The sequence below is a fragment of the Pristiophorus japonicus genome, chromosome 26, assembly GCF_044704955.1.
Source record: "Pristiophorus japonicus isolate sPriJap1 chromosome 26, sPriJap1.hap1, whole genome shotgun sequence".
Taxonomy (NCBI): domain Eukaryota; kingdom Metazoa; phylum Chordata; class Chondrichthyes; family Pristiophoridae; genus Pristiophorus; species Pristiophorus japonicus.
Genome location: NC_092002.1, coordinates 11,225,398 through 11,369,576, shown reverse-complemented (window position 1 = coordinate 11,369,576; position 144,179 = coordinate 11,225,398). Strand labels below are relative to the sequence as shown.

The following is a 144,179-nucleotide window of genomic DNA, read 5'->3' as shown; positions in this document are numbered from 1 at the left end:
GCCCCATACACACACTCTGTACACACCCCTTACACACTCCGTTCCGTATACACCCCGTACACGTCCCGTACACGCCTTGTACATGCCCCGTACACACTCTGTACACACCCCGTACACACACCATACACAGTCTGTACATACTCTGTACACACCGCGTACGTACTCTGCACACATCCCGTACACACCTTGTACACACTTCGTATACAACCCGTACGCACTCCGTATACATCCCATACGCACTTCTTACACACCCCGTACGAGCTCCGTACACACCTTGTACGCACCCCTTATGCACACTGTACACACACCATACACACACCATGCACACCCCTTACACGCCCTGTATACGCCCCGTACACAGACTCTGTACACAATCCGTACACACCCCGTACACACTCTGTGCACACCTCGTAAGCACACCATACACAGTCTGTACATACTCCGTAAGCACTCCGCACACAGCCCGTACACATTCTGTACACACCCCGTACACACTCCGTACACGCCCCGTACACACTCCGTTCTGTACACACCACATACGGACCCCATATACACACCCCGTACACACTCCGTAGACACCCCTTACATATCCCGTAGACAATCCGTACACTCCCCTTACACGCTCCGTACACGCCCCGTACATACCCTGTACGCACCCCGTACACACTCTGTACTCACCTTGTACACACTCCGTACACACCTTGTACACACTCCGTACACACCCCGTACACACTCAGTCCAGTCTGTACACACCCCGTACACACTCCGTACACACCCTATACACAGTCTGTACATACTCCGTATGCACCCCGTACGCAGCCCTTACATGCCCTGTACACGCCCCGTACATGACCCGTACACGCCCCGTACACACTCCGTGCACACCCCTTACGCAACCCGTATGCACCCCTTACATGCACCGTACACGCCCCGTACACACTCTGTACACACCCCGTACACGTCCTGTACACGCGTTGTACATGCCCCGTACACACTCTGTAAACACCCCGTACACACACCATACACAGTCTGTACATATTCTGTACACACCGCACACATCCCGTACACACCTTGTACACACTCCGTACACACCCCATACGCACTCCGTACACACCTTGTACACACCCCTTACGCACCCCGTACACACACCGTGCACACCCCGTACACACCCTGTAAATACCCCGTAAAACACACCATACACAATCTGTGCCTACTCCGTACACACCCCGTAAACACACCATACACAATCTGTACATACTCCATACGGACTACGCACACACCCCGTAACACCCTGCACACACACCGTACACAGTCTGTACCTACTCTGTACACACCGCGTACACACTCCGTACACACCCCTACATGCCCCATACACACACCATACACACACCATACACAATCTGTACAAACTCCGTACACACCGCGTATGCACTCCGCACACAGCCCATACGCATCCAGTACACACCCCGTAGGCACCCCGTATACATGTGGTACACACCTTGTACACACCCCGTACACACCCTATACACGATCCGTACATGCCCCGTACACGCCCTGTATACGCCCAGTACACACACCGTACACGGTCTGTACATACGCCGTACACACCGCGTACATGCCCCGTACACACTCTGTACACACTCCAGACGCACCCCATAAGCACTCCGTACACACCCCGTACACACACCGTGCACACCCCGTACACACACTCTGTACACACCCCGTACACTCCCCTTACACGCTCAGTACACGCTCCGTACACGCCCCGTACATGCCCCATACACACCCCGTACACACTCTGTACTCATCTTGTACACACCCCTTACACACCCCGTACACACCCCATACACAATCCGTACACTCCCCGTACACACCCCTTACACGTTCCGTACATGCCCCGTACACACCTTGTACACACTTCGTACACACCCCGTATACACCCCATACACATCCCGTACACACCCCGTATACACACTCTGTACACAACCCATACACACCCCATACACAGACTCTGTACACAATCCATGTACACCCCGTACACACGCGGTATACACCCTGTACACACTCCATACACACCTCGTAAACACAACATACACAGTCTGTACCTACTCCGTACACACTCTGCACACACCCCGTACACATTCTGTACACACTCCGTACACGCCCCGTACACACTCCATTCCGTATACACCCCGTACGGACCCCGTATACACAACCCGTACACACTCCGTAGACACCCCTTACACACCCCATACACAATCCGTACACTCCCCTTACACGCTCCGTACACACTCCGTACACGCCCCGTACACGCCCCGTACACACTCCGTACACACCCCGTACACAGACTCTGTACACAACCCGTACACACTCAGTTCCGTACACACCCCGTACACACTACGTACAGTCTGTACACACGCCGTACACACCCCGTACACACCCTATAACAGTCTGTACATACTCCGTATGCACCCCGTTTGCAGCCCTTACGCAGCCCGTACATAGCCCTTACATGCCCCGTACACGCCCCATACACACTCTGTACATACCCCGTACATGCACCGTACACACTCCGTACACACCCCGTACACACTCCGTACACGCCCCATACACACACTCTGTACACACCCCGTATACACCCCGTACATGATCCTTACACGATCCGTACACTCCCCTTACACGCTCAGTACACTCTCCGTACACCCCCGTACACACCCCTGTACACACTCCGTACAGTCTGTACACACTCCGTACACATCCTATAACAGTCTGTACATACTCCGTATGCACCCCGTACGCACCCCATAAGCACTCGGTACGCACCCCTTACACACCCCGTACACACCCCATACACGCCCCGTACACACTTCGTGCACACCCCTTACGCAATCTGTACACACCCCTTACATGCACCGTACACACTCCGTACACACCCCGTACACAACCCGTACATGCTCCGTACACGCTCCGTACACGCCCCATACACACACTCTGTACACACCCCGTATACACCCCGTACATGATCCGTACACGATCCGTACACTCCCCTTACACGCTCAGTACACTCTCCGTACACCCCCATACACAACCCCTGTACACACCCCCTGTACACACCCCCTGTACACACTCCGTACACACCTCGTAAACACACCATACACAGTCTGTACATACTCCGTACGCACTCCGCACACACCCCGTACACGCTCTGTACATGCCCCGTACACACTCCGTTCTGTACACACCCCTCACGGACCCTGTATACACACTCTGTACACACCCCGTACACACTCCGTACATACCCCTTACACACCCCGTACACTCCCCTTACACGTTCCATACACGCTCCGTACACGCCCCGTACATACCCAGTACGCACCCTGTACACACCCCGTACACACTCTGTACTCACCTTATACACACTCTGTACATACTCCGTACACACCCCGTACGCAGCCCTTACATGCCCTGTACACGCCCCGTACACACCCCGTAAACACACCATACACAATCTGTACATACTCCGTACGCACTCCGCACACACCCAGTAACACTCCGTACACACCCCTTACACACTCCGTACATGCTCCGTACACGCTCCGTACCATACACACCCTGTACGGACCCCATACACACACTCTGTACACACCCCATACACGCCCCGTACACACACTCTGTATACAACCCGTACACACTCCGTACACACCTTGTACACACCCCGTACACTCTCCGTACACTCTCCGTACACAGTCAGTACATACTCCGTACACATCCCGTACAGTCTGTACATACTCCATACATACCCCGTACACGCTCTGTATACGCCCCGTACACACACCCCTTACACACCCCGTACACACTCCGTTCCGTACACACCCCGTACACACCCCATACACACACTCTGTACACACCCCTTACACACTCCGTTCCGTACACACCCCGTACACACCCCTTACATGCCCCGTACATGCCCCGTACACGCTCCGTTCCGTGCACACCCCGTACACACCCCGTACACACACTCTGTACACACCCCGTACACAATCCATACACAATCCATACACGCCCTGTACACGCTCCGTACACGCCCTGTACACGCCCCGTACATGCCCCATACACATCCCGTACACACCCAGTACAGTCTGTACATATTCCGTACACACCCCGTACACAGTCTGTACATGCTCCGTACGCACCCTGTACGCACCCTGTACAAACCGTGTACACACTCCATACACACATCATACACACCCCTTACGCACCCCGTACACGCCACGTACATGCTCCGTACACATCCTGTACACACACCATACACAGTCTGTACATACTCCGTACACGCCACATACATGCCCCGTACATGCTCAGTGCACGCTCCATACATACTCCGTACACACTCCGTACACACATCATACACAGTCTGTACATACTCCATGCACACCGCGTACACACTCCGCACACACCCCGTCCACACCCGGTACCGACCCGGGGAGGCCGGGTTTTCTGGGCCAACGTTTCTGACGCAAGGTCACCGGCCTGAAACGTTAACTCTCTTTCTCTCTCCACAGATGCTGCTTGACTTCCTGAGCGTTGCCAGCATTTTCTGTTTCGAGTTGGGGTTTCGGATTTTACACAAAGCCGTTTGCAAAAACAATCACAACACCGCCCTCTACTGGCAGAGGAACAGCACAGCACAAACTTGAGAATGAAGGAAAGAAAGACTTGCATTTATATAGCACCTTTCACTACCTCCGAACGTTCCAAAGCGCTTTACAGCCAATGCAATACTTTTTGGAGTGCAGTCGCTGTTGTAATGTCGCAAACGCAGCAGCCAATTTTTGCACAGCAAGCTCCCACACACAGCAATGTGATAATGACCGGATAATCTGTTTTTAGGTGTGAGTTGAGGGATCAATATTGGCCCCAGGACACCCCTGCTCTTCCTCAAAATAGGGCGCGCTGCGCTGTCGGAGGTGTCGTCTTTCGGGTGAGATGTTAAACCGAGGCCCCGTCTGCTCTCTCAGGTGGGCGTAAAAATCCCACGGCATTATTTCGAAGAAGAGCAGGGGGAGTTACCCCCAGATGTCCTGGGGCCAATATTTATCCCTCAATCCACATCACAAAAGCAGATTATCTGGGTCATTATCACATTGCTGTGTGTGGGAGCTTGCTGTGAACAAATTGGCTGCTGCGTTTCCCACATAACAGTAACTACACTTTAAAAAAAGTACTTAATTGGTCATGGGATTTTTTATGTCCACCTGAGAGGGCAGACAGGGCCTCGGTTTAACATTGTCACAATTTCAACTGTATAGTGTGGGGACTTACCAAGACAAGACCAACCACTTTACTATAGCCAGCGGGGATCACAGGGAGAGTTACCGTCTGTTAGCCGAGCCGGCAGTCCCAGATTAGAATTGGGGGAAGTTTGGGAGCAGGAATCACAGGATAATACGGCACAGAAGGAGGCCATTCGGCCCATCGAGTCTGCACCGGCTTTTTCGAACAGCAACCCAGTTATTCCCATGCCCCACCCCTTCTTTTCCCTGTGGCTCAGTGGGTAGCCTTTTCATGTCTGAGTCAAAAGGTCGTGAGTTCAAGTCCCACTCCAGGGAATTGAGCACAAAAATCCAGGCTGACACTCCCAGTGCAGTACTGAGGGAGTGCCGCACTGTCGGAGGTGCCGTCTTTCGGATGAGACGTTAAACCGAGGCCCCCCCTCCCTGCTCTCTCAGGTGGACGTAAAAGATCCCAGGGCACTATTTCGAAGAAGAGCAGGGAAGTTTCCCCCACAGACCCCCAAGCCTCATGCCCCCCTCCATTGCCTGCCCACATTTATTACTAAAAAAACGATTATCTGGTCATTATCACATTGCTGCTTGTGGGAGCCTGTTGTGTGCAAGTTGCTGCCATGTTTCCCACATTACAACAGAGTTCATTGTAAAGCGCTTTGGGACATCCGGTGGTCGTGAAAGGCTCCATATAAACTTATTTCCTTCCTTCCTGCCTCCCTCTCTCGCTCCATCCCACCCTCCCTCTCTCCCATTATCTCTCCCTCCCTCCCACCCTCCCTCTCTCGCACCCTCCCTCTCTCGCTCCCTCCCTCCCTCTCTCGCTCCCTCCCTCCCTCTCTCGCACCCTCCCTCTCTCGCTCCCTCCCTCCCTCTCTCGCTCCCTCCCTCCTTCTCTCCCTCCCTCTCTCGCTCCCTCCCTCTCTCTCGCCCTCCCTCCCTCTCTCTCACCCTCCCTCCCTCTCTCGCTCCCTCCCTCCCCCTTTCACACCCTCCCTCTCTCCCTCCCTTTCTCACATCCTCCCTCTCTCCCCTCCCCTCCCTCCCTCGCTCCCTCCCACCCTCCCTCTCTCGCTCCCTCCCTCTCTCTCGCCCTCCCTCCCTCTCTCTCTCGCCCTCCCTCCCTCTCTCTCACCCTCCCTCCCTCTCTCGCTCCCTCCCTCCCCCTTTCACACCCTCCCTCTCTCCCTCCCTTTCTCACACCCTCCCTCTCTCCCCTCCCCTCCCTTCCTCCCTCCCTCCCTCTCTCTCACCCTCCCTCCCTCTCTCGCTCCCTCCCTCCCCCTTTCACACCCTCCCTCTCTCCCTCCCTTTCTCACACCCTCCCTCTCTTCCCTCCCCTCCCTTCCTCGCTCCCTACCTCCCTCCCTCTCTCTTGGGGCGCTCCAAAGCCGGCCGGCTCTTTAGCTCAGGATTTTCAGTTGTGCACCCGGCCTTGTGCCCCGAGAGAGGTGTGGAACGCTTGCCTTCGCGCTCCACTTCGCTCTCAGGGTGCTGAAACTGAATTTTGCTGGGCCCAGCGCTAAAAACCTTCTGCCGCTTTTAGTGCCCGCCCGATATTCACACCTTCGGAACCCTGCAACTGAATGTCTAGCCCAAAGCAACTCACCCAGCTCAACTCCGCCAATGGATTGCGCCCATCTCACCAAATACAATTCATCAAAAACAATACCTCCGACTTACAACAACAACTTGTATTTATATAGCACCTTTAGCTTATTGAATCGTCCCAGGGCGATTCACAGGAGCGTTATGAGATAAAAATTTGGCACCAAGCCGCAAACGTAGAAATTAGCGCAGGTGACCAAAAGCAGAGGTCGGTTTTAAGGAGCGTCTTAAGGAACAAGGCCAGAGAGAGGCGGAGAGGTTTAGGGAGGGAGTTCCAGAGCTTGGGGCCCAGGCAACAGAAGGCACGGCCACCGATGGTTGAAATAGGGAGGGGGCGAGGGCCATGGAGGGATTTGAAAATAAGGATGAGAATTTTGAAATCGAGGCGTTGCTTAACCGGAAGCCAATGTAGGTCAGCGAACACAGGGGGTGATGGGTGAGCGGGATTTGATGTGAGTTAGGACACGGGGCAGCCGAGTTTTGGATCACCTCTAGTTTACGTAGGGTAAAATGTGGGAGGCCAGCCAGGAGTGAGTTGGAATGGTCAAGTCTAGATGAGCAGATGAGCTGAGGCAAGGGCGGAGACGGGCGATGTTACGGAGGTGGAAATAGGTGGTTTTAGTTATGCTGCAGATATGTGGTCGGAAGCTCATTTCAGGGTCAAATATGACCCCAAGGTTGCGAGCAGGCTGGTTCGGTCTCAGTCAGATGAGAGGGATGGAGTCAGTGGCTAGGGAACGGAGTTTGTGGCGGGGACTCAAAACAATGGCTTCGGTCTTCCCAATAGTCAATTGGAGAAAATTTCTGCTCATCCAGAACTGGATGTGGGACAAGCAGTCTGACAATTTAGAGACCGAGGAGGGGTCGAGAGAAGTGGTGGTGAGGTAGAGCTGGGTGTCGCCTGTGTACATGTGGAAACTGACGCCGTGTTTCCGGATGATGTTGCCAAGGGGCAGCATGTAGATGGGGAATAGGAGGGGGCCAAGGGTAGGTCCTTGGGGGACACCAGGGGTAACGATGCGGGGGCGGGAAGAGAAGCCATTGCGGGTGATTCTCGGCCTACGATGAGATGGATAAGAATGGAACCAGGCGAGTGCAGTCCCACCCAGCTGGACGATGGTGGAGAGGCATTGGAGGAGGATGGAGTGGTCAAAGTGTCAAAGGCTGCAGACAGGTCCAGAAGGACGAGGAGGGATAGTTTACCTGTGTCACAGTCACAGAGCATGTCATTTGTACTTTGATGAGAGCTGTTTCGGTACAGTGGCAGGGACGGAAACCTGATTGTAGGGATTCAAACATGGGATAGTGGGAAAGATGGGCACGGATTTGGGAGGTGGCAGCACATTCAAGGACTTTGGAGAGGAAAGGGAGGTTGGAGATGGGGCGGTAGTTTGCAAGGACGGAGGGGTCGAGGGTTGGTTTTGGAGGAGAGGGGCGATGACGGCAGATTTGAGGGAGAGGGAGACAGTACCTGAGGAGGGAGAACCGTTAACAATGTCGGCTAACATGGGAGCCAGGAAAGGAAGTTGGATGGTCAGCAGTTTGGTGGGAATAGGGTCAAGGGAGCAGGAAGTGGGTCTCATGGACAGGATGAGCTCGGAGAGATCATGAGGGGAGATCGGAGAGAAACTGGAGAAAGATGTGAGGTCAGGGCTAGGGCAGGGGGGACCCTCAGAGGAAGTTTGGCCCGGTGGGCTGGGGAGGGAAAGAAGAGAGAGACAAGCCGAATGGATGGTCTCAACCTTAGAGACAAAGTAATCTATGGGCTCCTCGCACTTATTGTCGGAGGTGAGGGCGGAGACTGGGGAGAGGAGTTTAACAAGGCGGTTTGCAGTGGAGAATAGAAGCTGGGGTTTATCCTTACATTCCAGAGTGATTCTGGAATAATGAACGATTTGGGCAGACGAGAGCAGGACCCGATGATGCTTTATGTGGTCTGGCCAGATCTGGCGGTGAATGGCTAAACCGGTTGTCCGCCATAGCCGTTCAAGTCTGTATCTTTTGGACTTAAGGGACCGAAGATCAGGGCTGTACCAGGGGGAACGGCCATGGTCAGAGAGAGTAATGGTTTTAACAGGGACGAGGGCATCAAAGGTGGTGGTGAGGGTGTGATTGAGTAGATTGGTGGCTGCAGAAATGCCATGATGAATGGAGGGCCAGACGCTGGGCAGTTGGAAGTTCATGTGCAGTTGTCAGAGCATTGAGAGTTTTTTCCAGGGGCAGGCACAGAAGGAGGTAGGTTTGGGGGAAGGGGGATGTGGGTGGAGAGCGATACGAGGAAGTGGTCAGAGATGGCCTTATCCGTGATTGACGCGATGGGAGTAGCGAGGCCATGAGCGATGGCAAGGTCGAGGGGGTGGTTGTGAATATGGGTTGGTGAGTTTACACGGAGGGAGAGATTACCCAACAGAACTCATTCAACACACCTTGCCAAACAGAAATTACTCAATGCAACTTATTCAGTGTAATTTATTGACCGCAACTTACTCAATACAGCTCACCTGACACAGATCACTCAATGTATCTCATCAAACACAGACGTCCAACATAATGCGACACAATGCACCCAACACAGCTCATCCTACCATATTTAAGCTTGGTGCCATTTCATCAGTACTTATGTCAGCCGTGGCTCAGTGGGCAGCACTCTTGCCTCTGAGTCAGAAGGGTGTGGGTTCAAGTCCCATTCCAGGGGCCTGAGCACAAAAATCGAGTGTAATGCCGAGGGAGTGCTGTGTTGTCTTTTGGATGAGATGTTAAACTGAGGCCCTAGCTGCTCATTCTCATTGAGTCTGTGTTCACTTTCCGTGCAGTCTTTGGCAAATTATAATCGTTAATTACAACATTATAGTCATTAAGTGTCAGCCGTGGCTCAGTGGGCAGCAGCCTTATATCTGAGTCAGAAGGTCGTGGGTTCAAGTCCAACTCCAGAGACTTGAGCACATAATTCTAGGCTGGCACTCCCAGTGCATTGCTGAGGGAGCGCCGCACTGCCGGAGGTGCCGTCTTTCGGATGAGACGTTAAACCGAGGCCCCGTCTGCTCTCTTTCAAGTGAACAAAAAAGATCCCGTGGCACTATTTCGAAGAAGAGCAGGGGAGTTATCCCCGGTGTCCTGGGGCCAATATTTATCCCTCAATCAACATAACAGAAACAGATTATCCGGTCATTATCACATTGCTATTTGTGGGAGCTTGCTGTGCGCAAGTTGGCTGCCATTTTCTCTTACATTACGACAATGCCTACACTTCAAAAAAAGTAGTTTGTTGGTTTTAAAGCGCTTTGGGACCCTGTGAAAGGCTCTGTATAAATGCAAGTCTTTCTTTCTTATAGCAGCACTCGCCTAACGCAATTCATTCAATGCAACTCCAATGTTGGCCTTGTCAGCAACACCCACATCCCATGAACGAATAAAAAAAAACATATCCAATGTAACTCATTTTAACACGACTTGCCAAACACAACTCATCCAATGCAAGTGCAGTCACTGTTGTAATGTGGGAAACACAGCAGCCAATTTGTGCACAGCACGCTCCCACAAACAGCAATATGATAATGACCAGATCATCTGTTTTAGTGATGTTGATTGAGGGATAAATATTGGCCCAAGGACACCAGGGATAACATAGAAACATAGAAAATAGGTGCAGGAGCAGGCCATTCGGCCCTTCCAACCTGCACCACCATTCAATATGATCATGGCTGATCATTCAACCTCAGTACCCCATTCCTGCTTTCTCTCCATACCCCTTGATCCCTTTAGCTGTAAGGGCCACATCTAACTCCCTCTTGAATATATCTAACGAACTGGCCTCAACAACTTTCTGTGGTAGAGAATTCCACAGGTTCACAATTCTCTGAGTGAAGAAGTTTCTCCTCATCTCGGTCCTAAATGGCTTACCCCTTATTCTTAGACTGTGACCCCTGGTTCTGAAACTCCCCAGCAACGGGAACATTCTTCCTGCCTCTAACCTGTCCAATCCTGTCACAATTTTATATGTTCCTATGAGATCCCCTCTCATTCTTCTAAACTCCAGTGGATACAAGCCCAGTTGATCCAGTCTCTCCTCATATGTCAGTCCTGCCATCCGGGGAATCAGTCTGGTGAACCTTCGCTGCACTCCCTCAATAGCAAGAACGTCCTTCTTCAGATTAGGAGACCAAAACTGAACACAATATTCCAGGTGTCGCCTCACCAAGATCCTGTACAACTGCAGTAAGACCTCCCTGCTCTGATACTCAAATCCCCTAGCTATGAAGGCCAACATGCCATTTGCCTTCTTCACCGCCTGCTGTACCTGCATGCCAACTTTCAATGACTGATGTACCATGACACCCAGGTCTCGTTGCACCTCCCCTTTTCCTAATCTGTCGCCACTTCCTGTTTTTGCCACCAAAGTGGATAACCTCACATTTATCCACATTCTACTGCATCTGCCCATTCACCTAACCTATCCAAGTCACCTTGCAGTCTCTTAGCATCCTCCTCACAGCTCACACCGCCACCCAGTTTAGTGTCATCTGCAAACCTGGAGATATTACATTCAATTCCTTCATCTAAATCATTGATGTATATTGTAAAGAGCTGGGGTCCCAGCACTGAACCCTGCGGCACCCCACTAGTCACTGCCTGCCATTCTGAAAAGGACCCGTTTATTCCGACTCTCTGCTTCCTGTCTGCCAACCAGTTATCTATCCACGTCAGTACATTACCCCCAATACCATTCTTCGAAATAGTGCCGTAGGATCTTTTACGCCCGCCTGAGAGAGCAGACAGAGCCTCGGTTTAACGTCTCATTTGAAAGACGGCACCTCCGACAGTGTGGCACTCCCTCAGCAATGCAGTGGGAGTGTCGGCCTAAATAATATGCAAGGTCACTGGAGTGGGACTTGAACCCACAGCCTTCTGACTCAGAGGCGAGGGTGCTGCCCACTGAGCCACGGTTGGCACTCACCATACACTCACTACGCATGGCTCACAAGCAGAACTCATTGAAGACAGACATAGAAACATAGAAACATAGAAAATAGGTGCAGGAGCAGGCCATTCAGCCCTTCTAGCCTGCACCGCCATTCAATGAGTTCATGGCTGAACAATTCAGTGCGAATCAATCCTTCTGGTTATATTTACTAAAAAAACAGATGATCTGGATCATTATCACATTGCTGTTTGTGGAAGCTTGCTGCGTGCAAATTAGCTGCGGCATTTCCCACATTGCAGCGTGAGCTGTGAGGAGGATGCTAAGAGGCTACCGGGTGACTTGGACAGGTTAGGTGAGTGGGCAAATGCATGGCACATGCATTGTGAATAAATGTGAGGTTGTCCACTTTGGTGGCAAAAACAGGAAGTCAGATTATTATCTGAATGGTGACAGATTAGTAAAAGGGAAGGTGCAACGAGACCTGGGTGTTATGGTACATCAGTCATTGAAGTTTGGCATGCAGGTACAGCAGGCAGTTAAGAAAGCAAATGGCATGTTGGCCTTCATAGTGATTGGATTTGATTATAGGAGCAGGGAGGTCTTGCTGCAGTTGTACAGGGCCTTGGTGAGGCCACACCTTGAATACTGTGTGCAGTTTTGGTCTCCTCATCTGAGGAAGGACATTCTTGCTATTGAGAGAGTGCAGCAAAGGTTCACCAGACTGATTCCCGGGACGGCAGGACTGACATATGAAGAAAGAATGGATCGACTAGGCTTATATTCACTGGATTTTAGAAGAATGAGAGGGGATCTCATAGAAACATATAAAATTCTGACAGGACTGGACAGGTTAGATGCAGGAAGAATGTTCCCGATGTTGGGGAAGTCCAGAACCAGGGGACAAAGTCTAATGATAAGGGGTAAGCCATATAGGAGCGAAATGAGGAGAAACTTTTTCACCCAGAGAATTGTGAACCTGTGGAATTCTCTACCGCAGAAAGTTGTTGAGGCCAGTTCGTTGGATAGATTCAAAAGTGGGTTAGGTGTGACCCTTACGGCTAAAGGGATCAGGGGGTATGGAGAGAAGGCAGGAGTGGGGTACTGAAGTTTCATGATCAGCCATGATCATATTGAATGGTGATACAAGCTCGAAGGGCTGAATGGCCTACTCCTGCACCTATTTTCTAAGTTTTCTATGTATTACAACAGTGACTACACTCCAAAAGTACTTCATTAGCTCCAAAGCGCTTTGAGATGTCCGGTGGTCATGTAAGGCACTATATAAATGCAAGTCTTTCTTTCTTTTACTCCTCTAGAGGAGGTGGATAGTACAGCCATTAAATGTTCAGATGGTAGCATATTGTGCGGTAAACTCAGCTTCTAAGAAGAGGGAAATATATTACAAATGGATCTGTTAAAATTGGGGAAGTAGCCCCAAGATTGGCAAACTGCCATTAGTGACGACGGCTATAGTATTACGCACCTAAGTGGATAGTAGGTGAGTAGGTTAAAGGTCGCTGGGAAGGAGAGAGACTTGGGAGTAATATTGACCACTCCTTAAAAGTTCTACCACAATATAAGGTGTCGGGCCAAAGCAAACAGAACTACATTGCTCAGACTGTTTAGGGAAACAAGAATGATGTCTATCATAATATTATTGAGCTGTGAAGATATTCTTAACGGTTGGGTTTTTATTTGCTGCAGAGAAATTGGGTCACGTGTTTTTTTATGCGTAATACAAGTGACAATGTGGAAAATTGTCCAGTTATGTCCTAACCACAAAATGCTGTAGAAATCCAAACCGTTCAATTTTTTAAAAATTCATTCCTGTGATGTGGGCGTCGCTGGCAAGGCCGGCATTTATTGCCCATTCCTAATTGCCCCTCGAGAAGGTGGTGGTGAGTCGCCTTCTTGAACCGCTGCAGTCTGTGTGGTGAAGGTGCTCCCACAGTGCTGTTAGGGAGGGAGTTCCAGGATTGTGACCCAGCGACGATGAAGGAACGGCCGATATATTTCCAAGTCAGGATGGTGTGTGACTGGGAGGGGAACGTGGAGGTGGTGGTGTTCCCATGCGCCTGCTGCCCTTGTCCTTCTAGGCGGGTAGAGGTCGCGGGTTTGGGAGGTGCTGCCGAAGAAGCCTTGGCGAGTTGCTGCAGTGCATCTTGTAGATGGTGCACACTGCAGCCAGGGGGCGCCGGTGGTGGAGGGAGTGAGTGTTGAAGGTGGTGGGTAGCGTGCCGATCAAGCGGCTGCTTTGTCCTGGATTGTGTCGAGCTTCTGGAGTGTGTTTTGGAGCTGCACTCGTCCAGGCAAGTGGAGAGTGTTCCATCACACTCCTGACTTGTGCCTTGTAGATGGTGGAAAGTGTTATGTGTTTAACCCTTTGTAACCTGCATGACACCTGACCACTAGAGGGCCTACCTGTTGGAGTCCCAAGGGATCCCAGCATCCCTTGGGAGCACAGTATATAAGCAGGTCACCCACGAGGTACCTGCACTTTGGAATCTTATTAAAGAAAGCTAAGGTCACATTTGCTCATTACACACAGTACTCAGTCTCACCCTTTATTATGAGTGTAATAATTAGCGACGAGGTAACAAACAACCGCGTGAAAATGCAAAGAACAGTCGGCATCCTGGAGAAGTTCTCAGAAGGGGACAATTGGGAGGCCTTCATGGAGAGACTCGACCAATACTTCGTGGCCAATGAGCCAGAAGGGGACGAGAACGCTGCCAAACGAAGGGCGATCCTCCTAACTGTCTGTGGGGCGACAACCTATGGCCTCATGAAGAATCTCCTAGCTCCGGCAAAACCAACAGAGAAATCCTATGAAGCATTGTGTACGCTGGTCCGGGACCATCTAAATCCTAAGGAAAGCGTTTTGATGACGAGGTATCGGTTCTACACGTGTCAACGATCGGAGGGCCAGGAAGTGGCGAGCTATGTCGCCGAACTAAGGCGTCTCGCAGGACAATGTGAGTTTGAGGGATTCCGAGAACAAATTCTCAGATACTTTTTTGCACTGGGCATTGGACATGAGACAATCCTTCACAAACTGTTGACTGTAGAAACTCCGAATCTAAGTAAAGCCATAACGATAGCCCAGGCATTTCTGTCCACCAGCGACAACACCAAGCGGATTTCGCAGAACAAAGAAGCTTCGGCCAGTACTGTGCATAAAGTAACGTCGGTTTTGAGCAGGAATGTACAAGGCAGAACGTACACGCCGGCTGATGTGGCCTGACCTCAATTGACCCAGAGTCCGCCATCATCTGTTAATGCGAGGCAGTTAACACCCTGTTGGCGCTGTGGACCAATCATCGGCCCCATCAATGCCGCTTCAAGCACTCTGCGTGCAATGGTTGCAGAACAATGGGACACCTCCAGCGAATGTGCAGGCGAGCTGCAAATCCTGCAAACCACCACGCTGCAGAGGAAGATCGATCCACAGTGGATCAGGCTGAATTGGAGATTCATACTGAGGAGGCAGAAGTGTACGGGGTACACACATTCACGACGAAATATAGAAACATAGAAACATAGAAAATAGGTGCAGGAGTAGGCCATTCGGCCCTTCTAGCCTGCACCGCCATTCAATGAGTTCATGGCTGAACATTCAACTTCAGTACCCCATTCCTGCTTTCTCGCCATACCCCTTGATCCCCCTAGCAGTAAGGACCTCATCTAACTCCTTTTTGAATATATTTAGTGAATTGGCCTCAACAACTTTCTGTGGTAGAGAATTCCACAGGTTCACCACTCTCTGGGTGAAGAAGTTCCTCCGCATCTCGGTCCTAAATGGCTTACCCCTTATCCTTAGACTGTGACCCCTGGTTCTGGACTTCCCCAACATTGGGAACATTCTTCCTGCATCTAACCTGTCTAACCCTGTCAGAATTTTATATGTTTCTATGAGGTCCCCTCTCATTCTTCTGAACTCCAGTGAATACAAGCCCAGTTGATCCAGTCTTTCTTGATAGGTCAGTCCCGCCATCCCGGGAATCAGTCTGGTGAACCTTCGCTGCACTCCCTCAATAGCAAGAATGTCCTTCCTCAGGTGAGGAGACCAAAACTGTACACAATACTCCAGGTGTGGCCTCACCAATGCCCTGTACAACTGTAGCAACACCTCCCTGCCCCTGTACTCAAATCCCCTTGCTATGAAGGCCAACATGCCATTTGCTTTCTTAACCGCCTGCTGCACCTGCATGCCAACCTTCAATGACTGATGTACCATGACACCCAGGTCTCTTTGCACCTCCCCTTTTCCTAATCTGTCACCATTCAGATAATAGTCTGTCTCTCTGTTTTTACCACCAAAGTGGATAACCTCACATTTATCCACATTATACTTCATCTGCCATGCATTTGCCCACTCACCTAACCTATCCAAGTCGCTCTGCAGCCTCACAGCATCCTCCTCGCAGCTCACACTGCCACCCAACTTAGTGTCATCCGCAAATTTGGAGATACTACATTTAATCCCCTCATCTAAATCATTAATGTACAGTGTAAACAGCTGGGGCCCCAGCACAGAACCTTGCGGTACCCCACTAGTCACTGCCTGCCATTCTGAAAAGTACCCATTTACTCCTACTCTTTGCTTCCTGTCTGACAACCAGTTCTCAATCCATGTCAGTACACTACCCCCAATCCCATGTGCTCTAACTTTGCACATCAATCTCTTGTGTGGAACCTTGTCGAACGCCTTCTGAAAGTCCAAATATACCACATCAACTGGTTCTCCCTTATCCACTCTACTGGAAACATCCTCAAAAAATTCCAGAAGATTTGTCAAGCATGATTTCCCTTTCACAAATCCATGCTGACTTGGACCTATCATGTCACCTCTTTCCAAATGCACTGCTATGACATCCTTAATAATTGATTCCATCATTTTACCCACTACCGATGTCAGGCTGACCGGTCTATAATTCCCTGTTTTCTCTCTCCCTCCTTTTTTAAAAAGTGGGGTTACATTGGCTACCCTCCACTCCATAGGAACTGATCCAGAGTCAATGGAATGTTGGAAAATGACTGTCAACGCATCCACTATTTCCAAGGCCACCTCCTTAAGTACTCTGGGATGCAGTCCATCAGGCCCTGGGGATTTATCGGCCTTCAATCCCATCAATTTCCCCAACACAATTTCCCGGCTAATAAGGATTTCCCTCAGTTCCTCCTCCTTACTAGACCCCCCGACCCCTTTTATAACCGGAAGGTTGTTCGTGTCCTCCTTCGTGAATACCGAACCAAAGTACTTGTTCAATTGGTCCGCCATTTCTTTGTTCCCCGTTATGACTTCCCCTGATTCTGACTGCAGGGGACCTACATTTGTCTTTACTAACCTTTTTCTCTTTACATATCTATAGAAACTTTTGCAATCCGTCTTAATGTTCCCTGCAAGCTTCTTCTCATACTCCATTTTCCCTGCCCTAATCAAACCCTTTGTCCTCCTCTGCTGAGTTCTAAATTTCTCCCAGTCCCCAGGTTCGCTGCTATTTCTGGCCAATTTGTATGCCACTTCCTTGGCTTTAATACTATCCCTGATTTCCTTTGATAGCCACGGTTGAGCCACCTTCCCTTTTTTATTTCTATGCCAGACAGGAATGTACAATTGTTGTAGTTCATCCATGCGGTCTCTAAATGTCTGCCATTGCCCATCCACAGTCAACCCCTTAAGTATCATTCGCCAATCCATCTCAGCCAATTCACGCCTCATACCTTCAAAGTTAGCCTTCTTTAAGTTCTGGACCATGGTCTCTGAATTAACTGTTTCATTCTCCATCCTAATGCAGAATTCCACCATATTATGGTCACTCTTCCCCAAGGGGCCTCGCACAGCGAGATTGCTAATTAATCCTTTCTCATTACACAACACCCAGTCTAAGATGGCCTCCCCCCTAGTTGGTTCCTCGACATATTGGTCTAAAAAACCATCCCTTATGCACTCCAGAAAATCCTCCTCCACCGTATTGCTTCCAGTTTGGTTAGCCCAATCTATGTGCATATTAAAGTCACCCATTATAACTGCTGCACCTTTATTGCACGCACCCCTAATTTCCTGTTTGATGCCCTCCCCAACATCACTACTACTGTTTGGAGGTCTGTACACAACTCCCACTAACGTTTTTTGCCCTTTGGTGTTCTGCAGCTCTACCCATATAGATTCCACATCATCCAAGCTAATGTCCTTCCTAACTATTGCCTTAATCTCCTCCTTAACCAGCAATGCTACCCCACCTCCTTTTCCTTTTATTCTATCCTTCCTGAATGTTGAATACCCCTGGATGTTGAGTTCCCAGCCCTGCTCATCCTGGAGCCACGTCTCCGTAATCCCAATCACATCATATTTGTTAACATCTATTTGCACAGTTAATTCATCCACCTTATTGCGGATACTCCTTGCATTAAGACACAAAGCCTTTAGGCTTGTTTTTTTAACACCCTCTGTCCTTTTAGAATTTTGCTGTACAATGGCCCTTTTTGTTCTTTGCCTTGGGTTTCTCTGCCCTCCACTTTTCCTCATCTCCTTTCTGTCTTTTGTTTTTGCCTCCTTTTTGTTTCCCTCTATCTCCCTGCATTGGTTCCCATCCCCCTGCCATATTAGTTTAACTCCTCCCCAACAGCACTAGCCCACCAATAATGTTGAAAGTTGAACTGAACGGTATTCCAATATCTATGGAGCTAGACACGGGGGCGAGTCAGTCCATAATGAGTAAAAAGGCCTTCGACAGGCTGTGGGGAAATAAGGCACACAGGCCCAAGCTCAGCCCCATTCACACCAAACTAAGGACTTACACCAAGGAATTAATCCCTGTAATTGGCAGAAGTCAAAGTCTCCTACGACGGAGCAGTACACGAACTCCCGCTGTGGATTGTGCCAGGGGATGGCAGAAGCAGGCTGGGAAAAATCCGCTGGAACTGGGACGACATCCGAGCGCTCTTGTCCATCAACGATGCCTCATGTACCCAGGTTCTGAGCAAGTTCCCATTGTTGTTCGAGCCAGGCATTGGAAGCTTCTCGGGGGCGAAAGTGCAGATCCATTTGGTTCCCGGTACGCGACCCATCCACCACAAGGCTCGGGCGGTACCGTACATGATGCGTGAGAAAGTGGAAATTGAGCTGGACAGGCTGCAACGTGAAGGCATCATCGCGCCGGTGGAATTCAACGAGTGGGCCAGTCCGATTGTCCCGGTACTTAAAGAGGACGGCACGGTTAGAATTTGTGGGGCCTATAAAGTAACGATTAACCGTTTCTCGCTGCAGGACCAGTACCCGCTACCCAAGGCAGACAACCTATTTGCGACCCTGGCTGGAGGAAAGACATTCACCAAGCTGGACCTGACCTCGGCCTACGTGACACAGGAGCTGGAGGAGTCTTCGAAAGGCCTCACCTGCATCAACACGCACAAAGGTCTGTTCATTTATAACCGGTGCCCGTTCGGGATTCGGTCGGCCGCGGCAATCTTCCAGCGGAACATGGAGAGCCTGCTATAGTCGGTTCCTTGTACACTGGTCTTCCAGGACGACATATTGGTTACAGGTCGGGACACCATGGAGCACTTGAAGAATCTGGAGGAGGTTCTTAGTCGGTTGGATCGCGTCGGGCTCAGGTTGAAACGCTCAAAGTGTGTTTTCTGGCACAGGACGTCAAATTCCTGGGAAGGAGAATCGCAGCAGATGGCATCAGACTCACTGACGCCAAAATGGAGGCCATCAAGAATACGCCACGATGCCAGAACGTGACGGAGCTGCAGTCGTTCCTGGGACTCCTTAACTATTTCGGTAATTTTCTACCTGGGTTAAGCACCCTGCTAGAACCTCTACATGCGCTACTGCGCAAGGGAGACGACTGGGTATGGGGGAATTCACAAGAGGCTGCCTTTAAGAAAGCCTGTAATCTGTTGTGTTCTAACAAACTGCTTGTCCTGTATAACCCTTGTAAACGATTAGTGCTAGCTTGCGATGCGTTGTCATACGGGGTCGGGTGTGTGTTACAACAGGCTAATGAATCGGGGATTTTGCAACCGGTCGCTTATGCGTCCAGGTGTTTGTCCAAGACCGAAAGGGCCTACAGCGTGATTGAAAAAGAAGCTCTGGCGTGCGTTTACTGGGTAAAAAAAATGCACCAGTACTTATTTGGTCTCAAGTTTGAGCTTGAAACTGACCACAAGCTGCTCATATCGCTGTTCTCTGAGAGCAAAGGGATTAATACCAATGCCTCTGCCTGCATCCAAAGATGGGCGCTCACGCTGTCAGCATACAACTATGTAATCCGCCACAGACCGGGCACAGAGAACTGCACAGATGCTCTCAGTCGGCTGCCATTGCCCACCACGGGGTGGAAATGGCACAGTCAGCGGACTTGCTCATGGTTATGGAAGCATTTGAGAACGAGAAGTCCCCCGTCACGAGCCGCCAGATCAGGACCAGGACGAACCAGGAGCCTTTACTGTCCTTGGTAAAAAACTGTGTCCTCCATGGGAGCTGGTCTGGTGTCACAGTGGAGATGCAGGAGGCGATTAAGCCGTTCGCAAAGACGAGTTGTCCCTGCAGGCGGACTGTCTGTTGTGGGGCAATCGCGTGGTCTTGCCCAAGAAAGGCAGAGACACGTTCATTTGTGAACTACACAACCCCCACCCAGGCATCGTAATGATGAAAGCCATTGCCAGATCCCATGTGTGGTGGCCTGGCATCGACTCAGATTGAGAGTCATGCGTGCACCAGTGCAACACCTGCTCTCAGCTGAACAATGCACCCAGAGAGGCACCGATAAGTTTCTGGTCATGGCCCTCCAAACCGTGGTCGAGGATCCACGTGGACTATGGGCCCATTTCTCGGCAAAATGTTTTTGGTTGTCGTGGACACTTACTCAAAATGGATTGAATGTGCGATAATGTCTGTAAGCACGTCCACAGCCACCATTGAAAGCCTACGAGCCATGTTTGCCACGCACGGCTTGCCTGATGTCCTAGTCAGCGACAATGGGCCGTGCTTCAACCAGTGCTGAATTCAAGGAATTCATGACCCGCAATGGGATCAAACACATCACATCTGTAACGTTCAAGCCCGCATCCAACAACCAGGCAGAACGGGCAGTTCAGACCATCAAGCAAAGCTTGAAACGTGTGTCGGAAGGCTCCCTGCAGACCTGGTTGTCCCGAGTGCTGCTCAACTACCGCACCAGACCCCACTCACTCACCGGGGTTCCCCCAGCCGAGCTGCTCATGAAAAGGACACTTAAAACAAGGCTCTCTATTGTCCACCCTGATCTCTATGATCACGTGGCGGGGAAGCGGCATCAACAAAGTGTGTACCATGACCACGCAAATTTGTCATGCGATATTGAGGTCAATGACCCTGTGTTTGTGCTCAATTATGGACATGATCCCATATGGCTCGCTGGCACGGTCACAGCCAAAGAGGGGAGTAGGGTGTTTCAAGTCAAATTGGCCAATGGACAAACGCACAGAAAACATTTGGACCAACAGCTACGAACAACCCGAAGAAAACACCACCAACTTTGACCCTCCAACACACACACAAGTGGCAACTGACATCATGGTTGACCACGAAGCCGAACTCACCATACCCAGCTGCCCGGTAAGGCCAGCTGCCCAACAGCTCAGTGAAGAACTGACCAACTCACCCACACCCGCATTTGTACCGAGACGATCGACAAGGGAGCATAAAGCCCCAGATCATGTCACCCTGTAAATAAGTGTACTATTGACTTCATGGGGGATTGATGTTATGTATTTAACCCCTTGTAACCTGCATGACACCTGACCACCAGAGGGCCCACCTATTGGGAGTCCCAAGGGATCCCAGCATCCCTTGGGAGCACAGTATATAAGCAGGCCACCCACGAGGTACCTGCACTCTGGAATCTGATTAAAGGAGCTAAGGCCACACTTGCTCATTACACAATACTGAGTCTCACTCTTTATTAAGAGTGTAATAGAAAAGCTTTGGGGAGTCAGGAGGTGAGACACTCGCCGCAGAATGCCCAGCCTCTGACCTTTCCGCCCCATCAGTCTACTCTCAATTATCAGCAGTTATAGAAGGTGTCATCGACAGTGCTATCAAGCTCCACTTACTCACCAATAACCTGCTCACCGATGCTCAGTTTGGTTTCCGGCAGGACCACTAGGCTCTAGACCTCATTACAGCCTTGGTCCAAACATGGACAAAAGAGCTGAATTCCAGAGGTGAGGTGAGAGTGACTGCCCTTGACATCAAGGCAGCATTTGACCGAGTGTGGCATCAAGGAGCCCTAGTAAAACTGAAGTCAATGGCAATCAGGGGGAAAACTCTCCACTGGCTCGAGTCATACCCAGCACAAAGGAAGATGGTTGGGGTTGTTGGGGGTCAATTATCCAAGCCCCAGGACATTGCTGCAGGAGTTCCTCAGCGCAGTGTCCTGGACCCAACCATCTTCAGCTGCTTCATCAATGACCTTCCCGCCATCATAAGGTCAGAAGTGGGGATGTTCGCTGATGACTGCACAGTGTTCAGTTCCATTCACAACTCCTCAGATCATGAAGCAGTCCTTGCCCGCATGCAGCAAGACCTGGACAACATCCAGGCTTGGGCTGATAAGTAGCAAGTAACATTCGCACCACACAAGTGCCAGGCAATGATCCCCTCCAACAAGAGAGAGAGTCTACCCATCGCCGAATGCCCACCATCAAAGTCTGAAGGTCACATTTGACGGGAAACTCAACTGGAACAGCAACATAAATGTCAGAGGCTGGGTATTCTGTAGCCAGCAGCACACCTCCTGATGCCCCCCCCCCCCGACATCCCCCCTCCCCCGCTCCCCGCACTCCGCAAAGCCTTGACTATCTACAAGGTACAAATCAGGAGTGTAATGGAATACTCTCCACTTGCCTGGAGGAGTGCAGCTCCAACAACACTCAAGAGGCTCGACACACTCCAGGACAAAGCAGCCCGTTTGATTGACAGCCCACCCACCACCTTAAACGTCCATGGTGGATGGATGGGCGGAGGTGACCAATGGTGCTATATAAATGCAAGTTCTTTGTTTTAGAACCTAAGAAATAGGAGCAGGAGTAGGCCATACGGGCCCTCGAGCCTGCTCCGCCATTCAATACGATCATGGCTGATCCGATCATGGACTCAGGTCCACTTCCCTGCCCGCCCCCTTATTCCCTTATCGGTTAAGAAACTGTCTATCTCTGTCTTAAATATATTCAATGTCCCAGCTGCCACAGCTCTCTGAAGCAGTGAATTCCACAGATTTACAACCCTCAGAGAGAAGAAATTCCTCCTCGTCTCAGTTTTAAATGGGCGGCCCCTTATTCTAAGATCATGCCCTCTAGTTCTAGTCTCCCCCATCAGTGGAAACATCCTCTCTGCATCCACCTTGTCAAGCCCCCTCATAATCTTACACATTTCGATAAGATCACCTCTCATTCTTCTGAATTCCAATGAGTAGAGGCCCAACCTGCTCAACCTATCCTCATATACCCTTTATTCTGTGCTCGCTGACCTACATTGGCTCCCGGTCCAGCAACACCTCGATTTAAAAATTCTCATCCTTGTGTTCAAATCCAACCATCCGCCACTCCCAATCTCAGTCCCCTCCTTCAGCCCCACGGCATTCCGAGATCTCTGTACTGTTCCCATTCTGGCCTGGTACGCACCCCCAATTTTATTTTGCTCCATCATTGGCGGCCTTGTCTAGGCCCCAAGCACTGCACCCCCTCCCTAAATCCCTCGACCTCTCTCTCCTCCTTTAAGGCGCACCATAAAACCCTCCTCTTTGACCAAGCTTTTGGTCAGCCGCCCTAATTTCTCCTTATGTGGCTCGGTGTCAAATTTTGTTTGATAATCGCTCCTGTGAAGCGCCTTGGGATGTTTTACTACATTAAAGGCGCTATATAAATAACAGTTGTTGCTGTTGTTGTTTATTGAGGATGATTGGCAACATTTTTAGGTCACAAGAAAGTGCTTTAATGTCCCAGTTTGAAAAGAAAAAGACTTGCATTTATATAGCGCCTTTCACGACCACTGGGCATCGCAAAGTGCTTTACAGCCAATGAAACACTTTTGAAGCGTAGTCACTGTTGTAATGTGGGAAACCCGACAGCCAACTTGTACACAGCAAGTTCCCACAAACAGCAATGTGTTAATGACCAGATCATCTGTTTTTGTTATGTTGATTGAGGGATAAATATTGGTCAGGTCACTACGGATAACTCGCCTGTTCTTCTTCGAAATAGTCGCCATGGGATCTTTTACGTCCACCCAAGAAAGCAGACGGGGCCTTGCTTTAACGTCTCATCTGAAAGACAGCACCTCCGACCGTGCAGTACTCCCTCAGCACTGCACTGGAGTGTCAGCCTAGATTGTATGTGCTCAAGTTCCTGGAGTGGGACTTGAACCCATCATCATCATAGACAGTCCCTCGGATCCGAGGAAGACTTGCTTCCACTCCTGAAGTGAGTTCTTTGGTGGTTGAACAGTCCAATACGAGAACCACAGTCCCTGTCACAGGTACGACAGACAGTGGTTGAGGGAAGGGGTGGGTGGGACTGGTTTGCCGCATGCTCTTTCCGCTGCCTGCGCTTGATTTCTGCATGCTCTCGGCGACGAGACTTGAGGTGCTCAGCGCCCTCCCGGATGCACTTTCTCCACTTAGGGCGATCTTTGGCCAGGGACTCCCAGGTGTCGGTGAGGATGTTGCACTTTATTCGGGAGGCTTGCCAGACACGAGACTCCCAAAGCAAGTGCTCTACGCGGAGCTCCTTCACGGCAAACGAGCCAAAGGTGGGCAACGGAAACGTCACAAGGACTTGAACACACAACCTTCTGACTCAGAGGCGAGTGTGCTACACACACTGCCATGAAGTGTGATGCAGAAGCCATAATGCAGATTGTAATGACCCCTGCAATAGCCAACGCAATGATCATTCAGCTGGCTCAAAGGGTGTGTTATGTATGCAACACTATGTAACCAGCATTCTACTGCCACCAGAGGGCGCATCTGTTGGAGTCCCAAGGGATCCCAGCATCCCTTGGGAGCACGGTATATAAGCAGGCCTCCCATGCTGTACCAGCACTATGGAGTTAGAATAAAGAGACTAAGAACATAACATAAGAACATAAGAATTAGGAACAGGAGTAGGCCATCTAGCCCCTCGAGCCTGCTCCGCCATTCAACAAGATCATGGCTGATCTGGCTGTGGACTCAGCTCCACTTACCCGCCCGCTCCCTGTAACCCTTAATTCCCTTATTGTTTAAAAATCTATCTATCTGTGAGTTGAATACATTCAATGAGCTAGCCTCAACTGCTTCCTTGGGCAGAGAATTCCACAGATTCACAACCCTCTGGGAGAAGAAATTCCTTCTCAACTCGGTTTTAAATTGGCTCCCCCGTATTTTGAGGCTGTGCCCCCTAGTTCTAGTCTCCCCTACCAGTGGAAACAACCTCTCTGCCTCTATCTTCTCTATCCCTTTCATTATTTTAAATGTTTCTATAAGATCACCCCTCATCCTTCTGAACTCCAACGAGTAAAGACCCAGTCTACTCAATCTATCATCATAAGGTAACCCCCTCATCTCCGGAATCAGCCTAGTGAATCGTCTCTGTACCCCCTCCAAAGCCAGTATATCCTTCCTTAAGTAAGGTGACCAAAACTGCACGCAGTACTCCAGGTGCGGCCTCAGCAATACCCTATACAGTTGCAGCAGGACCTCCCTGCTTTTATACTTCATCCCTCTCGCAATGAAGGCCAATATTCCATTCGCCTTCCTGATTACCTGCTGCACCTGCAAACTAACTTTTTGGGATTCATGCACAAGGACCCCCAGGTCCCTCTGCACCTCAGCATGTTGTAATTTCTCCCCATTCAAATAATATTCCCTTTTACTTTTTTTCCCCCCAAGGTGGATGACCTCACACTTTCTGACATTGTATTCCATCTGCCAAACCTTAGCCCATTCGCTTAACCTATCTAAATCTCTTTGCAGCCTCTCTGTGTCCTCTACACAACCCGCTTTCCCACTAATCTTTGTGTCATCTGCAAATTTTGTTACACTAAACTCTGTCCCCTCTTCCAGGTCACACTTACTCACGTCTACAGTACTCAATCACATTGCTTTATTCGAGACATAACTGGTTGAAATGTGTCATGTATCTCACATTACTGTACACAATTGTATCTTACCATGCTATACATGACTGTAACTAGATATGACCTGTAACCACTAGCTTACCTTACCATCAGGGGTGCACTTGCAGGAGACACTCCATACCTGTCCCACACAGGTATATAAAGACAGGTCTGAGGCAAGTGCGGCATTCGAGTGCTGTGTAATAAAGGTGCAGGTCCTGAGTGACCTTGACTTCAACATGTGCCTCGTGTGAGTCTGTACTGCAGGGTCAGGACTTTACAAAATGCACATCCTGTAACGTATGCACTGTTAAACATTGGTGGCAGAGTAAGTGGCATAGACAGGAGCATAAAACTACAAAGAGACATTGGTAAACTAAGTGAGTAAACTAAACTGTGGAAAATGGATTTCAAGGCAGGCATGTGTGAGGTCAATCCATTTTGGACCTAAAAAGAATAGATCAGAGTACTTTTTAAATGGTGAAAAGCTAGGAAAAACAAGGGAGATCCAAAGAGATTTAGGGGGCCATGTGCTCAGATCACTAATGTGTAGTAGCCAGTGAAAAATAATTGAAAAGACTAATGGAATGCTGGCCTTTATATCCAGAGGACTCGAATATAATGGGAGGTAGTTATGCTGCAGCTATACAAAGCCCTGGTTAGACCACACCCGGAGCACTGTGCAGAATCTGGGCACCTCACCTTCGAAAGGATATGCAGTACTGGCCTTGGAAGGAGTGCAGTGAAAATTCACCAGAATGAAACCAGGGCCACAAGCGTTAGATTATGAGGAGAGATTACACACACAAGGCTTGAAATTCTCTGAAATATAGAAGGTTAAGAGGTGATTTGATCGAAGTTTTCAGGATTTTGAAAGGTATTCATTGGGTAGAGAGAGAGAGAGAGATACTTTTTTAGCTGGTGGAGGAGTCTAAGACAAAGGGACATAACCTTAAAAAGGTCGTTCAGAGAGACGTTAGTGTCATGTATGTACTTTTGGGATCACTAGCCACTAGATGGCATCACTGTTGGAGGCCATTGGGCTGCACGCACGTGTGTGCAACCCAAGTATAAAAGGCCAGCCATTTTGTACATTAGTCACTTTGGGCCTTAATAAAGCAGAGCCAAGGTCATGCCTCTTGGAGTTAAACAGTACTCAGTCTAACAGTTATTGCATACATAACATTTGGTGACGCGGCAACAAGAACCTTTGCACAAAAATGAGCACAATTGGATTGTTGGAGCGATTTGTAGAAGGAGAAGATTGGGCAGACTTTGTGAGCCGTTTGAGCCAGTTCTTCGTGGCCAACAAAATGGAGGAGGTCGGCGACGCAGATCGGCGCCGGGCGCTGTTCCTCACGGTCTGCGGTCCAAAAATTTATGGTCAGATAAAGAATCTACTCCTGCCTGTGAGTCCAACAGAGAAGACGTATGAAGAATTGTGTACACTGGTACAGGACCACCTTAAGCCAGACGAAGGCATCATCATCTCGAGATACAGATTTTACACGCACATTCGCTCAGAGGGCCAGAATGCGGCGGAATTCGTTGCCGACCTGAGATGTCTAGCGGGACCGTGTAAGTTCGGGGCAGTGTTGGCAGACATGCTGCGGGACTTCTTTGTCATCGTCATCAACCATGAGGTGATCCAGCGCAAACTACTGCCGGTGGAGACGTTGGACTTGAACAGGGCCATCACGATCGCTCAGTCATGCATGACGACGGATAAAAGTCTAAAGCAGATATCAGTGAAAAATCGAAACTCGGAAAGTACTGTAAATTGAACTGGCGTTCGGCAGAGCGGCACATGGCAGGGCCTACCCGACTGTGTACGCGAAACCTGTGGCTGCCCAAAGTCCGCCAGTGGGAATGCATCCGATTTCTCCGTGTTGGCGTTGTGGGGGAAATCATCAGCACATTTAAGCAATATAGTTGCAAAGGCTGTCTGAGAGTGGGCCATCTCCAGCACAAGTGTCCGCAGATGAGCAAGCGTGCCGCGACACACCACATGGAGGATGATGGTCAGACTAGTGCGGATCCGGATTCGCAATCTGAGATATCAGAGGAGGAAGTGTATGGACTGTACTCTTTTCTAACTAAGAGCAAACTGATAATGATCAATGTGAAATTTAATAGGGTGCCGGTATCGATGGAACTGGACACGGGGAGGCGAGCCAATCGATAATGAGCCAGAGGGCATTCGACAAGCTGTGGGATACTAAGGCTGTGAGGCCTAAGCTGAGTCCAGTCAATGCCAAGTTGCGTACATACACCAAAGAACTCATAACGATGATTGGCAGTGCCACAATTAAAGTGTCGTATGACAGTGCGGTTCACGAGTTACTGCTATGGATTGTCCCAAGCAATGGCAGGAACTGGCTTGAAAAATCAGATGTGATCGGAACGACATCAAGGCGTTGTCGTCGGAGAAAGATACATGTGCCCAAATACTGAACAAGTTCCCCTCGCTGTTCGAACCAGGCAATGGCAACTTCACGGCATTTGCAGATCCACGTGGTCTCGGATGCAAGACCCGTCCATCATAAAGCTCGGGCAGTTCCGTATATGAGGGAGAAGGTCGAAATCAAACTGGACAGACTCTAGCATGAAGGGATCATATCACCGGTTGAAGTTAATGAATGGGCCAGCCCCATTGTTCCAGTGCTGAAAAGTGATGGCACAGTCAGAATCTGTGGAGACTACAGATTTCGAAACAGAATCAGTACCCGTTACCAGAGTTCGAATTCCTGAGGAGGAATTAGGCCCACGGACGCGAAAACCAAGGCCATCAAGAATGCACCCAAGCCGCAGAATGTGATGGAGCTGTGTTCGATCCTGGGTCTACTCAATTACTTCGGCAACTTCCTACCTAAATTGAGCACCTTATTAGAACCACTGCACATGCTGTTAAGAAAAAGCGACAACTGGGTGTGGGGAGAGTCTCAAGACAGAGCTTTTGAGAAAGCCACTAATCCGCTTTGTTCTAACAAGCTGCTGGTACATTATGACCCATGTAAACGTTTAGTATTGGCCTGTGATGCTTCGTTGTAGGGAATTGGTTGTGTACTCCAACAAGCTAATGTGTCAGGTAAACTTTAACTAGTCGCGTATGCTGCAAAAAGTTTGTCTAAAGCGGGAAGAGCCTACAGCATGGTGGAGAAAGAAGCACTAGCCTGTGTGTATGGGGTTAAAAAGATGCATCAGTACCTGTTTGGTCTTTGGTTTTGTTATATATATAAACCTGTAAATACCTTGTTCAACCACCAGAGGGCTCATCCCCTGGAGTCCCAAGGGATCCCACAATCCCTTGGGAGCACCTGTACTTAAGGAGGCCTCACATGCTGGAGAGGTACTCTGGAGAGTAAAAGACTAAAGTCACACTTTACTTTGAGCTCACAGTATCTGGTCAGACTATTTATTCATACACTACAACTGGCAACGAGATACAGATATAGAACCTCACCGCAACGATGCAGAGAACAGTGGGCATCCTGGAGAAATTTTCGGAGGGAGATGATTGGGAAACCTTAGTGGAGTGACTCGACCAATACTTCGTGACCAACGAGCTGGAAGGAGAAGCGAACGCTGCCAAACGAAGGGCGATCCTCCTCACCGTTTGTGGGGCACCAACGTATAGCCTCAGGAAAAATCTGCTCGCTCCAGCGAAACCCACAGAGAAATCATATGATGATTTGTGCACACTGGTCCAGGAGCATCTTAACCCGATGGAAAGCGTTCTGATGGCGAGGTGCCGGTTCTACATGTGTAAGAAGTGGTGAGCTATGTCGCCGAGCTAAGAGGCCTTACAGGACATTGCGAATTTGAAGGACATTTGGAGCACATGCTCAGGGACTTCTTTGTACTTGGCATTGGCCATGAAGTAATACTTCGCAAACTTTTGACTGTAGAGACCCCAATCTTGAGTAAGGCCATAGCGATAGCCCAGGTGTTCATTGCCACCAGTGACAATACGAAGCAAATCTCTCAGCACACAAGTGCTGCTACAAGTACTGTGAACAAAGTAATGTTGTTTTCGAATTGTAATGTACAGGGCAGGCCTCACATGCCTGCAGCTACACGTCCACAGATGTCTCAGAGTCCACCATCAAGGGTGATGAATGCTAGGCCATTAACACCTTGTTGGCGCTGCGGGGGTGATCATCTTTTCTATTGTGTTCTAACACAGATGAGACTGCACACAGGGAGGTTAAAGTAACAGTGACCTCAGTCTTTAATAAGACACTCCAGAGTGAGGAACAGGCCTTAGGGGCGGCTTATATACAGTGCTCCCAAGGGATGCTGGGATCCCTTGGGACTTCAGGGGATGAGCTCCCTGGTGGCGGAATATAGGAGTGCATGCTTTATAGATACACAACAATTTCCATTCATGCCGCTTCAAAGGATATGTTTGCAAGGGCTGTGGAACAATGGGACATCTCCAACATATGTGCAGGCGAGCTGCAAACCCTGCTAATCCTGAAAACCACCATGTTGCAGAGGAGAACATATCATGGTGGATCACGACAAACCAGAACCTCAGACCGAGGAGGCAGAGGTATATCGGGTGCACACATTTACCACAAAGTGTCCCACAATAATGCTGAAGGTTGAATTAAATGGACTCTCAGTATCAATGGAGCTGGACACGGGCGCGAGCCAGTCCATTATGAGCAAAAAGACTTTCGATAAATTGTGGTGCAGCAAGGCCTCAAGGCCAGTCCTGACTCCCATTCGCACTAAACTGAGAACTTCCACAAAGGAACTGATTCCCGTAATCGGCAGTGCTACTGTAAAGGTCTCCTACGATGGAGCGGTGCAGAAGTTACCATTCTGGGTGATACCGAGCGATGGCCCCACGCTGCTCGGCAGGAGCTGGCTGGGAAAGACACACTGGAACTGGGACGATGGCCGAGCGCTCTCGCCCATCGACGACACTTCGTGTGCCCAGGTCCTAAACAAGTTCCCCTTGCTGTTCGAACCAGGCATCAGGAAGTTCCAAGGAGCAAAAGTGCAGATCCACCTGATTCTGGGGGCGCAATCCATCCATCACAAGGCGAGAGCAGTACCGTACATGATGAGAGGGTGGAGATCGAGCTGGACCGGCTGCAACAAGAGGGCATCATTTCGCCGATCGAATTCAACGAGTGGGCCAGTCCGATTGTTCCAGTCCTCAAGGGAGGCGGCACCATCAGAATCTGTGGTGATTACAAAGTAACTATCAATCGTTTCTCCCTGCAGGATCAATACCCATTACCAAAGACAGATGACCTTTTTGCGACGCTGACGGGAGGAAAGACATTCTCGAAGCTGGACTTGACCTCGGCCTACATGACGCAGGAGCTGGAGGAATCATCGAAGGGTCTCACCTGCATCAAGGTCTCTTCATTTACAACAGATGCCTGTTTGGGATTCGATCAGCCGCGGCGATATTCCAGAGAAACATGGAAAGCTTACTGAAGTCGGTCCCACGCACCGTGGTCTTCCAGGACGACATCTTGGTTACAGGTCGGGACACAGTCGAGCATCTGCAGGACCTGGAGATTCTTTGGCCGCTTAATTGCGTGGGGCTCAGGTTAAAACGCTCCAAGTGCGTTTTTCTGGCACCTGAAGTGAAGTTCCTGGGGAGAAGAATCGCGGCGGACGGCATCAGGCCCACCGATTCGAAGACGGAGGCAATCGAGAACGCACCGAGGCCACAGAATGTGACGGAGCTACGGTCGTTTCTAGGACTCCTGAACTACTTTGGTAACTTCTTATCGGGTCTCAGCACACTGTTAGAACCACTGCACACTTTACTGTGTCAAGGAGACAAATGGGTATGGGGTAAAAGCCAAGAAAATGCCTTTGTAAAAGCTAGAAAACTGTTATGCTCAAATAAATTGCTTGTATTGTATGATCCATGTAAGCGTTTGGTACTAGCATGTGATGCGTCATCATACGGTGTCGGGTGTGTATTGCAACAAGCTAATGAATCTAGGAAATTGCAACCGGTTGCTTATGCATCCAGAAGTCTGTCTACGGCTGAGAGAGCCTACAGCATGATTGAAAAAGAAGTGTTCGCGTGTGTTTATGGGGTAAAGAAAATGCATCAATATCTATTTTGGCTCAAATTTGAATTGGAAACTGACCATAAGCCACTGATATCCCTCTTTTCGGAAAGCAAGGGGATAAATAGAAACCTAGAAACATAGAAAATAGGTGCAGGAGTAGGCCATTCAGCCCTTCGAACCTGCACCACCATTCAATAAGATCATGGCTGATCATTCACCTCAATACCCCTTTCCTGCTTTCTCTCCATACCCGTTGATCCCTTTAGCCGTAAAGGCCATATCTAACTCCCTCTTGAATATATCCAACGAACTGCCATCAACAACTCTCTGCGGCAGGGAATTCCACAGGTTAACAACTCTCTGAGTGAAGAAGTTTCTCCTCATCTCAGTCCTAAATGGCTTACCCCTTATCCTTAGACTGTGACCCCTGGTTCTGGACTTCCCCAACATCGGGAACATTCTTCCTGCATCTAACCTGTCCAATCCCGGTCAGAATTTAATATGTTTCTATGAGATCCCCTCTCACCCTTCTAAACTCCAGTGAATATAAGCCTAGTCGATCCAGCCTCTCCTCATATGTCAGTCCCGCCATCCCGGGAATCAGTCTGGTGAACCTTCGCTGCACTCCCTCAATAGCAAGAACGTCCTTCCTCAGATTAGGAGACTAAAACTGAACACAATATTCCAGGTGAGGCCTCACTAAGGCCCTGTACAACTGCAGTAAGACCTCCCTGCTCCTATACTCAAATCCCCTAACTATGAAGGCCAACATACCATTTGCTTTCTTCACTGCCTGCTGTTACCTGCATGCCAAACTTCAATGACTGATAAACCATGACACCCAGGTCTCATTGCACCTCCCCTTTTCCTAATCTGCTGCCATTCAGATAATATTCTGCCCTCGTGTTTTTGCCACCAAAGTGGATAACCTCACATTTATCCACATTGTACTTCATTTGCCATGCATTTGCCCTCTCACTTAACCTGTCCAAGTCACCCTGCAGCCTTTTAGCGTCCTCCTCACAGCTCACACCGCCACCCAGCTTTGTGTCATCTGCAAACTTGGGAGATATTACATTCAATTCCCTCATCCAAATCATTAATGTATATTGTAAATAGCTGGGGTCCCAGCACTGAGCCCTGCGGCATCATTTGAATTATTTGTCTCTTTTAATACCTTCATCAAAGTTTTTATTTGAGAGTCTCTTCTCTCCCAAAATCCTATACTTCAACTCAGTATTTTTACCCAGAGTAGTAACCATTAGCTGAAGGCAGGCTCTGCAGTGAGTACATGCTGTGTGCACAATCAGTAGCTTTTAAGCCAACTAATTTATAGAATAATTCACTGGACAACTCTTTTGGGGAGTACAAAATAAACATTAGATCGAGTGCCCCCCCGATCTGGGGGACACTCCAGACACTTATAACTGCCCTCTTTTTTTTTGTTGTTTTTTTGGGGTTTTTTGGGGGGTTTTTTGTGGTTTTTTTTCCTTTTGTGATTTTTTTTTGGGCATTAAAATCATATAATTTACAAGTGCCCCCTATAAAAGGGGAGGGGGACACTAAAACCTGGCAATTAAAACAAATTAAACTTTAAAACATAAAATCAAATTAAAATTTGGTTGCCGGGGGTGATGATGCACTCCAGTCCCTCTGGCGCCCACCTCTCGCGGAAGGCCGCGAGTGTACCGGTGGACACCGCGTGCTCCATCTCCAAAGACACCCTGGCCCGGATGTAGGATAATTCACTGGACAGGTGAGGAGGGACAACCCCAGCTGATTTTAACCATCTCGTTCATGTTTGCAACCAAAACAAAACCAAGTCCATATGTGGAAATGAATGCCATTTAAAAAAAAAACACATGCAGGTAGTTAACAGGTATCGATTATATTATGTCTTGAATAAAGAATCTGACCAGATACTGTAAGCTCAAAGCAATGTGTGACTGTAATCCTTTATTACAGGTCTCCAGAGTGCCTCTCCAGCCTGTGAGGCCTCCTTATGTACAAATACTCCCAAGGGATTGTGGGATCCCTTGGGCCTCCAGGGGATGAGCCCTCTGGTGGTTAAATAAGGTATTTACAGGTTTACATATATAACAGTTCCTGGCGTTGGTGAGGCCTATAAAGGCGGCGGCAGTCCGAGAGGCGTACCGGTGAGCTGCAGCGGGGAGAGAAGGCAAAAAAGAAGTAGAAAGAAATCAAAAGGTGACGTCACAGCCAAGGGGGTAAGTGATTGGCTGGTGATTGGTGAGTAGTTTTTCTTTTTTCTCTTCTATAACAGTGAGTAAACTTTAACATTGTTGTTGCCAATTTAAGTGTATCTAAGGGTTAAGTCATGGCAGGAGAGCTCGGTCGGGTGTTATGCTCCTCCTGTACCATGTGGGAACTCAGGGACGACTCCAGTGTCCCTGACGACTATGTGTGCGGGAAGTGTATCCACCTCCAGCTCCTGACGGTCCGCGTTGCGGAGTTGGAGCTGAGGGTGGATTCACTCTGGAGCATCCACGATGCTGAGAATGACGTGAGTATCACGTGTAGCGAGTTGGTCGTACCGCAGGGAAAGGGTCCACAGCCAGATAGGGAATGGAAGACCAGCAGGAAGAGCAGTGCAAGGAAGGTAGTGCAGGAGTCCCCTGTGGTCATCCCCCTGCAAAACAGATACACTGCTTTGTGTACTGTTGGGGGCGATGACTCATCAGGGGAGGGCAGCAGCAGCCAAGTTCATGGCACCGTGGCTGGCTCTGTTGCACAGGAGGGCAGGAAAAAGAGTGGGAGAGCGATAGTGATAGGGGATTCAATTGTAAGGGGAATAGATAGGCGTTTCTGCGGCCGCAACCGAGACTCTAGGATGGTATGTTGGCTCCCTGGTGCAAGGGTCAAGGATGTCTCGGAGCGGGTGCAGGACATTCTAAAAAGGGAGGGAGATCAGCCAGTTGTCGTGGTGCACATTGGTACCAACGACATAGGTAAAAAAAGGGATGAGGTCCTACGAAACGAATTTAAGGAGCTAGGAGCTAAATTAAAAAGTATGACCTCAAAAGTAGTAATCTCGGGATTGCTACCAGTGCCACATGCTAGTCAGAGTAGGAATCGCAGGATAGCGCAGATGAATATGTGGCTTGAGCAGTGGTGCAGCAGGGAGGGATTCAAATTCCTGGGGCATTGGAACCGGTTCTGGGGGAGGTGTGACCAGTACAAACCGGACGGTCTGCACCTGGGCAGGACCGGAACCAATGTCCTAGGGGGAGTGTTTGCTAGTGCTGTTGGGGAGGAGTTAAACTAATATGGCAGGGGGATGGGAACCTATGCAGGGAGACAGAGGGAGACAAAAAGGAGGCAAAAGCAAAAGACAGAAAGGAGATGAGGAAAAGTGGAGGGCAGAAAAACCCAAGGCAAAGAACAAAAAGGGCCATTGTACAGCAAAATTCTAAAAGGACAAAGGGTGTTAAAAAAACAAGCCTGAAGGCTTTGTGTCTTAATGCAAGGAGTATCCGCAATAAGGTGGATGAATTAACTGTGCAAATAGATGTTAATGTGATTGGGATTACGGAGACGTGGCTCCAGGATGATCAGGGCTGGGAACTCAACATCCAGGGGTATTCAACATTCAGGAAAGATAGAATAAAAGGAAAAGGAGGTGGGGTAGCATTGCTGGTTAAGGAGGAAATTAAGGCAATAGTTCGGAAGGACATTAGCTTGGATGATGTGGAATCTATATGGGTAGAGCTGCAGAACACCAAAGGGCAAAAAACGTTAGTGGGAGTTGTGTACAGACCTCCAAACAGTAGCAGTGATGTTGGGGAGGGCATCAAACATGAAATTAGGGGTGCGTGCAATAAAGGTGCAGCAGTTATAATGGGTGACTTTAATATGCACATAGATTGGGTTAATCAAACTGGAAGCAATACGGTGGAGGAGGATTTCCTGGAGCGCATAAGGGATGGTTTTCTAGACCAATATGTCGAGGAACCAACTAGGGGGGAGGCCATCTTAGACTGGGTGTTGTGTAATGAGAGAGGATTAATTAGCAATCTCGTTGTGCGAGGCCCCTTGGGGAAGAGTGACCATAATATGGTGGAATTCTGCATTAGGATGGAGAATGAAACAGTTAATTCAGAGACCATGGTCCAGAACTTAAAGAAGGGTAACTTTGAAGGTATGAGGCGTGAATTGGCTAGGATAGATTGGCGAATGATACTTAAGGGGTTGACTGTGGATGGGCAATGGCAGACATTTAGAGACCGCATGGATGAACTACAACAATTGTACATTCCTGTCTGGCGTAAAAATAAAAAAGGGAAGGTGGCTCAACCGTGGCTATCAAGGGAAATCAGGGATAGTATTAAAGCTAAGGAAGTGGCATACAAATTGGCCAGAAATAGCAGCGAACCCGGGGACTGGGGGAGATTTAGAACTCAGCAGAGGAGGACAAAGGGTTTGATTAGGGCAGGGAAAATGGAGTACGAGAAGAGGCTTGTAGGGAACATTAAGACGGATTGCAAAAGTTTCTATAGATGTGTAAAGAGAAAAAGGTTGGTAAAGACAAATGTAGGTCCCCTGCAGTCAGAATCAGGGGAAGTCATAACGGGGAACAAAGAAATGGCGGACCAATTGAACAAGTACTTTGGTTCGGTATTCACTAAGGAGGACACAAACAACCTTCCGGATATAAAAGGTGGCGGATGGTCTAGTAAGGAGGAGGAACTGAGGGAAATCCTTATTAGTCGGGAAATTGTGTTGGGGAGATTGATGGGATTGAAGGCCGATAAATCCCCAGGGCCTGATGGACTGCATCCCAGAGTACTTAAGGAGGTGGCCTTGGAAATAGTGGATGCATTGACAGTCATTTTCCAACATTCCATTGACTCTGGATCAGTTCCTATGGAGTGGAGGGTAGCCAATGTAACCCCACTTTTTAAAAAAGGAGGGAGAGAGATAACAGGGAATTATAGACCAGTCAGCCTGACATCGGTAGTGGGTAAAATGATGGAATCAATTATTAAGGATGTCATAGCAGCACATTTGGAAAGAGGTGACATGATAGGTCCAAGTCAGCATGGATTTGTGAAAGGGAAATCATGCTTGACAAATCTTCTGGAATTTTTTGAGGATGTTTCCAGTAGAGTGGACAAGGGAGAACCAGTTGATGTGGTATATTTGGACTTTCAGAAGGCTTTCGACAAGGTCCCACACAAGAGATTAATGTGCAAAGTTAAAGCACATGGGATTGGGGGTAGTGTGCTGACATGGATTGAAAACTGGTTGTCAGACAGGAAGCAAAGAGTAGGAGTAAATGGGGACTTTTCAGAATGGCAGGCAGTGACTAGTGGGGTACCGCAAGGTTCTGTGCTGGGGTCCCAGCTGTTTACACTGTACATTAATGATTTAGACGAGGGGATTAAATGTAGTATCTCCAAATTTGCGGATGACACTAAGTTGGGTGGCAGTGTGAGCTGCGAGGAGGATGCTATGAGGCTGCAGAGCGACTTGGATAGGTTAGGTGAGTGGGCAAATGCATGGCAGATGAAGTATAATGTGGATAAATGTGAGGTTATCAACTTTGGTGGTAAAAACAGAGAGACAGACTATTATCTGAATGGTGACAGATTAGGAAAAGGGGAGGTGCAAAGAGACCTGGGTGTCATGAAGGTTGGCATGCAGGTACAGCAGGCGGTTAAGAAAGCAAATGGCATGTTGGCGTTCATAGCGAGGGGATTTGAGTACAGGGGCAGGGAGGTGTTGCTACAGTTGTACAGGACCTTGGTGAGGCCACACCTGGAGTATTGTGTACAGTTTTCGTCGCCTAACCTGAGGAAGGACATTCTTGCTATTGAGGGAGTGCAGCGAAGGTTCACCAGACTGATTCCCGGGATGGCGGGACTGACCTATCAAGAAAGACTGGATCAACTGGGCTTATATTCACTGGAGTTCAGAAGAATGAGAGGGGATCTCATAGAAACGTTTAAAATTCTGACGGGGTTAGACAGTTTAGATGCAGGAAGAATGTTCCCAATGTTGGGGAAGTCCAGAACCAGGGGACACAGTCTAAGGATAAGGGGTAAGCCATTTAGGACCGAGATGAGGAGGAATTTCTTCACCCAGAGAGTGGTGAACCTGTGGAATTCTCTACCACAGAAAGTTGTTGAGGCCAATTCACTAAATATATTCAAAAAGGAGTTAGATGAAGTCCTTACTACTAGGGGGAATCAAGGGGTATGGTGAGAAAGCAGGAATCGGGTACTGAAGTTGCATGTTCAGCCATGAACTCATTGAATGGCGGTGCAGGCTAGAAGGGCCGAATGGCCTACTCCTGCACCTATTTTCTATGTTTCTATGTTTATTGTGAATTTTAAGCCACTAGTTGATCCAACAATACCTTGTATTCATGGGGCACCTTTTAATATATTTATATTGCCTCTCGGTGATTGTGGAGGCAGTTCAGAGAAGGTTCACTAGGTTGATTCCGGGGATGAGGGGGTTGACTTATGAGGAAAGGTTGAATAGGTTGGGCCTCTACTCATTGGAATTCAGAAGAATGAGAGGTGATCTTATAGAAACGTATAAGATTATGAGGGGATTTGACAAGGTGGATGCAGAGAGGATGTTTCCGCTGATGGGGGAGACTAGAACTAGAGGGCATAATCTTAGAATAAGGGGCCGCCCATTTAAAACTGAGATGAGGAGAAATTTCTTCTCTCAATGGGTTGTGAATCTGTGGAATTTGCTGCCTCAGAGAGCTGTGGAAGCTGGGACATTGAATAAATTTAAGACAGAAATAGACGATAAGCGGGTAATGGGCTTTGGGGAGCGGGCGGGGAAGTGGAGCTGAGTCCATGATCCGATCAGCCATGATCTTATTCAATGGCAGAGCATGCTCGATAGGCCTTACGGCCTACTCCTGCTCCTATTCTTATGTTCTTATGTGATTGGGGCCCAGGAGAGGCGTGAGTTCGGGGCCCAGAAGAGGCGAGGGCCCAGGGGCAGCACGGGCCCAGCCCACACTGTGCGATATGTGTACGCACTCGGTCCGTGCAGCAGAGCTGGTCTCCAGTCGTCCTGGTTAACCTTTGCCACTGGACCAAGACCTCGCTCTGTCAAGCCCGTGTGGTGGCTGGTGTGCAACGGTCACCCCACGTTAAAAAAATCCACGCACAGGCATCTTCCACCCTTCAGGATGTAGTTCGGGATCCGGAATATTAGGTCCTTCATTGGAACACCTGGGAACTTTTTGGCGTAGAAGCAAGTCATCCTCGACTCGAGGGACTGCCTTTGATTGATGAGATAAAAGCATAAAATTACAGAGAGATATTAATAGATTAAATGACCGGGCAAAACGGTGTCAAATGGATTTCAATGTAGACAAATGTGAGGTCAACCACTTTGGACCTAAAAAGGATAAAACAGGGTACTTTCTAAATGGTAAAAATCTAAAAACAGCGGATGTCCAAAGAGACTTGGGGTCCAGGTACAAAGATCATTAAAGTGTCATGAACAGGTACTGAAAATAATCCAAAAGACGCACAGAATGCTGGCCTTTATATCTAGAGGACAGAATACAAAGGGGTAGAAGTTATGCTGCAGCTGTACAAAGCCCTGGTTAGACCCCACCTGGAGCACTGTGAGCCGTTCTGGGCCCCACACCTGAGGGAGGGTATATTGACCTTGGAGGGAGTGCAGTGTGGGTTTACCAGAATGTTACCCGGACTGCAAAGGTTAAGTTATGAGGAGAGATTACATAAACTCGGGCTGTATTCCCCCAAAATTTAGATGGTTTAGGGGTGATCTGATTGAAGTTTTCAGGATATTAAGGGGAACAGATAGGGTAGATAGAGAGAGACTATTCCCGCAGGTTGGGGATTCTCGGACTCGGGGCAGAGTCTGAAAATGAGAGCCAGACCTTTCAGGAGTGAAACTGGGAAACACTTCTTCACACAAAGGGTGGTAGAAGTTTGGAACTCTCTTCCACAAACGGCAATTGATGCTCGGTCAATTGTTCATTTTAAATCGGAGATTGATAGCGTTTTGTTAGCCAAAGCTATTAAAGGATATGAGACAAAGGTGGGTATACGGAGTTAGGTCACAGATCAGCCACGATCGCATTGAAAGGCGGAACAGGCTCGAGGGGCTGAATGGCCTCCTACTGTTCCTAGTCTTTTGTTATGGAAGGGTTGCCTGGTTATGGGATGGTTACCTAGTTATGGGATGGTTGCCTGGTTGCAGGATGGTTGCCTGGATATGGGATGGTTGCCTGGTTGTGAGATGGTTGCCTAGTTTATGCGATGGTTGCCTGGTTGTGGGATGGTTGCCTGGTTTATGCGATGGTTGCCTGGTTGTGGGATGGTTACCTAGTTATGGGATGGTTGCCTGGTTGTGTGATGGTTGCCTGGTTTATGGGATGGTTGCCTGGATATGGGATGGTTGCCTGGTTGTGTGATGGTTGCCTGGTTTATGGGATGGTTGCCTGGATATGGGATGGTTGCCTGGTTGTGAGATGGTTGCCTGGTTATGGGATGGTTACCTGGTTATGGGATGGTTGCCATCTTTAAAAAAGGGAACAAGTCCGACTGTGGCAACTACAGAGGAATCTCCCTATCAGCCACTGGGATAGTTATCGCCAAAGTCCTCCTCAATCGTCTTCTCCCCGTGGCCGAGCAGCTCCTCCCAGAGTCGCAGTGCGGATTTCATCCCCTACGGTGCACAACGGACATGATCTTTGCAGCGCGACAGCTGCAGGAAAAATGCCGGGAGCAGCACCAGCCCTTATACATGGCCTTCTTCGATCTTACAAAGGCCTTTGACACTGTCAACCACGAGGGTCTATGGAGCATCCCCCTCCGTTTCGGATGTCTCCAAAAGTTCGTCAACATCCTCTGCCTGCTCCACGACGATATGCAGGCCGTGATTCTTACCAATGGATCCATTACAGACCCAATCCACGTCTGAACTGGGGTCGCACAGGGCTGCGTCATCGCCCCAACCCTCTTCTCAATCTTCCTCGCTGCCATGCTCCACCTCACAGTCAACAAGCTCCCCGCTGGAGTGGAACTAAACTACAGAACCAGTGGGAAGCTGTTCAACCTTCGCTGTCTCCAGGCCAGGTCCAAGACCACCCCAACCTCTGTCGTCGAGCTACAGTACGCGGACAACGCCTGTGTCTGCGTACATACAGAGGCTGAACTCCAGGACATAGTCAACATATTTCCTGAGACGTATAAAAGCATGGGCCTTATGCTAAACATCCATAAGACAAAGGTCCTCCACCAGCCTGTCCTCGCCGCACAGCACTGCCCCCCAGTCATCAAGATCCACGGCACACCCCAGACAATGTGGACCATTTCCCATACCTCGGGAGCCTTTTATCAACAAAAGCAGACATTGATGATGAGATTCAACACCGCCTCCAGTGCACCAGTGCAGTCTTCAGTCGCCTGAGAAAAAGAGTGTTTAAAGACCAGGCCCTCAAATCTGCCACCAAGCTCATGGTCTACAGGGCTGTAGTAATACCTGCCCTCCTGTATAGCCCAGAGACATGGACCGTGTAGAGTAGACACCTCAAGTCGCTGGAGAAATACCACCAATGATGCCTCAGCAAGATCCTACAAATCCCCTGGGAGGACAGACGCACCAACGTTAGCGTCCTCGACCAGGCCAACCTCCCCAGCGTCGAAGCACTGACCACACTCGACCAGCTCCGCTGGGCAGGCCACATTGTCCGCATGCCAGACACGAGACTCCTAAAGCAAGCGCTTTACTTGGAACTCCTTCACGGCAAACGAGCCAGAGATGGGGAGAGGAAATGTTACAGGGACACCCTCAAAGCCTCCCTGATAAAATGCAACATCCCCACCGACACCTGGGAGTCCCTGGCCAAAGACCGCCCTAAGTGAAGGAAGTGCATCCAGGAGGGCGCTGAGCACCTCGAGTCTCATCGCCGAGAGCATGCAGAAATCAAGCGCAGGCAACGGAAGGAGCGTGCGGCAAACCAGTCCCACCCTCCCCTTCCCTCAACCACTGTCTGTCCCAACTGTGACAGGGACTGTGGCTCTCGTATTGGACTGTTCAGCCACCTAAGGACTCATTTTAAGAGTGGAAGCAAGTCTTCTTCGATTCCGAGGGACTGCCTATGATGATGATGATGAGGTTGCCTGGATATGGGATGGTTGCCTGGTTATAGGATGGTTGCCTGGTTACAGGATGGTTGTCTGGTTTATGGGATGGTTGCCTGGATATGGGATGGTTGCCTGGTTGTGGGATGGTTGCCTGGTTATGGGATGGTTGCCTGGATATGGGATGGTTGCCTGGTTATGGGATGGTTGCCTGGATATGGGATGGTTGCCTGGATATGGGATGGTTGCCTGGTTACAGGATGGTTGTCTGGTTTATGGGATGGTTGCCTGGATATGGGATGCTTGCCTGGTTGTGGGATGGTTGCCTGGTTATGGGATGGTTGCCATCTTTAAAAAAGGGGACAAGTCCGACTGTGGCAACTACAGAGGAATCTCCCTGCTATCAGCCACTGGGATAGTTATCGCCAAAGTCCTCCTCAATCGTCTTCTCCCTGTGGCCAAGCAGCTCCTCCCGGAATCATAGTGCGGGGCACAACGGACATGATCTTTGCAGCGTGACAGCTGCAGGAAAAATGCCGGGAGCAGCACCAGCCCTTATGGACTTCTTCAGGCCTTTGACATTGTCAACCGCGAGGGTCTATGGAACGTCCTCCTCCGTTTCAGATGCCCCCAAAAGTTCGTCGACATCCTCCGCCTGCTCCTCGACGACATGCAGGCCGTGATCCTTATCAACGGATCCATTACAGACCCAATCCACGTCCAGACCGGGGTAAAACAGGGCTCCGTCATCGCTCCAACCCTCTTCTCAATCTTCCTCGCTGCCATGCTCCACCTCACAGTCGACAAGCTCCCCGCTGGAGTGGAACTAAACTACAGAACCAGTGGGAAGCTGTTCAACCTGCGCCGTCTCCAGGCCAGGTCCAAGACCACTCCAACCTCTGTCGTCGAGCTACAGTACACGGACGACGCCTGCATCTGCGCACATACAGAGGCTGCACTCCAGGACATAGTCAACGTATTTACTGAGACATACGAAAGCATGGGCCTTACGCTAAACATCCATAAGACAAAGATCCTCTACCAGCCTGTCCTCACCACACAGCACTGCCCCCAAGTCATCAAGATCCACGGCGCGGCCCTGGACAACGTGGACCATTGCCTATACCTCGGGAGCCTTTTATCAACAAAAGCAGACATTGATGAGGAGATTCAACACCGCCTCCAATGCACCAGCGCAGCCTTCGGCCGCCTGAGGAAAAGGCTGTTCGTAGACAGGCCCTCAAATCTACCAAGCTCATGGTCTACAGGGCTGTAGTAATACCTGCCCTCCTGGCTCAGAGACATGGACCATGTACAGTAGACACTTCAAGTCGCTGGAGAAATACCGCCAACGATGCCTCCGCAAGATCCTACAAATCCCCTGGGAGGACAGACACACCAACATTAGCGTCCTCGTCCAGGCCAACATCCCCAGCATTGTAGCACTGACCACACTTGATCAACTCCGCTGGGCAGGCCAATTATCCATATGCCAGACACGTGATTCCCAAAGCAAGCGCTCTACTCGGAACTCCTTCATGGCAAACGAGCCAAAGGTGGGCAGAGGAAACGTTACAAGGACACCCTCAAAGCCTCCCTGATAAAGTGCAACATCTCCTCCGACACCTGGGAATCCCTGGTCAAAGACTGCCCTAAGTGGAGGAAGTGCATCTGGGAGGGCGCTGAGCATCTCGAGAACATGCAGAGACCAAGCGCAGGCAGCGGAAGGAGCGTGCAGCAAACCTAACCTACCCACTTTTTCCCTCAACGACTATTGTCCCACCTGTGACAGAGACCGTAATTCCCGTATTGGACTGTTCAGCCACCTAAGGACTCATGTTAAGAGTGGAAGCAAATCTTCCTTGATTCCAAGGGACTGCCTATGATGATGATGTTGATGAGGTTACCTGGTTATGGGATGGTTGCCTGGTTATGGGATGGTTGCCTGGTTATAGGATCGTTGCCTGGTTACGGGATGGTTGCCTGGTTATGGGATGGTTGCCTGGTTATAGGCAACGTCCTCCTCCATTTTGGGTGCCCCCAAAAGTTTGTCAACATCCTTCGCCTGCTCCACGACGACATGCAGGCCGTGATCCTTACCAGCGGATCCGTTACAAACCAATTCCACGTCTGAACCGGGGTCACACAGGGCTGCGTCATCGCCCCAACCCTCTTCTCAATCTTCCTCGCTGCCATGCTCCACCTCACAGTCAACAAGCTCACCGCTGGAGTGGAACTAAACTATAGAACCAGTGGGAAGCTGTTCAACCTGCGCCGTCTCCAGGCCAGTTCCAAGATCACCCAAACCTCTATCGTTGAACTGTAGTACACGGACGACGCCTGCGTCTGCGCACATTCGGAGACTGAACTTCAGGATATAGTCGATGTATTCACTGAGGCATATGAAAGCATGGGCCTTACGCTTAATATCCGAAGGACAAAGGTCCTCCACCAGCCTGTCCCCGCCGCACAGCACTGCCCTCCAGTCATCAAGATTCATGGCGCGGTCCTCGACAACGTGGACCATTTCCCATATCTCGGGAGCCTCCTATCAGCAAAGGCAGACATTGATGCGGAGATTCAACATCACCTCCAGTGCGCCAATGCAGCCTTTGGCCGCCTGAGGAAAAGAGTGTTCGAAGACCAGGCCCTCAAATCTGCCACCAAGCTCATGGTCTACAGGGCTGTAGTAATACCCACCCTCCTGTATGGATCAGAGGCATGGACCATGTACAGAAGACACCTCAAGTCGCTGGAGATATATCACCAACGATGTCTCCGCAAGTTCCTGCAAATCCCCTGGGAGATAGATGCACCAACATCAGTGTCCTCACCCAGGCCAACATCCCCAGCATTAAAGCACTGACCACACTCGATCAGCTTCGTTGGGCAGGCCACTTTGTTCGCATGCCAGACACGAGACTCCCTAAACAATTGCTCTACGCGGAGCTCCTTCGTGGACAGCGGAAACGTTACAAGGACACCATCAAAGCCTCCCTGGCAAAGTGCAACATCCCCACTGATGCCTGGGAGACCCTGGCCGAAGACCGCCAGAGGTGGAGAAAGTGCATCCGGGAGGGCGCTGAGCACCTCGAGTCTCAATGCTGCGAGCGTGAAGAGATCAGGCGCAGGCAGCGGAAGGAGCGTGCGGTAAATCAGGGCCACCCCACTTCCCCTGACAAATATCTGTCCCACCTGTGACAGAGACTGTGGCTCTCGTATCGGACTGTTCAGCCACCAAAGAACTCACTTTAAGAGTGGAAGCAAGTCTTCCTCGATTTCGAGGGGCTGCCTACGATGATGATAGGATGGTTGCGTGGTTACGGGATGGTTGCCTGGTTTATGGGATGGTTACCTGGTTATGGGATGGTTGCCTGGTTTATGGGATGGTTGCCTGGTTTATGGGATGGTTACCTGGTTATGAGATGGTAGCCTGGTTTATGGGATGGTTGCCTGGTTTATGGGATGGTTACCTGGTTATGGGATGGTAGCCTGGTTTATGGGATGGTTGCCTGGTTTATGGGATGGTTGCCTGGTTTATGGGATGGTTACCTGGTTATGGGATGGTAGCCTGGTTTATGGGATGGTTACCTGGTTTATGGGATGGTTGCCTGGTTTATGGGATGGTTACCTGGTTATGGGATGGTAGCCTGGTTTATGGGATGGTTACCTGGTTATGGGATGGTAGCCTGGTTTATGGGATGGTTGCCTGGTTATGGGATGGTAGCCTGGTTTATGGGATGGTTGCCTGGTTAGGGGATGGTTGCCTGGTTTATGGGATGGTTACCTGGTTATGGGATGGTTACCTGGTTATGGGATGGTTGCCTGGTTTATGGGATGGTTGCCTGGTTATGGGATGGTAGCCTGGTTTATGGGATGGTTGCCTGGTTATGGGATGGTTGCCTGGTTATGGGATGGTTACCTGGTTATGGGATGGTTGCCTGGTTTATGGGATGGTTGCCTGGTTTATGGGATGGTTACCTGGTTATGGGATGGTTGCCTGGTTTATGGGATGGTTACCTGGTTAGCCACATTTTAAGACCTCAGCTTTCCCTGTTGCTGCTGAGTTGCTTGAGTTTCCCCGTTTTTCTATTGGCTGCTTTCTCCCGGCCGCTGATTGGATGCTGCGTCCCCGCCGTGGATTGGCTGCTGGTTTCCCCCGGCCTGCTGATGGGATGCTTTGCCGCCGCCCGCTGATTGGTTGTTTCCCCCCCCCCCCACCCACCGCCTCCGCTGATTGGGCGCCGCGGATTCACGTTGGTGTCACGCGCGCTGATTGGCTGGCCGGCGGCGGCTCGCGCGCGGGTGTGAGCGGGGGGGCCGGGGGGTGGCTCTACCCGTCATGCCGCGCGCCGAGGCTGCCCGGATCACTTCCGGCCGTTCGCAGAGCTGCTTCCTGGAGCCGGGCCCAGCGCTCGGAGACAACCGCGGGAGGCGGAGAGAGACAAGCCGCCCCCGGGACTGAGCGGGGCCCGCGGCACCCGGCACCCACACACGGCCCGGCACCAGGTGAGGCCCGCGCGCGGGGTCTGCCAGCGCAGCCACCGGGGATCCGAGCGGCCCCCGGGCCTGCTGCAGGGACACAGGCTTCGCCCCCTCGCCCCCCGGCACATTCCACCCCCGCACTGTGGGGCAGCTCCCCCCCCCCCCCACACACACACACCCTTATTGGCAATGGCGGTCTGCCCCCTTTTTATGGGGAGTAATATTTGCCCCCTTTTTATGGACGAAGAGAAATTTCCCCTCCTATGGGCAGTGGGATTTGCCCCCATTTTTACAGGGGATAGAGATCTACCTCCCTTATTATGGAGAGAGAAATTTGCCCCCCTTTTTATCGGGGGAGGGAGATTTGTCCCCCCTTTTTATCGGGGGAGGGAGATTTGTTCCCCTTTTTATCGGGGAGGGAGATTTGTCCCCCCTTTTATCGGGGAGGGAGATTTGTCCCCCCTTTTATCGGGGAGGGAGATTTGCCCCCCTTTTATCGGGGGAGGGAGATTTGTCCCCCTCTTTATCGGGGGAAGGAGATTTGTCCCCCTCTTTATCGGGGGGGAGATTTGTCCCCCCTTTTATCGGGGGAGGGAGATTTGTCCCCCCTTTTATCGGGGAGGGAGATTTGCCCCCCTTTTATCGGGGGAGGGAGATTTGTCCCCCTCTTTATCGGGGAGGGAGATTTGTCCCCCTCTTTATCGGGGGGGAGATTTGTCCCCCCTTTTATCGGGGAGGGAGATTTGCCCCCCCTTTTATCGGGGGAGGGAGATTTGTCCCCCTCTTTATCGGGGGAAGGAGATTTGTCCCCCTCTTTATCGGGGGAGGGAGATTTGGCCCCCTTTTTATCGGGGGAGGGAGTTTTGGCCCCCTTTTTATCGGGGGAGGGAGTTTTGGCCCCCTTTTTATCGGGGAAGGGAGATTTGGCCCCCTTTTTATCGGGGGAGGGAGATTTGGCCCCCTTTTTATCGGGGGAGGGAGTTTTGGCCCCCTTTTTATCGGAAGGGAGATTTGGCCCCCTTTTTATCGGGGGAGGGAGATTTGGCCCCCTTTTTATCGGGGGATATTGAATTTACCTCCCTTTTATGGGGAGATAAATTTGCCCCCCATTTTATGGGGTGGTGGGAGATTTGCCCCTTTTTATGGCAGAAAGGGAGATTTACCCCCACAAACTCATTGTGTCATCCCATTTCACAATAATAATCTTGCCTGGGAAATTTGGAATAAGATTTGCCTGTGTGGGCTAGGGTTACAGCCTAAGGCTGTGTGGGGTGCATGGTGGAGAGATCGGGGGTGGGAGAGAATGAGGTGAGGGCGTCTCGGCTGAGCTGAAGGGGCTGGCGCTTTTGTAAACTCTCGAGTTATTGGAATGAGATGAGATGAATGCTCTCAGACTGGCTATGGAGCCCGCGTGAATCCGCAGTTGACCTTTCTCGGGAGTGGTTCCACTTTTACATTGATATTTCCTCCAATAAGATTGGAGGTGTGGGTGGTGGGATGATGTCCGAGTGTGAGGCAGGTTTAAAAAAAAAAGAAAGACTTGCATTTATATAGCGCCTTTCACGATCGTAGGATGTCCCAAAGTGCTTTGCAACCAGTGAAATACTTTTTTTGGAGTGTAGTCACTGTTGTAAGGTAGGAAACGCGGCAGTCAATTTGCGCACAGCAAGCTCCCACACACACACACCAATGTGATGATGACCAGATAATCTGTATTAGTGGTGTTGGTTGAGAGATTGAGTCTTGGCCAGGACACCAGGGATAACTCCCACTGCTCAACATCAACCGAAGGCAGGCTTAACATCTCATCCGAAAGACGGCACCTCCGACAGTGCGGCACTCCCTCAGCACTGCACTGGGAGTGTCAGCCTGGATTTTTGTGCTCAAGTCCCGGGTGTGGGACTTGAACCCACAACTGTCTGACTCAGTGTGCTACCCACTGAGTCACGGATCACTCAAACAGTGAACAACCTAAACAGGGGGGATTAGGATTGTTATGGGTTTATAGTGCTGAAGAGCTATGGGAGACCTCGTACTAAGAGCTCTTTTGAGGTTTGCTTGGATTACCTCGACCACCGCCCGAGCTCAAAGTTCTGGCTTCAGATGGAGCTGAAACTGATGGTGTTAAATAATCACTTGTGCTGCTGGGTCCATGGCTTTGTTACCTCCAGACTTGACTATTCCAGCGCACTCTTGGTCCCACATTCTACCCGACGCAAACTTGAGGTGATCTAAAACTCGGCTGTCGGTGTCCTAACTCGTACCAAGTCCCACTCACCCATCACCCCCTGTGCTCGCTGACTGACATTGGCTCCCGGTTAAGCTATGCCTCGATTTCAAAATTCTCATCCTTGTTTTCAAATCCATGGCCCTCGCCCTTCCCTATCTCTGTAATCTCCTCCGGCCCCACAACCCCCCGAGATGTCTGCGCTCCTCTAATTCTGCCCTCCTGAGCATCCCTGATTATAATTGCTCCACCATTGGTGGCCGTGCCTTCTGTTGCCTGGGCCCCAAGCTCTGAAACTCCCTGCCTAAACCTTTCCGCCTCTCTACCTCGCTCTCTTTTAAGATGCCCCTGAAAACCTACCTCTTTGACCAAGCTTTTGGTCACCTGCCCTAATTTCTCCTTATGTGGCTCGGTGTCAATTTTGGTTGATAAAACAGCGCCGTTCGACGTTTTACTATGTCATCATCATCGTCATCATCATCGGCAGTCCCTCGGAATCGAGGAAGACTTGCTTCCACTCTAAAAATGAGTCCTTAGGTGGCTTAACAGTCCAATACGAGAACCACCCTGTCACATGTGGGACAGATAGTCTTTGAGGGAAAGAGTGGGTGGGACTGGTTTGCCGCACGCTCCTTCCGCTGCCTGCACTTGCTTTCTGCACGCTCTTGGTGACGAGACTCAAGGTGCTCAGCGCCCCTCCCAGATGCACTATTTCCACTTGGGGCGGTCTTTGGCCAGGGACTCCCAGGTGTCGGTGGGGATGTTGCACTTTATCAGGGAGGCTTTGAGGGTGTCCGTGTAATGTTTCCTCTGCCCACCTTTGGCTCATTTGCCGTGAAGGAGTTCCGAGTAGAGCGCTTGCTTTGGGAGTCTCGTGTCTGGCATGCGGACAATGTGGCCCGCCCAGCGGAGCTGGTCGAGTGTGGTCAGTGCTTCAATGCTGGGCATGTTGGCCTGGTCGAGGATGCTAATGTTGGTGCGCCTGTCCTCGCAGGGAATTTGCAGGATAATACTACATTATAGGCGCTATATAAATACAAGTTGATCAGTTCCACTCCAGTGTGACTGATGATGGGGACGACAAAGTGCAGTAGCGACACTCGCTGCTCGACTTTCTAAAGGTGGCCGCAAGTGATTCCTGTTAGAGATGCTGTCGGAGAGTTGGCTGGTGCTGAACAAACGAGACAGTCCTGCTGTGCGGAACATCACTGCACAGCCTGCTTGGACAGGAGCGGAATTTGGCGATGCGCCGGTGATATCACTTTTTCCTCATTGGTTACGAGGGATCAGCTGACCCAAGTGTGGTCGGGGCTCTGCGGAGTTGCCGCTGTAATGAGAGTCTCCTATTTTTGTTTTGAGGAACCTGGATAACGGGCCAGAAGCCCATGGTGCATGACAGCAGCACGGAGTAAAGGAGACGAGATGAATCAGGAACTGATAGCTTGGTGACGCTAAGCTGGGATTTGAAAAACCTGAAGAGTGCTGGAGCAAAGCAGGACTGAGGGAGGTAAGGAGTTTCACCGTCTTGAGAATTGGAAGAAAGCCTGAGGTAGCATCGCAGGCGGTGTGAGGGAGAAGGACTGTATTGAGGGCAGTATATTTGCAACTTGGCTGAAAACGAGAGTTAGGCAGATTCTCCTATTACCCCCTCGACTGCCCTGTTTGGCGAACCCTTTTTCAAAGCTGCACAGATGATGCAGAGTTTGTGCCTGTAGTGAACAGTTAGGAGACAGATGAAGTCGCCTTTTCGTGCTGGAGCGGACCGAATCTCTCTCATTGCACGCACAGAACGGCACAAAGTCCCCAAGGGATGAGGCGTTCCCGGTGGGTCAGTTGTTGGTTTGCGGGGGGAGGGAGGAAGGAGGGGCAAGGTCTCAGTGGGGGTGGAGATGTCCTGCCGGGGATCTTCTGGACCAGTGAGGGAAAAGTAGAGAGCATTCTCTTCCAACTGTCCACTGCACTGTTTCATTTCTGAGGTGTTGAGGTGTCATTATCCCAAACAGAAAAGAAAGGAAGACTTGCATTTATATAGCGCCTTTCATGGCCTCCAAAGGTACAGCAGATGAAGTACTTTTCGAAGTGTAGTCGCTGTTGTAATGTAGGAAACGCGGCAGCCAATTTGCGCACAGCAAGCCAATATCCCTCAATCACCATAACAAAAACATGATCTGGGTCATTATCACATTGCTGTTTGTGGGAGCTTGCTGTGCGCAAATTGGCTGCCGTGTTTCCCACATTACTGCAGTGACCGCGCTCCAAAGGTACTTCATTGGGTGTGGAGCACTTTGAGACATCCAGTGGTCGTGAAGGGGGCTATATAAATCCAAGTCTGTATTTCTATTGAGCCGGTGAGGATCACAGTGATTGTGTTTGAGCCTGTGTTTGAACGGTGTCAGCAGAGCCTGGTCTCCAGTCGTCTCGGATCCCCTTGCCACTAGGCCAAGACCTTACTCTGCTAAGCCTGTATGGTGGCCAGTGTGCAACGGCCACCACACGTTAAAAGAACTCACGCACAGGTCTCTTCCACCCTTCAACATGAAGTTTGGGACCTGGGAAGTCAAGACCCTCATGAGCAACTCATAGTCACCTGAGAATTCACTTTTGTAGTGGAAGCAAGTCTTCCTCGATTTCGAGGGACTGCCTATGATGATGTGCGCAAATCAGCTGCCGCGTTTCCTACATTACAACAGTGACTATACTCCAAAAGTACTTCATTGGCTGTAAAGCATTTTGAGGCGTCTGGTGGTCGTGAAAGGCGCTATATAAATGCAAGTCTTTCTTTGTATTGGTGGGAGGAGGATGGTGTAGGGTGCCTTTCTGAGCCTGAGTAAGGAGGTTTGCAACATTAACGAGGGGCCATCCCCCTGCGTCTAGTCGTAAAATGTCCTAGGGCGCTTCACGGGAGTGTTTTCAGACAAAATTTAACACAGCCACATAGAGCGACATTAGGATAGGTGGCTAAAACCTTGGTCAAAGAGGTAGGTTTAAAGCAGTGTCTTAAAGGAGAAGAGAGAGGCGGAGAGACTTGGGGAGGGAATTCCAGAGCTTCGGGCCCAAGCAGCTGAAGGCATGGCCGCTGATGGTGGAGCGATTAAAATCAGGGATGCTCAAGAGGCCAGAATTAGAGGAGTGCAGAGATCTCGGGGGGGTGGGGGGTGGGGGCGTTGTGGGGCTGGAGGAGGTTGCAGAGATAGGGAGGGGGTGAGGCCATGGAGGGATTTGAAAACAAGGATGAGAATTTTATAATCGAGGCGTTGCTTAACCGGGAGCCAATGTCGGTCAGCGAGCACAGGTGGTGATGGGTGAGCGGGACTTGGTGCGAGTTAGGACACTGGCAGCCGAGTTTTGGATGAACTTAAGTTTATGTCAGGTGGGGGTTTGGAGGCCGGCCAGGAGTGGGTTCGAATAGTCGTGTCCAGAGGTAACGAGCGTGGATGAAGGTTTCAGCAGAAAATGGACTGAGGCAGTGGCAGAGACCAAAGATATTATACAAATAGGAACAGGAGGAGGCCATTCATTCTCTCGAGCCTGTCTGCCATTCAGTGAGATCATGGCTGATCTGTGACCTAACTCCATATTGCTCCATATCCCTTAATACCTTTGGTTAAAAAGCTATCGATCTCAGCTTTAAAATTAACAATTGACCTAGCATTAATTGCAGTTTGCGGAAGAGAGTTCCAAACTTCTACCGCCCTTTGTGTGTAGAAGTGTTTCCTAATTTCACTCTTGAAAGGTCTGGCTCTAATTTCTAGACTTTGCCCCTAGTCCTAGACTTGCCAACCAGCGGGAATAGTTTCTCTCTCTATCTACCTCATCAGTTCCCCTTAATACTGTGGTTAACTGTGAACAGGACTATAAGTAACTTTAGGACCGACAGAAGTCAGTCGATTGGGCAGATGGATGTCAGTCAAAGTTTAATATGCAGAAATTTGAGGTGATACATAATGGGAGAAAACACACACTAAATAGTAAAACTTTAGCGGTAGAGAATCAGAGAGACTTAGGGATTCAGGTAAGAACATCTTTAAAAGTGGAAGGGCAGGCGTATGAGATCCTGGAATGAGAGGGTTGTCCCACGAGAGATTGAGTAAACTAGGCCTATATTCTCTAGAGTTTAGAAGAGTGAGAGGTGATCTAATTGAAACACATAAAATTCTTACAGGGCTTGACAGGGTAGATGCAGGGAGGATGTTTCCCCCCGGGCTGGGGAGTCTAGAACCAGGGGTCACACTCTCAGGATAAGGGGTCGGCCATTTAGGACAGAGATGAGGAGAAACTTCTTCACTCAGAGGGTGGTGAATCTTTGGAATTCTCTGCCCCAGAGGGCTGTGGAGGCTCAGTCGTTGAGTATATTCAAGACAGATGGATAGATTTTTTTGACTCTCGAGGGATATGGGTTTAAGGCGGGAAAGTTGAGGTCGATGATCAGCCATGATCTTATTGAATGGCGGAGCAGGCTCGAGGGGCTGAATGGCCTTCTCCTGCTCCTAATTCTTAAGTTATAGTCCTAGGTTTTATAAATAGAGTGCAAAGAGGTGATGCTAAATCTATACCAAGCATTGATTAGGTCACTTGGAATATTGTCTAGTTTTGGGTTCCTTGCTTTAGGAAGGCTGTTGCGATCTTGGAGAGCGCGTGTTCGAGATTCACGGAGATGAACCCAGGAGTGGGAGTTACAAGGAGAGATAAGAGAAACTGGAGCTTTTCCATTGCAATCGAGAGCGTTAAGGCAAGGTCTGATCAAGGGGTTCCAAACCATGAGAGTTTTGATGAGTTTAATCGGGAAAACTATTTTCACTGATCAGTGAGTCGATAACTAGAGGCCATTCATTTCACCAAAAGAATGAATGGAGTGTTTAGGAGAATATTTTTGTGAATGACAGAGGGTTGTTGGGGCATAAGAACATGAGAATTAGGAGCAGGAGTCAGCCATTCGGCCCCTCGAGACTGCTCCATCATTCAATAAGATCATGGCTGATCTTTGACCTCAACTCCACTTTGAGGGATTCCCGATTCCCTTAATATCTAAAAATCTATCGATCTGAGTCTTGAATATGAGTTGAGCTTCCATAGCCCTCTGGGGTAGAGAATTCCAAAGATTCACCACCTTCTGAGTGAAGAAGTTTCTCCTCATCTCAGTCCTAAATGGCCGGCCCCTTATCCTGAGACTGTGACCCCTGGTTCTAGACTCTCCAGCCCGGGGGAAACATCCTCCCTGCATCTACCCTGTCAAGCCCTGTAAGAAATTTGTATTTTTCAATGAGATCACCTCGCATTCTTCAAAACTCCAGAGAATATCGGCCTAGTCTACTCAATCTCTCCTCATAGTACAATCCCCCCATCCCAGGAATCAGTCTGGTGAACCTTTGTTGCACTCCCTCAACGGCAAGTATATCCTTCCTTAGGTAAGGAGACCAAAACTGTGCACAATACTCCAGGTGTGGTTTCACCAGGACCCGATATAATTGCAGTAAGATGGAAAGTCCCAGCAGAAACAGTGAGGGACACAGCATCCATCATAGCTTTTGAAAAGAAAGTGGATAAGTTTTGAAAAAGAAAGACTTTAAAGGGGAATGGGACTAAGTGGCTAGCTCACTCAGAGAGCTGGCCTAGGCATGGTGGACAGTGGCCTCCTTCTGTGCCATCATTGATGGCCGTGCCTTCAGCTACCTGGGACTGAAGCTCTGAAATTTCCTCCCTAACCTTCTCCGCCTCTACCTCTTTCCTCCTTGAAGATGCTCCTTAAAGCTTACCTCTTTGACCAAGATCATCTGACCTAATTCCTCCTTGTGCGGCTCAGTGTCAAATTTTTAATCGCATAACACTGTTGTGAAGCGCCTTGGGACGTGTTACTTTACATTAAGGGCACTACGTCAATGCAGGTTGTTGTAAAACGAGTTGATTCCATAATGACCCAGCCGGCAGTATGTATGCAATTGAAGAAAATAATTTTCTTTTTAAAATAACCTCCGGTCTTCCTGTTTGAATTTTGGCAGTTCGATTTGGGTGACGTTACCTGTCCGTTGTGGATTTGCACGGTCGGGGGCAGATTATCTGACGCTCATTTATCCGTTTTGCATCCGAGCTACGTTGGCGTCCATTTTAAATCTCGTGCTTGTGGCATTGGCTACCCTGCACGTTCAAAATGGTGGCCCAAATCCGAGTGGGCGGTGGGAGTTCTTTAAATTTGCCGTTGGAGTGTGGGGGGGCGGGGTTGCGGGGTGAGTTCGACTTGCTTTCCATACAGGCCTCTGATGTTGGAGCCAGTCCTGTCGAGATAGAATGGATGAAGTGTTTACTGCACAGAAACTGGCCATTCGTTCCTCAAGTCTGTGCCAATGTTTCTCTCCAGTTGCGGCAGCTAAGATCATAGTAACAGGAGGAGGCCTATTCCGCCATGCAATCACATCCTGGCTGATCTGTGGGCCGCCTCGATCTGTGTGAGAACGGGCCAGCCCCACACTGTGCGATATGTGCGCGCACTAGGTCCGTGCAGCAGAGCAGGTCTCCAGTCGTCCTGGTTAACCCTTGTGTCAAACCCGTGTGGCGGCTGGTGTGCAACGGTCACCCCACGTTAAAATAATCCACGCACAGGCATCTTCCACCCCCTCAACTGGAGTTCAGGACTGGAACATCGGGTCCTTCATTGAAACATCCGTGAACTCTTGTGGAAGCAAGTCATCCTCGTTCGAGGGACCGCCTGTGATGATGGCTGGTCTGTATCTTAACTCCAGTTACCAGCCTTGGTCCCATATCCCTTAATACCCTTGCCTGACACAAATCTACCCATCTCAGTTTTGACATTTTCCCCTGAGCGGCTCTAATTTTAAGGTGATGGCCCCTTGTTCTGGACTCCCCCTCCCCCTACCAGAGGAAATAGTTTCTTTCTATCTATACTATCAAATTCTTTAATCAGAAGCTTCTCGATTAGACCACCCTTTAATCATCTATATATGAGCCTGGTCTATGCCACCTGCCCTCATAATTTAAACCCTTCATTTAGCCCTGGCATCATTTTGATGAATCTGCACTGCGCCCCCTCCGAGGGCAGTCTCTCATTCCTGAAGGTATGATGCCCAGAACAGAATGCAATGCTCCAGATGTGGTCTAACCAGAGCTTTATACAGCTGTGTCAGCCGTGGCTCAGTGGGTAGCTCGATCACCTCTGAGTCAGAAGGTTGTGGGTTCAAGTCCCACCCCAGGAACATGAGCACATATAAAATCTCACCACCATCGGCAGTCCCTCGGAATCGAGGAAGACTTGCTTCCACTCTAAACGCGAGTTCTCAGGCGACTGAACAGTTCAATACGGGAATTACAGTCTCTGTTACAGGTGGGACAGACAGTGGTTGAAGGTAAGGGTGAGTGGGACTGGTTTTCCGCATGCTCTTTCCGCTGCCTGCGTGCTCTCGGCGACGAGATATATAAAATCTAGGCTGTCGGAGGTACTGTCATGCGGATGAGATGTGAAACAGAGGGTCCCGTCTGCTCTCTCGGGTGGACGTAAAATATCCCACGGCACTATTTTGAAGAAGAGCAGGGGGAGTTATCCCCGGTGTCCTGGGGCCAATATTTATCCCTCAATCCACATAACAAAAACAGATCATCTGGTCATGATCACATGGCTGTCTGTGGGAGCTTGCTGTGCGCAAGTTGGCTGCCGCGTTTCCCACGTTCCAACAGTGAGTGCATGGCAAAAAAAAAAAGTAATGCTGAGGTCGTGAAAGGTGCTATATAAATGCAAGTCTCTTGTATCCAGCCCCAATGCTGGCGGGTGCAGTGTGGGCCTGCTCCCGTCGTCCCTCTGTGCGGCTCTGGCTGACATTTCAGTTTCCTTACGCGGAGGAAGGAGCGGGTCCTCGCGAGTCGCGCTCACGTTTTGGCTCGAAGGCCACAGGGGGGAAGGGGCGAGGGGCGAAGGCTACTTTTTTGCATTGCCGAGGTAACCGGGCGCGCAGCTGCCAAACTCCAGGGTGCTTTGCATTTTTGCAAAGTGCCGTGTCTGCATCTGGTGCACAATAGCCGGTCCAAAAGCTCCAAGTCGATGCACTGGGCCCTTTTTTTAATAAAAAACCCCCCCTTTTTCGACTTCAGTGTAACTAATTGCACCCAGTGCCCCCTCTGAGGGGAGGATATAATTACAGTTTACAAAGGCAGTTTTCATTATCGTTGTGGACACAGGCATTTATAATGGGGAATGTTGGAAATGTGAGCAGCTCTGTTCCATTTAGGCTGCCCAGCGCTCGAGGGGTTCTGCTTGGCGGGCTTTTAAATGGAACAAAGCGCATGCGCGGTATTTTGAATGGGCCACGCAGCCCGTTAAAGGGGCCACGCGCGCCCCCCCCCCCCCCCAAAAAAAAATTACAGGGAATGTTCGCGAGTGGAGTGTAGGATTTATAATATGGAGAATCTAGAGAAATTGGTGCTGAGCGAGCGGTATAACTCACTACTGCCAGCTCTGTGGGACTGTAAAACTACCGCTCTCCAATCAGTACTTGTGGTCCAGCCCCATCCTAACAGTAACTGGTTTATTGAGGTGGTCGTCATCGGATTGGCTCAGTGGGTTGCACTCTTGTGTCTCTGAGTCAGGAGGCTGTGGGTTCAAGCCTGGCTCCAGTACAGAGCACACAATCCAGGCTGACACTTGGGAGAGCTGCACTGTCGAGATGTTGATCCTTCTGGTGGCTCGGCTGGATATTAAAACTCCAATCCAATCGAAGTGAAGCGTTGAGCTCTCGTATTGTCTGGCCACCGTTCCGCCAAGCACAGATCACCGCTCATTCATCTCCCTGCGGCTGTGGGATCTTGCTGTGCACACAATGGCTGCGTCATTGGTGATGTGCGTGTCAGCCGTGGTTCAGTGGGCAGCACTCGGAGAGTCAAGAGGTTGTGGGTTCAAGTCCCACTCCAGAGACTTGAGCACATAATTCTAGGCTGGCACTCCCAGTGCATTGCTGAGGGAGCGCCGCACTGCCGGAGGTGCCGTCTTTCGGATGAGACGTTAAACCGAGTCCCCGTCTGCTCTCTTTCAAGTGAACAAAAAAGATCCCATGGCACTATTTCGAAGAAGAGCAGGGGAAGTTATCCCCGGTGTCCTGGAGCCAATATTTATCCCTCAATCAACATCACTAAAACAGATTATCTGGGTAATTATCACATTGCTGTTTGAGGGAGCTTGCTGTGCGCAAATTGGCTGCCACGTTTCCCACATTCAAAGAGTACTTTATTGGCTATAAAGCGATTTGGGACGTCCAGTGGTTGTGAGAAGCGCTATATAAATGCAAGTCTTTCATTCACATACATACCAGTGATTGTACATCACTCTATATCTATTATTTGGAACAGTTAAGAGACAAGTCAAAGGGCTGTGTACATTCAAGGCCTTGCTTTGTTCCTGTCACATGAAGACCTTTGCTGCACTGATCCCATGGACACATCAGTTAATTTCACTATTCTCACACGGATTTCTGTCGAAGGTGACCACTTTTCAGTAAGCGGTGGGTGTGTAAGGTGTGAACTTTTGTACAATACACAACTTGAACTGTGAAAAAACACCCACCAGTACAATTATAGATCAGACCCAACGTAATGTGGAAGAGTGCATTTTGAGCTCTATAGTGCGAGGGTAGGGTTCTGTTGGTAAAGGCCATTATTGGTGGGATAGATTTGAGGAGATTACTTAAGGGTACGTATTCATCCATAGGTGCTCCCTCGAAATGAGGATGACTTGCTTCCACACCAAAAAAAGGGATGAGTTCACAGGTGTTTCAATGAAGGACCTAATATTCCAGATCCTGAACTACATCCTGAAGGGTGGAAGATGCCTGTGCGTGGATTTTTTTTAACGTGGGGTGGCCGTTGCACACCAGCCACCACGTGGGCTTGACAGAGCGAGGTCTTGGTCCAGTGGCAAGGATTACCCAAGACTAACTGGAGACCAGCTCTGCTGCACGGACCTAGTGCACGCACATATCGCAGTGTGGGCTGGCCCGTGCTGCCCCTGGGCCCAAACGCTGCCCCCCCTAGGCCCCGATCACATCCCTCCACAGTCTCTCAAGGCTCCTTCGCCTCGACCTCGCCGCTCCTGCTGTATCTGCGCACGCTCCAATCACTATCCTGGACCTTGATGACGTCACCCTTCTCTGCCGTCGCAGCTCGCTCTGTACCTTGTAGTGGCGTGCCTCCACGCTGCTCCTAGGCCTCGGCTCGCCGCTCCTTTTATAGCCCCGACCCGCAGTTGGTGTTCTCACTTTAATAAAAGCATTGCCGGTACTCGAACCAAGGTACCCGTATCGGGCAAAGAATGTATCTCACAACATTGTAGGCAAGTAAGATTTTTCCTTTGAAGGTGACACTAAACTGGTTGGTGGTGTGAGCTGTGAGGAGGATGCTAAGAAGCTGCAGGGTGACTTGGACAGGTTAGGTGAGTAGGCAAACACATGGCAGATGCAGTATAATGTGGATAAATGTGAGGCTATCCACTTTGGGGGCAAAAACACAAAGAATATTATCTGAATGGTGGCAGATTAGGAAAAGAGGAGGTGCAACGAGACCTGGGGTGTCATGGTTCATCAGTCATTGAAAGTTGGCATGCAGGTACAGCAGGTGGTGAAGAAGGCAAATGATATGTTGGCCTTCATAGCTAGGGGATTTGAGTATAGGAGCAGAGAGGTCTTACTGCAGTTGTACAGGGCCTTAGTGAGGCCTCACCTGGACTATTGTGTTCAGTTTTGGTCTCCTAATCTGAGGAAGGATGTTCTTGCTATTGAGGGAGTGCAGCAAAGGTTCACCAGACTGATTCCCGGATGGCAGGACTGACATATGAGGAGAGACTGGATCAACTGGGCTTTTATACACTGGAGTTTAGAAGGATGAGAGGGGATCTCATAGAAAGATATAAGATTCTGATGGGACTGGACAGGTTAGATGCGGGAAGAATGTTCCCGATGTTGGGGAAGTCCAGAACCAGGGGACACAGTTTTAGGATAAGGGCTGAGGCCATTTAAGACTGAGATGAGGAGAACATTTTTACCTCAGAGTTGTTAACCTGTGGAATTCTCTACCGCAGAGAGTTGTTGATGCCAGTTCATTGGATATATTCAAGAGGGAGTTAGATATGGCCCTTACGGCTAAAGGGATCAAGGGATATGGAGAGAAAGCAGGAAAGGGAGACTGAGGGAATGATCAGCCATGATCTTATTGAATGGTGGTGAAGGCTCGAAGGGCCGAATGGCCTACACCTATTTTCTATGTTTCTATGTTAAGAGATTTACTAGTATGATTCCAGGGATGAGGGAATACAGTTACGTGGATAGACTGGAGAAGATGGGGTTGTTCTCCTTAGAGCAAAGAAGGTTAAGAGGAGATTTGATCGAGGTGTTCAAAATCATGAGGGGTTTAGACAGAGTAAATAAAGAGAATATGTTTCTAATGGCTGAAGAGTCGATAACCTGTGGACACAGATTTAAGGTGATTGACAAAAGAACCAGAGACGACATAAGGAAAGAATTATTTTACGCAGCGAGTGGTTAAGATTTGAAATTCTCCAGAGACCTGAGCACAAAAATCTAGGCTGACACCCCAGCGCAATACCAGGCAGTGCTGCACTGTCAGAGGTGCCGCCTTACATAGAATCGTTAAACCGAAGCCCCGCCTGCGCTCTTGGGTCGACTTAAAAGATACAGTGGCACTATTTTGAAGAAGTGCAGTGGTTCACACCGGTGTCCTGGTCAGTATTTACCCCATAGCCATCACTATAACACATTATCTGGGTCATTATCTCATTGCTGTTTGTGGGAGCTGGCTCTGTGCAAATTGGCTGCTGCGTTTCCTACATTACAACAGTGACTACACTCCAAAACTATTTCATTGCCTGTAGAAACACTTTCGGACATCCTGATGTCATGAAAGGCACTATGGAAATGCAAATCTTTCTTTATTTCGCTGGCCTCTAGGATCAGTTGCCTGTCTGACATCAAGTCTTTGAGCCAGGCCTTCCTCTGGCTCAATCTCCGGAGAGATTGGAGACGCTGGGATTGTTCACCTTGGAGCAGAGAAGATTAACAGGAGACCTAATGGGGGTATTAAAAAAATGGTGAGCGGTTTTGATCGAGCAAGGAGGGAGAAAGTGGCAAGTGGGTCAGTAACCAGAGGCCATTGATTTACAATAATCTGTATAAAAACTAGAGGGGATGTCGTACCTCTCGAAGATCGGCTCCCGGGTGTGCCCGATGGTAGGTGGCAGAGGCCTGGCAGCCGATTGCTGCCCGCCTGGACACGGATGGCATGCGGCGGGTGCCTTGTGATCAAGATTGGGAGAGGAGCAACTATTCTTTTTTTAAAAAAAAAAACAAAGGGAAGATGAAACCTGAACTGGTTAAGCAGGTTGGTGCTACAACTGATTGAAGTTTGATGTCTTAAGATCTCCCCACGCTGTTTCAAAGGAGATATAAAATTCTTGGAAGGTTTGCTCCTTTTTCCCAGGGAATGTGCCAGGGGACGGTTTTAACGGTTCCCGGTCTCTGCCACCACGCGTTTTCCAGCAGCCTGTTTAATAATTTGTTTTATGCCCCAAGTACAGGGCTGTAGGGTCAAGCAACACGTCGTTCCCTCTCCCCCTGCCTTCAGTCAGCAGTATCGTGCTGTGTGTAATGGAGAGCTGATTACACCCTGTAATAGGTTCACTTGGCAGGGCATCCCTGTCTCCACTTTGGTGGTTTAACCTCTCCTCTCGCAGTGAGCCTCTGCCATGCCCTGCCCCTTTTAAAGGAAGAGAACGTGTGTTTCTATAGCGCCTTGCACGACCACCGGACGTCCCAAAGCGATTTACAGACAATAAAGTACTTTCTGGAAGTGCAGTCACTGTTGTAATGTAGGAAACGCACAGCAAGCAGCAATGTGATAATGACCAGATAATCTGTTTTATGTTGATTGAGGTATAAATATTGGCCCCAGGACACCGGGGGAATAACACGCCTGCTCTTCGAAATAGTGCCGTGGGATCTTTTACGTCCACTTGAGAGAGCAGACGGATTAGTGTCTCATCCAAAAGACGGTACCTCCAGTGCGGAACTCCCTCAGCACTGCACTGAGAGTGTCAGCCTAGATTATGTGCTCAAGCCTCTGGAGTGGGCTTGAACCCACGACCTTCTGACCCCGGCGAGGGATGGGTTCTGAGACGAGGTGCACACCGATGCACAGCTGCCGCCTTCACCATCACTTTGGCAGTGCCGAGCGCTCCTCGATTTGGTCCCCAGCATATCGGCGAAGCTATGTAACCACAGCAACAGCTGTTGCCATATGTGGGCTGCAACTCTGTGGTGAGCGAGATTTAATGTAATAATCGATGTAATCAGCAGTAACCCTTCGCAGACAGGCTGCAGAATCCAGAGCTGCTGCAACGGAGACTGCTTGGGACCAAAGGAAACGTTGCTTTTCACCATTCTCTGTCACCTATGCAAGTTGTAAAAAGGTAAATATTAGAATATTTATCAACACCATATCTCCCTATGTGGCTCAGTGGGCAGCACTCTCGCCTCTGAGTCAGAAGTTTGTGGGTTCAAGTCTCACACCAGGGACTTGAGTACATAAATCCAGGCTGACACTCCCAATGCAGTGCTGAGGGATCGCTGCACTGTCAGGTGCCGTCTTTCGGATGAGACGTTAAACCAAGGCCCCGTCGGCGCTCAGGTGAACGTAAAAGATCCCATGGCATTATTTCGAAGAAGTGCATGGGAGTTATTCCCAGTGCCCTGACCCAAATTTATCCCTCGAGGCCTCAACCAACGTTATTTAACATTTAAAAAAATGATTATCTGGTCATTGCTGTTTGTGGGAGCTTGCTGTGCGCAAATTGGCTGCCGCATTTCCTACATTACAACAGTGACTACACTTCAAAAAGTATTTCGTTGGCTTTAAAACACTTTGGACTTTCGATGGTTGTGAAAGGCGTTTATATAAATAAAGTTTTGCTTGCTTTCTTTCAATAGATTGCCCATGCGGAGGAAGTTGAGGTGGCTTGGGGTTACAGGGTGAGAGTATTAGACCAGGGCGAGCAGAGTAATTCAGTCCCTATTTTAACGTTGTGAATTCTGTTACATTTTAGAATGGAAAGTTCCTATGTATACTTGTCACATTGTAAATACACCCTCCCACCTGGGATGGCGCTGCGCTCCTGTGCCATTTTCTCAGTGTATAACCTGCTCCCCCTATGGGGACTTCCCAGTGGTGGCAAAAACTCCAACAACAACTTGCATTTGTACAGCGCCTTTAGCATAGTAAATAATCCCAAGGTGCTTCACAGGGACATTATCGAGCAAAATCTGAAACCGAGCCACATCATGAGATATTGGGGTAGATGACCAAAAGCTTGGTCAAAGAGGTAGGTTTTAAGTAGGGTCTTGAAGGAGGAGAGAGAGGCGGCAAGGTTAAAGGAGGGAATCCCAGAGGTTAGATGCAGGAAGAATGTTCCCGATGTTGGGGAGAATCCAGAACCAGGGGTCACAGTCTAAGAATAAGGGGTAAGCCATTTAGGACCGAGATGAGGAGAAACTTCTTCACTCAGAGTTATTAACCTGTGGAAATCTCTTCCACAGAGAGTTGTTAATATATTCGTTAGATATATTCAAGAGGGAGTTGGATATGGCCCTTACGGCTAAAGGGATCAAAGGGTATGGATAGAAAGCAGGAAAAGGGGTACTGAGGTGAATGATCAGCCATGATCTTATTGAATGGCGGTACAGGCTCGAAGGCCCGAATTCCCTACTCCTGCACCTATTTTCTATGTTTCTATGTTTCTATGTTTCTATGTTTCTATGTTTCACAGGTTAAGGGATGGAATCCCAGAGGTTAAGGCCCCAGGTAACTGAAGGCATGGCCGCCATAGACGGAGCAATTAAATTCGCTGTTGCACAAGAGGCCAGAGTTGGGGGGGGGGGCGCAGAGATCTTGGAAGACTGTGGGGCTGAAGGAGGTTACAGAGATAGGGAGGAGCGAGGAGGAATTTGAAAACTAGGATGGGAATTTTAAAATCTGTTATTAAGGACACGGTGACAGGGCACTTAGAAAATAATAACGGGATTGGGCAGAGTCAACACGATTTATGAAAGGGAAATCATGTTTGACAAATCTGGTAGAGTTTTTTGAGATTGTAACTCGTAGAATAGATATGGGGAAACCAGTGGATGTGTATTTAGATTTGTAGAAGGCATTCGATAAGATGCCACACAAGAGGTTATTAACAAAATTAGGGCTCATGGGATTGGGGGTAATATACTAGCATGGATTGAGGATTGGTTAACGGACAGAGAGCAGGAATAAACGGGTTATTTTCGGGTTGCAGGCTGTAACTAGTGGGGTACCGCAAGGATCGGTGCTTAGGCTTCAGCTATTCACAATCTATATCAATGATTTGGATGAGGGGACCAAATGTAATATATCCAGATTTGCTGATGATACAAAGCTAGGTGGGAATGTAAGTTCTGAGGAGGATGCAAAGAGGCTTCAAAGGGATATAGACAGGCCAAGTGAGTGGGCAAGAACACTGCAAATGGAAAATAATGTGGAATCTACATTGGTAGGAAAAATAGAATAGCGGAGTATTTTTTAAACGGTGAGAGATTGGAAAATGTTGGTGTTCAGAGGGACCTGGGTATCCTTGTATACCAATCACTGAAAGTTAACATGCAGGTACAGCAAGTGATTAAGAAAGAAAATGATACGTTGGCCTTTATTACAAGAGGGTTTGAGTATGAGTAAAGACGTCTTAATGCAATTATATAGGGCCCTGGTGAGACCGCACCTGGAATATTGTGCACAGTTTTGGTCTTACCTAAGGAAGGATATACTTGCCATAGAAGGGAGTGCAACGAAGGTTCACCAGACTGATTCCTGGGATGGGGGGATTGTCCAATGAGAGATTGAGTAGACTTCGTGTTGGCAGGCTGTAACTAGTGGGGGTGCTGCAAAGATCGATGCTTGGGCCCCAGCTATTCACAATCTATATCAATGATTTGGATGAGGGGACCAAATGTAATATGTCCAAGTTTTCTAGAGTTTAGAAGAATGAGAGGTGATTTCATTGAAATGTACTAAATTCTTACAGGGCTTGACAGGGTAGATGCAGGGAGGATGTTTCCTCTGGCTGGGGAGTCTAGAACCAGGGGTCACAGTCTCAGAATAAGGGGTCGGCCATTTAGGACTGAGATGAGGAGAAACTTCTTCACTCAGTAACAGGCCTCTCTGGTATCTGGGACATTGGAACCGGTTCTGGGGGAGGTGGGACCAGTACAAACCGGACGATCTCCACCTGGGCAGGACTGGAACCAATGTCCTAGGGGGAGTGTTTGCTAGTGCTGTTGGGGAGAAGTTAAACTAATAGGGCAGGGGGATGGGAACCTATGCAGGGAAATAAAAAAGAGGCAGAAGCAAAATATGGAAAGGAGAACAGTAAAAGTGGAGGGCAGAGAAACCCAAGGCAAAAAACAGAAAGGGCCACATTACAGCAAAATTCTAAAGGGGCAAAGTGTGTTTAAAAAAACAAGCCTGAAGGCTCTGCCTCAATGCGAGGAGTATTCGGAATAAGGTGGATGAATTAACTGCGCAGATAGCAGTTAATGGATACGATGTGATTGGCATCAGGGAGACATGGCTCCAGGGGGACCAAGGCTGGGAACTCAACATCCAGGGGTATTCAGCATTTAGGAAGGATAGACAGAAAGGAAAAGGAGGCGGGGTGGTATTGCTGGTTAAAGATGAAATCAATGCAATTGTAAGGAAGGACATTAGCCTGGATGATGTGGAATCGGTATGGGTGGAGCTGCGGAATACCAAAGGGTTGAAAACGCTAGTGGGTGTTGTGTATAGACCACCAAATTGTAGTAGTGAGGTTGGGGACAGCATCAAACAAGAAATAATGGATGTGTGCAATAAAGGTACAGCAGTAATCATAGGCAACTTTAATCTACACATTGATTGGGCTAACCTAACTGGTAGCAATGCGGTGGAGGAGGATTTCCCAGAGTGTATTAGGGATGGTTTTCTAGATAAATATGTCGAGGAACCAACCAGGGAGCTGGCCATCCTAGACTGGGTGATGTGTAATGAGAAGGGACTAATTAGCAATCTTGTTGTGCAAGGCCCCTTGGGGAAAAGTGACCATAATATGGTAGAATTCCTTATTAAGATGGAGAGTGACAAAGTTAATTCGGAAACTAGGATCCTGAACTTAAGGAAAGGTAACTTCGACGGTATGAGGCGTGAATTGGCTAGAATCGACTGGCAAACGATACTAAAAGGGTTGACGGCGGATAGGCAATGGCAAACATTTAAAGATCACATGGATGAACTTCAGCAAATGTACATCCCTATCTGGAGTAAAAATAAAACTGGTAAGGTGGCTCAACCGTGACTAACAAAGGAAATTGAGGATAGTGTTAAAGCCAAGGAAGAAGCATATAAATTGGCTAGAAAAAGCAACAAACCTGAGGACTGGGAGAAATTTAGAATTCAACAGAGGAGGACTAAGGGATTTAAGTAAGAGGGGGAAAATAGAGTACGAGCAGAAGCTTGCAGGGAATATAAAAACTGACTGCAAAAGCTTCTATAAATATGTGAAGAGAAAAAGATTAGTAAAGACAAACCTAGGTCCCTTGCAGTCGGATTCAGGTGAAATTATAATGGGGAACAAAGAAATGGCAGACCAATTGAACCAATACTTCAGTTCTGTCCTCACGAAGGAAGATACAAATAACCTTCCGAAGGTACTAAGGGACAGTGGGTCAAGTGAGAAGGAGGAACTGAAGGATATCCTTATTAGGCGGAAAATTGTGTTGGGGAAATTGATGGGATTGAAGGCCGATAAATCCCCGGGGCCTGATAGTCTGCATCCCAGAGTGCTCAAGGAAGTGACCCTAGAAATAGTGGATGCATTGGTGATCATTTTCCAACAGTCTATCGAGTCTGGATCAGTTCCCATGGACTAGAGGGTAGCTAATGTAACACCACTTTTTAAAAAAGGAGGGAGAGAGAAAATGGGTAATTATAGACCAGTTAGCTTGACATCGGTGGTGGGGAACGTGTTGGAATCGATCATAAAGGACGAAATAGCAGCGCATTTGGAAAGTGGTGAAAGGATTGGACCAAGTCAGCATGGATTTATAAAAGGGAAATCATGCTTGACGAATCTTCTGGAATTTTTTGAGGATGTAACTAGCAGAGTGGACAAGGGAGAACCAGTGGATGTGGTGCATTTGGACTTTCAGAAGGCTTTTGACAAGGTCCCGCACAAGAGATTGTTGTACAAAGTCAAAGCACATGGTATTGGGGGTAATATACTGACGTGGATAGAGAACTGGTTGGCAGACAGGAAGCAGAGAGTCGGGATAAACGGGTCTTTTTCAGCCATGATCTTGTTGAATGGCGGTGCAGGCTCGAAGGGCCGAATGGCCTACTCCTGCACCTATTTTCTATGTTTCAGAGGGTGGTGAATCTTTGGAATTCTCTCCCCCAAAGGGCTGTGGAGGCTCAGTCGTTGAGTGTATTCAAGACAGAGATCGATAGATTTTTGAATATTAAGGGATATGGGGATCGGGTGAGAAAGTGGAGTTGAGGCCAAGATCAGATCAGCCATGATCTCACTGAATGGTGGAGCAGGCGCGAGGGGCCAAATGGCCACCTCCTGCTTCTAATGAGGCATTGCTTAACCAGGAGCCAATGGAGGAACAAGAGGGAGCTGGGTGATCCAGTGGGAAAAATGACAGCACTTGAACTCTTGAGATTTGCCTTCCATTCCAGTCCAGGCTGGTGATGCTAAATCGGAGAAGCCCACACAGTACACAGCCATTTTGTTGCAGGATCCTTTTTTAAGGTGAATTTCTGTGTTAACAATGAGAATGGAACCCTTTCTGCTCTGGGCATGCGGTGTCCTTGCTTAAAAAGTTGCAGGTCCCATGCAGCACAGCTGCCCCCCCTCCCCCGCCACCATCACCACCTGAGTCAAGTGATGAGTATGGCCAAATCCCTAGGGTGTAAGATCGCAGCTCAAAACGACCGCTGACTTAGCACTAAATTGGCGATCTGACTGCGCGACAGGCCAGCGTGTTGGAATTGGTCTAGTGGGGTGGGGGGGGGGGGGTTCGATGGCAGGGCGGGGAAAGGGATGACGGGCCGCTCTTGTGTTTGGACTGTAGTGTATTGATGGGACAGTGTAGAGGGAGCTTTACTCTGTAGCTAACCCCGTGCTGTACCTGCCCTGGGAGTGTTTGATGGGACAGTGTAGAGGGAGCTTTACTCTGTATCTAACCCCCTGTACCTGCCCTGGGAGTGTTTGATGGGACAGTGTAGCGGGAGCTTTACTCTGTATCTAACCCGTGCTGTACCTGCCCTGGGAGTGTTTGATGGGACAGTGTAGAGGGAGCTTTACTCTGTATCTAACCCGTGCTGTACCTGCCCCGGGAGTGTTTGATGGGACAGTGTAGAGGGAGCTTTACTCTGTATCTAACCCCCTGTACCTGCCCTGGGAGTGTTTGATGGGACAGTGTAGCGGGAGCTTTACTCTGTATCTAACCTGTGCTGTACCTGCCCTGGGAGTGTTTGATGGGACAGTGTAGAGGGAGCTTTACTCTGTATCTAACCCGTGCTGTACCTGCCCCGGGAGTGTTTGATGGGACAGTGTAGAGGGAGCTTTACTCTGTATCTAACCCCCTGTACCTGCCCTGGGAGTGTTTGATGGGACAGTGTAGAGGGAGCTTTACTCTGTATCTAACCCGTGCTGTACCTGCCCTGGGAGTGTTTGATGGGACAGTGTAGAGGGAGCTTTACTCTGTATCTAACCCGTGCTGTACCTGCCCTGGGAGTGTTTGATGGGACAGTGTAGAGGGAGCTTTACTCTGTATCTAACCCGTGCTGTACCTGCCCTGGGAGTGTTTGATGGGACAGTGTAGAGGGAACTTTACTCTGTATCTAACCCGTGCTGTACCTGCCCTGGGAGTGTTTGATGGGACAGTGTAGAGGGAGCTTTACTCTGTATCTAACCCCGTGCTGTACCTGCCCTGGGAGTGTGTGATGGGACAGTGTAGAGGGAACTTTACTCTGTATCTAACCCGTGCTGTACCTGCCCTGGGAGTGTTTGATGGGACAGTGTAGAGGGAACTTTACTCTGTATCTAACCCGTGCTGTACCTGCCCTGGGAGTGTTTGATGGGACAGTGTAGAGGGAGCTTTACTCTGTATCTAACCCCCTGTACCTGCCCTGGGAGTGTTTGATGGGACAGTGTAGAGGGAGCTTTACTCTGTATCTAACCCCGTGCTGTACCTGCCCTGGGAGTGTTTGATGGGACAGTGTAGAGGGAGCTTTACTCTGTATCTAACCCCGTGCTGTAATTGCCCTGGGAGTGTTTGATGGGACAGTGTAGAGGGAGCTTTACTCTGTATCTAACCCCGTGCTGTACCTGCCCTGGGAGTGTTTGATGGGACAATGTAGAGGGAGCTTTACTCTGTATCTAACCCCGTGCTGTACCTGCCCTGGGAGTGTTTGATGGGACAGTGTAGAGGGAGCTTTACTCTGTATCTAACCCGTGCTGTACCTGCCCTGGGAGTGTTTGATGGGACAGTGTAGAGGGAGCTTTACTCTGTATCTAACCCCGTGCTGTACCTGCCCTGGGAGTGTTTGATGGGATAGTGTAGAGGGAGCTTTACTCTGTATCTAACCCCCTGTACCTGCCCTGGGAGTGTTTGATGGGATAGTGTAGAGGGAGCTTTACTCTGTATCTAACCCCCTGTACCTGCCCTGGGAGTGTTTTTCGACAGTAGCAGCCCCTGAGCCAAAATGGAAAGTGCTTTGTTTTTCACAAACCTCCTTCTCGTTGTGAGCACAAATAAATGTCTGTACTCCTTGTCTGTAAAACATTGAATTTGATGAAAAGAGAAGTGGAATGCGAGTATTCACATTCAGAGTGGTGGCCGGCACTGCTGAATGCAGAAGTGAGTGTTGCAAATAAGAGCAGCGAAAGGAAGTATACCAGTCATAGTAAGATTCCTAAGAGTGGAGGAACAGCAAGGTCTGGGACTGCAGATAGAGACCTTGAACGCTGGCAGTGCTCATAAAAGAGGATTCCCGGTTGTCCGCCTCGTGTAATTGAATGTAAAACAACAGAAGTGACGCTGAGTTAGTGCAAGACGTTGGTTAGACCACAGTCTGGGCACCTCATTATAGGAAGGATTGGAACCAAGGGAAGAGGCCAGTAAAGGGCTGTTATGAAGAAACAATCAAAAGGGTGGTTCTCTGTGTAACAGAGACAGTGAAACTTAAGATAAGAAATAGGAGCAGGAATCGGTCATTTGGCCCCTCGAACCTGCTCCGCCATTCAATAAGATCATGACTGATCTGATCTTGGGCTCAACTCCACTTCCCTGCCCGCTCCCCATAACCCTTGACTCTATACTAATCTACTGATCTTCTGGGATGCTGCAATGGAGGAACTTTAGGGCCATAAATGGACACTCAAGTTGGGCCGAATGACCGTCCTGTGTAATTATTGTGTGATCTTATAATCCTAGGAACAGGTGGAGGCCATTCAGCCCCTTGAGCCTTTTCTGCTACTCAATGAGATCACGGCTGATCCGCGACCTAACTCCATCCACCCGCTTTGGCTCCATTTCCTCTGATACCCTCGAGCAGCAAAAATCTATCGATCTCGCTTAAAATGATGAATCGAGATTTCGAAAGGACAATTGGTGAAAGATTGTTTCTTCTGGCTGCTAAATCAGTAGTGAGGAGGCACAGGCATGGGACAAACCAAGCGTTTTGGACACGCACTGCTGCACCACAAGTTGCTGTTGAGGCAGAGGCTGTAATATTTAAAGGGGAATTAGATCAGTATTTGGAAGGGGAGAATATAAAAGGATACAGGGAATGGGGAAAGTAAATGGGATTAAAGCAAACCGCTCCCGCTCCAGTATGGGTGCGATGGGTCGAATGGCCGCCTGCTCCTGCTGTGGTTCCATGAAGTCACGCCGCAGGGTTAGAAATTCTAGTCAAGTGGAGCGAGTTTTGTGTAATTGGACCGGTCGCAGTGGATGGCTGCAGTTGCTCCTGTCTCCACAAGCGTCCCTCATGCCCGCACTGAATACTACAGTATAAGCTGCACTGGTGTGAAAATGTTTGTTTAGCTGGCAGTGGGGGACATGTATGTGTGCGTCGGGGGGGGGGTTGTGGTGCGCGGGACGGGGGGGCTGCGCATTGTGACGCAGTTGTGTGTGTGTGTGTGTGTGTGTGTATATATAGACATCACATCATTAGCGTCCAATTTTGGCAGGCTGGAACTCGCCTCAGCAGTTACGGTAACCATGTGACGTCTTGTAAATGTCGATGGTATCTGCTGTTTGTACAGTGTTTCCTCCCCACTGTCTATTACTGGAAAGCAACTGCACTGAGTGATGTGTTTGACGAGCTATATTCACTGCAAATCCCACACATAGACACACACACAGACACACATTTCTGCACTCTGACTGTGAGGAATATCTCTGTTGGTTTTAAATCCCCAGATATTCACAAGCCACAACATTCATTATTCACAGGAGGCCTGTGGAGAAACTGAAGGACAGCAGATAAGTTTAGGGACCTTACACTTGCAGAGTGCTTTTCCCATTCTTGGGATGTCCCAGAGCACTTCGTAGCCAATGAAAGCACTCTGGAAGTGGAGTCAAAGACGGCAGTCAATTTGCACACGGCAAGATCTCTGAACCAGCAGTGAGATGAATGACTTAATACTCTTGTGTTTGTTGGTATTGGTTGAGGGATAGATGTTGGCCAGACCACGAGGAGAACTCCCCTGCTTTGAATAGCCTTTTTATGTTCACTGAGCAAGCAGGCGGGGCCTCGGTTTATTGCCTCGTCCGAAAGACGCCACCCCTGTCAGTGCAACACGGCCTCCTACGCTCACTGTCGTGTCAGCCTAACTAATGCGCTCAAGGTCTGGCGTGGGGCTTGAACCCCCCCACTCCCCCTCCCCACCGGCCATCTGACTCGGAAGGTAGAGTGCAAAACTGACATGAGCAGACCACAGAATTTTTTTGCTGTTGCAAATACTGATCTGTTTAAAGATATGGAAGATGCAAGTCAGCTTTCTAGTATTGGCATTGCCTTGGAAAGCGAGTGAAGGAAGATTACGTGCAGCCAGTCAATGTGCCGCGATGTAAATTAGTGTGCGGGGACCTAGAGCAGGGGAGGCCTGTCTGGGAGACTTCGCTGAACGTGTACACCATCCCACGCTCAGACTAAGTAGCTGCTCTTCTTTAAATGCACGTTTAGTTCTGAGTGTCTATTGACTTCACTGTGTTGGGATGGGACTTAACGGCAGGACTCACAGCTAACAGAGTCTACTTAAACAGCAAACAGTCTACAGAGTCTATTTAAAGAGTCTCTGCGAACTACAGCAATCAGAACTCATGACATTGCAAAGGGGATGGTGTATAAAAGCAGGGAAGTCTTGCTACAACTGTACAGGGTATTGGTGAGGCCACACCTGGAATACTGCGTGCAGTTTTGGTTTCCATATTTATGAAAGGATATGCTTGCTTTGGAGACTGTTCAGAGCAGGTTCACTAGGTTGATTCCGGGGATGAGGGGGTTGACTTATGAGGAAAGGTTGAGCAGGTTGGGCCTCTACGCGTTGCAATTCAGAAGAATGAGAGGTGATTTTATTGAAATGTATAAGATTATGAGGGGGCTCAACAAGGTGGATGCAGAGAGGATGTTTCCACTGATGGGGGAGACTAGAACTAGAGGGCATGATCTTAGAATAAGGGGCCGTCCATTTAAAACTGAGGAGGAATTTCTTCTGAGGATTGTAAATCTGTGGAACTTGCTGCCTCAGAGAGCTGTGGTGGCTGGGACATTGAATATTTTTAAGACTGAGATAGACAGTTTCTTAACCGATAAGGGGTTATGGGGAGCGGGTAGGGAAGTGGAGCTGAGTCCATGATCGGATCAGCCATGATCTTATTGCATGGCGGAGCAGGCTTGAGGGGCCGTATGGCCTACTCCTGCTATTTCTTATGTTCTTATGACCAAAACTACAGCGACCTCCTCCCGATAAAAGCAGGGTGATTTCTCCAGAAAAATGCGGTGAGTGAAGGGTAGTTATACAGTACAAATTATGTGCGACAAATCGATCCCAATCACTTGCAGCATTGGTTGATGGGGAAAAATATCACCTAATCATTGGCATTCTTCCCGGGAATAGTCGTGTCACTCCATGCAACCCATTTAGTTACTTGCACGATTGTTAAAGTTTACTGAAAATCGTGGCCGGTGGGGGGAGGGGGGGGGGGTGGGGGAAGAGAATCATAAAATGATACAATACAGAAGGAGTTTATTTGGCCCATTGTACCTGAAGGAGCTATTCCATTAGTCCCATTTGAAGGAGCTATCCCATTAGTCCCATTTCCCTGCTCTTTTCACACAGCCCTGCAAATTTTTCCTTTTCCGGTAGTTATCCAATTCCCTTTTGAAAGCGTCTGCTTCCACCACCCTTTCAGCCAGTACATCCCAGATCATCATAACTCAGAGTTTATAAACAAAAAGAAAAATCTTCATCTTCCCCCCCTCAGCTTTTTTTGCCAATTATTTTAAACCTGTGTCCTCTGGTTACCGGTACCTGTACAGCGTAGTCACTGTTGTAATGTCGGAAACGCAGCAGGCAATGTTGCGCATGGCAAGATCCCACAAGCGGCGCTGTTAACAACCGGGGTCATCTGTTTCTGGTTTGGTGGAGGGGTAAGTGTTGGTCGATAAGTTCCCCCGCACAGCCCTGTGGGTTACGGCACAGTGAGAGGCCAGTAGACACCGGGACTTCCCAGCACGTGTCGCTGCGGCACCATGGGGATCGTGCACCCGTTTGTGCCGACTCTGGGGGAGTGCTTTCAGCGTGCTGAGGCCAACTGTTTAACCAGCTGGAAATGGCAACACAGAACGAGGCCGTTTGGCCCATCCGCTCCGTGCTGGTCTTTATCCTTCACCCGAGCAGCAGTCCTAATCCTATGCTCTCACCGTGTTCCCATATCTCTTTATTCCCCTTTCCTCCCACCGCCTATCCAGTGTGCTCCTACACGCTGACGTGGCCTCCGGTTCAGTAGCTAACTCAGTGCATTCCACAATCTCGCAACCCTTTGTGTATATGAAAGAAAGTCTTGCATTTATACAGCGCCTTGCATGACCACCTGACGCCCCAAAGTGCTTTACAGCCAATGAAGTACAGTTGAAATGTAGCCATGTAGCTCATGTCAGTAAATAATGAGGTAGGACTTAGTACATAAAAAAAAATGACACCAGCAACTAAAGCAAATGATCTGATCATTATCTCATTGCTGTTTCGTGGGAGCTTGCTGTGCGCCTATTGACTGCTGTGTTTCCGACATTACAACTGTGACTACCCTCCAAAAAGTACTTCATTGATTATAAAGCGCTTTGGGAAGTCCTGAAGTCATGAAAGGCGCTATATAAATTCAAGCCTTCCTTTCACATTGATTGCGGGGGCGGGGAGATGTAGAAGAGCAGAGGGATTTGAGGGTACGGGTTCACAAGGCATGAACAGCAGCACCTCAAGTGGATAAGACCGACCAAAGTTAACAGAACACTGGGATTTATGGCAGGCGGCATTGAATATAAAAGTTGAAGTACTGTGTGCTGTTTTGGGCTCCACATTAAAGGAAGGATGTTGAGGCAATAGAGAGGGTGCAGCGCACATTCACGGAGATGCAGTTTGGTGTGAGGAAATCAAGAACGACTCAAATATTGAAGCTGTTTTTGCTAGGAGGAGGGTAAGGGGTGACGTGGAACAAAAGGAAAAAGTCTTGGATTTATATAGCGCCTTTCATGAGCACCGGACATCTCAAAGCGCTTTACAAAAATGAAGTAATTTTGGCGTGCAATCACTTTTGTAATGTGGGAAACGCGGCAGCCAATTTGCACACAAGCAAGCTCCCACACACACAGCAACGTGATGGTGACCAGATAAATGTTTAAACGCATTTAAAGTTATGAAAGGATGGAGCAGAGTAGATCGGATCAGACCGTTTACAGTGAGAGGTCCAGAACAAGGGACAGAAGATACAAATCTAAGAGATTTAGGGCAGAGAGCAGGAGAAACTTTTCTCCAGAGACTTGAACACAAAATCCAGGCTGATGCTCCCAGTGCAGTGCTGAGGGAGTGCTGCACTGTCAAAGGTGCCGTCTTTCGGATGAGACGTTAAACCGAGACCCCCGTCTACATTCCAAGGGCAAAGGCACTGTTTAAAATGCCAGTTCTTGTACATGTCCATCTTCATGTCTTGGTTATAATTCTCTTCTAAACGTTGTTGCTTACGTTGTTGTGAATACTTTGGAATTCAAAATTCTGAAGGGGAAACTATATGAAGTGGTTGGGACGAAAACTATATTCGCTGGTCGGTGAACGTGCATCAATTTAAGATCGTCACCAGAAATACGAAGCGAGTGGTAGGGAGAATTATTTTTAAGTAGAGGGTTGTTGGGACGTGCACCAAATAGTGGGAGCATAGCAGAATACATAACTTTTAAAAGAGAACGGGGATCAATAATTGACAAAGATGCATTTTAAAGATGCACGGGGCAAGAGCAGCGGAATGGGATTAGGTGGCGAGCTCTCTGAGCACAGGCACGACGGGCCGAATGGCCTCCTTAAAACACTAGTTAGGTCACAGCTGGAGTACTGCGTGCAGTTCTGGTCACCACATTGCAGGAAAGATGTGATTGCACAAGAGAGGGTGCAGAGGAGATTTACGAGGATGTTGCCTGGACTGGAGAATTTTAGCTATGAGGAAAGATTGGCTAGGTTGGGGTTGTTTCCTTTGGATCAGTGGAGGCTGAGGGGAGACCGTATTGAGGTGTATAAAATGTCCCCACCCTGGGGGGTTGCCAAGGCTAATGTAGTATAATCCGGCGAATGTTTGGTGCGGAGGTGCGGCGAGTGTTTTGTGGCGGAGGAGCGCTGAGAGATCGTGGCGAATGTTTGTGGCGGAGGAGCGGCGAGAGATCGTGGCGGAGGTGCGGCAAATGAGGGTACGGGGCCCAGAAGAGGCGAGGGCCCAGGGGGCAGCACGGGCCCAGCCCACACTGTGCGATATGTGCGCGCACTAGGTCCGTGCAGCAGAGCTGGTCTCCAGTCGTCCTGGTTAACCCTTGTCACTGGACCAAGACCTAGCTCTGTCAAGCCCGTGTGGTGGCTGGTGTGCAACGGCCACCCCACGTTAAAAATAATTCATGCACAGGCATCTTCCACCCCCTCAATTGGAGTTCAGGATCTGGAATATTGGGTCCTTCATTGAAACTCGTGGAAGCAAGTCATCCTCGTTCGAGGGACCTCCTATGATGATGTATAAAATTATGAGGGCCTGGATAGTGTGGATAGGAAGGACCTATTTCCCTTAGCAGAGGGGGTCAACAACAATGGTGCATAGATTTAAAGTAATTGGTAGGAGGTTTAGAGGGGACTTAAGGGAAAAAAAATATCACCCAGAGGGTGGTGGGGGTTTGGAACTCACTGCGTAGAGGCAGAAACCCTCACCACATTTAAAAAGTACTTGGACGTGCACTTGAAGTGCCGTAACCTGCAGGGGTGTGGACCAAGAGCTGGAAAGTAGGCCGGATAGCTCTTTGGCGGCCAGACACAATGGGCCGAATGGCGGCCTCCTCTGCTGTAACGTTCTAACTATGATTCCTGAATCTCAACTGATTGGAGAAAGGAGCCAGGTTAGGAAATCGACCTGCCAACTGCCAAGATTTGGCAGCTGATCTTTGCGCTAAGCTTGACCTAGATGGAGTTTAAAGTTGGCGCTGTTGCGTTGTCTCGTGAGTCAGCACTCTGTGCCAGTCACTTGAGGCTGTTTGCCTATTCCTTTTTCTAAATATTTGCTCTGCTTTGTCCATCGCAACAAAAGGCTTAATTTTTTGTTTTAAAGTGAGCTATTGAATTGGTTGCTTATGACTTTCGGTGTGTTCGGTAGAGTGGCTTGCCGCCGGTGTTCTCTGTTGGCTGCGATTTGGTCTGCGCGTCCTGTCTCTTAATGCGCGTTCCCTTTAAATGTCTGCGCATGCGCGGCATTCACAATGTAAAAGCTGTTGAGCGGCCTGCGTGGGACCTTTCAGATTACTGCGCAGCCAAGTGCGTGCACCTTAGCGGGAACATTGCTGCCACCTCCGTTTTGTCACGGTTAGTTTACAGGCACTTCTGCAACGGCCACCGACCCAGCTAACCAAGGCCAAAATGGCGTCTTTTCCCGGCCGGTGTCACGGCTTAAGTGCGGTCGGAGGTCAGCAGATTGTGTCGACCTGCGATTGCATAAAATTACACGGAGCGTACAGCACCGAAACAGGCTATGCGGCCTAGCTGATCCATGCAGCCTCTTCCTGTGCCTCTTTAACCTTGTCCCACTCACCATTGGCTCATGTATCTGACCAATAATTGATGGCTGGTCACTAACATTTGTATGAAGCAAGATTGGGAATCTTTTCTCCCAAGAATCCCAAGTGAAGGATTGGGAAGCTTAACGGATGACGATTCTCAATTGATTAGGTACGGACTAAATTGGGATTATAAATTGTTACATAACATAAGAAATAGGAGCAGGAGTCAGCCATACGGCCCCTCGAGCCTGCTCCGCCATTTAATAACACCATGGCTGATCATTGACCTCAACTCCACTTTCCCGCCCGATCCCCATATCTTGATTCCCCTAGCCTCCAAAAATCTATCGATCTCAGCCTTGTATGTGCTCTGAGACTCAGCATCCACAGCCATCTGGGGCAGAGAATTCCGAAGATTCACAACCCTCTGAGTGAAGAAATTCCTCCTTGTGTGACGGCAATCTGGGATTACCAAATGAGTGACTGGATGACGGAAAGTTTAGGATTCTAAATTATAACATGGCGACCATAACTGTACGTTACTCCCAAGCGTGGTCCAATCAAGGTTTGATACAGGTTTAGCTGAACTTCTCTACTTTGCAATTCTATTCCTCTCGAAATAAACCACCGTGCTTGGTTTGCTTTTGCTATTGCCTTATTGGTCTGCACCACAACTTTTAGTGATTTGTGTATTTGTACAGGGTAGTCTAAATCCCTTTGCTGCTCTACCCCATTTAGATTCTTATTTTCCAAGTAATACAGATATTGCCAAATTGTTGTCTTCTAACACGTTAAAGGAGCTATAATCAAAGAGCAAGTTATTATTTAAATGGTCAAAGGTTGCAAGGTGCTGCAGTACAGCGGGACCTGGGGGTACTTGTGCATGAAACACAAAAGGTTAGTATGCAGGTACAGCAAGTGATCAGGAAGGCCAATGGAATCTTGGCCTTTATTGCAAAGGGGCTGGAATATAAAAGCAGGGAAGTCTTGCTACAGCTATACAGGGTATTGGTGAGGCCAAACCTGGAATATTGCATGCAGTTTTGATTTCCATATTTACGAAAGGATATACTTGCTTTGGAGGCAGTTCACTCGGTTGATTCCAGAGATGAGGGGGTTGACATGAGGAAAGGTTGAGTAGGTTGGGCCTCTACTCATTGGAATTCAGAAGAATGAGAGATGATCTTATCGAAACGTATAAGATTATGAGGGAGCTTGACAAGGTGGATGCAGAGCGGATGTTTCCACTGATGGGAGGAGACTAGAACTAGAGGGCATAATCTTAGAATAAGGGGCTGCCCATTTAAAACTGAGATGAGGAGGAATCTCAGTAAATCTGTGGAATTCTCTGCCTCAGAGAGCTGTGGAAGCTGGGACATTGAATAAATTTAAGATAGAAATAGACAGTTTCTTAAATGATAAGGGGATAAGGGGATAAGGGGTTATGGGGAGCAGGCAGGGAAGTGGAGCTGAGTCCATGATCGGATCAGCTATGATCTTATTAAATGGTAGAGCAGGCTCGAGGGGCCGTATGGTCTACTCCTGCTCCTATTTCTTATGTTCTTATATAAATACAAGTTGTTGTTGTTGTAATATGTGACCTCTTTATTTTTCATACCAAAATGTTGAAATTCATTTGCCAGTTTGAATGCCCATTCGGCATGTTTATTAATGTCATCTTGTAACTTGTTGCAAGTCCTCCTCAGTGTTGACTAACTCTCCTAATTTGGTGTCGTCCGTGTATTTAGAAATCGTGTTTTTGATTCCAAAGTTTAAATCATTGATCGAAATTGTGATCAGTGGTCCCAGCGCCGATCCTTGTGGCACACCGCTTCCCATCTTCTGCCACTCTCAATAGCTACCCGTTGCCGTTTACCGAACAGAACCTTGGAAATTATGAAAAGTTTTGATAGAGTAGACACACAGAGAGAGCATTTCTACTTGTGGGGAAGAGCAAAACAAGAGGCTGTCAATATAAGGTAGTCACCAGAAGCCAAATAAGAAATTCAGAAGAAACTTCTTTACCCAGAGAGTGGTGAGAATGTGGAACTCGCTACCACAGGGAGTGGTTGAGGCGAATAGCAGGGATGTATTTAAGCAGAAGCTAGATAAGCACATGAGGGGGAAAGGAATCGAAGGATATGCTGATAGATTTAGATGAGGAAGGACGGGAGAAGGCTCGAGTGGAGCATAAACGCCGGCATGGACTCGTTGGGCCGAATGGCCTGTTTCTGTGCTGTAAATACTATGTAATTCTATAAAAAAAAGAAAGACGTGCATTTATATAGTGCCTTTCATGACCACCGTACGTCTCAAAGCGCTTTACAACCAATTAAGTACTTTTGGAACGCAGTCACTGTTGTAATGTGGGAAACACGGCAGCCAATTTGCGCACAGCAAGCTCCCACAAACAGCAATGTGATAATGACCAGATGATCTGTTTTTTTGTTATGTTGATTGAGTGATAAATATTGGTCCCAGGACACCGGGGAGAATTCCCCCACTATTCTTCGAAATAGTGCCCTGGGATCGTTTACGTCCACCTGAGAGAGCAGACGGGGCCTCGGTTTAGCGTCTCATCCGAAAGAGAATGATGCATTATTAGAAAATGATCATCTGTGTAAATTTAGAGAATTGCAGGCCTGGTTGGAGGAACCAAATAGATGGAGCTGAAGTTCCGAGGCACACGGGGAGTCTGCCTGCCACCCCTTGTGGGACTTGGTGTCCACGGGTTGGTGGTCCTACCCCAGGAGATCCAGTACACATGCCCCCAAAAACTGTCCATGGGAAGTGTCAAATTCACAGTTCTTCATACAAACATGACACATCCCAATTCTTAACGCCATGTATTCTGATTGGTTTAAAGCAGATTAGCAAATGTAGCAACCACAGGCCAAGGAACTATGCAAGTCTTACTGCATAGCCTTGCATATAAATAGAGAACAAGGGAGTGCATGATAAGGGAGAATATGAAGATTAGGAGAGCATCTCATCTCAAACATCTAGGTAAAGCCACCTGAAACCTGATGACTTCCATTGGAGTTGGGTCCTTACTCTGCTGTTCCTGCTCGCTTTAGGCATTACTTTCCCCGCTTTGTTACCTTCTTTGATTCTTCTCTGATTGTAAATGAATTTAGAACCGTATTCTGAGGTACCTGCAGCTCTGAGCTGATAAAATAGGAGCAGGAGTCGGCCATTTGGCCCCTTGAACCTGCTCCGCCATTCAATAAGATCATGGCTGATCTCTTGGCCTCAACTCCCCATAACCCTTCAACCCCCCCCCCTCCCCCATCGTTCAAAAATCTGTCTACCTCCACCTTAAATATATTCAATGACCCAGCCTCCACAGCTCTCTGAGGCAGAGAATTCCACAGAATTACAACCCTCAGAGAAGACATTTCTTCTCATCTCAGTTTTAAATGGGCGATCCCTTATTCTGAAACTATGCCCCCTTGTTCTAGATTCCGCCAAAATGGGACGTCCTCTCCACCTTTTGAGTGTCGCCGTCTTGCAAACCGCTCTAGGGCGTCTTAATCTATTTGATTCGCGGAATGCAAAAAAACTGACTTTGCATGAATGTAGATGAACTAATTATTTTGCTATTATCGTTGCTGCCACATGAGAAACGGCTCCGAGGGAGACTGGGATGTGTGTGTTGCTTACTTAGGGCGTCCTGCAGCGGGGTGCTGTACCACAGACTTGACGGCACAGCTTAAACTCAGTGGGCAGCACCCTCGCCTCTGAGTCAGAAGGTTGTGGGTTCAAGTCCCACTCCAGAGACTTGAGCACATAACTCCCAGTGCAGTGCTGAGGGAGCGTCGCACTGTCAGAGGTGCTGTCTTTTGGATGAGACGTTAAACCGAGGCCCAGTCTGCTCTCTCAGTTGGACGTAAAAGATCCCATAGCCCTATTTCAAAGAAGAGCAGGGGAGTTCTCCCCGGTTCCTGGGCCAATATTTATCCTCAGCCAACATAACAAAAAAAAAACACATTATCAGGGTCATTATCACAGTGCTGTTTGTGGGAGCTTGCTGTGCGCAAATTGCCTGCCGCATTACAACAGTGGCTGCACTTCAAAAAAAAGTACTTCATTGGCTGCAAAGCGCTTCAGGACACCATGAAGCCGTGAAAGGCGCTATATAAATGCAAATCTAGGTGGCCGAGGCCCTGCTCCGAGCCGCAGTGACCCGCGGTACGATCTAAATCCCGCCGCAGAATCTGTCCGTGCTTCTCCCCGAGGCGCTGCGGAATTCTACGTGTGGCTTTGTTACCTGTTTCTCCATTTCGGGGGGTGGGGGGGGAAATCCAACACACACTTCTGTTTGGAAACACAACCTCTCTTCGCTCCCGCTGTTTAAACATAAATATTGTCGAGTGCCTCGGCTGGGAGCTGCCGAGGGAGGAGTTAATCGGCCTGGCATTACAGTAAATAAAACCCAATGTATAAAAAATAGAGTTTAGCAGCTTCCTTTTCCAGGTGATTATTTTTTTCTGCTGCCGTGGTGTTCTCCACTCACCGCAGCGCTGTGGTCTTCTTGAAACGGTTGCAACGTCCCCTCTGGAACAGGAATCGTCGAACGGAGGTTTGCTTGCCCGCTGGGAAAGTTGTGCGTTCGTCGTGATCTGCTCCTGTGCAAGAGGGATGTTAGCTGGCCTGCCGCTCTCCCAACAGCAGGAACAGCCAAATCCCCCCCACCATGAACGCTGCACCTGTAGCTGTCGGGGGGGGGGGGGGGTCGGGGGTCCTTTCTGCCCGACACGCTGCACCCCTTGCGGCCAAACCCCCTCAGCTGGTGCGTGGGAACTCCCAGCGTGTCGGGGCTTCGGCGTGTTCCTGCAGGTACTGTGGGGCGCTTCGCGGATTCTCAGCATGCTGCCCCTGCTGCCTTTTATATCACAGGTTCGGTTCAGTTGTTCTGTCAATTTGGGATTTGAAAAACAAATTTCAGGAGTGTTTAAATTAAAAGGCGGGAAAAATAGTGCATTTATAAAGCGCCCTCCACGCTCTCTCTACATCCCAAAGAAAGAAAAAGAAAAGAGAGACTTGCATTTATATAGCGCCTTTCATGACCACCGGACGCCTCAAAGCGCTTTACAGCCAATGAGGTACTTTTGGAGTGTAGTCACTGTTGTAATGTGGGAAACGCGGCAGCCGATTTGCGCACAGCAAGCTCCCACACACAGCAATGTGATAATGACCAGATAATCTTTGTTATGTTGATTGAAGGATAAATATTGGCTTACTGTGCGCAAATTGGCTGCTGCGTTTGCTGCATTACAACAGTGACTACACTTCATTGGCTGTAAAGCACTTTGGGATGTTCGGATGTCGTGAAAGGCGCTATATAAATGCAAGTCTTTTCTGTCTGGATAACGACATCTCAACACCGCAGAAACTAAACAATGCAGTAGACAGTTGGAAGGGAATCTTTTTTTTTCATGATGTTGATTGTGGTATAAATATTTGTTCCAGGACACCGGGGATAACTGCCCTGCTCTTCTTTGAAATAGTGCCATGGGATCTTTTATGTCTACTTGAGAGGGCAGACGGGGCCTCGGTTTAACGTCTCATCCGGAAGACGGCACCTCCGACAGTGCAGCACTCCCTCAGCACTGCCCTGGGAGTGTCAGCCTGGATTTATGTGCTCAAGTCTCTTGGAGTGGGACTTGAACCCACAACCTTCTGACTCAGAGGCGAGGGTGCTGCCCACTGAGCCACAGCTGACAAAGCGCTTTATAGTCAATACTTTAGCTAACCAGCCAATTTGTACGCGGCAAGATCCCACAAACAGCAATGTGATAACCAGATAATCTGTTTTTAGTGATGTTGGTTGAGGGCAATGTTTCCTGTAATTTTTTAGGGGCTTGTGCGGCCCCTTTAACGGGTTGCCTGGCCCATTTAGAATGGCGCGCGTTTTTTCTATTTAAAAGCCGGGTACGCGGGAGCCCTGGAACGCTGCGTGGCCGTGCAGCTTAAAGGGAAACATTGGTTGAGGGATTAAATATTGGCCAGGACACCGAGGGGAAACTCCCCTGCGTGAGTAGTGTTGTGGGATCCTTTACGCCCGCCTGACAGGGCAGACGGTGGCTCGATTTCATGCGAAAAGCGGCGCCTCCAACAGTGCGGCACCCCCTCCGTACTGTTAGCCGAGATTTCTGTGCTCAAGTCTGACTCCGAGGCAAAGGTGCTACTCTCTGTGCTAAGGCTGAGCCCTAAGTTGTGTGTGCGTGCTGTAAAATCTAGATAGGTAGAATTGCAGTTGCCCGGTATCCGCGCCTGGTTTTCAGTGTTGGAGTCAATGTGGATCTGCTGGGTGGTGTTCCCCTCCACTGTTCCTTCACCATGCTCTGTAAATGATATGACGTGTACTGGATGCTAACCAATCCCGTGTGACGATGTACCCAGGGAGTAGAGTTGAATCCCTAACTATTTGGACCACGGTGCACAGACGCTATCTAGTTGTGCCTCCTGCACCAATTATTAAATAATACTTTTGTTTTTCTATCGTTGATGGTGAAACAGCATAATGTCCCATGATTCCGGAAGCAGAGGGTAGGGCTGGTTGGAACCGAGGGAATTTACCTGCTGTACAGGCCGGGAAGCTGGGAGACGCAACACTAAGGCACTACAACACCACCACAGGCGGAGGGCAGAATTATATGCAGGACCAGTTTCTAAATGTGAACATCTGATTTTAGACTAAATTTGAGACAAAAATGCAATGGGAAGTAGGGTTTTTGTAGACGGGGAAGTGTGTGCAGTAAGGTTTTTAATACTGTATAAATTAGCAACATGTAGCGACTGAATACAGCCGACAGCAGTTCCTGCTCACTGGTTTTTCAACTCAAATGGGTAAAGAGAACTTTATGGAGGGGTTGACAGGGTAGATGCAGGGAGGATATTTCCTCCGGCTGGAGAGTCTAGAACCAGGGGTCACAGTCTCCGGATAAGGGGTCGGCCGTTTAAGACTGAGATGAGGAAGAATTTCTTCACTTAGAGGTGGTGAATCTTTGGAATTCTCTGCCCCAGAGATCTGTGGATGCTGAGTCGTTGAGTATATTCAAGGCTGAGATCGATAGATTTTTGAACTCGAGGGGAATCGAGGGATTTGGGGATTAGGCGGGAAAGTGGAGTTGAGGTCAAAGGTCAGCCGTGATCTTACTGAATGGCGGAGCAGGCTCGAGGGGCTGTGTGGCTGACTCCTAATTCTTATGTTCTTTCATTTGTATAGCACCTCGTGTCCTCAGGACATCCCAAAGTGTTGCACAACCGATTAAATCTGTCCTTGTTATGTGAGCAAAGGTGGCGGCCATTTTATGCACAAGTTCCCACAAATGGAAAATGCTGTGAATGCCCGGTTGATCTGTTCTTGGTATCAAGTGTTAGCCCCACAAAGGTTGTACAGGGTTCGGTTCAGCCCGAGTAGCTGGGGAAGGGAACTTGAACTGTTGGAGCTGTGGTGTTTGCTGTTTGACCCGGCAGGTGATGCTTAGGATTTCTGAGTTTGCCCCCAGTGCACTTCGAGTGAAGCCATAAATCGAAGAAAGGAAAGAGAGACTTTCATTTAATTAGCGCCTTTCACGACCACCGGCTGTCCCAAAGTGCATTACAGCCAATGAAGTATTTTTTGAAGTGCCACTGTTGTAATGTAGGAAACGCGGCAGCCAATTTGCGCCCAGCCAGTTCCCACAAACCCAGACGATCTGTTTTTAGTGGTTTTGGTTGAGCGATAAATATTGACCAGGAAACCAGGGATAACTCCCCTGCTCTTCCTCGAAATAGTGGCCGTGGGATCTGTTACATCCCCCTGAGAGGGCAGACAGGACTTCGGTTTAACGTCCCATTCAAAAGACAGCACCTCCGACAGTAGCGGCGCTCCCTCAGCACTGCACTGGGGATGTCAGCCTAGATTTTTGTGCTCGTGTCTCTGGAGTGGGACTTGAACCCACAACTCGGAGGCGGGAGCGTTGCCCACTGAGCCACAACTCGAAAGTCACTTCCACGTGCGGACAGGGGAGGGAGCAGGGTAACTTGTCGGAGGCCGCCGATTGTGAGCGGGAGGTGGGGTTTGCTCTGTCTCTGCCCAGTGGATGTGGTGAAATTTGCCCGGGCAGTTCCTTTGCCAGTGGGTGATGGGCTTTGCCCTGTGCCGAGGTGGCAAAGCGCTGCAACCCAACAGGAAATGGGAGGTGGGCAGAAATTGTGAATCAGACAGAATTACTCTGAAAGGAAGCTCGGCATTCAGATAATAGAACGTGTGGGTACAAGATTACTGAGCCCTAAGTTGTGTGTGCGTGCTGTAAAATCTAGATAGGTAGAATTGCAGTTGTCCAGTATCCGCGCCTGGTTTTCAGTGTTGGAGTCAATGTGGATCTGCTGGGTGGTGTTCCCCTCCACTGTGCCTTCACCATGCTCTGTAAATGATATGACGTGTACTGGGTGTTAACCAATCCCGTGTGACGATGTACCCAGGGAGTAGAGTTGAATCCCTAACTATTTGGACCACGGTGCACAGACGCTATCTAGTTGTGCCTCCTACACCAATTATTAAATAATACTTTTGTTTTGCTATTGTTGATAGTGAAACAGCATAATGTCCCATGATTCCGGAAGCAGAGGGTAGGGCTGGTTGGAACCGAGGGAATGCTGATGTGACCCGGTTATCAGCAGTAAAGCCCTCGGTTTGGGGTGTAGCCCAGCAGACAGCAGCCTCCGAGGAATCCTGAGCTTTCGTCCGCCCAACGACTGGTGCAGAACTTCCAGGAATTTAATTCTAGGTTTCAAGGGTTTTTTGAAATTCATTCACAGGATGTGGGCGTCGCAGGCAAGACTGGCATTTATTGCCCATCCCTAATTGCCCTTGAGTAGACATTGGTGGTGAGCCGCCTTCTTGAACTGCAGTCCGTGTGGTGAAGGTGCTCCCACAGTGCTGTCTGGGAGGGAGTTCCAGGATTTTGACCCAGCGACGCTGAAGGAACGGCCGATTATATTTTGAATGTATCTATCTGCACTCTCAGGTGGACGTACAAGATCCCGAGGCACTATTTCGAAGAAGAGCAGGGGAGTTCTCCCCGGTGACCTGGGCCAATATTTATCCCTCAACCAACGTAACTAAAACAGATGATCTGGTAATGATCACATTGCTGTTTGTGGGAGCTTGCTGTGCGCAAATTGGCTGCCGTGTTTCCCCCATTACAACAGTGACTACACTCCAAAAGTACTTCATTGGCTGTAAAGTGCTTTGAGACGTTTAGTGGTCATGAAAGGCGCTTTAGAAATGCACGTCTTTTTCCTTCTATTTCCAAGTCAGGATGCTGTGACTAGGAGCTGATGGCGTTCCCATGCAACTTGTAGGTGGGAGAGGTCGCGGGTGTGGGAGGTGCTGCCGAAGAAGCCTTGGCGCGTTGCTACAGTGCATCTTGTAGACGGTGGTGAAGGGAGTGAATGTTGAAGGCAGTGGATGGGCTGCCACAGTGTTTATCCGTTTCTCGCTGCTTTCTTGGACCGAAGCTATTTGCCTAACTCCCGAGGAGAATTTGTCTCACGGGATATTTCCCTAACAAAGTAGGAAGAGCAGCAGTGAGCAGGCTGGGATGGTGCAGGCTGCTGTACGGGTTGGGGACGGCAGCGGGGTCGGGGTGAGAGGGAGGAAGCTGCGTCCCCTGCCCCCTCCCCCCTCACTGTGACACAGCCACTGTGCTTCCTCTCTCCCTCGGCTTATTTTGAGCAACTGTTCTGTGTAAACAGTTCTGCGAGCCACGTGACCCCATGTGGTGTACCTTTCTGTTTTGCTTGTGGGTTATGTACCGGACTTGGTGTCGAACCGTCTGCTCTTTTAGAAGAAACCTGCATTAACATCTAACCAGCCGTATGCTATTCTATTCCTGCCCAGGATTGCGTGCGTGCATGTGTGTGTGTGTGTGTTTTTTTCTGTCCTTGGTCAATTTTGCTTCCCCGAGGCTGCTCGCTCCGACTCGCGCACCGGTGCTCCTCGCCCCGATTGGCCGCTCCTCTGCGTCGCGGCAGGCGGGCTCTTCGACTGTGAGGCAGCACTGCTGACCCCAAGCCTAATAGCTGCACGGTTGTGGCCTTTTCCAGCGAGGGTCAGTGGATAACGATCAGGGCCGAGGCCCGGTGTAGCTCTGGCTGCGATTGGCTGGAACTTGGCAACGGCTTGCTCTGTGGCTCAGCTGTTTAGTGGGTAAGCTCACTGAGCCACCAGGGGAGCCGAGACTGTTCCTACTCTTGTGTAGAGCTGAGCACTCTTCTAAGAATGCACAAACGATCGCCAATGTAACCAATGACATGCAACCCACTGGCAATCTGCCTAGTTTGAAATGCGCTTGAAGGAACTGAGTGCCATAAGTATAAAGGAAGACTTGCATTTAAATAGCGCCTTTCACGACCTTAGGATGTCCCAAAGCGCTTTACATCCAATGAAGTACTTTAGAAGTGTCATCGCTGTTGTAAAATAGTAAACAGCAAGCTCCCACAAACAGCAATATAATAATGACCAGATAATCTGTTTGTGATGTTGATTGAGGGATAAATATTAGCCCCAGGACACCGGGGATAACTCCCCTGCTCTTCTTTGAAATAGTGGCCGTGGGATCTTTTACGTCCACCCGAGAGGGCAGACGGGGCCTCGGTTTAACGTCTCATCCGAAAGAAAATTATGCATTATTATAAAATGATCACCTGTGCACTGTGGGAGTCTCATTTATCCTGAGCTTCCCCAATGGTCGGGGGCAAATCGCCCGTCGAGGTACAAAGTGAGGCAGGCCAGATGCCCCGACTTCAGTCCCTTGTCCCTGCAGAGGTTGGGTTCACTGCTCGCAACGGCAACGATCGGGGTGCTGCGGTTAATCTCCCTATCTTTGCCCCCCTCGGAGAATTGCCCGGTGAGGACATTGTTGGTTTTGCCGAGTGGTGCCCCGCCCAGTCGAATAGCCTGTCGGCATTCGCTGCTCGTACTCGCACGCGGGCTGGAAGTGTTCGGCCCCTCGCGTTCCTCGAACTGTGTATCACACCTGGAGTCCGTGACTGCGGGGGAAAATTGGGAGCCGTAGTGATTTTCTAAATTGTTTTTCCTCCTCCTCCTCCTTTAGGTTTGTCGGCATCACCCAGAACTCCCCTCAAAGGGTTGGGCGAATGGTCCTGAGCTGGGCCCCGGGGAGGTAGGTGAGCACTCCTCTCTTTATTAATCCTTCTCTCAGTGGACTTGGTCAGGACTGGCGACTGCCCCCTGTGCCAGCCTCGGGGATATGTCTACATGTATCACGGACCCCGGTTTGTACCTCTCTCTCTCTCTCTCTCTCTCTCTCTCTCTCTTCCCCCATCCACCAGCGCATCCACGTATTAATAATTCTGTCTCCAGTGTGACCGTCCCATTTTTTTTCTGTGCCCACTCACCGTTTCATGCCATGGACTTGAGTCCAGTAGGAACCGGTGAGGCTGCTCAAGCAAACCGGTGACCCGATAGCAGGTGGCCCTTCAACCCCTGTGTCCGAGCAGCACTCAACCCTCTCTCCCCACCCCCCCCCCCCCCCCCATCCCACCGTCTCCAAGAGGGGAAAGGGCCTTTATTGGCTTATGTTGGCAGCCCACTGTGTGGCAGTCTCCTGAACTTGTGGCGATGAAGAACAGGGAGGAAAACATGCTTAACACTGCGAGCTTCATGTCTAGGAGTGGTGTGTTTGTGGGGGGGGGGGGGGGAGGGGGCATGGAGGAATTGCTGAGGTTTCCTTGGGTATGGAGCAGTAATTTTCCTGGTACAGGATTCGAGAACGAGGGGACACCGGGATGTTATGGCCGCAGAATCACGGTAAAGGAACTGACTGGAGGTTTGAAGCATAGGTTAGAGGGGGCTAATGCCCTTGTGCCTGAAACATGATTGCACTGTCTCTTATCTGGGCCTTTAAGAGCTGGTGTGAAGAAATCTAAGCAAAGTCTGTTTGTGCGTCATTTGCTGTGGTGTGATTTTTTTTTTTGCTGTTTGAAGCTTGCACTGTGCTCTCTAGAGGGGAGGAGAATGTTGTATCTGACAAATGTGACCACCCAGGTCGAAAAGGGAGAAGCTTGGCTAAATCGGGAATAGTAAAGAAAGACTTGCATCTATCTCTCTTTCTTGGGCAGTCCCCCGGAGTCGAGTACGACTTCGTTCCACACTGACATAAATAAGGTGACTCATGAGTCCAATGCGGGACCCACAGTCTCTGTCACAGGTGGGGCAGACGGTGGTTGGAGGGACGGGTGGGTGGGGAGCCAGGGTTGTCGCGCGCTCCTTCCGCTGTTTGTACTTGGCTTCCAAGTGTGCTCCCGGCGAAGAGGCTCAAGGTCTTCGCCACCATCCCGGCTGCTTCTCCTCCACTTTGAGCGGTCTTCAGCCAGGGATTCACGAGGGTCGGTGGGGTTGTTACATTTTTTCCAAGGAGGCTTGAAGATGTCCTTGAAGCATTTTCTCTGGCCTCTTGGGGCTCGTCTGCCGTGACGCAGCTCGGAGCAGAGCGTTTATTTTGGGAGTCCAGTATCGGGCATGCGGACAATGTGGCCTGTCCATCGGAGCTGACCAAGCGTGGTGCATATATCTAGCGCCCTTCGCGACCTCGGGATGTCCCAAAGTTCCATACAGCCAGTGAACTGTCATCACTGTTGTATTAGAAAACATGACAGCCAATTTGTGCACAGCAAGCCCCCAAAAACAGCAATGTGATAATGACCAGATCATCTATTTTTTTTTTAAGTGATGTTGATTGAGGGATAAATATTGGCATATTGGCCTCAGGACACCAGGGATAACCCCCCCCCCCCCCCACCCAGTTATTCTAAATAGTGCCATGGGATCTTTTATGCTCACCTGAGAGGGAAGTTGAGGCCTCGGTTTAAACTTAGCCGAAAGATGGCACCTCCGACAGTGCGGCGCTCCCTCAGCACTGCACTGGGAGTGTCAGCTTAGATTTTTGGGCTCAAGTTTCTGGAGAATTGAGGGGCAGAGTGGCCATTGTGTTAGCATGTTCTCTGATTCTGCATTGCCAGCAGCTGCAGTGCGATGAACTTTCTTTAAGCTATGGTGATGTGCCTTGATTGGTACCGGGAGGCAAAGAGCTTGAGGGATTTCAGCGTGGGAGGTGGTCTGGTTTAAGCATCTTTGACAGGGCTTCTCTCCCCTTTTGCCTTCTCCCTTCCCTCCTTGTCGGGGTGCTGTGCAATGGACAGTGCCCCTCGGCACCTTTCCAGAACGGCGAGCCCCGGCACTGAGCGCGCGACAGGCACTTTGGCTGTCGGAGGCGTCGCGGCCCAGTCTGATCCCGATCCCCGGCCTCGCCCAGCGTCCACACACTCGACCCGGATTGATGATGGGGGGGGGGGGACACACACACACACCGGAGATCGGCGCGGATGTGAAATGGAGAATCAGCCCCGGACTCCTTCCTGAGGAAGTTCACTCTGTGAAGAAGTGGCCACAGGAGAGTATCCGAAGCAGGTGGTGAGCTTACCGAGTTCTGAATTTCTGAAAGCTTTCCGGCACTTCCTTAGGCTGCAGCAGAGAAACTTCTCACAACACCTTTCTGAATCGTTCCCGGTCAACCTCCGAAGCCGAGCTGCTTATTGAATACTTTGTGGACTTTTGTTTTGCATTCGGTCGCAAAAGGAGACGACCGTTCGGCCCATCGTATCTGTGTTGCGGTTTAACAGTGAAAATGTGTTTTATTCTCGGGATGTGAGCAAGGCAACAGTGACTTATATTTGTGTAGCGCCGTTAATGTAGAAAAGCTGTGTGCTGGTGCAAGCCCGCTGGGCTGAATGGCCTCTTCCTCAACTGTGTAAGATTCTTTAAAAAAAGGTCCCTGGGGGCTTCACAGAAGTGTACATTGATGTCGAGCCAAAGGACATAATTGGAGAGACGATTAACAGTTCAGTCAACGAAGTGTGTTTTAAGGAGGGCCCAAAATGGAGGCGAGACGGGCGGAGAGGTTTAGAGAGGGAGTTCCAGAGTGCGAAGGGCTGAAGGCACGGCTGCCTTTGATGGAGCGAAAGCTCTGGAGGATGCACAAGCTGCCGGGGCTGGGGGCGGTTAGAGACGGGGAAGGGGCCCGGCCATGGTGGGATTCCAGGGCGAGAATTTTCAATTGGGAGGCAGTGGGGAACCGGTGGCCAATGTAGATCAGCGAGCACAAGGGGTGATGGGTTGGTGGACCTTAGTGTGGCAAAGGGTACAGGCGGCAGCGTTTTAGATGATCTTATGGAGGGTGGAGGATAAGAGGCCGGCCAGGGGAGCATTGGAATAGTTGAGTGTCAAGGTGACAATGACACGGATGAGGATTGCCGCAGCAGAACGGGGGATTGTTAGAGGTGGAAGTAGGCGGGCTTTGCGACTGAGAAGGACGTAGGGGGGTCAGAAGCTCGGCTTGGAGATGAACAGGATTTCGAGGTTGCAAAACTGTCTGGTTCGAGCCGAGACAGTGGCCAGGGAGGGGGGGGGGCTGGAATCGCTGGCGAGGGTGAGGGGTCTGTGGCGGGGCCAGAAGGCGATTGCTTCAGTCTTGCCCATGTTTGACTGGAGGGAATTGCGGCTCGTCGAGGCTGGGCAAGCAGGCGGCGAACGCGGAGGCAGTGGAGGGACAGCGGAGGAGGTGGAGAGGTCGAGCTGGGTGTCGCCTGTGTGCGTGTGGAAGCCGAGCCCATGTCTTCAGATGATGTCGCCAAGGGGCTGCATGTCCATGAGGAATAGGAACAGCTCAATGTCAGCTGTGGCTCAGCAGTTGGGCTTGACTTTGAGTCAGAAGGTTGTGGGTTCAAGTCCCACTCCAGGGACTTGAGCACATAAATCCAGGCCGACACTCTCAGTGCAGTGCTGAGGGAGCGCCGCACTGTCGGAGGTGCCGTCTCTCGGATGAGACGTTAAACCGAGGCCCCGTCTGCCCTCTCAGGTGGACATAAAAGATCCCATGGCCACTATCTCGAAGAAGAGCAGGGGAGTTATCCCCGGTATCCCAACCAATATTTATCCCTCAATCGACATAAATAAAACAGATTATCTGATCGTTATCACATTGCTGTGTGTGGGAGCTTGCTGTGCGCAAATTGGCTGCCGCGTTTCCCACATTACAACAGTGACCACGCTCCAAAAGTGTTGTATTGGCTGTAAAGCGCTTGGGGACATCCGGTGGTTGTGAAAGGCGCTATACAAGTGCAACTCTTTCTCTCTCGCTCTCTTTGCTCACTCTCAAGAATAGGCCCTTGGGAGGCTGCGAAGGTAACAGTGTGCGGGCAGGAAGAGAAGCCATTGCAGGAGATGCCCTGTTTCAATTGGATAGGGAAGATTGGAACAAAATCAGAGTAATGCCACTGAGCTGGGTAACGGAGGGAGAGATGTTGGAGGAGCAGGAGGTTGACCATGCCAATGGCTGAAGACAGGTCAAGGAGGGATAGTGTACCTTGGTCTCAGTCACACAGCATGTCGCTTGTGACTCTGATTTGGACTGTTTCAGTGCTGTAATGGGATGGAAAGCTTGATTGGATTGATTGGAAGATGGGCGCGAGAGGCAAAAACACGTTCCAAGAAGTTTGGAGAGCAACATTCATTGGCCCCCAGGCATTGAGTTAACCCTGTGATGTTGGACGAGTCATGTATGGGCTCGTCTGGGTAGGGGGTGACAGCCACATTGCCACTTAAGCAGTTTTCCACATTGTCGCGTAGATGCCAGTGTTGTAGCTTGGCAAGAGGCGTGGCTAGTTCTGGAGCACAAGTCTTCAGCACGACAGCCGGGATGTTGCCGGGGCCCATAGCCTTTGCTATATTCAGTGCGCTCAGCCATTTCTTGATATCACATGGAGTGAATCGAATTGGCTGAAGACTGGCTTCTCTGTGATGGTGGAGGCCGATAAGGATCATCCACTCGGCAGTTCTGGCCGAAGATGGTTGCAGACGCTTCAGCCTTGCCCTTGTATGCTGGGCTCCGCCATCATTGAGGATGGGATATTCATGCAGCCTTCTCCTCCCGTTAGTTGTTTAATTGTCCACCACTATTCACGACTGGATGTGGTAGGACTGCAGAGCTTTGATCTGATCCGTTGATTGTGGGATCGCTTCGCTCTGTCTATAGCATGCTGCTTCCGCTGCTTAGCATGCATGCAGCCCTGTGTTGCAGCTTCTCCAGGCTGGCACCTCATGTTTAGGTACGCCTGGTGCTGCTCCTGGCATGCTCTTCTACACTCCTCATTGAACCAGGGTTGCTCCCCTGGCTTGATGGTGATGGTAACAGCAACAGCTCATCTGAAAGACGGCACCCCTGACAGTGCAGCACTCCCTCAGTACTGCACTGGGAGCGTCAGCCTGGATTCTTGTGCTTAAGTCTCTTGAGTGGGACTGAAACCCACAACCTCCTGAGGTGAGGGTGCTGCCCACTGATCCACGGCTGACAGCAGAGTCGGGAAATCCCCTTAATATACAAAAAGACCTTCGGTTTTGTGACTGGGTCAAACCACAGGATGAGAGGGTGTAATGTCTCCCTCCATGTTAATTTGCCTCGTCTCGCCATCAAATCTGGCCCCGTTGATTGTTGCGTTTCCGTGACTACGTGTTGCCATGCAACTGCTGCGCGCACACGCGCTGCATCGGTGCCTTCGTCTCGAGTCCCCGCGACCAAGGAGGGCCAAGGAGGTGATATACTTGCATTGGAGGCAGTTCAGAGAAGGTTCATAAGGTTGATTCCTGAGATGAAGGGGTTGTCTTATGAGAAAAGGTTGAGCAGGTTGGGCGCCTTTACTCATTGGCGTTTAGAAGAATGAGAGGTGATTTTACTGAAACATTTAAGATTCTGAGGGGGCTTGACAGAGTAGATGCAGAGAGGATGTTTCAGAATAAGGGGTCGGCCATCTAAAACGGAAATGAGGAGGAATTTCTTCTCAGGATTATAAATCTTTGGAACTCTCTGAGCTGTGGAGGCTGGGTCATTGAAGATATTTAAGGTGGAGATAGATTGACAAGGCAGTGAAGGGTTATGGATCGTGGGCAGGGAAGTGTTGTTGAGGCCAAGATCAAATCAGCCATGATCTTATTGAACGACGGAGCAGGCTTGAGGGGCCAAATGGCCGACTCCTGCTCCTATTTGTTATGTTCTTATGACACTGGGAAGTACACCCCTGCTTTTCTTAGAAATAATGTCATGGGATCTTTGAAGTCCACCTTAACTTTTCATCCGAAAGACGGCACCTCCGACAGGGTAGAGGCTGAGAGGTTATTTCCCCGGGCTGGAGAGTCTAGAACCAGGGGGCACAGTCTCAGGATAAGGGGCCGGCCATTTAAGACTGAGATGAGGAGGAATTTCTTCACTCGGGAGTTGAGAGTCTTTGGAATTCTCCACCCCAAAGAATGTTGAGTGTATTCGAGATTGAGATCCGTAAGTTTTTGGACTCTAGGGGAATCGAGGGATATGGGGATCGGGCGGGAAAGTGGAGTTGAGGTCGAAGATCAGTCATGGTATTGAATGGCAGAGCAGGCTCGAGGGGCCGAATGGCTGACTCCTACTTCTAATTATGTTCCCAGCACTGGGAGCATCAGCCTGGGTTACATGCTCAAGTGTGGGTATTGAACCCATGACCTTCTGCTAGTGAATGAGGTCGCACTTTTTGCCTGGGGGTGAGGGGAGGGAGGAGGCCACTTGTACCGTCTGTTGCCTCGACTGAAATTGGCCTCGGCCCTTCCGCAGGCCTACACCTCGTAGTAGGGCCTGTGATTTCAGGCCTGGCGATGCGAAGGCCAAGCGGGGAAAGACAAGACCCCCCCCCCACCCCCAGGCCGGCTGCATCGATTTATCTCTCCGCTCTGAGGTAAATATTTGAAGGCTGCAGCGGCGAGCTTGCTGCCTCATGTTTGCTCTCCCACACACCCCCGTGCCCGAGCCAGTGTTTGCTCTGAGCGTCGCTTGTTTGCCTGGCCAGGGCTCCGGCTCCGAGCATGTGCAGTGGCCTCCGAGGCCCTGCTGCCGAGTCGAGCAGAGCATTGCGGGGAGAGGGGGTGGGGGGAGAGAGGAAGGAGAGGGCAACGGTTGCTCGGTTGCAGGTCAGTGCGCGGCTGGTTGGCGGGGGTGGGGGCGGGGGTGGGGGGGGAAGCGTAGCTTTGCAGTCAGTCTTGTATTCCAGATGTTGCCTACAGTCGGAGTATGTAGCGCCCCTTTCCGTCGTTGTCTGATAATAATTGCTCAACCATTGGAGGCTGTGCCTTCAGCTGTCTGGGCCCCAAGCTCGGGAACTCCCTGCCGCTACCTCTCGCTACCTCTCCCCCTTTAAGACGCTCCTTAAAACCTACCTCTTTAACCAAGCACCTGCCCTAATTTCGTCTTGTGTGGGTCGGCGTCAAATGTATTTGTTTTGTCTTCAAGCAACTCCTGTGAAGCGCCTAGGGATGTTTTACTACATTAAAGGCGCTATATAAATACAAGTTTACAAGTTGTTGTAGCCATACCCTCCCCCCCCCCCCCCCCCCCCCCCTTGCCCCCAATCCAACCACCACCGCTTACATAGCTGATCATAGAATCATAGAAATTTACAGTACGGAAGGAGGCCATTTGCTGTGGGTAACTATTTTTTGCCAGTCACTGTTCCGACGAGCCAATATGAGCAGGTTTGGCACCGTGGTGCAGTTCAGGGCTCCTTTACCGTTCCGCTGTCATTGACGCGGTCACTTTTAATTCAGTGTCTGGTGGCTGAGAGAGACCCAAGTGGGCAGCGCTGCTCACTGCGCTCCAGGGTAACCCTGTGCTGCGTAAATAAGAGGGTGTGATAGATCGGGAGGGAGAGAGAGAAAGGCAGCTCTCTGGAGTGACCTGTTGTTCGGTTTCAAAACCAGGAAGTGGAGACTGAGCTTCAACTGTCCGCGCACACAGTCAGACACAGGGGCCCAGGTTGTGGCCAAGCAGAACCTCTCCCACCCACCCAGTCATGGTCAGGCAGGAAGGGTCCCCTCATCTCCTCCCCGGCCTTAGGCATAGATGGACAGTAATCGACCCCCCCCCCCCCCCCCCCATGGGTCATACAGAAGCAGCCCCTGCCTCAGCCAGAGATATACAGGTCCTTTCCCCATCCACAGCACCCCCCTCGGCACAAATGCTCCGCATTGTCTCCTCTCTGAATCCTGAAATCAGCCCTTGTTGTCCCGTATCTCCCCTCTTTCCCTCCCCCCCACCCCCCACACACAACAACGTCATCCGAGACAAAAATAGAGAATGCTGGAAATCTCAACGGGTCAGGCAGCCTCTGTGGGGAGAAGCAGGAGTTTACGTTTCAGGTCGATGACCCTTCGTCAGAACTGATTTCCAGCATTTCCTGCATTCATTTCCGATTCCATCGTCCGCACGACCTTTCCTTTGACTTTAGACGAGACTGCTGGCTGTCTCCGATTCAGGAAATGGATCTGTTGTTGCTGGCTGCAGTCACTGCCTCAGTCCATCCTCTCCGAAAAGCATTGTACCATCTCAAACAGTAAACGGGAACATTATTTGAATGGGGAGAAATTACAACATGCTGCAGTGCAGAGGGACCTGGGGGTCCTTGTGCATGAATCCCAAAAAGTTAGTTTGCAGGTGCAGCAGGTAATCAGGAAGGCAAATGGGATGTTGGCCTTCATTGCGAGAGGGATGGAGTACAAAAGCAGGGAGGTCCTGCTGCAAATGTACAGGGTATTGGTGAGGCCGCACCTGGAGTACTGCATGCAGTTTTGGTCACCTTACTTAAGGAAGGATGTACTAGCTTTGGAGGGGGTACAGAGACGATTCACTCGGCTGATTCCGGAGATGAGGGGGTTACCTTATGATGATAGATTGAGTAGACTGGGTCTTTACTTGTTGAAGTTCAGAAGGATGAGGGGTGATCTTATAGAAACATTTAAAATAATGAAAGGGATAGACAAGACACAGGCAGAGAGGTTGTTTCCACTGGTCGGGGAGACTAGAACTAGGGGGCACAGCCTCAAAATACGGGGGAGCCAATTTAAAACCGAGTTGAGAAGGAATTTCTTCTCCCTGTGGGTTGTGAATCTGTGGAATTCTCTGCCCAAGGAAGCAGTTGAGGCTAGCTCATTGAATGTATTCAAATCACAGATAAATAGATTTTTAACCAATAAGGGAATTAAGGGTTACGGGGAGAGGGCGGGTAAGTGGAGCTGATCAGCCATGATCTTGTTGAATGGCGGAGCAGGCTAGATGGCCTACTCCTGTTCCTAATTCTTATGTTCTTATGTTCAAACTCGCCAATGAGTGAGGCACCTCTCCTCCCTTTGGCACTGGCGGTGTCATGGAGCTGGGCGGAATCCGTGAGTAGCACCATTGCTTTGTAGCAATTTTGTCCCGTCCCCTTCCCCCCCCTCCCCCCTCCCCCCTCCCTTATCTTCGAGGCGTAGCAGCCCCATGCCTGGAGTACAGCCCGTCAATACAAACTGAGCCCAGCCCGATCCTGCCCCCCCTCCCCCTCCCCCACAACACACAGACTCGAAATGAAGCCTGTGTCACCTAGTATTGCACTGTCGGGGGTCGGGGAGGGGGAGAGGGTGGTGTGAACGACAGAGATACGCGCTGAGGACTGCCCAGCAGCTCACTGGCCGCTTCGATCAATCTGCCTCTGTTCCCAGTCTGCAGAACGAGAGCAGCACAATCCTGGTGGGTAGTGGCAGGGTGGTGCTCGCTGCTGTTCGACCCTCCCGGTCTTGCGTGAGTAATCCTGTGTCCTGTCGGGGCTACTCCGCGCCTGAGTCCCCCCCGGCAGCGGCCCGCTACCAAAGCCTGACCATACCTGCCGCTCTACCGACCTTTGGCCGTTGTTCAGTGGGTCTGAGTCAGAAGGTTGTGGGTTCAAGTCCCACTCCAGAAACTTGAGCACATAAATCTATGCTGACACTCCCAGTGCAATGCTGAGGGAGTGCCGCACTGTCAGATGAGACGTTAAACCGAGGCCCCGTCTGCTCTCTCAGGTAAAAGATCCCACGGCACTATTTCGAAGAAGAGCAGGGGAGTTATCCCCGATGTCCTGGGCCAATATTTATCCCTCAATCAACATAAAAAAAACAGATGATCTGGTCATTATCACATTGCTGTTTGTGGGAGCTTGCTGTGCGCAAGATGACTGCCGCGTTTCCCGCATTGGACCATTCCAAAAGTACTTCATTGGCTGTAAAGCGCTTTGAGACGTCCGGTGGTCGTGAAAGGCGCTATATAAATCCAAGGCTTTTTAATATCAAAAACATCTGGCTGTACGCTCCTGATTTTTTATTTCTGCTCAATTCCTATTTAAATTTTTTAAATTTCTGCTTGTTCTTATTTAAAGGAGTTCTTTAATACTGCCCCTCGCACCGTTTGATAGGCTTATTCCTGATAATTTGTTTGTGATAAAGATCAGCCACGATCTAATTGAATGGCGGAACAGGCTCGAGGGGCTGAATGGCCTGTTCCTGTAGGGCTACTGATTTCCCCCTTTCTGTTTCAACTGATTTCAATGTTTATGTTCGCTTTCACTCACTGTTCGATCAGGGAGAGAGGGTGCATGGAGTTGGAACCCAGCACTGAGAGTGAACTGGCAGGGGCCTGGCAGACAGTGTCGTCGTCATCATCATAGGCAGTCCCTCGGAATCGAGGAAGACTTGCTTCCACTCCTGAAGTGAGTTCTTTGGTGGCTGAACAGTCCAATGCGAGAGCCGCAGTCCCTGTCACAGGTGGGACAGACAGTGGTAGAAGGAAAGGGTGGGTGGGACTGGTTTGCCGCACGCTCCTTCCGCTGCCTGCGCTTGATTTCTGCACGCTCTCGGCGTTGAGACTCGGAAGTGCTCAGCGCCCTCTCAAATGCAGCAGACAGTGTAACAAGGCAGTGATTACTGAGCCCAGCAGCGTGAACTGGCCTGGAAGTGTTGCACAGTAAGGCTAACAAACCTACCCCCGAGCACGAAGGCGGAAGCAGGTCTGGTGCTGGCTGAGCTATCCCCCCCCCTGCGCCTCTCTCCTCCTTTACGATGCTCCTTAAAACCTACCTCTTCACCGAGCTTTTGGTCACCTCCTAATATCTCCTTACGTGGCTCGGTGTCAAATTGTGTCTGATTAGGCTCCTTGGGAAGTTTTATTCCATTAAAGGTGCTACATAAATGCAAGTGAGGGTGGTTTAACATCAGTGGGGATAGGGTCACCAGGATTTTCAGTGACTGTACATCAGCTGGGCGTGTTGATTGACTCGCATGTTTGGGATTGGGAACTAGCACCCTGATAAAGTTGTAATTTTCTTATATGTGATCGCAGTTCTCTTTTTCGAAGTCTGATTTTAAAATGGACTCTGCAGTGTGTCACAAGAACCCCCAAAACACCCCCCACATTCAAATTCCATAAGAAAAACAGGAAAGTGCTGGCAGCGCTCAGCAAGTTGGGCAGGGTCTGTCAGGGAAAGAAAAATCTGATAATTTCAGGCCCTTCGCTAGAATCTGATCCCGCTCACCCATCACCCCCTGTGCTCGCTGCCTCGTGTCCTAACTCGCACCGAGTCCCGCTCACCCATCACCCCCTGTGCTTGCTGCCCTGTATCCTAACTCGCACCGAGTCCCGCTCACCCATCACCCCCTGTGCACACTGTCCCATGTCCTAACTCGCACCGAGTCCCGCTCACCCATCACCCCCTGTGCACACTGTCCCATGTCCTAACTCGCACCGAGTCCCGCTCACCCATCACTCCCTGTGCTCGTTGCCTCGTGTCCTAACTCGCACCGAGTCCCGCTCACCCATCACCCCCTGTGCTCGTTGCCTCGTGTCCTATCTCGCATCCAGTCCCGCTCACCCATCACCACCTGTGCTCGCTGCCTTGTGAGCTAAGTCGCACCCAGTCCCGCTCACCCATCCCCCCCCCTGTGCTCGCTGCCTCGTGTCCTAACTCGCACCGAGTCCTGCTCACCCATCACCCCCTGTGCTTATTGCCCCACATTGGCTTTACGGTTAAGCAATGCCTCCATTTCAAAATTCTCAGCGTTATTTACAAATCCCTCCATGGCCTCGCCCGTCCCTATCTCTGTAATCTCCTCCAGCCCCCCAACCTCCTCCTCCCCGCCCCCCCCCCCGCTTCCCCCGCGCTCCTCTAATTCCGCCCTCCTGAGCATCCCTGATTGCTCAACCATTGGTGGCCGTGCCTTCAGCTGCCTCGGCCCCAAGCTCTGGAATTCCTCCCTAATCAAGGGATATGGGGACAGTGCAGGAATGTGGAGTTGAGGTAGAAGATCAGCCGTGATCTTATTGAATGACGGAGCAGGCTCGAAGGACCGAATGTCGACTCATGCCCCAAGTTCTTGCGTTATGTTCTAAACCTCTCTGCCTCTCTACCTCTTTCCTTCTTTAAGACGCTCTTTGAAACCCACCTCTTTGACCAAGCTTTTGGTCATCTGCCGTAGTATGTGGCTCGGTGTCAAATTTATTTGTTCTGTCTCATGACACTCCTGTGAAGCACCTTGGGACAATGTACTACGTTCAAGGTGCTATATAAGTACAAGTTGTTGATCATATTGCCGACGAGCTGCTTATAAGTCAGAGCAGAGCGAATGTAAAAACTCACCCACAAATAGCGAGAATGAGCTGTAAAGTGATTGGGTGGAGCGCAGGAGGTGTTTGGCTGCCGGAGGTGCCAATAGTGGGAGACAGAAAGGAGGCAGGATGGGAGAAATTAGTGGAATAATAAGGCGAGACGCGAGACTCAGAATGTGCGAATGGTTCAAACGGGTTAGGCCAGTTGGAGAGCGGGAGCGTGATGACCTGAGGGAGTGGTGCAGGCCCCAGGGCTCTAATCGAAGCAGCAGGTAAGTCCGCACCACGATAGCAACCAGGACACTCCATCCCAAAACGCGCCCGCTCTGGTCCCGGCCTGCAAGACCATCGGCAGGCTGGAGCCATTAGAGGCAGCAGCGTGTGGTGGTATACCACTGCAGGAGCAGCGCGTGCTGCTGCAGGAGGGCGACGGCTGACTGCAGTGTGGACAGGTACAGCAGGAGCGGCGAGGTCAGGGCAAAGGAGCGGCAAGAGTTGGTAGAGGGACGTGATCGGGGCCCAGGAGAGGCAAGAGTTTGGGCCCGGAAGAGGCGAGGGCCCAGGGGCAGTACGGGCCAGCCCACGCTGCTAGGTCTTGGTCCAGTGGCAAGGGTTAACCAAGACGACTGGAGACCAGCTCTGCTGCACGGACCTAGTGCACACATATATGCGCATTGGGTCCGTGCAGCAGAGCTGGTCTCCAGTCATCTTGGTTGACCCTTGCCACAGGACCAAGCCCGTGTGGTGGCTGGTGTGCAACGGCCATCCCATGTTAGAAAAATCCATGCACAGGCATCTTCCACCCTTCAGGATGTAGTTCGGGACCGGGAATATTAGGTCCTTCATTGAAACGCCTGTGAACTCATCCTGATGACTGGCGTGGAAGCAAGTCATCCTCGCTTCGAGGGACTGCCTATGATGGCTTTTCCAGATCCTGCTGTACGGGAGAAAGTCATGCTGTGTTAGCCTGTTGGGCTTGTTCTCCGCTGAGCAGAAAGGGTTAAGGGGGGGATTTAATGGAGGCATTCAAAACTAGTGAGGATTGTGTTAAGGTAAATAAAGAAAGACTTGGATTTATATAGCACCTTTCATGACCACCACACGTCTCAAAGCGCTTTACAGCCAATGTAGTACCTTGAGTGTAGTCACTGTTGTAATGTGAGAACGTGTCAGCCAATTTGCACATCGCAAGCTCCCACAAACAGCAATGTGATAATGAGCAGATAATCTGTTTTTGTGATGTTGAGAAGAAGAAACAGTTGCAGGCGGGCCAGTAACCAGAGGAGACTGATTTAAGATAATTGGCAAAAGAACCAGGGGCGAGATGAGTGTTTTTTTGAACGCAGCGAGTTGCTGTGATCTGGAACGCGATGTCTGAAAGGGCAGATTCAGTAACTTTCAAAAGGTAATTGGACAAATACTTCAAGGAAAATTTTGCAGAGTGAAAGAGCAGGGGGAGTGGGACTAATTGGATAGCTCTTTGGATAGTGTCAAGCCGTGGCTCAGTGGGCAGCACCCTCGCCTCTGAGTCAGAAGGTTGTGGGTTCAAGTCCCACTCCAGGGACTGGAGCACAAAAATCTGGGCTGACACTCCCAGTGCAGTGCTGAGGGAGTGCCGCACTGTCGGAGGTGCCATCTTTCGGATGAGTCAGTTAAACTCTCTGCTCTCGGGTGGATGTAAAAGATCCCATGCATTTCCCAAACACTGGATGTCCCAAAGCGTTTACAGCCAACGAAGTACTTTTGGAGTGTAGTCACTGTTGTAATGTGGTAAACGAGGCAGCCAATTTGCACACAGCAAGCTCCCACAAACAACGACTTGGAAACGACCAGATAATCTGTTTTTGTGATGTTGATTGAGGAATAAATACTGGCCCAGGACACCGGGGAGAACTCCCCTGCTCTTCTTCGAAATAGTGGCCGTGGGATCTTTTACGTCCACCTGAGAGAGAAGACGGGGCCTCGGTTTAATGTCTCATCTGAAAGACGGCACCTCCGACAGTGCAGCACTCCCTCAGCACTGCACTGGGAGTGTCAGCCTGGATTTACGTGCTCAGCGCCCTGGAGCGGGCCTGGAACCCACGACCACCTGACTCCGAGGCGAGAGTGCTGCCCACTGAGCCACGGCTGACCGAACGTTTTCGTCTGGTATGTTTGGCTTTGGTTCTCCGAGCCTGGCGGTGGGTTGCGAGTTGTGAGGTGCAGCAGAGTGCCCGCTAGAACAGAGCAATTCATCATCTTCGGCGTTAGAATGCAGGATTAGCAGGGAGCAAGGCGGAAGGAAATGGGGATTTTTTTTGTTGTTGAATATAACAACAAAGAAAAGTGACCGTTTGAAAAGAAATACGACTTCTATTGCGCGATTTTGGCTATTGGGCCCTTTAATTAGTTGCCGAGGATTTATGTCGATAACATTCGGCTGCGTGAACCGTGTTTGCGCGCACTGTTTGATAGTGCCTTCCGTGCAGTGCTTTATTTAGTCAGTTTTTGCAATGTTAATGTGTTAAATCCAGGAACTGCAAAGGATGTGGTGACTTGTTAGAAAATGAAAACACATTGCATTTCCTCTTTTTGAGTGTGCAGAGGGTTCGAGATTCGAGAGCGCTCGGCGGCTGCTCCTGTTGACAGCCCAGACAGTGTGCATGTTGATTTGTGACCTTTGTGTTGACGAATAATCCAGCTATTGTCAGCCGTGGCTCAGTGGGCAGCATTCTCGCCTCTGAGTCAGAAGGTTGTGGGTTCAAATCCCATTCTAGGAACTTGAGCACATAAATCTAGGCTGACACTCCCAGTGCAGTGCTGAGGGAGCGCCGCACTGTCGGAGGTGCCGTCTTTCGGATGAGGCGTTAAACCGAGGCCCCGTCTGCTCTCTCGGGTGGGCATAAAAGACCATGCGGCACTATTTTGAAGAAGAGCAGGGGAGTTAGCCCCGGTGTCCTGGGGCCAATATTTATCCCTCAATCAACATAAAAACAGATTATCTGGGTCATTATCACATTGCTGTTTGTGGGAGCTTGCTGTGCGCAATTTGGTTGCTGCGTTTCCCACATTACAACAGTGACTACACTCCAAAAGTATTTCGTTGGCTGTAAAGCACTTTGAGACATCCAGTGGTCATGAAGACTGCTATATAAATGCAAGTCTTTCTATTGAGCTGGTGAGGATCACAGTGATTGTGTTTGAGCCTGTGTTTGAACGGTGTCAGCAGAGCCTGGTCTCCAGTCGTCTCGGACCCCCTTGCCACTAGGCCAAGACCTTGCTCTGCTAAGCCTGTATGGTGGCCAGTGTGCAACGGCCACCCCACGTTAAAAGAACTCACGCACAGGTCTCTTCCACCCTTCAACATGAAGTTTGGGACCTGGAACGTCAGGACCCTCATGAGCAACTCATAGTCACCTGAGAACTCACTTTTGGAGTGGAAGCAAGTCTTCGAGGGACTGCCTATGATGTGTGTTTGGAACTGCTCCTTGCAGTCAGGACCTTCTGTTTTTAAAGGTGATAGTTCTCTTTTTAGGTGTCAGCTATAGCTCAGTGGGTAGCACTCTCTCCTTTTGAGTCAGAAGGTCGTAGGCTCAAGTCCCACTCCAGAGACTCGAGCCTATAATCCAGGCTGACACACCCAGTGCCAGTACCGAGGGAGTGCTGCATTGTCGGAGGTGCAGTCTTAAACAGATGCCCTGTCTGCCCCTCAAGTGGACGGAAAAGATCCCATGCCACTATTTTGAAGGGAACCAGGGGAGTTCTCCCCGCTGACCTGAGCCAAACTCTCTCCCTCAAGCAACACCTGAAAACTAGACGGGTTGGTCATTATCACATTGCAGTTTCTGGGATCTTGCTATGCACCGATTGGCTGCCGTGTTTCCTCTATGCCAACAAATGATTACACTTCAAAAAGTACTGTAGGTGAACATGCTTTGGGACCTCTTGAGATCGTGAATGGCGCTATATACCTTGTCTGGTTGTGACTCGAAGTGATCGTTAATGGTCTCTTGTGAGGAGTAGACTGGGCTCTGACTAAGTACAAATCTGGAGGACTGTGTTTCTCTGTACGTTTCATTACTGGACTGAAAGGGCAACACAAATGATCAAAGGACTGCCGATCTATTTCCAAGTCAGGATGGTGTGCGACTTGGGGGGACGTGGAGCTGATGCTGCTGCCCTTGTCCTAGGGGGTAGAGGTTGCGGGTTTTGGCCGAAGAAGCCTTGGTGAGTTGCTGCAGTGCATCCTGTAGATGGTGCACACTGCAGCCACAGTGCACCGGTGATGGACGGCGGCAGGTATTGGCCCAGACTGGGCCGGCACTGGGCCAATCCCCTTCCCTGCATCAGTTGAGCTTCTCCAACATGGCTGCCGCTTTCATGGTCATGTTTTGTTTTATTTTATTTCTGGTGCCAATCCACAAATTAATTACCAGATTCACTGAATTCAATCTCGCAACTTGCCATGATGGGATTGGAATTCATGACTTTGCCAGTCCGGCACCACAACCACCTCACGAGTTGCAATTATTTCGAGATGTACCTAGTGTCTGCTGCGGCTCAGTGGGTAGCACTTTCGCCTCCGAGTCAGAAGCTTGTGGGTTCAAGTCCCACTCCAGAGAGTTGAGCACAAAAATCTTGGCTGGTAGTCCAGGTATTCCCGACTGAGGGAGTGCTGCACTCGCTATCTTTCGGACGAGACGTTAAACCAAGGCCCCGTCTTCCCCCTCGGGTGGACGTAAAACTATTTTGAAGAGCAAGGTATTCTGGTCAATATTTATCCCTCAACCAACATCACTTTAAAAAAAAAAAAAAAAAATTATCTGGTCTGATTGCTGTTTGTGGAGCCTCGCTGTGCGCAAATTGGCTGTTTTTCCTACGTTGCAACAGTGACAATACTTCAAAAGTGCTGCATTGGCTATGAAGCGTTTTGGTACACCCTGAGGTCGCGAAAGGTGCAATAGAAATTGAAATTCTCACCAATTTACTTGTCGCAGGTGCATTTGTCCATGGTGGTATTGGTAGGAGTGACCACCGCACAGTCCTTCTGGAGCTGAAGTCCCGTCTTCACACTGAGGATACCCTCCGTCGTGTTGTGTGGCACTACCCCCGTTCTGAATGGGATAGATTCAGAACAGATCTAGCAGCTCAAAACTGGGCATCCATTAGGCGCTGTGGGCCATCAGCAACAGCAGAATTGTATTCCACCACAATCTGTAACCTCATGGCCCGACATATTCCTTACTATACCTTGCCCTAACACTAACCCTGGTTCAATGAGTGTAGAAGAGAACGCCCGAAAGAGCACAAAGCGTAACTAAAATGAGTTGCCAACCTGGTGGAGCTACAACACAGGACTACATGCATGGTAAACAACGTGCAGCATGCTATAGACCGAGCTAAGCGATCCCACAATCAACGGATCAGATCAAAGCTCTGCAGTCCTGCCACATCCAGTCGTGAATGGTGGACAATTAGACAACTAATGGGAGGAGGAGGCTTTGTGAACATTCCCATCCTCAGTAATGTTGGAGCCAAGCATGCCAAATGGATGATCCATCTCTGCTTGCTACTGAGTTTCCCACCACCACAGAAGCCAGTCTTCAGCCAATTTGATCACTCCACGTGATATCAAGAAACGGCTGAGCGCACTGGATACAGCAAAGGCTATGGGCCCTGACAACATCCTGGCTGTAGTGCTGAAGACTTGTGCTCCAGAACTAGCTCCATCTCTAGCCAAGCTGCTCCAGTACAGCTACAACATCGGCATCTATCCGACAATGTGGAAAATTGCCCGGGTATGTCCTGTCCACAAAAAGCAGGACAAATCCAATCCGGCCAATTACCGCCCCATCAGCCTGCTCTCAACCATCAGCAAAGTGATGGGAGGTGTTGTCGACAGGACTATCAAGTGGCACTTACTCACCAATGTTTAGTTTTGAGTCCACCAGAATTACTTGGCTCCAGACCTCATTACAGCCTTGGTCCAAACATGGAGAAAAGGGCTGAATTCTAGAGGTCAGTTGAGAGTGACTGCCCTTGACATCAAGGCAGCATTTGACCGAGTGTGGCATCAAGGAGCCCTGGTAAAACGGAAGTCAATGGGCATCAGGGGGAAAACTCTTCACTGGCTGGAGTCATACCTAGCACAAAGGAAGATGGTTGTGTGGAGACCAATCATCACAGCCCCAGGACATCGCTGCAGGAGTTCCTCAGGGCAGTGTCCTAGACCCAACCATCTTCAGCTGCTTCATCAATGGCCTCCCCTCTGTCATAAGGTCAGAAATGGGGGTGTTCGTTGATGATTGCACAGTGTTCAGTTCCATTCGCAACTCATCAGAAAATGAAGCAGTCCTTGCCCGCATGCAGCATTCAGGCCTTGGGCTGATAAGTGGCGAGAGGCAATGACTATCTACAAGAAAGGGTCTAGCCCACCTCCCCATGACATTCACAGGATTACATTGCCGAAACCTCCACCATCAACATCCTGGGGGTCACCATTGACCAGAAACTTAACTGGATTAGTCACAAACACCGTGGCTGGAGGAGCAGATCAAAGGCTGCGTATTTTGCAGCGTGTCTCACCTCCTGACTCCCGAAAGCCTTTCCACCATCTACAAGGCACAAGTCAAGAGTGTGATGGATGCTCTCCACTCGGCACACTCGAGAAACTCGACACCATCCAGGACAAAGCAGCCCACTTGATCGGCACGCTACCCACCACCTTCAACACTCATTCCCTCCACCACCGGCGCACCGTGGCTGCAGTGTCTGCCATCTGCCAAGATGCACTGCAGCATCTCCCAAACCCGCCACCTCTACCACCTACAAAATAGTTTCAAGTCAGGATGGTGTCTGACTCGGAGGAGAACATGGAGGTTGGTGGTGTTTTCATGCGCCTGCTGCCCTTGGGACTGCAAAGGTTCAAGAAGGTGGCTCACCACCACCTTTTTTGTAATATTCATTCATGGGATGTGGGCGTCGCTGGCGAGGCTGGCATTTATTGCCCATCTCTGGAGAAGGTGGTGAGCCGTCTTCCTGAAACGCTGCAGTCCGTGTGGTGAAGGTACTCCCACTGTGCGGTTAAGGACTGAGTTCCAGGATTGTGACCCAGCGACGATGAAGGAACGGCCGATATATTTCCCAGTCAGGATGGTGTGTGACTGGGAGGGGAACGTGGAGGTGGTGGTGTTCCCATGCGCCTGCTGCCCTTGTCCTTCTAGGGGGTAGAGGCCGTGGGTTTGGGAGGTGCTGCCGAAGAAGCCTTGGCGAGTTGCTGCAGTGCATCTTGTAGACGGTGCACACTGCAGCCACGGTGCGCCGGTGGTGGAGGGAGTGAGTGTTGAAGGTGGTGGGTAGCGTGCCGATCAAGCGGGCTGCTTTTGTCCTGGATGGTGTCGAGCTTCTTGTGTTGTTGGAGCTGCACTCGTCCAGGCAAGAGGAGAGTGTTCCATCGCACTCCTGACTTGTGTCTTGTAGATGGTGGAAAGGCTTTGGGGAGTCAGGATGTGAGACACTCGCCGCAGAATACCCAGCCTCTGACCCGCTCTTGTTGCCATAGTATTTATGTGGCTGGTCCAGTTAAGTTTCAAGGGCAATTAGGGCTGGGCAAAATGCCGGCCTTGCCAGCGACGCCCACATCCCGTGAATGCATTAAAGTCTGTTCCTTCTGCTCTACGGCAAAGCAGTCTAAATTGTGCCTTTTGAATTTGAGCTGGAAGCTGTGGTTGAATTCTATGCAAGAGGAACATGTCAGACTGAAAGAGTGAGTCATTGTCGAGGCAGAATGGTGGTTCCATTTTTAGCAGCATTTTAATGCACTGTGCGTGACGATTGCAACCGTACTTTTCCAATCCCAGATTTGTTTATGGGGGGATTTACATGTCGGGAGTGAGGCAAAACCGAACACTAACCTGGGCTTGGCCGGACTAAAGCAAAATTGTCCACACTCTGGGATTTGTCACTCAGTTATGGACCCAGGCAGCAGCTTATTCAGCGTGTTGGTACTAACAACAATGGCACCATTATATTTGGGCCAAAGCGCCTAAACGTTGTGGGATAATTGTAATTCATCCCCTCAAATTCCTTCCACCGTCGGTATTTTACCCCCGTGAGCATGTGTTGTGGAGAATTTCGAAGTTTAACACAAGGAAAGGCTGTTTCCTGTAGGAAGTCGGTGATTGGTCAGCAGTTCACAATGATCAGAGAAGGAGTTTAGCCGAAGCTTCTTTCTGCGCAGGGTGATGGAGCATTGTTACCCGCACTATTTCTTACTGGACTGGTCTCCATGTGCCTATTCTCCCTCCCTCCCCTCCCCTCCCCTCCCTCTCTCTTTCCCCCCCCCCCCCCCCCCCCCCCCAAAACCCCCTCACTAATTCCTGTCACACTTTTCTCTCTCATCCCTCAAAGGCATTTGGGCAAATTCCAGAGGGACCATTGCATCTTTTAAGGGAAGACAGAAGAAAGATTTTCATTTATATTGCAGCTTTAACTACCTCGGGGGTCAGCCGTGTCTCAGTGGGCAGCACCCTCGCCTCTGAGTCAGGAGGTTGAGGGTTCAAGTCCCCACTCCAGGGACTTGAGCACAAAAATCTAGGCCGACACTCCCAGTGCAGTGCTGAGGGAGCGCCGCACTGTCGGAGGTGCTGTCTTTCGGATGAGACGTTAAACCGAGGCCCCGTCTGCTCTCTCAGGTGGATGCAAACGATCGCACGGCACAATTTCGAAGAAGAGCAGGGGAATTATCCCCAGTGTCCTGGGGCCAATATTTATCCCTCAATCAAAATAACTAAAAAAAAAAGATGATCTGGTCATTATCATGTTTGTGGGAGCTTGCTGTACGCAATTGGCTGCCGCGTTTCCCACATTGCAACAGTGACTACACTCCAAACAGAACTTCATTGCCTGTAAAGCGCTTTGGGACGTCGTGAGGTCATGAAAGGCACTCTATAAATGCAAGTCTTTCAGGTCATTCTTTCAGGACAACACCAACTTGTATTTATATAGGGCCTTTAACGATGCTTCACAGGAGTATTATGCGATTAAAAATTTGACACCGAGCCGCATAAGTAGAAATTAGTGTCAGTGACCAAAAGCTTGGTCAAAGAGGTAGGTTTTAAGTAGCGTCTTGAAGGAGGAAAGAGAGGTAGAGAGGCCATGAAGTTCTTTTGAAGTGAAGTCACTGTTGTAATGTCGGAAACGCGGCAACCAGTTTGTTCACAGCAAGCTCCCACAAACATGATGGGCCGAATGACCTCCTCTTGGGCTGCAAACGGTGCATCAGTGGTGGGTGATCTCAATTTAAGTGGACACAGTGCTGCCATTTCGCAGGACCCCTGTTAAACCTCAGCGATTATACTGAGTGTTGTACATTGTGCTGCCCCAATCACATCACCCGACCGTTCCACCACCTTGCCCGTTCACTACAGCAATCTTCCCCCCATCCTCGCACTGGTTTTAACAGTAACTTTTTAAAATACGGCTTGTGTCGTTGCGAGTGATGGGAGGGATGGTTGTGTCGGAGTTTCAGAGCAGTCCCTGTCTCTTGTGTATCTGTTTAAGTGAACTCTCCTGAATTGCTCCAGTCAGGCTGTCCATTGTCAAGTTATTGTCTCAAAGGTCAGTGTTTGTGCACAACATTTCACAATATCCTGCAGCTCCTTCTGTCCCTTTTTAAATAACCCCCCCCCACCCAGAGCTATTTAGTCACATCTCCAAGCTCGCTGTTGGTGTCAGTCATTGCATTTAAGTTATAATGGCTGTGACACAGGATCCCCGGAACTTCAATTGGCCAACATTCGGGGAGGGGGGGGGGAAGCTGGGGAGCAGCATTGCTGAGGCAAAGGTGAAAAACAAACCACAGTAGCTCTCGGCCAGCTTGTAATGGCGAGCGTTTTATCCTGGGGTCCTTGATCGCACAGTGTATCTCTCGCTCCTTCCCTCTTCAGCTTCTTGACTGAAGGAGGTGGAAACTCCGGCAGTTTTGAGGTTCTGGGAAAGAAGGTGGTTCAGTGAGTAGCACACTCTCCTCTCGAGTCAGAAGATTTGAGTCCCACTCCAGAGACGCGAGCGCAGAAATCTAACCGACACTCCCAGTGCAGTGCTGAGGGAGTGCCACACTGGCGGATGAGACGTTAGACCGAGGCCCCGTCTGCTCTCTCGGGTGGTCGTAAAAGATCCCGTGGCACTATTTCGAAGAAGAGCGGGGGAGTTATCCCTGGGTCCTGGGCCAATATTTATTCCTCAATCAACATAACAAAAACAGTTTCTCTGGGCATTATCACATTTCTGTTTGTGGGAGCTTGCTGTGCGCAAATTGGCTGCCGTGTTTCCCACTTTACAACAGTGACTATACTTCAGAAATACTTTGTTGGCTGTAAAGTGCTTTGGGACGTCCAGTGGTGGTGAAATGCGCTCTATAAATGCAAGTATTTAATTTTTTTTAAAGAGAGTGTTATGAGTCGATTTCAACCTTTGAGACTACGACGCGCCTAAGCTTGGAGCATTTAGAGCATCATTGGACCAATCAAGAGCTGACTTAATAGATGATGATGAGAGAGAGAACTTTTCAGCATTTCTATAGCGCCTTTCACAACCTGGGGATTCCTAAATAGTGCTGCACTCGACCCAGCTGCCCGTGTGTGCGTGTTGCTAACTCTTTCCGATTTCTCCCTTGCTGCAGATTCCGTGCTGTGTTTGGGAAGAGCGACAAGTTGCTGAGGAACCCGTCATTGGGGTCAGGCAGGTGCCTCCCCTGCGTCTTTAGGTGAATCCGTGGTTTTCCTCGGAAAATATTGGCACCAATATGAATGAAGTGTCGGTTGTGAAGGAGGGATGGCTTCATAAAAGAGGTAAGTGTGAAGCCGGACTCGGTGATGCTAACGAACTAACTTTATACAGAAGCCGCGGTTTCTCCAGCGTCTCCCAAACCCGCGACCTCTACCTCCTAGAAGAACAAGGGCAGCAGGCGCATGGGAACACCACCACCTCCATGTTCCCCCCCCCCCCCCCCCCCCCAAAAGCCACACACCATCCCGACTTGGAAAAACAACGGACATTCCTTCATCGTCATTGGGTCAAAATCCTGGAACTCCCTCCCTAACAGCACTGTGGGAGCACCTTCACCACACGGACTGCAGCGGTTCAAGAAGGCGGCTCACCACCAGCTTCTGGGGATGGGCAATAAATCGTCTTGCCAGCGATGCTCACATCCCATGAACGAATAAATTAAAAATATCCTGTGACTGGAGGAGTGGTTGTTGCACAATATTTTGACTCTGCTCAACTGATGTGGGGGGGCAGGGGGAAAGCTGCAACTAAAAAATAACCCAACTGTCGCCGAAGAACAGGGGAGTTATCCACAGTATCCTGGCCAATATTTATCCCTCAATCAGCATCACTAAAAAAACAGATTATCGGGTCATTATCACCGTGCTGTTTGTGGGAGCTTGCTGTGCGCAAATTGGCTGCCGTGTTTCCCACATTACAACAATGAATACACTCCAAATGTACTTCATTGGCTGTAAATGGAGCTTGGAAAGCTGAAAATGTAACGACTCTATTTAAAAAAAGGAGGCAGACAAAAAGCAGGAAACTATAGACCAATTAGCCTAATATCTGTGGTTGGGAAAATGTTGGAGTCCATTATTAAAGAAGCAGTAGCCGGACATTTGGAAAAGCAAAATTTGATCAGGCAGAGTCAGCATGGATTTATGAAGGGGAAGTCATGTTTGACAAATTTGCTGGAATTCTTTGAGGATGTAACTGACAGAGTGGATAAAGGGGAACCAGTGGATGTGGTGTAATTTGGACTTCCAGAAGGCATTTGACAAGGTGCCACATAAAAGGTTACTGCACAAGATAAAAGTTCACGGGGTTGGGGGTAATATATTAGCATGGATAGAGGATTGGCTAACTAACAGAAAACAGAGGGTAGGGATAAATGGTTCATTCTCTGGTTGGCAATCAGTAACTAGTGGGGTACCACAGGAATCAGTGCAGGGACCCCAACTATTTACAATCTATATTAATGACTTGGAAGAAGGGACCGAGTGTAACGTAGCCAAATTTGCTGATACAAAGATGGGAGGAAAAGCAATGTGTGAGGAGGACACACAAAATCTGCAAAAGGACATAGACAGGCTAAGTGAGTGGGCAATAATTTGGCAGATGGAGTATAATGTTGGAAAGTGTGAGGTCATGCACTTTGGCAGAAAAAAATCAAAGAGCAAGTTTTATTTAAATGGAGAAAGATTGCAAAGTGCTGCAGTACAGCGGGACCTGGGGATACTTGTGCATGAAACACAAAAGGTTAGTATGCAGGTACAGCAAGTGATCAGGAAGGCCAATGGAATCTTGGTCTTTATTGCAAAGGGGATGGAGTAGAAAAGCAGGGAAGTCTTGCTACAGTTATACAGGGTATTGGTGAGGCCACACCTGGAATACTGCGTGCAGTTTTGGTTTCCATATTTACGAAAGGATATACTTGCTTTGGAGGCAGTTCAGAGAAGGTTCACTAAGTTGATTCCGGGGATGAGGGGTTGACTTATGAGGAAGGTTGAGTAGGTTGGGCCTCTACTCATTGGAGTTCAGAAGAATGAGGGGTGATCTTATTGAAATGTATAAGATTATGAGGGGCTTGACAAGGTGGATGCAGAGAGGATGTTTCCACTGATGGGGGAGACTAGAACTAGAGAGCATGATCTTAGAATAAGATGAGGAGAAATTTCTTCTCAGAGGGTTGTAAATCTGTGGAATTCGCTGCCTGAGAACTGCGGAAGCTGGGACATTGAATATATTTAAGACAGAAATAGACAGTTTCTTAAATGATAAGGGGTTACGGGGAGCGGGCGGGGAAGTGGACCCGAGTCCATGATCGGATCAGCCATGATCGCATTAAATGGCGGAGCAGGCTCGAGGGGCCAGATGGCCGACTCCTGCTCCTATTTCTTATGAATGCTGTCCTAACCTTGCTTACCCATGTTCTTTGTTGTTTTCAGGTGAATATATTAAAACATGGAGGCCAAGGTACTTCCTGCTGAAATCGGATGGTTCTTTTATTGGCTATAAAGAGAAGCCTGAGAGCCCAGATCATGGTTTACCACCGCTGAACAACTTCTCCGTAGCAGGTGAGTCTTTGGACGAGTGAGCGATTTCACTTGCACTAGTTGAAGTGTCTGTCTCCAATATACGCCAGTCCCCCTTCAAGTCGTGCACCCTCCTAACTTGGTCTTATATTGCCGTTCCTTCAGGGTCACTGGGCCCAAATCGCGGAACTCCCTCCCTAATATTGTGGGAGCATCTTCCAAACCTGCAACCTCGACTGGCCAAAGGACAAGGGCAGCAGGCGCATGGAAGCACCACCTCTCCCCAGGTCCCCCCCCCCCCCACCACCAAGTCTCACACCATCCTGACTTGCCGTTCCTTCCTTGTCGCTGGGCCCAAATCTTAGAGCTCCCTATCCAACTGTTGGGGACACCTTCACCCACACGGACTGCAGCGGTTCAAGAAGGCGGCTCACCGCCACCTTCTCGAGGGGCAATTAGGGATGGGCAATAAATGCCGGCCTTGCCAGCGACACCCACATCCCTAAACCTCTCTACCTCTCTACCTCTCTCTCCTCCTACAAGATACTCCTTAAAATCTACCTCTTTGACAAAAGATTTGGTCATCTGATGTAATTCCTTCGTGCATGGCTAGGTGTTACATTTTTGGTTGTTCTTTAACACACTTCTGAAGCGCCTTGGGACGTTTTACGACGTTAAAGGCGCTATATAAATACAAGTTATTGTTGCCTGCTGCATTGGTGCAAGTATGAAGAATGGGGGAGGTGCAGAACTGGACCCTGCCCCATCTCCAGGAGGGGGGAGGGGGGAGAGGGGAGGTGGGTGGGAACATATTGACCCCGCGATCGCGGTCTGTCGGTGGCCTGGCTGAGGAGTATGGCGCCGAGCGAACTCTGCACCTGCCTCGCGTGAAGTCCCGGGGGAAAACCTGTGGAGGTGTGCGCAATGTAGTGGTCTGCGGATCCCGGGGTGGGTGGGGGGGGCCCCCCCGTTGTGAGTAAGCGTCCCTCCAATCACGTGGGGCGGTGCTCCATCCACTTGCCAACCAGGAAACATAGCGCCGTGCATCACAACTTGTAAATTAATCAGCGTGATGCTAATTATATTTGATGAGTACTTAGCTTTAAAAAGTTCAGGGAATAATTTGGAGGAAGTAGTTATTTACTGGAACACTCTTATTTTAAAAAAAAAAAATCAAAGCTCTCTCGTCCCTCAAATCGAACCTTTAAAGCTGCCTGGTCTGTGCTCCTTTTTAATTATTATATAATTTTCTCATTTCCCCCCTCACTCCCACCCTCCGCCTTGCGCTGCGAAAGCAGGCTCCTGCGCCTGTTTGCACCAGCCTTACCATTCTCCTGCGGAATTGATGCACAGTAGAGGGACAGTTACCCAACTTTTCCATTTCAACGAGGCCCTGAAAGTCGCAGCGGATCATCTGTCTATTTGAAACTCGGCAGATCGCAAGTTCGGGGTTTGACGCAAGCGCGTTGCGAAAATCGCGAACTTGCGATCAATTTCGAAGGCGGTATGACAGCATATCGAGTTCGCCGGCCGCTAATTCAGGGCCAATCTGGTACAGCCCTCATCAAGGGATTGCAATGAGCGGTTATAACTATCAGAAAAGACTGAACATGCTGGGGGGTCTCTTCTCCAGAGAGGAGCCGAATGGAGGTCTTCAGAGTTACAAAGGGGTTTGGTCGAGATGCTGTTCCCACTCGTGGGGGAGACCAAACACCATGAATATAAAAGTCACTAATAAAGAAGGAATTCAATGGAAACTTCTTCATCCAGAGAGTGGTGAGAATGTGGAACTCGCTACCACAGGGAGTGGTTGAGACGAATAGTATCGATGCCTTTATGGGAAGCTAGATAAACACATGGGGGAGAAAGGGGTAGAAGGATATGCTGGTGGGGTGAGATGAAGTAGGGAGGGAGGAGGCTGGTGTGGACGTAAACCCCGGCACGGCCCTGTTGGGCCGAACGGCCTGTTTCTGTGCTGTCGACTCAACAGCAACTTGTATTTATATAGCGCCTTTAACGTAGTGAAACATCCCAAGGTGCTTCACAGCAGTGTTATGAGACAAAAAAATTTGACACCGAGCCGCATTAAGGAGAAATTAGGGCAGGTAACCAAAAGCTTGGTCAGAGATTTTAAGGAGCGTCTTGAAGGAGGAAAGAGAGGTAGAGAGGCGGAGAGGTTTAGGGAGGGAGTTCCAGTGCTTGGGGCCCAGGCAACAGAAGGCACGGCCACCGATGGTTGAGCGATTATAATCAGGGATGCTCAAGGGGGCAGACATCTCGGGGGGGGGGTTGTGGAGCTGAAGGGGATTACAGAGATAGGGAGGGGCGAGGCCATGGAATGATTTGTAAACCAGGATGGGAATTTTGAAATCGAGGCGTTGCTTAACCGGGAGCCAATGTGGGTCAGCGAGCACAGGGGGTGATGGGTGAATGGGACTTGGTGCGAGTTAGGACACGGGCTGCCGAGTTTTGGATGACCAGTTTACATAGGGATGAACATGGGAGACCAGCCAGAAGTGCGCTGGAATAGTCAAGTCTGGAGGTAACAAAGGCAGGAATGAGGGCTTCCGCAGCGGATGAGCCGAGGCAGGAGCGGAGACGGGCGATGTTACGGAGGTATAAGTAGGCGGTCTTAGTTATGCTGCGGATATGTGTTTGGAAACTCATTTGAAAACGAGGATGAGAAGTTTGAAATTGAGGCGTTGCTTAACCGGGAGCCAATTTAGGTCAGCGAGCACAGGGGGTGATGGGGTGAGCTCAGTAGAATAATGAACCTTTGTGCAGATCTGTAACTTACTGCCGTCCCTCCGCCCCCATCCAGAATGCCAGCTGATGAAGACCGAGCGACCACGGCCCAACACGTTTATCATCCGGTGCCTGCAGTGGACAACGGTAATCGAGAGGACCTTTCATGTCGACACGCCAGAAGAACGGTGAGACCGGTGCCGAAGGGGAGGGGGCGGTCGCGGTTTAATACTGCGGCGCTTTACAGGGACGCAGCTCACTGCCCGCGAGACCCTCGCCTCGGAGTCAGAAGGTCGTGGGTTCAAGTCCTACTCCAGGAACTTGAGCGCATAAATCTAGGCTGGCACTCCCAGTGCAGTGCTGAGGGAGTGCCGCACTGTCGGAGGTGCCGTCTTTGAGATGAGACGTTAAACCGAGGTCCCCGTCTGCTCTCTCAGGTGGATGTAAAAGCTCCCGTGGCGCTATTTCTAAGAAGAGCAGGGGAGAATCAACGTCACTAAAACAGATGACCTGGGTCATTATCACATTGCTGTTTGTGGGAGCTTGCTGTGTGCAAATTGGCTGCTGCGTTTCCCACATTACAACAGTGACTACATTCCAAAAGTAATTCATTGGCTGTAAAAACTTTTTGAGACGTCTGGTGGTCGTGAAAGGCGCTATATAAATCCAAGTCTTTTCTGTGTGAGTGGGGGGTGGTTTTACATGTAAACTGACCCTTTGCTGTGCAGTAACGGCTAAGCGCACTGCATGGGTGGCTGGTGGGGCAGACGAGTTGTTGCTTTACATGCTCGCCCCAGTAAATGGCACAGAAGTTATCAGCCTTTGGAGTCTTTGGACACTTTCCACACGTTGCTCCCAATGAAAGCGCATTTCAAGCAGACAGCAGCCGATTCCATCGAGCGAGTGAGGGGTGGGTGAGCTGTGATGGTGAAGCTTCACAGGGGCCACTGTCTGTCGACCAGGAAAGCAGCTTGGCTCCCAGAGCAGCAGTCAGCAGAGCTTCGTTATAAAAAAAATTAACGGGTTTTGAATTATTGAGTAGATTGGGCCTGAACTCGCTGGAGTTTAGGAGAGTTGATCTCATTGAAACGTAGAAGATTCTGAGGGGGATTGACAGGGTAGAGGCAGGGAGGATGTTTCCCCCGGATTGGAGAGTCTAGAACCAGGGGCCACAGTGTCAGAATAAGGGGTCGGCCATTTAGGACTGAGACGAGGAGAAACTTCTTCACTGAGAGTGGTGAATCTTTAGAATTCTCTGCCCCAGAGGGCTGTGGATGCTGAGTTGTTGAGTATATTCAAGGCTGAGATCGATAGATTTTTGGATTCTAGGGCAATCCAGGGATGTGGAGATGGGGCGGGAAGGTGGAGTTGAGGTTGAAGATCAGCCGTGATCGTATTAAATGGCGGAGCAGGCTCGAGGGGCCGAATGGTCGACTCCTGCTCCTAATTCTTAGGTTCTTTTGAAACAATGTCCCTTTATTTTCCTCATTCGTAGTTTTGATATTCTTTCCATTTTGACGTCCTAAGCCACAGATTCAGGAGTTAATTTTCCAGTTGCTCGCTGGATGCGTGTATTGGGACCTTGTGCTCATGCACCCAAGCCTGTGCTTGGAATAACCCTAAACCGCGCAGCCAGTTACTCTATCTGGGGGAGGGGGGGTCTTATCTTTGATCACTTTCTCTTAAGGTGGAGCTAAGGTCCATGATGGAGTGTGAGTGTGTACATGAGTTCATATCTGAATCTAGTTCCTGCCAACCTTGGTGCAGAATGTCCGTGAGGCTTGGACATGGAGTGGCCACAGGAACCGGAGGAGGCCATTCAGCCCCTCAAGCCTGTTCCGCCATTTAGTTGGGTCATGGCTGCTCTGTATCTTGACTCCATCTTCCTAACAAAAGCCTAACCTCAGTTTTAGACTTTTCAATTGATCATTTGTGTGAAGATGTGCTCCCGCTCGTCCAACTGTACAGAAATTTATGGCACAGAAGGAGGCCATTCGGCCCATCGTGTCAAATCTGAGAGAGAAGGAACAAACAGACGGCCAAAAAAAATCTAGAGCAATATTTCTTCGTGAGATGACCATTCAAAATGGTTACTTTGTTGGATTAAAAAGCAGAGCATGAAAGTTCCGGCTGAGTAGAATCCCACCAGAGCCATCCCTTTAATTGTTGGTGTGGAACCACCGTTCAAGGGGAAGGCGCGGCCATTTCACCTGAGCTCCTCGGTGCAGTCGGTGGTCCCATCGCAGAGGACACGGTCCGCATGACCGCTAGCGGGCAGGGGAGGTTCTGGCCACAGTGGGTCAGCAGCCCCTTGACTGTTCGTGCCTTTGTGTTCCAGAGAGGAGTGGACGAGGGTCATCCAGACTGTGGCAAACAGCTTAAAGCACCAGGCGCCAGGAGACGATGCCATGGATGTCAAGTGTGGCTCGCCCAGTGACAGCTCGGGGATGGAAGAGATGGAGGTGTCGATTTTGAAGTCGAGGAATAAAGTGGTTAGTACGAGAGGCTCAGGGTGTCCCTTTGGGTAGAGAAATGCCCGACTGGTGTGGTTGCGTTTCCCTTCCCTCCCCCCTCCCCTTCAACCCCCCCCTCCCCCACCTTCCAACCCCCCTCCCCCACCTTCCAACCCCCCCACCCCCACCTTCCAACCCCCCTCCCCCACCTTCCAACCCCCCTCCCCCACCTTCCAACCCCCCTCCCCCACCTTCCAACCCCCCCACCCCCACCTTCCAACCCCCCTCCCCCACCTTCCAACCCCCCTCCCCCACCTTCCAACCCCCCACCCCCACCTTCCAACCCCCCTCCCCCACCTTCCAACCCCCCTCCCCCACCTTCCAACCCCCCTCCCCCACCTTCCAACCCCCCTCCCCCACCTTCCAACCCCCCTCCCCCACCTTCCAACCCCCCTCCCCCACCTTCCAACCCCCCTCCCCCACCTTCCAACCCCCCTCCCCCACCCCCACTTCCCTTTTTTCGATCAAGTCACCAGTCAGATTTAGATTGTTCAGATCTGAATATTTGATTGGGTAGTTTTTAAGATTTGCATTTCCAATCACATGGGATTTTTGCCCACTCCTGGCGTTGGGTAAACATAGAAACATAGAAAATAGGTGCAGGAGCAGGCCATTCAGCCCTTCTAGCCTGCACCGCCATTCAATGAGTTCATGGCTGAACATGAAACTTCAGTACCCCCTTCCTGCTTTCTCGCCATACCCCTTGATCCCCCGAGTAGTAAGGACTTCATCTAACTCCCTTTTGAATATATTTAGTGAATTGGCCTCAACCACTTTCTGTGGTAGAGAATTCCACAGGTTCGCCACTCACTGGGTGAAGAAGTTTTCTCCTCATCTCGGTCCTAAATGGCTTACCCCTTATCCTTAGACTGTGACCCCTGGTTCTGGACTTCCCCAACATTGGGAACATTCTTCCTGCATCCAACCTGTCCAAACCCGTCAGAATTTTAAACGTTTCTATGAGGTCCCCTCTCACTCTTCTGAACTCCAGTGAATACAAGCCAAGTTGATCCAGTCTTTCTTGATAGGTCAGTCCCACCATCCCGGGAATCAGTCTGGTGAATCTTCGCTGCACTCCCTCAATAGCAAGAATGTCCTTCCTCAGGTTAGGAGACCAAAACTGTACACAATACTCCAGGTGTAGCCTCACCAAGGCCCTGTACAACTGTAGCAACACCTCCCTGCCCCTGTACTCAAATCCCCTCGCTATGAAGGCCAACATGCCATTTGCTTTCTTAACCGCCTGCTGTACCTGCATGCCAACCTTCAATGACTGATGTACCATGACACCCAGGTCTCGTTGCACCTTCCCCCTTCCTAATCTGTCACCATTCAGATAATAGTCTGTCTCTCTGTTTTTACCACCAAAGTGGATAACCTCACATTTATCCACATTATACTTCCATCTGCCACGCATTTGCCCACTCACCTAACCTATCCAAGTCACTCTGCAGCCTCAGAGCATCCTCCTCGCAGCTCACACTGCCACCCAACTTAGTGTCATCCGCAAATTTGGAGATACTACATTTAATCCCCTCGTCTAAATCATTAATGTACAATGTAAACAGCTGGGGCCCCAGCACAGAACCTTGCGGTACCCCACTAGTCACTGCCTGCCATTCTGAAAAGTACCCATTTACTCCTACTCTTTGCTTCCTGTCTGACAACCAGTTCTCAATCCACGTCAGCACACTACCCCCAATCCCATGTGCTTTAACTTTGCACATTAATCTCCTGTGTGGGACCTTGTCGAAAGCCTTCTGAAAGTCCAAATATACCACATCAACTGGTTCTCCTTTGTCCACTTTACTGGAAACATCTTCAAAAAATTCCAGAAGATTTGTCAAGCATGATCTCCCTTTCACAAATCCATGCTGACTTGGACCTAACATGTCACCATTTTCCAAATGCGCTGCTATGACATCCTTAATAATTGATTCCATCATTTTACCCACTACTGAGTTCAGGCTGACCGGTCTATAATTCCCTGCTTTCTCTCTCCCTCCTTTTTTAAAAAGTGGGGTTACATTGGCTACCCTCCACTCGATAGGAACTGATCCAGAGTCAATGGAATGTTGGAAAATGCATCCGCTATTTCCAAGGCCACCTCCTTAAGTACTCTGGGATGCAGTCCATCAGGCCCTGGGGATTTATCGGCCTTCAATCCCATCAATTTCCCCAACACAATTTCCCGACTAATAAAGATTTCCCTCAGTTCTTCCTCCTTACTAGACCCTCTGACCCCTTTTATATCCGGAAGGTTGTTTGTGTCCTCCTTAGTGAATACTGAACCAAAGTACTTGTTCAATTGGTCTGCCATTTCTTTGTTCCCCGTTATGACTTCCCCTGATTCTGACTGCAGGGGACCTACGTTTGTCTTTACTAACCTTTTTCTCTTTACATACCTATACAAACTTTTGCAATCCGCCTTAATGTTCCCTGCAAGCTTCTTCTCGTACTCCAATTTTCCCTGCCCTAATCAAACCCTTTGTCCTCCTCTGCTGAGTTCTAAATTTCTCCCAGTCCCCAGGTTCGCTGCTATTTCTGGCCAATTTGTATGCCACTTCCTTGGCTTTAATACTATCCCTGATTTCCCTAGATAGCCACGGTTGAGCCACCTTCCCTTTTTTATTTTTACGCTAGACAGGAATGTACAATTGTTGTAATTCATCCATGCGGTCTCTAAATGTCTGCCATTGCCCATCCACAGTCAACCCCTTAAGTATCATTCGCCAATCTATCTTAGCCAATTCACGCCTCATACCTTCAAAGTTACCCTTCTTTAAGTTCTGGACCATGGTCTCTGAATTAACTGTTTCATTCTCCATCCTAATGCAGAATTCCACCATATTATGGTCACTCTTCCCCAAGGGGCCTCGCACAATGAGATTGTTAATTAATCCTCTCTCATTACACAACACCCAGTCTAAGATGGCCTCCCCCCTAGTTGGTTCCTCGACATATTGGTCTAGAAAACCATCCCTTATGCACTCCAGGAAATCCTCCTCCACCGTATTGCTTCCAGTTTGGCTAGCCCACTCTATGTGCATATTAAAGTCACCCATTATAACTGCTGCACCTTTATTGCATGCACTCCTAATTTCCTGTTTGATGCCCTCCCCAACATCACTACTACTGTTTGGAGGTCTGTACACAACTCCCACTAACGTTTTTTGCCCTTTAGTGTTCTGCAGCTCTACCCATATAGATTCCACATCATCCAAGCTAATGTCTTTCCTAACTAATGCATTAATCTCTTTAACCAGCAATGCTACCCCACTACCTTTTCCTTTTATTCTATCCTTCCTGAATGTTGAATACCCCTGGATGTTGAGTTCCCAGCCCTGATCATCCTGGAGCCACGTCTCCGTAATCCAAATCACATCATATTTGTTAACATCTATTTGCACAATTAATTCATCCACCTTATTGCGGATACTCCTTGCATTAAGACGCAAAGCCTTCAGGCTTGCTTTTTTAACACCCTTTGTCCTTTTAGAATTTTGCTGTACAATGGCCCTTTTTGTTCTTTGCCTTGGGTTTCTCTGCCCTCCACTTTTCCTCATCTCCTTTCTGTCTTTTGCTTTTGCCTCATTTTTGTCTCCCTCTGTCTCCCTGCATTGGTTCCCATCCCCCTGCCATATTAGTTTAACTCCTCCCCAACAGCACTAGCAAACACTCCCCCTAGGACATTGGTTCCGGTCCTGGCCAGGTGCAGACCGTCCGGTTTGTACTGGTCCCACCTCCCCCAGAACCGGTCCCAATGCCCCAGGAATTTGAATCCCTCCCTGCTGCACCACTGGGTAAAGCTGGTGCCAGCGGGGATAGGAGCCGGGACGCTTGTATAAGGCCCGCTCCGTAACCTGGGCTGAATCAGGCAATGCCCGTCGGGGAAAGCGTGTCCACGTCACTTTCACTGTGTGCCAATCTGCCTGGTGGCACAGGAAGGCCCTCCCATTCTGTATTGCCTTTCAGTTCCGCAGAGGTTCCAGTGTAGCGTTTTCAGCGAGGGTACGGGAGGGGGTTCACTTTACTGTATGTAACATCATGAGTCCCCCTTCTCTCTTCCCCCCCCCTTGTTCGATCGAATCCTCGGTCTTATTACATCGGAATAAACAAGTACTGAGTTCCTTTCCTTTTTTGATTCCAGACGATGAATGATTTTGACTATTTAAAGTTACTGGGGAAGGGCACCTTCGGCAAAGTTATCCTGGTTAAAGAGAAGGCCACGGGGCGTTATTACGCCATGAAAATTCTACGGAAAGAAGTAATTATTGCTAAAGTGAGTATTTATTTACTTTTTGAGATTTATTTGTGAGAAAAGCTTGGCTCCACGTTGCTCCGTATCAATTTTCACTTTTTCGCAGCAGCACAACCTGGGATCGTCCTAAAACTCTCCGCCCTCTTCGCCCCTTCCCTTTCCTCCACCACCTCCCTCCCCAACTAACGTTGCCAACTCCTGCGGGACACATTCCTGGTGGTATCATCACAGGACCTGCCCGGCTCCCATCATTGGTCGCCCGGCACGTTCATCTTCGCGGAGCCTCGCCTTCCCAGACCCAATTGGATAGCGAGCGGGCTTTTCGTTACCCGATTGGATGATTCTTGATTCAGTCAAACTGCCCCCCACCCCCACCTCCAGCCCCAACCATGCCCGATATTTTTATAACTAATAAACCAAAGTCCTCAAAAGAAAATGGAAGGCAATTTTTTAATGCCCTCAGGATTATTTCGAGTGGCAGACAGACTATGTCAGGGTTCCTTCCTTCACTTGACGTCTTGCCAACTTCACAGAATTCAGCGTTTAAGATCATAGAATATACAGCTACAGAAGGAGGCGATTTGACCCATCGCGCCTGTTCCGGCTCTCTGAAAGCGTTATCCAATTAGTCCCATTCCCACTGTCCTTTCCCCATAGCCCCACAAATATTTCCCCTTCAGGTATACAATTACCTTTTGAAAGTTACCATTGAATCGGCTCCCACCGCCCTTTCAGGCACTGCGTTTCAGATCATAACTCCGTGTTTTTAAAAAATGTTTTCCTCATCTCCCCCGCTGGCTTTTTTTGCCAATTATCTTAAATCTGTGTCCTCGGTGTTCCAGGGAGGGTCGGTGCCCATGGGACCCGCTCCCCCCGGGGAGAGTCTGTGTCCGTGGGACCCGCTCCCCCCGGGGAGAGTCTGTGTCCGTGGGACCCGCTCCCCCCGGGGAGAGTCTGTGTCCGTGGGGCCCTTTCCCCCCGGGGAGAATCTGTGTCCGTGGGACCCTTTCCCCCCGGGGAGAGTCTGTGTCCGTGGGACCCTTTTTCCCCCGGGGAGAGTCTGTGTCCATGGGACCCACTCCCTCTGGGGAGAGTCTGTGTCCGTGGGACCCTTTCCCCCTGGGGAGAGTCTGTGTCCGTGGGACCCTTTCCCCCCCCCGGGGAGAGTCTGTGTCCGTGGGGCCCTTTCCCCCCCGGGGAGAGTCTGTGTTCGTGGGGCCCTTTCCCCCCCGGGGAAAGTCTGTGTCCGTGGGGCCCTTTTCCCCCCGGGGAGAGTCTGTGTCCGTGGGACCCGCTCCCCCCGGGGAGAGTCTGTGTCCGTGGGACCCTTTCCCCCCCGGGGAGAGTCTGTGTCCGTGGGACCCTTTTCCCCCCGGGGAGAGTCTGTGTCCATGGGACCCGCTCCCTCTGGGGAGAGTCTGTGTCCGTGGGACCCTTTCCCCCCCGGGGAGAGTCTGTGTCCGTGGGACCCTTTCCCCCCCCCGGGGAGAGTCTGTGTCCGTGGGGCCCTTTCCCCCCGGGGAGAGTCCGTGTCCGTGGGGCCCTTTCCCCCCCGGGGAGAGTCCGTGTCCGTGGGACCCTTTCCCCCCGGGGAGAGTCTGTGTCCGTGGGACCCGCTCCCCCCGGGGAGAGTCTGTGTCCGTGGGGCCCTTTCCCCCCGGGGAGAGTCTGTGTCCAAGGGGCCCTTTTCCCCCCGGGGAGAGTCTATGTCTGTGGGGCCCTTTTCCCCCCGGGGCGAGCCTGTGTCCGTGGGACCCGCTCCCCCCGGGGAGAGCCTGTGTCCGTGGGACCCGCTCCCCCCGGGGAGAGCCTGTGTCCGTGGGACCCGCTCCCCCCGGGGAGAGCCTGTGTCCGTGGGACCTGCTCCCCCCGGGGAGAGCCTGTGTCCGTGGGACCCGCTCCCCCCGGGGAGAGCCTGTGTCCGTGGAACCCGCTCCCCCCAGGGAGAGCCTGTGTCCGTGGGACCCGCTCCCCCCGGGGAGAGCCTGTGTCCATGGGACCCGCTCCCCCCGGGGAGAGCCTGTGTCCGTGGAATTCATGCCACAATAAGTATTGATGCTTTCTGGAGAAAATCAGAACTGTACCTAAACATTAATACTTGTTTCTGGTTGCAGGATGAAGTTGCCCACACTGTTACAGAGAGCAGAGTCTTACAGAACACACGACATCCATTTTTAACAGTAAGTACTGCGACGCAGTCTGGCATCGGCTTGGCTCAGTCCATGTTCTCCTGGGTACAGGTCTGTCCTGTGTTGTGTGGCTTACTGTTTACATGAAAATATATATTTGGCACAAGGCAGCGGTATTTACAGTAAAAGCAGCTCCCTTGTGATGGGATATTTTAGTTTTCCCGACTTTGTGCTGGCTGATTCAGTAAGTAGATGTTTGTTTAGTCGCTACTGGTAAAGGGAGTGCCATCTCGCTCAGAGACTTGGTTGTAGTGTGTTGTTGCTCTGCTCCAAGCGGGTCTCCCCGCCAGCCCCCCGCCAGCCTGAGCTCAATCAGACACTGGAAGGAAGAGGCCACAAGTTGGCCAGTGTTTCTGATCAGTCGAGAATCCTGTGTCGCCCGCAGTCTAAGCTGCCGGGAATAACAGCGGCTTGGGAAGGTAGTGGAGTCGTGTCAGCCGTGGCTCAGTGGGTAACATCCTCGCCTCTGAGTGAGAAGGTTGTGGGATTCGAGTCCCACTCCAGAGACTGAAGCGCATAAATCTAGGCCGACACTCCAGTGCAGCGCTGAGGGAGCGCCGCACTGTCGGAGGGGCAGTACTGAGGGAGCGCCGCACTGTCGGAGGGGCAGTACTGAGGGAGCGCCGCACTGTCGGAGGGGCAGCGCTGAGGGAGCGCCGCACTGTCGGAGGGGCCGTACTTGAGGGAGCGGCGCACTGTCGGAGGGGCAGTACTGAGGGAGCGCCGCACTGTCGGAGGGGCCGTACTGAGGGAGCGCCGCACTGTCAGAGGTGACGTCTTTTGGATGAGATGTTAAACTGAGGCCCCGTCTGCCCCTCGGGCGGATGTAAAAGATCCCGCGGCACTATTTTGAAGAAGAGCAGGGGAGTTCTCCCCGGTGTCCTGGGGCCAATATTTATCCCTCAACCAACATCGCTGAAGCAGATGATCTGGGCCATTATCAGATTACTGTTTGTGGGAGCTTGCTGTGCGCAAATTGGTTGCCGTGTTTCCTACATTACAACAGTGAGTGCACTCCAAAGGTACTTCATTGGCTGTAAAGCGCTTTGAGACGGCCGGTGGTCTTGAAATGCAGATTCTTTTAGTTTCTCTCCTCTTAGCCGTGGAGTTGTGTGCCACAGCAAGAGCCGGCGCTTTCAGGAGAGGAGGCTTGTCCCAGCCGTGCAGCTGTCGTTTTTTTCCCCCCTTTGCTGCCACAGCCTGTTCCATGCAGCACATTTCCTGGGATATACTGAGAACCCCTGACGCCGCACTGCTTTCCAGATTGCCGTACCATGTGTGAAGCTCCTCAGCGTGTTGAAATTGCGTCACAGGATCTTGCAGCTCTCCCAGGCACGGCATTGAGTTACATGTAATGTGAGGCGAGCACTGCCTCGGCCTCGCTGCTTACGCAGGAATTACTCCCACAACCGGGCCGTGTGCGGCTCAATCATATTCAGTGCTGGGGAGGCAGGTGGGAGCTGTGTGACTGATACTTAACATTACCTACAATCGTTTATTGCAAGGAGGATGGAGTATAAAAGCAGAGAAGTCCTGCTACGACCGTACAGGGTATTGGTGAGGCCCCACCTGGAGTACTGCGTACAGTTTCGGTCTCTTTATTTCAGGAAGGATATACTTGCATTGGAGGCAGTTCAGAGAAGGTTCACTCAGTTGATTCCCGAGACGAAGGGGTTGTCAAAGCTTAAGTAGGTTGGGCCGCTACTCATTGGAGTTTAGAAGAGTGAGGGGTGATCTTATTGAAACATATAAGATTCTGAGGGGGCTTGACGGGGTGGATGCAGAGAGAGGATGTTTCCCCTCGTGGGGGAATCTAGAACTAGGGGGCATCGTTTCAGAATAAGGGGCCGCCCATTTAAAATGGAAATGAGGAGGAATTTCTTCTTTCAGAGGGTCGTGAATCTGTGGAATTCTCTGCCCCAGAGAGCTGTGGTGGCTGGGTCATTAAATATATTTAAGGTGGAGATGGACAGATTTTTGAGCGATAAGGGAGTCAAGGGTTATGGGGAGTGGGCGGGGAATTGGAGCTGAGTCCCTGATCAGATCAGCCATGATCTTATTGAATGGCGGAGCAGGCTCGAGGGACCGAATGGCCGACTCCTGCTCCTATTAGGTTCTAATCGACAACACAGGAACAGGCCATTCAGTGCCGGTGTTCATACTCGAGACCCTGCTTCCACTCTAATGTCCTCTTCTCATTCGTAACCCTCTCTCCTCTTCTCCCTCATGTATGCATCAAGCTTGCTCTGAAATGCATGAATGCTATTCATGTCAACCACCCCACGTGACAGCGAGTTCCACATTCTCTGTGTAAAGCTATTCTTCCTAAATTCTCCATTTGGTAGGTTAGTAGCCATCTTATTTTTGCCTCCTTTCTCTGGACACAACCACAATTGGAAACTGTTTCTCCACATATACCCTATCAAACCGCTTCATAATTTTAAAGACCCCTATCAGTTCACTTTGCCGGCTCAGTCTATCCTGAAAGATGCATCCCCTCAATTCTGCTAATAATGTAAATCTTTCCTGCCCTTGTCTCCGTGTTTCAGTTGCCTTTTTCTCGACCAGAGCTTTACACCCTACTCTCAAGTGAGGTCTGATCAAGGTTCTGTCTAGTTTTAACGTTCGCATGTGCTGTTGTATTCTATTCCTGTAAAAAGTGTCAGTTGTGGCTCAGTGGGTAGTATCCTTGCTGCGCTGTTTGCAAACGCTGAAATTATATATCCGACTAAACACAAGTCCAGGTCGCTCGTATATCAGAACGATCAGTGGTCTGAATACCCACCCCTGGGGGACACCACATAGAAACATAGGAAATAGGAGCAGCATTCGGCCCTTCGAGCCTGCACCCTGCCATTCAATATGATCGTGGCTGATCCTCTAGCTCCACACCATATTCCCGCTTTTTCCCCATACCTTTTGATGCCTTTTGTTTCGAGAAATCTATCGATCTCCCTCTTAAATATATTCAGTGACTTGGCTTCCAGAGCCTTCTGTGGTAGAGAATTCCACAGGTTCACCACCCTCTGAGTGAAAACATTTCTCCTCATCTCGGTCCTAAATTTCCTAGCCCGTACCCTGAGTCTGTGACCCCTTGTTCTAGACTTCCCAGCCCGGGGGCAACATCCTCCCCGCATCCAGTCTATCCAACCCAGTCAGAATCTTCTACGTTTCAATGAGATCCCCTCTCATTCTTCTAAACTCTAGTGAATACAGGCCCAGTTGACCCAATCTCTCCTCAAACGACAGTCCTGCCATCCCAGGAATCAGTCTGGTGAACCTTCGCTGCACTCCCTCTTTGGCAAGTATATCCTTTCTTGGGTAAGGAGACCAAAACTGCGCACACTACTCCAGGTGCGGAGTATATATAGTTCCCTCCTGTCTGGAAAAACAACCGTTCACTGCGACGCTCTCTCAGCCAATCTGGTATCCACGCAGTCACTGCCCTTTTAATCCCACGGGCTTCAACTTTGCGAACAAGTCTATTACGTGGTACTTCATTAAATGCCTTTTGAAAGTTCACATATCCAGCATCAACTGCTGCAGTGTGTGGTTATCATGGTGTAAATCCAGCAATCCTGTTTTTCTCCTATCTTCTACTTTAGCCTTGATTGCCCCATCCAGGGGGTCGGTATTCTCTGTTTGTCTTGGTCTCGCTCGCTGTGACGAGCGCGGTGTTTGAGCTGTGTTATTGGCGATGCTGGTTCCTGGGCGTGTTCTCAGTAAAACTCTGCAACGGTTCCTCTTCCCTCCCGCAGACGCTGAAGTATGCTTTCCAGACCAGTGATCGGTTATGTTTTGTCATGGAGTACGCAAATGGTGGAGAGGTAGGTGCTTGGCTTTCCCCCCCCCCCCCCCCCCCTTTGTTTGGCCGGTGTCGGCCCCTGTCCTTGGCTGAAGCCACTGTATTGCTCCAGCATGGGCGGCAGCCGCTGATGTCTTGTCTGTTCTTCATGTTCCCTTCAAGGTTTTGCTCTCCAAGGTTGTGGGTTCGAATCCCGCTCCCGGGACCCGAGCTCATAAATCCAGGCTGACACTCCCAGTGCAGTGCTGAGGGAGTGCTGCACTGTCAGAGGGAGCCGTCTTTCGGATGAGACATAAAACAGAGGCCCCGTCTGCCCTCTTGGGTGGACCCAAAAGTATCCCACGGCACTATTTTGACGAAGAGTGCGCCTTGGTGTCCTGGGGCCAATATTTATCCCTCAATCAACATAACAAAAACAGATGACCAGATCATTATCGCTTTACTGTTTGTGGGAGCTTGCTGTGCGCAATTTGGCTATCGCGCGTCCCATGATTACAACAGTGACTACACTCCAAAAGTACTTCATTGGCTGTAAAGTGCTTTGAGATGCCTGGTGGTTGTGAAAGGCGCTGTATGAATGCAAATCTTTCTTTCCCCACACTGTGTGTGGGGACTAGCCTGCGTTTCAACCAGGGAGTCCAGACAGAATATGGGGTAGACAGCTATTCTACCAGGGAGTCCAGCCCCAGCCTCATTGCCGTCCACATTCCCTGGACGGTGATCGGGGACAGGAAGCATGGCTCGGTTCGCGCTCAAGGCGCTGAGGCCTATTGTAGAATCCCCCCCCCCGACCCCCGCTGCTCCCAACTGTGTTCGACAGGGTGGCAGTTGTGACCCCGGACTAGCAGTCCAAGGGTTGTGGGTTCACATCCCACGGTGTCAAGTTGCGAAACTGTGTGGAATAAACCCGGTATTACGTGGGCTGGCACCGGAATATAATCTTCTGGATTGTTAGTGAAACCTTAGGATAGAAACCAAAAGGATAGTATGCAGGTACAGCAAGTGATCAGGAAGGCCAATGGTGTCTTGGCCTTTATTGCAAAGGGAATGGAGTATAAAAGCAGGGAGGTCTTGCTACAGCCATACAGGATATTGGTGAGGCCACACCTGGAATACTGCGTGCAGTTTTGGTTTCCATATTTACGAATGGATCTACTTGCATTGGAGGCAGTTCAGAGAAGGTTCACTCGGTTGATTCCGGGGATGAGGGGGTTGACTTATGAGGAAAGATTGAGTAGGTTGGGCCTCTACTCATTGGAATTCAGAAGAATGAGAGGTGATCTTATTGAAATGAAAAAGATTATGAGGGCACTTGACAAGGTGGATGCAGAGAGGATGTTTCCACTGATGGGGGGAGACAAGAACGAGAGGGCATGATCTTAGAATAAGGGGCTGCCCATTTAAAACAGATGAGGAGGAATTTCTTCCCTCAGGGTTGTAAATCTGTGGAATTCGCTGCCTCAGAGAGCTGTGGAAGCCGGGACATTGAATATATTTAAGACAGAGATAGACAGCTTCTTGAGCAACAAGGGGTTATGGGAAGCGGGCGGAGAAGTGGAGCTGAGTCCATGATCAGATCAGCCATGATATTGAATGGCTCGAGGGGCCGTATGGCCTACTCCTGCTATTTCTTATGTTCTTATGATCTTACCCAGTCTGGCCTGCTCATGACTCCAGCCCCGCTCACTGTGTGGTTGACTCTGAAGGCACAGGCTGAAGAGCCTGGCAGGGGCATTCCGTTGTCATGCCAACTGTGACCAGCGCGCTCATCACAGAGGGCGATTGAACCTTTAGCCTCCGTAAATGTCCGTTTAAATTTAGTTCTGTGGCATGATTCCACCCCGCCCTTCCACAGAAAGCAGAGATCAGATAACTTGGCACTGACTGGGGCTCAAAGCTGGGGTCTCCTTGTGAGGATGTGGGGGGGGGTTTAAACTGATCAGTGACCCTTCTTGCTCTGTTGTTTTTCCAAACTCTTAATTTTTTTTTTATTCACTGGATAAGGGTGTCACAGTCAAGTCCAGCATTTATTGCCCATCCCTAATTGCCCCTGGAGAAGGTGGTGGTGAGCCGCCGCCTTGAACCGCTGCAGTCCGTGTGGTGAAGGTGCTCCCACAGTGCTGTTAGGGAGGGAGTTCCGGGATTTTGACCCAGCGACGATGAAGGAACGGCCGATATGTTTCCCAGTCAGGGTGGTGTGTGACTCGGAGGGGAACGGGTGAACTGCCTTCAGTTGCTGTGCTCCTGCGTGGGGAGAGGAGGAGAGGGAGACTAAACCCCCAATTCAGCGATGATGGGTTTGCCCAAGAGCACTAAACCGAGATCCCAATCATGATATACGGAAGTCCCTCCCTTCCAGCCCCCCCCACTGTTGTCCCTGCCTCCTGCTCTGCTGCCTCCAGAGGCGGGTTATGGAAGAACAGCAGGGAATAACCTTAAAATTAGAGCTCGGCCATTTGGGGTGATGTTAAGAAGCACTTCTTTGCAGAAAGGGCAGTGGGAATCTGGAGCCCCCTTCCCACAAAAAACTGTTGAGGCTGGGGGGGGGAGGTGGCGGGGGGGGCGAGTCAATTGCAAAGTTCAGAACTGAGATTGATAAGATTTTTACTAGGCCAGGGTGTAGATGGAGTTAGGATTCAGATCAGCCAGGATCTAATTGAATGGCAGGACGGACTCGAGGGGCTGAATGGCCTCCTCCTGTCCCTGTTTGCATTCAAAGCTTACTCGCTCTTGCTTCTTCCTCAGCTTTTCTTCCACCTCTCGAGAGAGCGGGTTTTCACCGAGGATCGCGCTCGCTTCTACGGGGCTGAGATCGTGTCCGCTCTGGATTACCTCCACGACAAGAACGTCGTCTACAGAGATTTGAAGGTTGGTGTTCGGCCGCGGCTGGTTCTGATTCACCAGCAGCCAATTCTGTGCAAATAGTTGGGAGGGGGCGGAGTGGGGAAGACCGGAGGTTGTTTTTGCAATCGTAAGATGCTGAGAGGATGTTTCCCCCGGGCTGGAGAGTCTAGAACCAGGGGTCAACAGTCTCAGAATAAGGGGTTGGCCATTTAGGACCGAGATGAGGAGAAATTTCTTCACTCAGAGGGTGATGAATCTTTGGAATTCTCCACCCCAGAGGGCTGTGGAGGCTCAGTCGTTGAGTTCAAGGCCGAGATCGATAGATTTTTGGAGTCCAGAGGAATCGAGGGATATGGCGATCGGGCGGGAAAGTGGAGTTGAGGTCGAAGATCAGCCGTGATCTTACTAAATGGCGGCGCTGGCTCGATGGCCCGAATGGCCTACTGCTGCTCCTATTTCTTATGTTCTTATGTAAAGTGTCAGCTGTGGTTCAGTGGGTAGCACTCTCGCCCCTCAGTCAGAAGGTTGTTGGTTCAAGTCCGACTTCAGAGACTTGAGCACAAATATCGATGCTGACGCTCCCAGTGCAGTGCTGAGGAGCGACGGCCCCGACCTGTGGGGACCATCAGCAGGTCGGGGCCTTCAAAGGAGCGGCGTGGAGTGCACCACTTCAAGCTACAGCACGTGCTGGAGAGGGACCACTGTGAAGAGCCCGACTGGATTGAACGTCATCAAGGTCCAGGTCGCTGATTGGAGCGCGGGCAGGTACAGCAGGAGCAGCGAGGTCGGGCCGCAGGAGCGGCCAGAGATCGCGGAATGACGTGATCGGGGCCCAGGAGAGGCGAGGGCCCAGGGGCAGCACGGGCCCAGCCCACACTGTGCGATATGTGCCCGCACTAGGCCTGTGCAGCAGAGCTGGTCTCCAGTCGTCCTGGTTAATCCTTGCCACTGGACCATGACCTCGCTCTGTCAAGCCCCGTGTGGTGACTGGTGTGCAACGGCCACCCCACGTTAAAAAAAATCCACCCACAGGCATCTTCCACCCTTCAGGATGTAGTTCGGGATCCAGAATATTAGGTCCTTCATTGAAACACCTGTGAGCTCATCTTTTTTGGCATGGAAGCAAGTCATCCTCGACACGAGGGACCGCCTATGATGATGATGATGATGACTGTTGAGGGAGTGTGCTGCACTGTCTTTTCAATGAGGTGTTAAACCGAGGCCCCATCTTAGAAACATAGAAAATAGGTGCAGGAGTAGGCCATTCGGCCCTTAATGCTTGCACCACCATTTAATAAGATCATGGCTGATCATTCACCTCAGTACCCCCTTCCTGCTTTCTCTCCATACCCCTTGATCCCTTTAGCCGTAAGGGCCATATCGAACTCTTGAATATATCCAATGAACTGGCATCAACAACTCTCTGCGGTAGAGAATTCCACAGGTCTGAGTCAAGAAGTTTCTCCTCATCTCAGTCCTGAATGGCTTACCACATATCCTTAGACTATGTCCCCTGGTTCTGGACTTCCCCAACATCGGGAAAATTCTTTCCGCATCTAACCTGTCCCGTCCCGTCAGAATTTTATGTTTCTATGAGATCTCCTCTCATCCTTCTAAACTCCAGTGAATAAAGGCCCAGTTGATCCAGTCTCTCATATGTCAGTCCTGCCATCCTGGGAATCAGTCTGGTGAACCTTCGCTGCACTCCCTCAAAAGCAAGAACGTCCTTCCTCAGATTAGGAGACCAAAACTGAACACAATATTCCAGGTGAGGCCTCACCAAGGCCCTGTACAACTGCAGTAAGATCTCCCTGCTCCTATACTCAAATCCGCTAGCTATGAAGGCCAACATACCATTTGCCGCCTTCACCGCCTGCTGTACCTGCATGCCAATTTTCAATGACTGATTTACCATGACACCCAGGTCTCGTTGCACTTCCCCTTTTCCTAATCTGCCTTCGTGTTTTTGCCACCAAAATGGATAACCTCACATTTATCCACATTATACTGCATCTGCCATGTGTTTGCCCACTCACCTAACCTGTCCAAGTCACCCTGCAGCCTCTTAGCGTCCTCCTCACAACTCACACCGCCACCTAGCTTAGTGTCATCTGCAAACTTGGGGATGTTACATTCAATCATCGAAATCATTAATGTATATTGTAAATAGCTGGGGTCCCAACACTGAGCCCTGCAGCACCCCACTAGTCACTGTCTGCCATTCTGAAAAGGACCCGTTTACCCCGACTCTATGATTCCTGTCGGCCAACCAGTTCTCTATCCATGTCAGTACATTACCCCCAATGCCATGTGCTTTAATTTTGCACACCAATCTCTTGTGTGGGACCTTGTCAAAAGCCTTTTGAAAGTCCAAATGCACTACATCCACTGGTTCTCCCTTGTCCACTCTACCAGTTACATCCTCAAAAAATTCTAGAAGATTTGTCAAGCATGATTTCCCTTTCATAAATCCATGCTGACTTGGACCCATCCTGTCACTGCTTTCCAAATGCGCTGCTATTTCATCCTTAATGATTGATTCCAACATTTTCCCCACTACTGATGTCAGGCTAACCAGTCTGTAATTACCCGTTTTCTCTCTCCCTCCAGGTGGACATGGCACTATTTTGAAGAAGAGCAGGGGAGTTCTCCCCGGTGTCCTGGTCAATATTTATCCCTCAATCAGCATCACTTTAAAAAAAAAAAACAGATGATCTGGTCGTCATCACATTGCTATTTGTGGGAGCTTGCTGTGCGCAAGTTGGCTGCTGCGTTTCCAACATTACAACAGTGACTACACTCCAAAAGTACTTCATTGGCTGTAAAACGCTTTGGGACGTCCGGTGGTCGTGAAAGGCGCTATAGAAATGCCAGTCTTCTAAAGAAACTGCAGTGGCTGCTTGCGTTTATATGGGATCTTTAACTTAGGAAAAGGCCTTGAAGCCCTTCACGGGCTGAAGGAAGAAAGTCAGGCACGGAGCAAGAGGAGAGATAAGGAGCTGTGACCAAAACGTTTGGTCAGAGGCAGGCCTTAAAGGAGCAGAGAGTGAGGTGGAGGGGTTTATGGAGGGAATTCCAGAGCTTGGGGCCTAGGCAGCTGAAGGCGTGGCCACCATTGGTGGAGTGCTGACGATATTAGCAGCAGCGTTGAGATCTGGGGCACCCCTTTGTTTTTATGTTTCAGCTGGAAAACCTCATGTTGGATAAAGACGGACATATCAAGATCACGGACTTCGGCCTCTGTAAAGAGGGGATCACAGACGGAGCCACCATGAAGACCTTCTGCGGAACCCCGGAGTATTTGGCACCTGAGGTGAGCGTATTTCCAACCTCGCGCTTTACCGCTAAATCTTGCGCAATGTGTAACCGAGCCAGCCACAAAATTGGAATTAAATTTTTAAAAAAGCTCACATAGGAATATAGAAAATAGGTGCAGGAGTAGGCCATTTGGCCCTTCGAGCCTGCACCGCCATTCAATGAGTTCATGGCTGAACATGCAACTTCAGTACCCCATTCCTGCTTTCTCGCCATGCCCATTGATCCCCCGAGTAGTAAGGACTACATCTAACTCCTTTTTGAATATATTTAGTGAATTGGCCTCAACAACTTTCTGTGGTAGAGAATTCCACAGGTTCACCACTCTCTGGGTGAAGAAGTTTCTCCTCATCTCGGTCCTAAATGGCTTACCCCTTATCCTTAGACTGTGACCCCTGGTTCTGGACTTCCCCAACATTGGGAACATTCTTCCTGCATCTAACCTGTCTAAACCCGTCAGAATTTTAAACGTTTCTATGAGATCCCCTCTCATTCTTCTGAACTCCAGTGAATACAAGCCCAGTTAATCTAGTCTTTCTTGATATGTCAGTCCCGCCATCCCGGGAATCAGTTCTTGTGAACCTTCGCTGCACTCCCTCAATAGCAAGAATATCCTTCCTCAAGTTAGGAGACCAAAATTGTACACAATACTCCAGGTGTGGCCTCACCAAGGCCCTGTACAACTGTAGTAATACCTCCCTGTCCCTGTACTCAAATCCCCTCGCTATGAAGGCCAACATGCCATTTGCTTTCTTAACCGCCTGCTGTACCTGCATGCCAACCTTCAATGACTGATGTACCATGACACCCAGTTCTCGTTGCACCTCCCCTTTTCCTAATCTGTCACCATTCAGATAATAGTCTGTCTCTGTTTTTACCACCAAAGTGGATAACCTTACATTTATCCACATGAAACTTCATCTGCCATGCATTTGCCCACTCACCTAACCTATCCAACTCACTCTGCAGCCTCATAGCATCCTCCTCGCATCTCACTGCCACCCAACTTAGTGTCATCCGCAAATTTGGAGATACTACATTTAATCCCCTCGTCTAAATCATTAATGTACAATGTAAACAGCTGGGGCCCCAGCACAGAACCTTGCGGTACCCCACTAGTCACTGCCTGCCATTCTGAAAAGTACCCATTTACTCCTACTCTTTGCCTCCTGTCTGCCAACCAGTTCTCAATCCATGTCAGCACACTACCCCCAATCCCATGTGCTTTAACTTTGCACATAAATCTCTTGTGTGGGACCTTGTCGAAAGCCTTCTGAAAGTCCAAATATACCACATCAACTGGTTCTCCCTTGTCCACTCTACTGGAAACATCCTCAAAAAAATTCTAGAAGATTTGTCAAGCATGATTTCCCTTTTACAAATCCATGCTGACTTGGACCTATCATGTCCTCTCTTTCCAAATGTGCTGTTATAACATCCTTAATAATTGATTCCATCATTTTACCCACTACCGATGTCAGGCTGACAGTCTATAATTCCCTGTTTTCTCCCTCCCTCCTTTTTTAAAAAGTGGGGTTACATTGGCTACCCTCCACTTGATAGGAACTGATCCAGAGTCAATGGAATGTTGGAAAATGACTGTCAATGCATCTGCTATTTCCAAGGCCGCCACCTTAAGTACTCTGGGATGCAGTCCATCAGGCCCTGGGGATTTATCGGCCTTCAGTCCCATCAATTTCCCCAACACAATTTTCCTCCTCCTTACTAGACCCTCTGACCCTTTTTTTCTCCGGAAGGTTGTTTGTGTCCTCCTTAGTGAATACCGAACCAAAGTACTTGTTCAGTTGGTCTGCCATTTCTTTGTTCCCCGTTATGACTTCCCCTGATTCTGACTGCAGGGGACCTATGTTTGTCTTTACTAACCTTTTTCTCTTTACATATCTATCGAAGCTTTTGCAGTCCGTCTTAATGTTCCCTGCAAGCTTCCTCTCGTACTTTCTTTTCCCTGCCCTAATCAAATCCTTTGTCCTCTTCTGCTGAGTTCTAAATTTCTTCCAGTCCCCGGGTTCGCTGCTATTTCTGGCCAATTTGTATGCCACTTCCTTGGCTTTAATACTATCCCTGATTTCCTTTGATAGCCACGGTTGAGCCACCTTCCCTTTTTTATTTTTACGCCAGACAGGAATGTACAATTGTTGTAGTTCATCCATGCGGTCTCTAAATGTCTGCCATTGCCCATCCACAGTCAACCCCTTAAGTATCATTCGCCAATCAATCCTAGCCAATTCACGCCTCATACCTTCAAAGTTACCCTTCTTTAAGTTTTGGACCATGGACTCTGAATTAAATGTTTCATTCTCAATCCTAATGTAGAATTTCACCATATTATGGTCACTCTTCCCCAAGGAGCCTATCACAACGAGATTGCTAATTAATCCTCTCTCATTACACAGCACCCAGTCTAAGATGGCCTCCCCCCTAGTTGGTTCCTCGACATATTGGTCTAGAAAACCATCCCTTATGCACTCCAGGAAATCCTCCTCCACCGTATTGCTTCAGGTTTGGTTAGCCCAATCTATATGCATATTACAGTCACACATGATAACTGCTGCACCTTTATTGCATGCACCCCTAATTTCCTGTTTGATGCCCTCCCCAACATCATTACTACTGTTTGGAGGTCTGTACATAACTCCCACTAACATTTTTTGCCCTTTGGTGTTCTGCAGCTCTACCCATATAGATTCCACATCATCCAAGCTAATGTCCTTCCTAACTATTGCATTAATCTCCTCTTTAACCAGCAGTGCTACCCCACCTCCTTTTCCTTTTATTCTATCTTTCCTGAATGTTGAATACCCTTGGATGTTGAGTTCCCAATCCTGATCATCCTGGAGCCACGTCTCTGTAATCCCAATCACATCATATATGTTAACATCTATTTGCACAGTTAATTCATCCACCTTATTACGGGTACTCCTTGCATTAAGACACAAAGCCTTCAAGCTTGTTTTTTTAACACTCTTTGTCCTTTTAGAATTATGATGTAGTGTGACCCTTTTTGTTTCTTGCCTTTGTTTACTCGGCCTTCCACTATTGCTTTTTACCTTTCTAACATCTGTTTCTGACTCCACATTACTTTCCCCCTGTCTCGCTGCATAGGTTCCCATCCCCCTGCCATATTAGTTTAAACACTCCCGAACTGCATCAACAAATGTTACCCTCAGGACATCAGTTCCAGTCCTGCCCAAGTGCAGACCATCCCTTTTGTTCAGTTCCCACTTCCCCCAGAACTGGTTCCAATGTCCCAGGAATTTGAATCCCTCCCTCTTGCACCACTCCTCAAGCCACGTATTTATTCTAACTATCCTGCTCCCTCTACTCTGATTAGCACGTGGCACTGGTAGCAATCCAGAGATTACTACCTTTGAGGTCCTACTTTTTAATTTAATTCCTAGCTCCCTAAATTCAGCTTGTAGGACCTCTTCCCACTTCTTGCCCATATCGTTGGTACCTACATGTACCATGACAACTGGCTGTTCACCCACTCTCCAGAATGCTCTGCAGCCGCTCCGAGACATCCTTGACCCTTGCACCAGGGAGGCAACATACCATCCTAGAGTCTCGGTTGCGGCCGCAGAAACTCCTATCTATTCCCCTTACAATAGAGTCCCCTATCACTATAGCTCGCCCACTCTTTTTCCCGCCCTTCTGTGCAGCAGAGCCACCCATGGTGCCATGAACCTGGCTGCTGGTGCCTTCCCCTGGTAAGTCATCTCCCCCAACAGTATCCAAGACGCTCTATCTGTTTTGGAGGGAGATGACCGCAGGGGACTCCTGCACTATCTTCCTGCTCTTGCCTTGTCTCTTGGTCACCCATTCACTATCTGTCCTAACCCTTACCTGCGGTGTGACCAACTCACTAAATGTGCTATCCACAACATTCTCAGCATCGCGCATGCTCCAGAGTGAGTCCATCCGCAGCTCCAGTGCCGTCATGCAGTCTGTCAGGAGCTGCAGCTGGACACACTTCCCGCACACATAGTAGTCCGGGACACTTCCAGTGTCCCTGACTTCCCACATAGCACAGGAGGAGCATGACATGGGTCCGAGCTCTCCTCCCATGACTTAACCCTTAAATTAATTTACTTACTAAAATTTACTTTAACACCAAACAGCTACTTAGTAGTTCGCTGCCAATTAAACCAATCTAAAAGTCAGTCTAAAAGAGAGTTATACTTACGAGTCGATCAGGCAACCACTTACCAGCTTGGCTGTGACATCACCTCTCGATTTCGCACCCCTCTATCTTTGTCTGCAGCTGGTTGGGCTGGTCTTTGGGCCTCCATCTCCGACTCTCACACTCCTTATCAGCTGCTCTAGTGTCAACACTGGTAGGAAAAACAAGACAAAACAGCACCTGCCAACCCCCACTTGCCCTTAAAACTCACCCACTTACCAATCTCACGAATGCCACTCTTTGCTGCTGCACTCCGTGCTCTGCACGAGCTGCCTCTCTTTAAACTGTATGTAGGTCAGATGACTCACTACTGGTCAGTTGTTTACAGAACTGTTTTTAACTAGATGCTAATTGCCTCCTACTGGAGAGTTACCTTGTTTTTCTCTGCCTAAACCTGAAAGGTTCCCAACTATTTAACTTTTCCCCTTTAAATTAAAATGATACTTAGTTAGAAGCTACTGGCAATTGCCACTAACAATTTACTCCAGCGTCCAAATGGTTTAAAGAGAATAACCCTTAAAACTCACCCACTTACCAAACTCATGAATGCCACTCTTTGCTGCTGCTCTCCGTGCTCTGCACGAGCTGCCTCTTTTTAAGCGGTTCATTCTTCTCCTCGCAGGGGTTTGCTGTTCTCTAACTCGAGAATTTTAGTTATGAGGGAAGATTGGATAGGTTGGGTTTGTTTTCTTTGGAGCTGAGGGAGGATCTAATTGAGGTTTATAAAATTATGAGGGGCCTAAATAGAGTGGATAGGATGGATCTATTTCCCTTAGCAGAGGGGTCAACAACCAGGAGGCATAGATTTAAAGTAATGGGCAGAAGGTTTAGAGGGGATTTGAGGGGAAATGTCTTCACCCAGAGGGTGGTGGGGGTCTGGGGGGGAACTCACTGCCTGAAAGGGTGGTAGAGGCAGAAACCCTCACCACATTTAAAAAGTACCTGGATGTGCACTTGGAGTGCCGTAACCTGCAGGGCTACGGACCGAGAGCGGGAAAGTGGGATTAGGCTGGGTAGCTCTTTGTCAGCCGGCGTGGACACGATGGGCGAAATGGCCTCCTTCAGTGCTGTAAATTTCTGTGACTCTTTGCTTGTTGATTTTTCTCTCCGAACCACATGCTCTTATCTGACCTTGCTGCCCCTGAGGATCTCTAGGAAATTGCGGGGGTGTGGTTAAGAGCTGGACAGTAGGAAGTGCCCTCTCCTTTCCCCTGCACTCCCCCCCCCCCCCCTCCAAAACCTGTGTGGCTAGCTGGCCTCCTCCTAGCTCGTCAGTTCGGATTGGCCCCTTCCTCCAGGAGGCTGCTGATTGGCTCTCTGGCCGGCCGTGCCGTCTGCAGAGCATCTTCTCTCCGGAAGGTGCTGACCTCCCTTACCAAGCAGGAGATTCGTGGCTTTGGGGGGTGGTCTTATTTCTCCCCCTCCTTCCAAGCACTCCTGTACAATCGCCTACATTACAACAACGACTGCACTTCAAAAAATGCTTAATTGGCTGCAAAGAGCTTTGACACATCCGGTGGTTGTGAAAGGTGCTTTTTAAAGGCAATCCTTCTGTTCGTCCAGCATCTAGCAGCACTACATCATGAAAGAGAATGGTCTCTGGCCTCCTCTGTTGTGCGTTTTAAATATTCTTTATCACTCGCAAGGTGTCAGCCGTGGCTCAGTGGGCAGCACCCTCGCCTCTGAGTCAGAAGGTTGTGGGTTCAAGTCCCACTCCAGGGACTTGAGCACAAAAATCTAGGCCGACTCTCCAGTGTAGTGCTGTGGGAGTGCTGCACTGTCGGAGGTGTTGTCTTTCGGATGAGGCATTAACCGAGGCCCCGTCTGCCCCCTCAGCTGAACATAAAAGATCCCGAGATACAATTTTAAATATTTTATCCCTCAATCAACCTCTCTGGCTATCTGGTCATTGTCATTTTGCAGTTTGTGGGAGTTTGCTGAGCACAAATTGGCTGCCACATTTTCCACATTACAACAGTGACTACACTTCAAAAAGTACTTAAGATAAGAGCATAAGAAATAGGAGCAGGAGTAGGCCATTCGGCCCCTCGAGCCTGCTCCGCCATTCAGTACGATCATGGCTGATCTGATCATGGACTCAACTCCACTTCCCTGCCCGCTCCCCATAACCCTTCACTCCCTTATCGCTCAAAAATCTGTCTGTCTCTCCGCCTTAAATATATTCAGCCTCCACAGCTCTCTGGGGCAGAGAATTCCACAGATTTGCAACCCTGAGAGAAGAAATTTTTTCTCATCTCAGTTTTAAATGGGCAGCCCCTTATTCTAAGACTATGATTCTAAGTTTCCACATGATTTGCTCCTGTTTTTTAGGAGCAACTGGTGGAGAACGGAGTATCTTAGAAATTGCAATTCTCCACATTTAAGTTTTCTGCAGTTCTAGTCAGGTAGAACAGTTTCACTTTTGAACAGAATTTTTTTTTTTCAAAAGGGGGCGTGTCCGGCCACTGATGCCTGATTTGAAAGTTTCCACAGTGAAAACGTACTCCAAACTAACTTAGAATGGAGCAAGTGAAGATTTTTGTAGGCTTGAAAAAACCTTGTCTACACATTAAAAAATCAGGCGCAGGTTACAAATTAGGCGTCGGGAACGAGGTGGGTGGGGGAGGGGGGGAAGGGAAGTCATTAAATTCTACAATAAATCCGTAGTTATACTTATACAAATATTATACAAATAAATCCAACCTGAATAAAAATTTGTAAGCAAAGAAAAGATTAAATAAACCATGTTCCTAGCTGTGTGAAAGTGCTTCAGGCAGGCCTTTCAGGCAGCGGTTTGCCATCGGGACCGACGGACGGCAGGGGGAGGGGAGGGAGGGAGGGAGAAAGCTGCAGGAAGCCTCAGAACTTGAGGCAGCGGTTTGCCGTCGGGACCGACGGACGGCAGGGGGAGAAAGCTGCAAGAAGCCTCAGTGCTGATCATGGAAGGGCAGTGTGGTTTTATTAAAAAATGTTAAAAATTGAACAGCTACAAAGAATTTGAATAGTCTCAAACAAGTGCATGTGTCCCGTTTATCACAGTCTATCTTTAATTACAGAATGCACTCCCTCACACACAGAAATATCAAGAAAATTAAAATGCAAGCCTTTGCAAGAGTTCAATAAACAAATTTTCACTTTTTCTGCCGCACTTTTTAAAATGGCCGAGTGCCAATGTTTCCTTCACACTGCGCGTGCGCGAACGCTCCAACGCGCACGCGCAGGGTTGCCGGCACCAAAAAAAAACTCATTTAAATTGTACCCGCCCCCCTCCTACTTACAAAATCGGCGCGAGTGGTAGGCTCCGCCCCCTGTGCTCCGCGCCAAGCAGACATCGAGCTGCAAGGCGCTCGAGAATACCGCGTTTTTTTTTCAGGCGCCGTTTACGGCGCGAAAAACGGGCGCCCAGCTCGGAGGGGTGCCTGATTTGCCGCGTGTGGAAACTTGGGGCCTATGTCCCCTAGTTTTAGTTTTCCCCTATGAGTGGAAATATCCTCTCTGCATCCACCTTATCCAGCCCCTGCGTTATCTTATAAGTTTCAGTAAGATCATCTCTCATTCTTCTGAACTCTAATGTGTGTAGGCCCAACCTACGCAAACTAATCTTCTAAATCAACCCCCTCATCTCCGGAATCAACCTCCAATGCAAGTGTACTTCATTGGCTGTAAAGTGCTTTGGGACGTCCAATGGTCATGAAAGGCGCTATATAAATGCACGTCTGTCTGACTTTTTACTGCTAACCGTGCACAGAGATAGCTGCGATGTTGAGTGTTGGTGAGACCACGCAGGCTGTTGAATACAGTCTCTGGTCCCCTTCGGCCAGTGTTTGTTAATCCACTAGGCCATGGAGGCAGGTGAAATTGTGCAGTTCTTGCAGTGCAGACTGAGCCAGCATTACGAGGTCCCTGACGGCCCCTCTTGTCTCACCCCAGGTGTTGGAGGACAATGACTATGGCCGCGCTGTGGACTGGTGGGGCCTGGGAGTGGTGATGTACGAGATGATGTGTGGCCGGCTGCCCTTCTACAACCAGGACCACGAGAAGCTCTTTGAGCTGATCCTCATGGAAGAGATTCGGTTCCCCCGCACCTTGTCGCCCGAAGCCAAGTCCCTGCTCTCGGGGCTCTTAAAGAAAGATCCCAAACAGAGGTAAGAGTCGCCAGAGGCGCTGGGCTCATGGGGGAATGTCGTTTAAATCCCAACTCCTGAACCCTTGTGTCCCAATTCATCCCGGCCTCAGTCAAACCATCCCTGCCAAATGACGTTTATTGAAGGCATAAGCTGCTGTTAGCTCATTCTGCCCCTGCTGTCCCCACTCTGCCCCCCGTCTGCTCTGCCCCCACGTCTGCTCTGCCCCCCATCTGCTCTTCTCCCCCCCCCCCGTCTGCTCTGCCCCCCCCTCCGCCCCCCCGCTCTGCTCTGCCCCCCTCCGCCCCCCGTCTGCTCTGCCCCC

At 49.8% G+C, this 144,179-nt stretch overlaps 1 protein-coding gene across 7 annotated transcripts; it reads left to right on the top strand.

Annotated features, from left to right (window-relative positions):
* The first annotated feature begins 46,476 nt into the window (after positions 1 to 46,476).
* Positions 46,477 to 143,879, top strand: LOC139239175 (RAC-beta serine/threonine-protein kinase). 7 transcript variants are annotated; one of them, XM_070867787.1, is made up of 13 exons: positions 46,477 to 46,628; positions 50,191 to 50,338; positions 88,362 to 88,430; positions 111,454 to 111,622; positions 113,771 to 113,899; positions 116,679 to 116,790; positions 118,941 to 119,094; positions 123,266 to 123,397; positions 125,491 to 125,556; positions 129,324 to 129,392; positions 132,116 to 132,238; positions 135,399 to 135,527; positions 143,661 to 143,879. In XM_070867787.1, exons 4-13 carry the CDS (start codon positions 111,577 to 111,579, stop codon positions 143,877 to 143,879), a joined length of 1,179 nt encoding a protein of 392 aa, XP_070723888.1. In that variant the 5' UTR covers positions 46,477 to 46,628; positions 50,191 to 50,338; positions 88,362 to 88,430; positions 111,454 to 111,576. The 7 variants fall into 7 exon arrangements, with proteins under 7 accessions (XP_070723888.1, XP_070723887.1, XP_070723891.1 ...); XM_070867786.1 differs by having other exon boundaries at positions 88,362 to 88,434; XM_070867790.1 differs by lacking the exon at positions 50,191 to 50,338.
* The last annotated feature ends 300 nt before the right edge of the window (positions 143,880 to 144,179 follow it).

Coding starts and splice junctions, on each gene's coding strand:
- LOC139239175 (XM_070867793.1), top strand. CDS start 111,577: ATGAATGAAGTGTCGGTTGTGAAGGAGGGATGGCTTCATAAAAGAG. Junction 113,900..116,678: donor GAACAACTTCTCCGTAGCAG/GTGAGTCTTTGG, acceptor GCCCCCATCCAG/AATGCCAGCTGATGAAGACC. Junction 123,398..125,490: donor AAGAAGTAATTATTGCTAAA/GTGAGTATTTAT, acceptor TTCTGGTTGCAG/GATGAAGTTGCCCACACTGT.